This window comes from Hibiscus syriacus, unplaced genomic scaffold, assembly GCF_006381635.1.
Source record: "Hibiscus syriacus cultivar Baekdansim isolate YM2019G1 unplaced genomic scaffold, ASM638163v2 tig00112738_pilon, whole genome shotgun sequence".
Lineage (NCBI taxonomy): Eukaryota > Viridiplantae > Streptophyta > Magnoliopsida > Malvales > Malvaceae > Hibiscus > Hibiscus syriacus.
The window spans coordinates 376,274-513,121 of NW_024063392.1; the positions used below are offsets into that span (position 1 = coordinate 376,274).

The 136,848-nt window shown below is 33.9% G+C and overlaps 4 protein-coding genes, 1 non-coding gene and 8 pseudogenes across 7 annotated transcripts; 8 read left to right on the plus strand and 5 right to left on the minus strand.

The window, feature by feature from the left end:
• Positions 1 to 5,031: 5,031 nt before the first annotated feature.
• On the minus strand, positions 5,032 to 25,578 carry LOC120183126 (GDP-mannose 3,5-epimerase 2-like). Of its 3 annotated transcripts, XM_039187888.1 has the most exons (9): positions 25,495 to 25,577; positions 24,255 to 24,665; positions 24,061 to 24,154; positions 23,831 to 23,960; positions 23,610 to 23,742; positions 23,069 to 23,276; positions 22,813 to 22,972; positions 13,920 to 13,926; positions 5,032 to 5,042 (listed from the first exon to the last, which is right to left on the minus strand). In XM_039187888.1, exons 2-7 carry the CDS (start codon positions 24,662 to 24,664, stop codon positions 22,817 to 22,819), a joined length of 1,131 nt encoding a protein of 376 aa, XP_039043819.1. In that variant the 5' UTR covers position 24,665; positions 25,495 to 25,577; the 3' UTR covers positions 5,032 to 5,042; positions 13,920 to 13,926; positions 22,813 to 22,816. The 3 variants fall into 3 exon arrangements, with proteins under 3 accessions (XP_039043819.1, XP_039043818.1, XP_039043817.1); XM_039187887.1 differs by lacking the exons at positions 5,032 to 5,042; positions 13,920 to 13,926 and having other exon boundaries at positions 22,557 to 22,972; positions 24,255 to 24,668; positions 25,500 to 25,578; XM_039187886.1 differs by lacking the exons at positions 5,032 to 5,042; positions 13,920 to 13,926 and having other exon boundaries at positions 22,557 to 22,972.
• LOC120183127 lies at positions 18,854 to 20,903 on the plus strand (annotated as a pseudogene).
• A 3,002-nt stretch (positions 25,579 to 28,580) lies between the features above and the next one.
• LOC120183174 lies at positions 28,581 to 28,687 on the plus strand. The gene has a single exon (XR_005521925.1). It is a non-coding gene; the product is annotated as a small nucleolar RNA R71 (small nucleolar RNA).
• Positions 28,688 to 38,209: 9,522 nt separating this feature from the next.
• Positions 38,210 to 40,030, plus strand: LOC120182783 (annotated as a pseudogene).
• Positions 40,031 to 40,363: 333 nt separating this feature from the next.
• LOC120182782 lies at positions 40,364 to 41,385 on the minus strand. The gene is made up of 2 exons (XM_039187651.1): positions 40,859 to 41,385; positions 40,364 to 40,443 (listed from the first exon to the last, which is right to left on the minus strand). The coding sequence occupies exons 1-2, from the start codon at positions 41,382 to 41,384 to the stop codon at positions 40,364 to 40,366; spliced, it is 606 nt and encodes a 201-aa protein (XP_039043582.1). The 5' UTR covers position 41,385.
• A 7,249-nt stretch (positions 41,386 to 48,634) lies between these two features.
• LOC120182866 lies at positions 48,635 to 51,252 on the plus strand (annotated as a pseudogene).
• A 20,906-nt stretch (positions 51,253 to 72,158) lies between these two features.
• On the plus strand, positions 72,159 to 78,964 carry LOC120182868 (annotated as a pseudogene).
• Positions 78,965 to 79,945: 981 nt separating this feature from the next.
• Positions 79,946 to 80,820, plus strand: LOC120182965 (annotated as a pseudogene).
• A 246-nt stretch (positions 80,821 to 81,066) lies between these two features.
• LOC120182869 lies at positions 81,067 to 86,400 on the minus strand (annotated as a pseudogene).
• Positions 86,401 to 89,861: 3,461 nt separating this feature from the next.
• Positions 89,862 to 91,141, plus strand: LOC120182870 (annotated as a pseudogene).
• Positions 91,142 to 91,213: 72 nt separating this feature from the next.
• Positions 91,214 to 98,367, minus strand: LOC120182956 (annotated as a pseudogene).
• Positions 98,368 to 108,547: 10,180 nt separating this feature from the next.
• Positions 108,548 to 111,615, plus strand: LOC120182871. The gene is made up of 6 exons (XM_039187716.1): positions 108,548 to 108,704; positions 108,759 to 109,144; positions 109,293 to 109,323; positions 110,555 to 110,625; positions 110,846 to 111,341; positions 111,383 to 111,615. Exons 1-6 carry the CDS (start codon positions 108,548 to 108,550, stop codon positions 111,613 to 111,615), a joined length of 1,374 nt encoding a protein of 457 aa, XP_039043647.1.
• A 17,116-nt stretch (positions 111,616 to 128,731) lies between these two features.
• LOC120182872 (zinc finger MYM-type protein 1-like) lies at positions 128,732 to 130,375 on the minus strand. The gene has a single exon (XM_039187717.1). The coding sequence runs from the start codon at positions 130,373 to 130,375 to the stop codon at positions 128,732 to 128,734; it is 1,644 nt and encodes a 547-aa protein (XP_039043648.1).
• Positions 130,376 to 136,848: the final 6,473 nt, after the last annotated feature.

Below are 136,848 nucleotides of genomic sequence, written 5' to 3' on the forward strand. Positions count from 1 at the left end.
TTGCTCTCTTTGTGACCATATATACAATTGTATTAAATATGAGTTTTGCAATGTTTGGAGCCGTTTTGGATTTATACTTTGCTATCCACCAATAATCGCTGTCTCGAAGCGTTGAATGTTTTCCCCCACTAGGCCGGATATACCATGTGAGCATTTTGTGAAACACTCTCGACTCTACATCGAGGTGAATTGGGCTATTTCTAGCAACCCGTTTAATTGTATACCAATCTACACCATTTTCATCTGAATCCCCTGTATTCGCTACACCTAAACCCTCCGCAATAGTTTCTGGAGATATATATATCCTTCCCATGACATGTGTATTAATTCCTATTATATTAGTCTTATTAGGCTCGTGCTGTAAGGAAGCATTGTTGTAGAAGACTCTAACTAGGTTGGGATAATATCTTGGTTCTACACCAAGGAATTCAAGCCAACCCCAAGATGTAAATGTGGATTTAAAACTAAATGCATATTTATCATCAAACAAGAAACCCAGGTCAATGACACGTTCGGGACGAATCTTCCTTACTTTAAAACTCATGCCATCTTTGTTTCTCCATATCGGATCTAAAGTTCAGAGTTTCGAAGGACTGATTTCCTCAGAAGAATCGTTTGTTACAGAAGGAGGTTGTGGTTGAGAATAACTGGGTTGAGAAGAGCTTTGAGAAAGACCGCGTTTCTGACGCTGACGTTTTGGAGCCATTTTGGTTGGATGCTATTACAATGGAACACAAACACATTCAGGAAAAAAAACTCCAATATAGAATCATCAACCCATAAAATATCGATAAATTTACCTAAATCTGATCGTCACTTATGATAACGCTAGAAGAAAGAGGAAGAGTTATCTTCTGCCTGCTTGCCTTTATGTTTAGGGTTTCTCGATTAAGAGTACTATATATAGTAAATGGTGGAAAAACACTTGATATTTAAATTAATATCGACACAAACTAAAAAAGTGTCGACACATTATTTAGACATATTCTCTCATAAAACCGGTATACTTGTACCGGTTAGATTGAAAAATTACATATTACATTATACTTTTGGGTTTCGATGTTTTTGGGATCGACACTTTTTATATATAGATCGACACTTTATGGTTGCACCCTGTTTTCCATTCATTCTAGACAAAAAATATCGACACAAACTAAAAAGTGTCGACACATTATTTAGACATATTCTCTCATAAAACCGGTATACTTGTACCGGTTAGATTGAAAAATTACATATTACATTATACTTTTGGGTTTCGATGTTTTTGGGATCGACACTTTTTATATATGGATCGACACTTTATGGTTGCACCCAGTTTTCCATTCATTCTGGACAAAACTATCGACACAAACTAAAAAAGTGTCAACACATTATTTAGACATATTCTCTCATAAAACCAGTATACTTGTACCGGTTAGATTGAAAAATTACATATTACATTATACTTTTGGGTTTCGATGTTTTTGGGATCGACACTTTTTATATATGGATCGACACTTTATGGTTGCACCCTGTTTTCCATTCATTCTGGACAAAAACTATCGACACAAACTAAAAAAGTGTCGACACATTATTTAGACATATTCTCTCATAAAACCGGTATACTTGTACCGGTTAGATTGAAAAATTACATATTACATTACTTTGGGTTTCGATGTTTTTGGGATCGCACTTTTTATATATGGATCGACACTTTATGGTTGTACCCTGTTTTCCATTCATTCTGGACAAAAACTATCGACCAAACTAAAAAGTGTCGACACATTATTTAGACATATTCTCTCATAAAACCGGTATACTTGTACCGGTTAGATTGAAAAATTACATATTACATTATACTTTTGGGTTTCGATGTTTTGGGATCTACACTTTTATATGGATCGACACTTTATGGTTGCACCCTGTTTTCCATTCATTCTGGACAAAAACTATCGACACAAACTAAAAAAGTGTCGACACATTATTTAGACATATTCTCTCATAAAACCGATATACTTGTACCGGTTAGATTGGAAAATTACATATTACATTATACTTTGGGTTTCGATGTTTTTGGGATCGACACTTTTTATATATGGATCGACACTTTATGGTTGCACCCTGTTTTCCATTCATTCTGGACAAAAAATATCGACACAAACTAAAAAGTGTCGACACATTATTTAGACATATTCTCTCATAAAACCGGTATACTTGTATCGGTTAGATTGGAAAATTACATATACATTATACTTTTGGGTTTCGATGTTTTTGGGATCGACACTTTTTATATGGTTCGACACTTTATTGTTGCACCCTGTTGGCCATATTGTAAATTTGCCTTTTACTTCAAAGTATCAACATGACCCTTAATGTGTATAAGAAACATGTACAACACATACTGCTAACTTTTCTCATCTCATTCATAATTATATTCACATACAAAAATATAAATCATATACAAAATTATAAATCTTATACAAAATTAACCCTACATTTACATCATTGCATCATTTTGTTATTCTTATGTAATATGGCAGCTTTGTTATCTCCTGTCTTCGTTCATTTGATTGTGGCTTACGAGATCGTTTAATATTCGCGATCGATCCCAGTCTCCACAACCTATATTCAAATTGTCAGAACGTTAAGTATCAACTACAGCATTCAATCTAACGACTTTTAACAATGTTACCACAACGATTTTTCTATCCACTTACAAAATCACCAGTTGCCCATGTAGAACGATCGATTCCATCCACATCATCACATACATTCCGCAATCATGTCTGTTACAAAATTTGAAAACCACACATGTCAATTATGATGAATACTGCATAAATTAAGCTTTCTATTTGTGATAACATCTCATACCCATTCAATTGCTTATTCTTCTTATGCTCCACAAATTTGAAATTTTTCAAGGGATACTTTCCTAGAGATCCACAGGATTCAACCCAAATGCGTTTCTTATTATAGAATCTAATATTTTAATCTGCATTAAAATAGAAGAAGTTATGATCCAAAAAATTATGCATTAAATTTACATAATGTCCTTTCATACATACATACATACCAATCTATTAGCATCCTTCACTCTCTGTTTAGCTGCTTCAGTTGTAAACATACTATCATATATTGTTGCAACACGATCTACCATATCCAACCCAACAGATACCAATGTGAATTATGGTAGTTTATTGTGATCATGATCTGCAACAAATTTCACACCCAATTTGACAAAATTCAACATTCTATATCCGAAAACATCATTTGCAATTGGTATGGTGTCTTACCTTCTCACAGTCGGTGAATTTCACATAGTTATTCAGTATGGGACCCCAGAAGCTAGCAATACCCTCAACACTTTCTTTGCTATTGGCATCCAACGCCTGCTGCTGCAATTATGCAACAAACATTATTAATTTACCGTCTATAACACTACTTATCTCCATTTATTAATTTAACTCACGCTAGTGGTATGGAAGGTAGCCAATCCTCCGGAGTGACTTCTGAGAATCGTAGCATACTGTCCAGGCGAGCAAATCAATACCTAACAAATTAATTACACAATCAGAACATATTAAATAAGTTTTAACATTTTCTACTTTCTACTTACCACACCGCCAACCCATTCCGTAGGCTTCAACGTTGCAACGTCGTATACACTAGCGATTGATTTCCCATTGATATTACAGAATACCTGTATGAATCGTTAGGATTAATATGTTGTCATGAATATTTAAATATAACTCACAAAGCATATATTTCACTTACTCCGATTCTAACTCGCTATTCCATAAATAATCACAAATTGCAGCTTCGATGTCATCAATTCCGCTTGGAATATCCGCTTTTTCAACCTACAATTTTGCATACAAATTTTTGTCACAACAACATAATAAAAATCAAATTAAGTTTTCTTTTATTCACTTACCTTCTGCTTCTTCTTCTGGGTGCAGGATATTCCGAATCCAAATCTGCTGCTATAACACTCTCCGGTGTATAAATGACATCGACTTCCTTCCTCTTCATTTCTTCCATCTCTTCTTCTTCCTCCTCCCTCTTTTCTTCTTCATATTTTTTCAGTTCATCGTATTTTTTTTCTACATAGCTCTTCTCTTTTTTTCACCCTTCAATTGATCTCCTTCATCCAAGTATTTTATCACCACCCCCTTCACCCCCGTAAGTTCACTCCTCAATTCCACAACCTCCTTCACCACTCCCTCAATTTTTCACCCTCACCATCTTAATATCACCCCTTAACACCCCAACTTCTTTCACCACTTCACCCCTCAACACCTCTACTTCTTTCACCACTCCATCTATTTTTCCTTCCACTACCCCCTTATGCCTCTCAAGTGTATCTTCGACTCTCTCAAGTTTCTCTTCGACTCTATCAAGTTTCTCTTCGACTCTTGATTGTCTTTGCATGATTTCAAATTGGATTTTTTGATATCAGCCAATTCAGACATCAAATGTCGAAGTTACTATGTTTTCCTTCACCGTCGTCCCACTCACCGTCATCCCCCAATACAACCATCCCTCCTTTCTTCTCCTCTGCCACTGCCTCTACATCCTTGCCAATAACCTTCAAAATTAATTACAATATTAAGACATTGATTATATTCTTAATATTATTTAATTACATTTATTACCCTTTCTTGCTTCTTCGCTCTATCCAACTTCAACTTTACCATCACTCTAACCACCTCTTCCTTCCCCCATGCACGGATGCGTGCCACTCCGGTTCTTTCATAAGCCGCACTGCCTCACAGCCCGACCAAAAATCGAACAGTGCAAACCTGAATTTATAATAAAATTTATGTTTTTATATAAAAACACAAGTTATTCACTCATTTACCTCTAAGATTGCTATGCCCCTTTGAGGTATCTCTGGCTGCCCTTTTTAAGGTGATTATTGATTCAATCAATCTCGAATGGATATATTCAGCTCAATTGAATTCACCCTCAATCCTTCATCACAAATGAGCTTCATATGTTTCTTTGTTCGTTACGTATTACCCGTTGGACAAAGAAAGATACCGACAAGGTATAATAGAACTCTGGCCTTCAGCTCATCCCTAACGTAAGATCCACTTTTATTTCCTCTTCATTTCAGCATATGTCACCTTATGCTTCAAACCATATTTGGAGGCAAGTACTTTCCAGTCCTTACTCTTACAACTTCTACAACCTTTTGCCTTCATTTTCTACCCCCAATACGACTGCAGCACATGGATCCCGAGAGGAAATGAAAATCACCATATTTAGCAATACATTGACTGAAATCAAATTGCGCCATCAAGGATCGACATATTCCCTCCGAATAGGTCGATCCCTTACTCCTACCACGATCCAAAACCTATTTCTCCCAGCACATTCAACTGACCCTTCTCCTTAAGGTGTTTAATTAATAAATTCACCCTTTTAATACTGCATCTTGTCGACATTTCCTATATTTTTTTAACAATATATAATGTTATAGTTCTTATATATTTTGTATCAACGTATTTACAGTTTAATGAATACCTTATTTTCATGTGCTTTCCTCCGTTCTTTGTATTCTTAATATCATTCCTTGACTGTGTGATGTAAGGTTCCTTTTCAGCATCACTCATTGAATTCCATTTGGACCTCACATCTTTTGTCACCTAATATAAACATAACGTTTCTTAATCAATACATTAACACTAAATACTACTCAATGTCAATTTCATTTTACATACTGAACCGCTCTGTGTGCCATCTTCCTTCATCCTTTGCATTCGGCCATACTGTCAACATTTAAAATTTGTAATTAATTTAAAGTTTATCGATACTTTAATCCAATTACCATTTCAACAATAATAAAAAACATTGATACTTACTAGAAGTACATATATTTACCCTTTGTTGCTTCGAGTCTCGGCCTCAATTTCAAAGTCATCTGCTCCACCAACAATTTCCAACCCATTGACTCCATTTTTTCCTTCATATATCAGTTTACGCAATCAAATTATTTTGTTACATACACTTTATTCATATACAATATAGACTACTCTTGTGGTAAAACGGTTTTCTTCAAAAGAATTTGAATGGCCACACCAAAATGTGTCGGCACATTTATACAACCTATAATATCATTTTCTACCTATAAATATTTAATAAAAGTATCGACATTTATATTTTCCTTGAATATCACTTTCTACCTGCAATCGGTCCCAAATGCTTCTTTACTCCAAAACCCAAACAACACATAAAAACCCTATCGCGATTACGTAATAATAAAAAATTAGGGTTTCGACAACATACTTTTCGATTCGACTGCAACAACAAACAAACAACTTCACTTTAGAAACGCCTTCTGAAATGCAGCAACAATTACGCTTCGATTTCAAAAACTCGTCCGTTCTATCTATTTTCAGAGGATATTTAGCTTATATTTTCATCGGATATGTTATTTATATTTAATCGATACAAATACAAAGTGTTGATACTTTTATGTCAGGTGTCGATACTTTCGAAAGGATAATTATTTTCTTTGAAAGTGTCGATAATTTATTACACGTACTTACGAAAGTATCGACACTTTCAATATATCCGGTATCATTTACCGGTTTAATCATTTTGATACCGGTTTTATCATATTTTTACCTGTTATATCGTTTTGGATCGATATATTTTTTTAAAGTATCGACACATTATAGGCGCTAAAAACTGCTTCTCTTTTAAATTCACAAAGTGTCGATCCTTATATAAAGTATCGACACTTTCAATATATCCGGTAACGTTTTACCGGTTTTATCATTTTGTTACCGGTTTTATCATATTTTTACCTGGTATATCGTTTTGGATCGATACATTTTTTAAAAGTATCGACACTTTATAGGATTTAAACTGCTTCTCTTTTAAATTCACGAAGTGTCGATCCTTATATTAAAGTACCGACACTTTAAATGTATCCGGTAGCGCTTTACCAGTTTTATCATTTCTATACCGGTTTTGTCATAGTTTACATGTTATCGTTTTGGATCGACACATTTTTAATTTGGATCGACACGAACCGATAGCACAATTTTTTAATATTTCTTCATGACTTAGACCTACTTTATAAGATGGACTTTTATAAAAATGATATATACTTTTTTTAAAGTTATGTAATTTATGTTTCAATTTTTTTTAATAGCGTTTCATGTTTTTCACCTACAATATTAATTTAATAATTTCATTACACAAAAAATTATTTGATTGTTTTGATATTTTATAAAATATTATTAGAATTTAATTTAACAATATTAACCAAATAATAAAATATATTTTCACAGTGAAATAAGTATGGGACACTTTTATAAAAAGGATAGATACTTTACAATATAACAGGTAAAAATATGACAAAACCAGATTCATTATGACAAAACCGAATAAATTACTTGATATGTTAAAAGTATGGACACTTTTATAAAAGGATACTTACTAATAACCAAAGTTTACCGGTTACTAATTTTTTAATAGTTTTTCATATTTCTACCTAAAACATTATTAGTTGTCAACATAATAGGTACCGCTAAACCGAATTTATTAAATACATTTTAATGTATCCGGTAATGACGTATATTAGCCGTATATTAACCCGCCTTTCCTGAGACAATCCCTTGGACCAGCATGTCAGAAATTTTGCCTCTATATCTGTGAACATGTCATGTCATTGTTTCAGGAAATGCGGTTAATATACGGTTAATATAGGTGTTACCGAATACATTATAATATATTTAATAAATTGGTTTAGCGCTACATGAAATATCGAGTAATAACAATGTTGTAGGTGGAAATCATGAAGAAAATATTAAAAAAATTGGCAACGGGCAAACTTAGCTTGTCGGTTTTGTGTCGATACAAATTAAAAATGTATCGATCCATAGCAATATAACATGTAAAAATATGATAAAACCGATATCATTATATAAAACCGGTAAAGCGCTACCGGATATATTGAAAGTGTCGATAAATTAATAAGTATCGACACTTTTGTAATTTAAAAGAGAAGAAGTTATAGCGCCTAAAAGGTGTCGATACTTTATAAAAATGTGTCGATCCATAGCAATATACAGGTAATAATATGACAAACAAGTCTCGAAATGATAAAACCGGTAAAAAGTTACCGGATATATTGAAAGTGTCGATAAATAATAAGTATCGACACTTTTGTAATTTAAAAGAGAATAAGTTATAGCGCCTGAAAAGTGTCGATACTTTATACAAATGTATCGATCCATAGTAATATATCCGGTAATAATATGACAAAAGAGGTCTCGAAATGATAAAACCGGTAAAAGATATCGGATATGTTGAAAGTGTCGATAAATTAATAAGTATCGACACTTTCGTAATTTAAAAGAGAAGAAATATAGCGCCTAAAAAGTGTCGATACTTTAATAAAACCGTTTAATTATAAAACAGTTAACATAAAGTATCGACACTATTAGATTTTGTGTCGATAATATAATGTAATAGGTAAATTTTCAATGTAACCGTAGAAATATACGGGTTCATGAGAGATAGGTCAACATAAAGTATTAACACTTTGTTTAATTTGTGTCGATACATTTTTTCAAAATGAATGGCAAACGAGGTGTACGCATAAAGTGTCGATACATTTTTAAAAAGTATCGATCCTCGAAACATCAAAATCGATAATTATTATGTAACAGGTAAATTTACAGAGTGTCGATACTTTTTTCCAAAATAAAACACAAACGAGTTACACGCATAAAGTATCGATACATTTAAAATTGTATCGATCCTGAAAACATCGAAACCGATATTTATAATGTAATAGGTCAATTTAATATAACCGGTTTAAATTTATCATTTTTATGAGAAAATAGTCAATATAAGCGCTACCTATTACATTATATAAGCGCTACCTAATTGTTATTGTACTTGATAATATTTCCGGTTAATTGCCTATTTTATTATATAAGCGCTACCTATTACATTATCTAAGCGCTATCTAATATGTTGTTGTGCTTGATAATATTTCCGTTTAAATGATATAACATAACCGATTTAAATTTTAATCGATCACTTGTTTAACCAGTCACATTATATTTTAGTCGATCTTTAGACGCCGCACAGCATAAATTCTCACATGTCATACATATCGTATCGTACACTTTTCAAAAGAGGGTGCGTGCACTTCCTTTAATACACTATTAGTTTTATTAATTGAAATAATGAATAATAAATGAAAAAAACATGAAATACTTTATCATGACATAAAAGATAAAACTCGTTTATTGATGTATCTATTCAAATATTTTTATTCTTTTAATATTTTGAATATTAGTGAAGATAAGTTGAATTAAATATGTAATAAATTTTAGAGTTCAAACTATAAAACTTAAATAGCTTAAATTTTAAATGATCATCCAGCTCAGTTGGTAAAGCACAAGGTTTTTAATCTTGAGATCGTGGGATCGAGTCTCACGGAGAGCATTTTATAATTCGGAGATCTCCTACGGAAGTTACCCCCAACCTGATGTCAAGGGCAGCATACTATCTTACCTCCCCTTACCCCATTACATATGGAAAACAAGGGTCATCCATTTTTTTTTAAAATATAAACATGTTTATTAACATTAAACAAACGTACTGATAAAGAATATATCCATAATTGTTAAATGAACATTAAATAAAAATACTTTAAAAATAAAATGAATATAAGTATAATTTTATTTATTTAAACTAGATTCATTTAGTCTTGTAGGTGCGTGCACTTCTGAGACTGACGCGCGGGTAAAATTCTTGTATTCTTTAAGAAGTAATCAATTCATAGACCTAAAAAATGGACTTTACGCCAACATGGGCCCAATGATTTTTAAACGCTATGAGGAAGTCAATGGCTAAAACCGCGTAAAACATTGACTTTGGACGGCCCTTTATTTTACCTTTTACCCCTTTTCCCTTGTAAATTACAACAACTACACCCTATTATTTTCACATAAAGATTGAATATGTAATTTTTTAGACATTTTTTGTTTTATATTATTAATTAATAAAATTATTTATATTGCAATTTATTAAGTTTAAATGATATATATTTTATAGTTTTATTTTAATGGGTTCAAGTTCATTATTTTAATCTCAATTAGTTGTCAACTTAATATTTTAATTATGTTTTATTCAAATAAATAGATGTCATTTTAATTTTTTTAGAAAATGAAAACATCTTATAAAATCTGTTAATTGATAAATTAAATACCTTTTCTAAAAATGAATTTTAGATTTGGTTTAAAAAAATATAACTTATTTTTATTTTCATAAAATAAAATTTAATTAAGATATGTGTTCGGTTTAAATTTATATATTTAATAAAATTTAATTTTTATATTTTTTAAAATTTTCATATTTTTATTATTAAAAACATGTATCAAATATAGATTTTTATTATTGAAAATAGAAATTTATTTCTATTTATTAATATATTTCTATTTTAAAATTTTAAAAAGAAGATAGAAATACTTCTAGAAAATTTATTGGATATCAATACTATTTTTATTGAAAGATTTAAAATTTAGAGAAAATAACTTCATGACCGAAAATATCTTATAATATACGATTTTAAACCATTTTTTTGGATTTACGAAAATGACCAACAAATTCAACGCGATCTCGAATTCGCAACGAGAACTCCAATTTTGTAACTTAGTTTCCAAATTCGCAACGCGATTTTCCAAATTCGCATTGCGATTTTCCAAATTCGCAACGCGATTTCTGAATTCGCAACGCGAATTTTGTTTTCGCAACTCGATTTTCAAATTCGCAACACGAATTTTAATTTCGTGCAACACAAATGTTTTGGGTATATAACTACGCAGCAGCACAACCCATAACCTAAATCCCTAAATCACAATCATTCCATCTCCATATATCACTCTCCGGCGACATCCGTTCCTATCTAACGACATCCTTCCCCATGTCTATTTTTTACATAATTTTATTTCTATATAATTTTTCAATGATTTCTCTCCCAAATTATCAACTAGCAACTTAATAAAGTTATGTTTTTTCTCTAAGTTAGTGATGATATGTGTTTATAGCTCGTTTGTTTAGTAAATTAATTTACAATTTGTAGAATGAAATCATCTAATGTTGATCTGTTTGGATAGATTTGTGTTTTGGAGGTCATGGGAGAATGTCATGGTGTTTTACAATATGTGCCTTTACCCATGAATCTTCAACTAAAACTGACATTAAAAAAGTTAACTTATGAAACTCTAATGTTACTTGTTGCAAAGAAATTGAATTTAGAGCCTCTAAGTGGATTTAGGCTATCTTATCAGATAAAAGGTACAATTTATTTGTTAACTGACAATGAAGATGTTGAACGATTCATTACTTGCATTAGTGTTTCGCAAGAAGATGATGTTACATTGTATGTTGTTGAACCTAGAAGTAGTGAAGTTGGGTCAGTAGCGGGTAGTAATCAACTAAGTTCTTCAACCCCAGTTTATGGTGCTCACAATGTACAACATTGTTATGAACCTCAAAATTTAATAGTTCCACCACAATTTCAACACCAAGAAAATTTTGTTTCAGCACATTTCTAATACCAAATCCCAATAAACTTTCAGCACCAAATTCTGGTTTTCGTATTGACCAGTTAGACGATTATGAGCCAACAGAAAAAATTGTGAGAACTAGTCAGTATTCGAAATTTGATCTTGGTCAATACCCAGACTTTGATCTTGCTCAATACTCAGATTTCAATGATGTTTCAGAAGAAGAAACATACCATGCGTGTAATGATTTTGATATTGGTCAATACCCGAATTTTGATGATGAAACAGCCGTTGCCGAGGAAGATGTTGTTGATAATAATGAGGAGGAAGTTACGACTGTTAATGAACAAGTTGAACATCCATTTTGTAATTCATATAACCCTGAAGAAGAAGAAGAAAAAGAAGAAGTCCCCGAAGAAAAGAAAAAGAAGAAAATGCCACGGGAATATAACTGGAAAATGCCAGAATTACTTTAGATACCGGAAGAAGAGTTGGTAAAGATAGCAGTTGATTGTTACACAAAAGTTATTCGTATCAAGAAAGATAATTGTTTTGATACAAAGGAAGACTTGAAGATAGCTTTGTATACGAAATGTGTGGAAGATGGTTATCAACTAAAAGTTAACAAATCAAGCAAAGATCGTTTCGAAACAAAGTGTATGATTGACAAAAACTGTACGTGGCGTATGATTGCAAAGAGGATAAAAGATTGTGAAATGTTTCAAGTTAGGACTTTTATTGATAAACATACATGTTCAAGAACCCAAGTTTTTCCTCACCATAGACAGACAGACAAAAAGGTGTTGGGTGGTTTTCTGGCTGAGTTAATGTTTTTGAATGGCAGGGTATATCAGGGACATGAAATTATGACTGACATGAATGCTCGGCTCAAGATTAGTATCTCATATTCTCAAGCTTGGAGAGCCAAATGTTATGCCTTGGAATTGTTGAGGGGGTCTCCAGAAGCATCGTTTGCCCAACTGTCGACTTATTGTCACAATTTAAAGCTGAAAAATCCTGGGTTGGTAACTCATGTCTTGTGTATATTATTTTCTAGATTCGTTCGTTTATTACTTGCATGCGCCCAGTTATTATAGTTAACGGAGCACATTTGAAAGGTCGATACCTTGGAGTAAACTTATTAGCAGTAGCCATGGATGCTAACAATGGGATACTGCCAATAGCTTATGGGGTTGGCAAATCTGAAACCTCTGATTTATGGACATGGTTTATGGGATATCTTAGGGATTACATAGGTCCTATTAGCAATCTGACAATCATATCCGATAGGGCAAACTCAGTTGACAATGCTGTTAGAAGGTGTTTCCCAGATGCTTTTCATGGACTTTGTGGTGTTCATTTGTATAGAAATCTAAAATCAAGGTCTGCTGGTATAAAAAATCACAAATGGACATACTGGAAGGCTGTAAAAGCTTATCAGGAAGTGGATTTTAATAAGCATATAAATTGTTTAAGACGTGTTTTGTCTCAATGTGCTCAAACACTAGAAGATGTCGGGTTTGAAAGATGGTCAAAAGTACATCAACTTGGAGAAAGATATGGTTTCATGACGTCTAATAGTGCATAATCAATCAACGCTCTAAGTCGTCATTCCCGGAAATTACCCATTACTATGTTAATGGAGTTTTTTCGAGCATCTATTCAACAATGGTACTACAAGAAAAGAAATCATGCAGGTATTATTTATTTAAATTCGTAACTTATCATATATTTTACTAAGTATTATTTATTTAAATTTACAGGAACATTGGAACGTCGTGTTACACCATGGACTGGAAAAAATATAACGAAACGTGTTGTGAAGTCAACATCATGGAGAGTTTAACCATGTTCAAACACTTTGTTTGAAGTATTGGATAATAACTTAAATGGGCTTGTCGATCTAAATGCAAAGACATGTAGTTGTATGAAATGACAAACATCTGGTTATCCGTGTGGCCATGTTATAAAAGTTTCTCTTCATCTAAACCAAGATGATTCAAGTGCATACACTATGGATTGCTACACTACATAAGTATATCGACAGACTTGTGTTGAGATTGTCTACCCTATTCCACATCCTTCTGAGTGGGATATACCAGATGACTTACAAACAGTTTTGCCACCAATCATGGATAGCAGACTACCTGGCCGACCAAAAAATCATGATCGTATACCGTCTAAGGGTGAAGAGAAGAGGATATCGACATATAGTCGGTGCAAGAAAAATGGTCATACAAGGTTGACATGTGGATCACCAGTACCATCACAATCATCTTTTCCTCTACCAAAATATGGATCCTCATCAAAATCCAAAGCTCATATGGTGCCAAGCAAAAGGAAATCAAAATCGCAATCAAAATCAAAATCTCAATCACAACCGACTTCACCTTTTGGGACTTATTAACTTAGGTGATTTTTAAATGCAAACGTTGTATTATGTGTATTTTATGTGTGAATGCATACATTTCAGTTAGACATTCATTAGTAACTTGATTTTGAATATTGCTATGATCTGTTCAGTTGTTATCACTTATCAGATTTTTTGTTGCGATTGTTGCGAAAGTCAAATTCGAAACGCAAAAACCGCAACGCGAATTTGACTTTCGCAACCATCGCAACACGAATTTGACTTTCGCGTTGCGAATTTGATTTTCGCGTTACGAAAGTATACCTTCAACAGGTCTTTTTTACCTTCAACATAATGCAGATTGAAATTTAAAACAACAAATCAACTTTTACAAATCAATTAAACAAGCAAAAAATAAGAATTATTTACACATCAATTAAACAAATCAACTTTTACAAATCAATTAAACAAGCAAAAAATAATTCTTATTTCCTTATCAATTAAATAAATCAACTTTACAAATCAACTTTTACAAATACATCAATTTCACGCAGACAGTTGTTTATACACAAATACATCAATTTCACGCAGCTCACTTCAGGATTAACCTGTAGAAACCAAACATTTGCTCAAACAACACTTTCTACACATCTAAAACCAACAAACAACAAATTATTGAATTCTAGGTACTTAATCAAACATTTTCAAACCAACAAAGAGTATATATGTTAACAACACTTGCTCAAACTTACCAATTGTTTATGCACACTTTCATCACGCGGATTCAGGTAGGCAACGTCTCACATATATCGCTCTAGTCATAAAATACCGAAACCACAAGCCTACTGCACCTCTATCTCTATCTGTGGGAGGTAGAAATTATTTACTTCCTGTCGTCAAACGTTCCAAGAACATGCATACGAGAGGACCACAATCCCATCTGGCTCCCCGCGTTTGTTGTGGTGCGATCTCATCTCTGATCATTGTAACTTTGAACTTCTTTGGCTTCTTGTTTCCAGAATTAGTCCAATAATCAATCACATCTAAGTATTTAGCCAAATGAGTGATCCATCCCTTACAAATAATATCTCTCAAATCAGACAATGGTATGTAATTCAACATGCTGTCATATACCATTGTCTTCACGGATGGGAGCTGAAGCTCGACGAGAAGCCAATGACGTTTCAAAACAGGGAAAACACCTGCAATCATAAATATAATTCAATTGGGCACATCAAATTTTTATTTATGAACACCTTTAAAATATTCAAATAAATACTAACCTTATCGACCTCCCACTACGTAGGATAAAGTTTAGCTTTTCCATTACCTAACACATATGAAGTGTCTCTCTGATCCTTTAAGTGAGCTGTGTGAAAAGACGTCGGCATAATAGTCCATCACGTATTTTTTATTTTCTTCAATTTCCTTATTATTAGAAGACGTAACACCCATGCATCAATATGTTGTTTTTTTTAAAAATACATATATTAGTGAATTTCATAAATTAAAAAAAAAATCAAAATCCAATATAAGAAGAATATAAGACTTACCCCCCGTCGAAATAGCCATCGTCTTCAACCCCTAATAACACACCCCACCAAGACCGATCAAGAAACAAATGCATATCATCGTCGAGTTTGCATATGTCAGAGTAACACCCCTGGCTCCGCTCATGTAGATAAAAATTAACTACGGTCTTAGCCCAAAGGGTATTATCCATAATTGTGTCCGGTAGTGTTCTCCTCTCCACTTCAGATACCAGAATGGTACTAACTGGTAACTCATATGAAAGCCAACTCATCCATCATGTCGGGTACGTGAGGGGGTTTATCAATATGTCGACATATTATGCCATGTAAATCGGGCTCTCGAACGGTATGAGGAACCTCTTGAATGATGACAGGGGCCTCTTGAATGGTGGAAGGGGCCTCTTGAAGGATGATAGGGGCTCTTGAACGATAGGAGAGGCCTCTTGAACGATGACATGTGAATCGAGCTTCTTCTTACGGAGTCTTGGCACTATTAGGGTGAACGGAGACGTAATGGCACGTGCACGACGTCTGATGCGTGAACCCCGTCATGCAAGAAAAACCCGACGTAAAGCATCAACCTTATTGGGCCGCTAAAAATAAATTAATACATAAATCAATAAATAAACAATTAAATAATGCCGAAAAAATATTATTTGCATTTTTAGTATAGTATTAAACAAACTTACCTCATTGCGTAGAGTATGAACCTCATTCTGTAACGATGAAACAATCTCACGTAGAGCGGTTACCTCATCACGTAAAGTAGATACCTCACCACGTAAAGCACCATTGTCATCGCGTAAAACCTCTACCTCACAACGTAAAGACCGTACCTCATCACGCCATGCACCATTGTCTTCACGTAAAATACCGACCTCCTCACGCAAAGCATTGACCTCATCACATAACTCCCTTAACTCATCCCGTGGAGGTAGAGAACAGGGAGAAATGTCGTGGCATCTTTACCGGTCGCCTATCATGAGGTGATGGTGGAGAGAGGCTCGATGATGTGATTGAATAGGTGATGGCTCTCATTGTGGAGGTGTATAATTGGCTCGATCAGGTGATGGCTTTGGGTGAGTTGATGGCTCTCAAAGTGGGGGCTGCTCATCATCTGTGCCATAAAAAAACGCTTACTAGCTTGCCACCAATCAGTGGCAAGCTCAGCCTCTGTGGGTGTATGCCTCTGTAATGGATAGTTGCCCTCCTAACAATATAAAAGCTCAAACAAAGTTAAACATCTACTAGTAATAACTTGTTTATATATGGTAGTATTTGTGTTAACTTACATCATTCATCGTCGTATATGGTAGTAACTCTTCCCAATTCAACAGCTGGATCCTCCTCCAGGAAATAGCCCTAGGAATATCATTTGAATTTTTGATTGCATATGTCTACATGCTGGGAAAAGCCTCAAATATCCAAATCTACAAACAATATAATACACAAACATTAGTAATTGTTAAATAATTAATTATAATTTTGGAAATATTATATAGAAATTCTTACCTTAAAGGCCCAAATAAAGCCTGCCAAAGTGTATTTGGAACCATGGCCACACAAACTTTTTCAGTCCTCAAAGGCAGACGACAACTTTTTCCAGGTAGCTTTCCAGAGATATGAACCCCACGGAAACAGGTTCCATGCATTTAGGTCCTCTACCAATAATATTAGGTCCTCATAAATAGGTTGTATGGCCTCTTTGCCTAAAAAACCGGCATGCAAAAGTAATAAATGGCATACTCGGACAACATCGAGATCATCCATCCGAGTAAAACCATCTTTAACAAATAATCTTTTCAAGTCGTCGACGTGTAAACTCGGCTTCACCTTTGCCAGCTCAGGAAAAACCCGAGATAACCATAATGGGCGGGCGATGTGACTATTGTACCAACCTACATCATCGTGTCCGAAGCGTAGACCAGTGATTAAGCAAAACTCCTCCTGCCCAAAACAAGTATACGCTGGAGGAAAATGAAACCATATCTCTTCATCACCACGTTGTATCCTCTCGGGTAGATCGTTAGTCATGGTCTGAAGAAACAAATGGGTCAACATAGCATCTCCACCTGGATGTTGTACTTTCAGCCATGGCCCGAAGCAAGTATCCTCAAACAATTTTCTTTGTACAGGTGTAAGCGTCGACGCAATTGTAGTGGCTAGGCTTAATTTATTCCTTAAGGTCAATGAAGCCGAAAAAAAATTCTACAAAAACAATAAACATACCAAGTTAGATATACCAAGTTAGATATACCAAAAACTACAAATTATACACTATAAACAGACATGATATTAAACAGTGAAAACAAAGCCAAATATATTTCAAACTTGCACGGTATTCACCCAAGTCATTATTCTATCATAGTTCACAAAATGCATTAGATAATATTCCAGAAGTAAGCACTTATATAAACATTTAAAAGGACAACATATAGGTTTACTGCAGGTTCAAGGACAACATAAAGAGTAGTAGTTTATTCTTGAAACTTAAATTCGCAACACTGTGAAGTTAGTATTTGTCTTTGTTTTTTGGTTGAAGTAATGCAATTCATTCAAGTTTCAATTTGCAGAAGAAGAATAATTTCTAAAACTTAAAATCGCAACGCGAAACTAAAATCACGTAGCGATTTTCATTTTCGTGTTGCGAATTTAAGTTTCAAATAGTCTTCTGCAAATTGAAACTTGAATGAATTGCATTACTTCAACCAAAAGACAAAACAAAGACAAATACTAACTTCACAAGGTTAAAGACTAAACAGTTTAGTAGTATTGACAACAATCGAATGAATTTACTAAGCAATCTAAGTGAAATGGTTAATCTATTACTGAAATTACCAGTAAATTTATCATCAATTTAAATATGAAAAATCTAATAATAATACAAAAATTTTAAAATAAAAATAATTAAAAAACTAACCATCGGTGGTTGATTTTCCATTTCTGACCGTGAATGGTTGTGAGGATGGCTCTGAGAGATGGAGATAGACGGATATCGCCGGAGATTGTGACGGATGTCGCCGTAGAGAGTGAGAGATGAAGATGAGACTAAGTTGTGATTTAGAGTTTTAGGTTATGATTTGCGATTATACTATTTACATTTGTGTTGCGAAATAAATATTGTGTTTCGAATTCGAAAATAAAATTTGCATTTCGAAAATAAACGCACTTTGCAAATTTGACTTCTGTGTTACGAATTTGTCTTATGTGTTGCGAATTATAAATTCGCGCGCAACGTGAATTTAGAAATTGAGTTGCGAAATTGGAGTTCGCGTTGCGAATTTATTGGTCATTTTCACAAATCCAAAAAAAGTTGTTAAAATCTTATATTATAAGACATTTTCAATCACTGAAGTTATTTTCTCTAAAATTTATATAATAACGAATATAAAATTCTAAATAAATTCTACATTCTTAAAAGTTTTAGGAAAATACAAGTCCTAAACCATAATCTCAAACAAACTCTAAAACCAAAAATTGAAAAATATCAGAACATCTTCACCTTGTCCGAAATTAAAACTCACCAACCTCTCTCTTCCTTACAATGTCTGAAACAGATTTAACGGTGCTTGACGGGACCCATCTCCGATCTCTCAGTCCCTCTTTACCTGACCTTAACGGCACCGTCACCGGATCCCAACTCCTTGAAATCGCTGACTCGAAAGCCTCCAGTTCGCTCTTTGGCCTCTCATTGCCTCAAAAAATTAAAGCTTCCGCCCTTTCTCGTTTCATCACCGGAGCCGTTGATGATGACGTCACTTTCTGGAAAGCAGAGCTGGACAGAGATAAAGCGTCCAAGTTTCTCCCCGATTACATATCTGCCATAGCTGATGAGATGAGAGGTAAAAGATGATCAAGTCAACTTCGATTACTTTATAGTTAAGATACTTAGACAAAGTTAAAACCTTTTAGAAAACTTTAAACTGTTTGGTGATTTTATGATCTGGGTTTTTATCTGCAGGTTATTTTGACTAAACTATAAACTTTTGGGTTTATTTTGATTTTAAATTATTGAATTTGGATTGTTTAGATGATCCATTGGTGGTGTCAATATTGGATGGGAATACTTTGAAGATGTTTTTGGAGGATGAAGATGATTATGCCATGTTAGCAGAGAATTTGTTTACTGATAGGATATCGAAGATAAAGGGAAGATTTGCAGAGCGAGATAAGAAATGCACTTGTTCATATGGGCGTCGAAATGGGGATTCCTCCATTTTCAGGTTCCTCTTTCCATTTCCATATCACTTTCTTGTGTGTTTTAATGTGTGGTGAACACCTCGATCGAATATTTAAGCAGCGAAAGTTCGAACACCGTACTCATGGATTTAACTTGGTTTGAGCTTATGAGGAGAGCCATTTAGGGATCATATAAGATCTTTTATCTCTTCCCTGTGTCAATGTGTATGCCACCCCTTCATTCTAAATGGCATGTTGTACATCATAACTTGAAACCCGGACTGACTATTGCTATGTGAGAAATGGATTTCTTACACCATAACTCGAATGTATTAATGAATCTAATATTTCTGTTGGTTCCTAATGTTTAAACAGAATTTGCTCTGCTCAACGGCATCTTGAAAAAGTATGGGGCCGAGGGGGAAGAAGAACTGGGCCAAGCACAATTTGCTGAATTACTTCAGCCGATTCTGCAGGAAATTGCTGATGCACTGTCTGAAAGGCATGTTGTTTTATACATAACATCAAGGTTGTCAATGGTTCTGAGCTAAGAAAGGTAGATTACGAGCACGATCTTTTGCTTCTTATATTTGTAGTAATATGAAGATTGAAGAGCATATGCTTTTTGAATTTCAGCATGTAATTGCTACTTAACGTTTTTAATTATTTCCGCTTGAGAAAATAAAGGGAGACGGTCTGCATCCAAATGCTTTCTGAATTGGTTTTTCATTGTTGTTGAGAATTATCTAGTTTTTGAACACAAGGATGACTTCTGATGTCTACTAGTCCAAACATTGCAGGTCTTGGCAGATGAGAAGCGATTCAACGATGTCGCAGAGAGGGTTTTGCTGGAAATAGGAAGTGAAAAAGATGGGCTACGTAAGACGAAGCTAATCAGGAATTTCTTAGAGAAACATGGAAAAGATTTCGGCTTGCACCATTGGAATCCGATGAAGCTGGTTCTTCTCTATGCGGTATTTTCCTATAACGGAATGAGAAGAGTGTTGCACGAGCGGACAACGAATTAAGGGACTTGTGAAGGACATTCTCGAGAAGTTTGCAGAACAGCTTGAAGCTAATCCCGTCTTTCGTGACCCTGACAATTAAGGGAGTGGTCGAACTATGAACCCAGTTCTTCGGGTCACGGAGGCTGTTCATATTTATCCGGCATTTACTTCTCTCTACAGTGGTTCTTATAGATTATATAAACTATGCTTATAAATAATGATGAACGGTGATCATGTTTATATTAGGTATTAATGCAGGAGAGCTTGATCCTATAGCTATGGGAAAACACAGATGGTGTAATTTACACTGTTACTTAACAATGATAGGTGTTATAATGATTTGGTTAATCGTTTTGAAAAAGTTAATGGTTAATGCATACTATTATGATAATAAAATTACATTTAGTCTTTAAACTTATAATTTTTCTCAATTTAACTCATGTACTTTTTTTTTGTTCACATTAGTTGTGGTCGTGACAATACTTTCTAATCTAATATCGAACTTTGATTTCATTAATATTTGATGATTGATATTCTTAGGCCAATCTGTGGAAATGATCACATTTAAGGGGTGAATGTTCCTTTATTCATGTATTTTTTATTAAAAAAATATTTGTCATTATTTTCACAAGTTTAAATACAAAATATTTACTTTGTATTACAAAATTTCTGAATTAAATAAAAAGATTGATTTGGTTCAACCTTTCAGCTTGTGAATCGACACTCGATTCTTAAAGGATACTTTTAGGGACGTACACAATGGGACATGGCCATAAATTTTTGGGACAATGACATTTTTAGTTCTATTAATTAAATCTTATTCAATTTAAATTTTATCAACTATTTTTGGATTTAAATATTAAATAAGTCTCTGTTGTTTGAAATAAGATAATTAACTCTTTATTATTTGATTCTAGTTTTGTCTTTGAATATAATTAAATAATAATGAAACTGAAATCAAACAAGATTTAATAAAATAAAATCAAATATTTACGAATCCATCAAGTGGTCTCAACGGTTAATGATATTTGGTTCAAACAGTTGTATCTATGAGTATGTATGCTTTGTCAACAATCGAGAACATTATGAACATATATTACCTTATAATAACACTACACTGTAAAAAAAATAAAACCGGATGCTTTATAGTTTTCTCAAGTTCATTTGTTCAGTCCTGGTTACGAGTAGACAAAAAGGACAATTCACAGATCCAGCACATGGTGATCTGCTGTGTCATGTGTGTAGCCCCCACAAATGGGCTCAAAGCCAATTGCTCAATGTTGCGTCATTTTCTGGGAAAATAAGACTCCCATGCTACCACACACCCAATATGGCCTACGGTTCAGCTTTTGTTGTAAAGTCAAGCTCTTTCAATTTATCATCGCCAACATTTTAACCACTGATTCTGAGGGTTTCATGCATCTTTCCAGGACCACCATCTATACAATTCCTAGTGATATTAAATCTTTGACGCTTAATATCAGCCCCAGATATGACCCCAAAAGGTCGAAAAAGTTGCTCGAACTTTTGAATGACAATCGAATGTAACATATACAAACCGAGGAAAAAGTTTGACCTACATTACTCGAATTTGGATGAGTGCTTGATACGAGTGTGTTTAATTTGTCAATGTTTTTCTATATTGTAGTTGTATCTTTATATTCATATTCGAATACGTAATAAAGACATGCTCGATACCAGTACTTCAAGGAGAAAAGTAAAGGAAAAAGAAGAAACTTTATGGTGCTTTAGAGAAGATTATGAGAGAATATCCCTCGCAGTTCGCATGAACATGATGTTTTGGCAATATATTCTATGGGGACCAGCAATGAAGCCAATTTCATCCATCAGCTTCGATGAACAGTCAAAAAAACCCAGCAACTTGCACTGCGTTTAGATAACTAATCAAATCCGGAACAACGATTAGTTGATCAAGTCCATAGATGCCAACCAAGCACATGGTTACGAATTGATGCTCGAACAAAGGAATGATGTTTTATTTAAAGGCCAAAAAAGCCTTGGATATCATCTTACAACACCGAATAATAACCATGGAAAGCCAAATTTGAATACAGTGGGAAGCTTAAACACTTTCCCCTTCGACAGCAAACAATAGTACACAAACCACAATACCAAAAATATATAGTAAAAACCGAAACCAGATGATGTATTCCCACATTCTATGCCAATAAAACTTGGCTTCAAAGCAACTACACCAGCTTTACTTCTTCATTCTTTTCCGTCGGCTGCACGGAGTGAGCCCAGCTGGACCGGTGCTTGAGTTCCCACGACCTTTGATGACCCATAGATCGACAGGTCAATGCCTTGAGCCTTCTCTTTTTCGACTTGTTCCTTGATCCAGAAGTATGTAATCCTCAGCCCATCCTACAGGTAAAACAACCACAACATTTGCTGGAGTTGTAGGTAATGAAAAAATATTCGTAAACTATGAAATCACAAACGATAACACAACTCAATTACCTTCAACCTCATTGTAGGGGCCCAACCGAGTTTTTCTTTGATCAGTGTGTTGTCTGAATTGCGACCACGGACACCCTCTGGACCAGGGATATGGTGGATTGGAAGGTTTTTATCCTCAAAGCTAAGAACAATCTCTGCCATCTCATTCATGCTAACCATCTCATCACTTCCAATGTTCACAGGTTCACGGAAATCCGACTTCGTCAACCTAAAGACATTAATTAGAAAAAAAACATTAAGCAATAAGAATGCTATTTTCATCTGCAAGATTTTCATCCAACAGAGTTAAAACATTAAGCAATAAGAAGGCTATTTTCACATTCAAAGTTAAAACAGCAATTTCAAACTGAAATCTGCAAGATTTTTCATCTAACAGAGTATAAACATTACACAAATTACATATTCCTTCCTAATTTTTAGTATAAGCCAATTCATGCAGATCGACGTTTATTAAAACCAAAACTCCTTGGATTTTTCCTTTAAATTGTTGCCTAAAGTATGAGTTTTGGCTGGAAGAGCTATAAAAAATGCCAAACTTTACCTAAGTACACCCTCAACACATTCATCGATGAAGGTGAAGGATCGTGTCTGAAGACCATCTCCCCACATCTCGAACTTGTCAACGGAAGTAATAGCCTTTCTGCAAAATGCAGCTGGAGCCTTCTCCCTTCCACCTAAAAGACGGATACATGGAAGTGACAAATTTAGTATGTTCCAAAAGCAGCAACATACACAGGCACTCACCAAAAGTAAAAAAGTTACCTTTCCATGTCCCGAAAGGGCCATAAATGTTGTGAAACCTTCCAATACGGCACTCGATTCCAAAGTCTTTGGTGTAGTGCTTGCACAACTCCTCAGTTGCAAGCTTTTCCAAGCCATAAGCATCTTGAGGCTAAAACCGACATTTATGAAGTGAAAATCAGTAACTACGCCATAGTAATCAATAAAATATAAGACTATTGGATAGTAGTTAAGGACCATGAGTCACAAACCTCAGCCGGCCAGGCATCGGATTCTTTCAAGCTCACATTAGTTTCCAGCTGCTTAAATTCAGGGTAGATACAAGCACTAGAGGCATAGAAAAACCTAAACAAAGATATCGAGTTTAAACCAACTGTAAACTTAAAACAGAACTGCAATGAATAAAATGCAAACACATAATGCATAATGCACCAATCCAACAAACCTCTTAACTCCACTGATCCTGGCAGCCTCAAGCATGTTGAAACTGATCATAGTGTTGTTGTACATAATGACAGAGTGGTTCGACTGAATGAAACCCATACCGCCCATATCGGCAGCAAGGTTGAAAACATGATCCACTCCCTTGGTAACCTTCAAGCAATTCTCCATGACTCGGAGATCGACAAGGTGGAATTCATGACAAAACATGTCTTCTGTCATGTGCTCATTCTTCTTCCAGTCAGAAGCAATGATGTAATGGCCTTCACTCTTGAGACGTCGAGCAATGTGGGAAGCAATGAAACCACCAGCACCAGTGATGGAAATCCGGAGGTTCTCGGGCGGCCAGTAAGGCTCCCTCTCCAGGGCATCATAGGTGTAAGCACCATAGCTGGACCCATCAGCACTTCCCATCCTGCATACACTCGATGATTAAACCTCCATTAGTACAGCAAGATGTAAATGAATAACCATATTAATGCCATATACCATCATATTTCATAAAATGGCCATTCAAGCATGACAAAACAAAGATCAAAACAAAAAATAACAAATTGAAAATGCTACAACCTTACAATTTTAAAAGTGTAAGGTATCTCAAGTTTTGGGGGAAACTAAAGCAAAAATAAGTATTACAAAGAAAAAAATATAAGCAATCAAAGTGATAAAGTTTAAATACAAAAATTCAAGCTTTCGTACAGAGAAATCCTAAATATATCCCTTTAGTCAGTAAAGCCGAATTGGATGAAGAATTTATATTAAAAATAAAAGAGTCATAATTCAGAATAAACGTGTGAAAAACAAATCACTGCAATCCTCCGAAGTAAAAAAAAAAAAAACACACACACACACACACATCTTAACTAGCAAATCTTTACATTTTTTTGAAGATATTTGACAAGCAAATCTTAAAGCAATACAAGTTACTGCTAAAATCAGATAATTTACTCAAACTCTAAACTATGCATAAAAGGGGGCAAATCAAACACAAAATTTAAAATAATGTGAATGAATCTCTTTAGCTTCAATGAATGGCAGTAGATAATCCAAAAATGTAAGGCAGAGGGTTGATAAACATGAAATTTAAAACAAACCCAGAAAAATTTAAGCCATATATAATAACAGTAAGCATTAGAAAAAAAAAACAAAGAATGGAGAGGAAAATAAAATCTTGAGAAACTGAGCTCTTAAATGAGGAAATGGAAGACAAAACAAGTACACATCCAATCAACAGAGAAAATTACCTTAAAAATAGCTACAAGTTGAGAACTTAGAAGAGAAAAATATAATGAAAAAGCGAAATTGAGGATTGAAGATGAAAAGGATAATGAATTGTGAAGCCTGAAATGCATGTTTTCTATATATAGAGGGAGCCACAAAGAGGGAGAAGTAACAAAAGCTCTGTTTTATTCTTAGCCTATAGTTTTTTTTAATTATTTTATTTATTTTTCAACAACTTGTATAAAGATTTTGCGACAGAATTTTTTTAACGTTTTTGGAAAAAAAAGGTAGAGAAAAAAATTATTTATATTATACGAAAAATAAAAATATTTTTTGAACTATTCTTATTTAAGTAAAAAATTACTCTTAAAAAATATTCAACCTATAATTTATAATAAAGAGAAAATATAAATTAAAAACTTTTAATCACTTGCCAGAAATTGTTGACAAAATAAGAATATTCTTTTAGATTTAGAGTTATTTTTAATATTTTGATGAATTCTAAAATTCTGATTTTGTATGATTATCTTGTTTTAAAAGTTAAAATATTTATGCTGATCTTATTCTTTTAAAATCATAGTATTTTAACATTAATTTTAAAAATATAATTATTTTATATCTAAATTTTAGTGTTTAGGGAGAGGAAACAATTATTTATATTATTTATAGATAAAAAAAACTCCTGTACATTTAGAGTCATTATTTTTTATTATTTTTATGATAAATAGATTATTTAAATGGTAAAATTTAAACTTATTGGAAATTGTGGGGCAAAGTAATGGCCACGAACCTAGTGGGCCCTTTCACATGAGGAAAATTCTTAGAAAGCGGATTGGACGTAAGGCTTTGTTTGTTTGGGGGCCCAATGAAATTGCTTGGAAAGTGTTTTTGGTTTGTGAATTTTGTTTTTCACCAAATACGCCATTATGGGTTACCCTCTCTCCACTATTCCATTTGTTTAGTATATGAATAGGCCTGTAAATGAATCGAACATATATGAACATATGTATGTTCATGTTCGTTTATTTAATAAATAAACGAACATAAACGAACAAATTGTTTTGTTCATATTCGTTCATTAAGGAATATAGCTTGTTCATGTTCGTTCATTTAAATAATAAACGAACATAAACAAACACGAACGAACGAATATAAACGAACATAAACAAACAACACAAAAACTTATTCGAACACAACAAACGAATGTAAAAAAAAGTAAACAACAAGAATAACAACTTAAAATTTATTAATATAAACTGCAACTTTATTGTTAATTTGTTCGAATACGAAAAAAACATACATAAATCATAAATAAGCTTTATGAACATAATAAAGTCTTAAAGTTAATTTGTTCAACAAAACAATCTTCTTGAAATCCAAACAACTTCAATAATCTTCATAATATATTCAACTTGCCCTCTGTTCGAACATAAACAAACGAACATAAATGAACATAAATGAACGAACATAAACGAACATATAATCAAACGTTCACGAACATAAATGAATGAACGAGCCCTTTGTTCATGTTCGTTCATTTAATTAAACGAACGTAAAATCTTGTTCATGTTCGTTCATTTAATAAATAAATGAACATAAACGAACTTCCCGCCGCACGGTTCATGAACGGTTCGTTGAACATTCAGTTCATTTACATGCCTATATATGAAGGGAAACACTTTTTGCTCACCTCAATCCAAATTCAATTTATATATACTTGGATTTCTATTAATTTTTGACACACTATTTTATTGTTCATTAAATTTAGGTGTTGTTTTAATGATTAAATTATAATAAATTTGGATTATATCATTAAACTTTTAAATTATTATCTTCTGTAATAAAATTATTGAATCATTAATAATCGATTGATATGATATTTTTCGTTGATATAGAAGTAAATTTTTTATTCATCTTTTTACTAACCTGACATTTTCTTCATTTTTTACTTCATTTTCATAAAAAATTGGAGGCAATTTGCTCATAACAATGGCGTTACACCCTTCAGTGAGTGCAACAGTCTCAAAATCACTAATCCTACGTTTCTTGAAAAACACCTCCTTAATAGATTTAACATAGTTCGGTGTTTGCTCTAATGCTTCTAGCAATTATATGTTAACGCGCAATTGTTAGCATATCAATGAATTTTCTAAATTATTGTTTTTCTGGACTCTTTGGGGGAATACAGGTGGAGGTTTTGGATTCTGATGCATTGGCAATACTGGGGGCATCAGTGTTGTCAGCATTGTTGGTGGCAATATCCCAAAATTATTGCTCTGTCACGAGTCATTTGTTGTGACAATAATACTAGGTGATTCAATCACCTATTCTGGTTCCTTGCCTTTTGATTATTGTCTAGGCCTCTCATCCTCTTTCTTTTTGTTCTCATAATGGTTCACAATTTAGAGCCAATTTCTCATTGTGATAGTCTTGCAATGCACATTTCCATTCACCTTAGGAACTTTAGTATCACTCAATAATGTTTTTTTTGGTCTGTTGCTGAGTGCATTGATTAATTATCCAACTTGATTCTCCAATGATCTCAGCGATGTTGACTGACTTTGGATCACAACTTCATTTATCGAGATGTACTCCTTCAATAGAGACTCAAGCGATGTCGATGTTGAAGCTGAGGCATGGTTGGAAGACTACCCTTAAAAATTTTGTTGAATGTTGTGTTGTTGCTGTGTCATTGCTTGATGATGTGACTGATGATGTTGCAGTATCGGTTGCTGTTGTGTATACTATTATTGCTGATAATGCTATGTATTCCCAAAATTGGATTGTAGTGCTGCATTGGGTTTAAGATATAGCTTTTACCTCATACATACCTCCAAGATTTTGCATCATCTTCATAATTTTAGTCAATGTTATCACCTGTGTGGTCATTGTGTTCAGAGCATCGTTATCCACTACTGTAACAACGCGTCTACTCGACATAATCCTTTTATTAGGGTATTGGTAGTCATTGATGGAAATCATCTCCAATATATCATAAGTTTCATTGTAGGGCTTGTCCAAAAATGATCCATTAGCAAAAGTATCTACAAGCATCCTTGTTTGCATGTTAAATCCTTTGTAGAATATCTTCATTTGTGTCCAATATTGGAAATCATGCATCAAACGTTTTCGCAACAAATCTTTAAATCACTCTCAAGCTTCATAAAGGTTTTCGTCTTCTATTTGCTTGAAAGATGTGATGTTATTTCTTATTCTTGCATTCATGTTGGGAGGGTTGAATCAAAACAAGAACTTTTGGGAAAGTTGATTCCATGATGCTACAACACTAGGTGGCAGTGAATTGAGCCATACCTTGGCTTTGTCACGAAGTGAGTACGGAAATAGTTTCAGCTTCAAGGCCTCATCAGACACTCTTTATTGTATGAATGAATCACACACTTCTATAAATGCTCTCAAGTGTGGTCGAGGGTCTTCGGTGTGCATTCCATTATATTTCCCCATTAACTACAACATTTGGAACATCATCAACTTCAACTCAAAGTGGACAACATGAATAGTCGGTCAAACAATGATAGGATTTAATTCATCTAGAATGGGCATAACGTGCTCTCCGATTGACCTATTTCTATCATCAATGTTATGGTTACCTGGCCACATCAATTCATTGTGCAAGGGTGGAATCCTTTAGTTACTTTGTCCATTGTTGTTTAGAAGATTATGATTATCCTCGATTGACAATGATAGTTCACCATCGTTGCCTACAACATTATGATTCATGTTTGGTTTCTATTGATTTTGTTGTCTCATTCAATGAAAAGTTCTCTTTATCTTCGGATCAAAATGTACTAAGTCCTGATTATTGCTATGTGGCATGCACCAGCAATGTCCTGCTAAAGTTACCTAAAAAAGTAAAAAAAAAATAGTAAATAATAATAATAATAATAATAATAATAATAAATCTAAAAGTAATGACACTAATCCCCGATAACAACACCCAAAACCTAATGGTTTGAATAATGTAATAGCAAATAGTACAAGTATACACTATCTTTTATCAAGTAGTAAAAGTGGACACATCAAGTGCATTGGGTATTGTATACATAGAGATCAATATTACTTTAAATAATTGTTATGCATCAAACGTAAAATTGTGTATTGTTGATGTAAAGAGAAAAGTTGTAGCAACGTAACATAAAACATAATATAATAAATGGGATTACAACACAAGTAAATGAAGCAATGATTGATTTAGGCAAAGGATTGTGGGATCAAATAGCAACATGCAATTAACAATGTTGTAGCATTCTGATTGGTGTATTTGGCATTAACCTAACATGTTATTCTTCTCTTTAAAATATTCACCAACAACTTATAAGAAGGACTATATCTTTATAGCATTTTGAATAAGTGTACTAAGAATGCTATGAAAAAACAGCCAACAAAAATCTCTTTTATGCTAAATGTTGCATATCTATATAAACAAGTCAAAAATTAAACTCAATCAACACCAATCAATAATATTAAGGTAATGCGAATAAATATGAAATTCATAAAATATATTCAAAATAAATATCAAAGTTTAACATTTCAACATAAAATAAAACAAAGCATCTTAACAAAATAAACCCCTTCCTCAAGTTTGATCTAAATCGCTAAGATGACTCCCAATCAATCGTCGACCATCACTCTCACAGTTGCAACATGCTTTACGTCCAAGTGTTGTTTTCTCAAAGGTTTTAGGCTGCCGTGATAATGGTAGGAGATAAAAAAAATAAAAAGATGGCTTTGAAAATTAGGATTTCTAAGGATGAATAAAGTGTGTGAAAAATAATATATTTATAGCTCATCAAAGTCAAACTTTCTACCAATAGAAAAGTTTCCTTTTTTTTTTCTTTTGAAAACTCCTTGAATTTAAATTTCACCTTTTTTTCATAGCTTTATCAATTCCTAAAATTTCTCTAACCGCCTTGTGACTCAGTAGTTGCTGTAGAATCGTCTTGGCAATCCAGTTCAACATTAGCGCACAACAACAACTACAGCATTAACAATGTCACAATATCAATATATTAATTTGCAGTAAAAAAAATTAAAATCATTCCAAGTATCAATAATTCACTCCCAATATGCAAATGACGTAAAATATGTTAAAATAAATCTAAACATGATTCTAAGAATGCCAAAGTGAAAGCTTAACCTAAGTAAAAAGGCTTTAAATAATAATTCTTTTAGAGAGTTATCAGGAGTAGGACTGTAAATGAGACGAGACAGATCGCGAGGTACTCGAGATCGATTTGGTCAAGACTCGATAAATACTCGGATCGAATGGACTCGACTCGAACTCGAGCTCGACCCGAATTATTAACGAGCCGAAACGAGCTACTTGATACTCGACTTGAAAAGCTCGTGAGCAGCTCGAAAATATAATATATTAAGATTTTATTTTTTTAAATAAATTATTATAATATTAACATTTATGTGTTGATTTTTTTTAAAAAAAATACAATACGGTTTTCATATATTTAAGGTTCATGTTTGAGTTTGAGGATTCAATCTTGTTAAGTTTAAGAATTTTTTTTTTCATTTCGAGCATTTTCGAGCAACTCACGAGCTTCAGTTTAGGATTTTGAGTTCGAGTCGAGCTTAAAAATTTTAAGCTCACGAGTTTTCGAGTCGAGTAGAGTTCAACAATACTCAAGTTTCACTCTGCTCATTTACACCCCTAATCAGGAGGTTACTGATCTTGATAAATACATAGAAGTCCTGGCTTGCATCATCGGGTTACTATGGCCTTGTATAATTATCTTCTGCACAGTGTGGAACAAAAACCAAGTGAGTGGAAATCTAAATGCCTTTCATTAGCAGGTCATATTTTATTAGCTAAAACGTTTCTTGCAGCAATCCCTACATTTACGTTACAAACTGCGATTTTACTAAGAACAACATGTATGGTTATTGAGCGATTGACTCGCCGTTTTATTTGGGATCACTTCGGCTAGGGGTGGAGTTCATTTGGTTAAATGGGATGATATTTGTAAACCCATTCAGGCTGATGCTTTAGGTTTTCGAAAAATAGATTCTTTAATTGTAATCCCAGACCCGGTCTCTAAATTAGACTCAAATCTAAGTGATCACATATCTTATTTAGAGTTTTTTAACAACTTATAAAACCTTAAGGTAATACTGATCAAAATATCGATAATACAAATATGTGAAAATTATAGCAAAATACATGTCACCAAATACAATTAAAAAACATATAGAGATATACGTTCGTACAAAATAAAGTAGTTGATCTCCCCTGATGTCAAATCTGCTAGCTTACGGTCTGCTGTTATCTGAAAAAGGGTAAAAACTACATAATGAGCTAAAAAGTCCAGTGTGCTTCAAACAGTGTATAAAAACATACTAATAAAATATTACAGTAAAATCAGTTTATCAAACATGTTTGTTTTATTTAAAATATGAATACTATTTCCATCCAATTACTTCGATTACTATAATTTGTATGTTCTTCAGAACCATACACTCACCTGCACACCAGTAAGGACTTACCCTGAGCACAAAGCCAAGGAGCCTGCGGTAATAACTTCCCCATCCAATCACTCCGATCACCAAAATGTGTAGGTTCCTCAGAACCATACACCCACCTGCACACCAATGAGAACTTACCCTGAGCACACAACAAAGGAGCCTGAAATACTTCCCTCAATAATACCCCAGTGACAATAATAAACATGTATGTATTCAGGTGAAAATAAATATTAATCCATTAAAACATGAAAATGGTTCATGCTTGAACATCATATGCAGAAATTACATAAACCATAAATCATATCAGTAATATCCGATAAATCAGGTGTCGGGTAACCAGTATTCAGAAAACAGATATCTTGTCGTAACAATATTCAAAATCATCATAAGTTTGAAACAATTCATATGATTGTTTAAAACAGTAAGATAACACCGTCAGGAAATACACCTGTAACAGTCTGAGAAATCAGATAGGGAAGCCTATTACTGGGTTTTTCGATCACGCTCTGCTGCAGCGCTAGATCCTACGAATTGAAAAATTTCATATTGGAATCCTAATATAAATAATCTTAATCTTTATTTAAATAATATACGGAAACATACGGGTAATTCTTGTAGTACGCGGTTCGGACTAATCTGACGAAAGGATAACTCCGGACCTAACTGATCCTCTCTCAGGTGAAACACGAGTACCTTCATAAAATATTTTTATTGAATCAAGTTTTTAACTAAAACTCAAATAAATAATCAAAATATTAAAATACTAAGCCTTTTGGGTTTACATGCTCGATTCGAGGATTTTGAGTCAGAATTTGGCGAAACGGACTTCGGAATCAAATTCAGGACGTCGAAAAACATAAAATATGATCTTTCGGAAATTTGAATTCTTGGTCAAAATTAAAGTTAACGAGTTTGATTGACGATTTGGAGACTTTCGGGTTCGAATTTGGTGAAACGGACCCCAAAACGGATTCGGAACGCAAAAAATATCTTGAGAAGTATATTCGGAAAAGATTAACGGTCGTTTAATGGTCAGTCAAAGTTCTGATAAAATTGGTCAATGATCAACAATTTTACACAATTATCACCATTTTAAGAAATATTTACTAAAATATCAAATATCACCCTTTTCAAAAAAAATGAAAATATCACTTTTTTTTAAAAAAAATATGAAATTATCACCTTTTAAAAAAATTACGAAAATAGCACCATTTTCAATATAATCACCAAAATACCACCAATTTCAAAATAATTACAAAAATACCACCCGGTCAACGGTCAACGGGTCGGGTCGGGTCAACGGGTCGGAACCGGTCAAACATGTTCAAAACCGGTCAAACTGATCATTTTAACCTTCTCCACGCATAGTGGGGGCGCGTGGGACGTAAAATTCACAGAAAAATTTCTAAAAATTATTTTAAGTGATTTCAAGGTACTTACAAAGCTCGGTTCAAATTTTTGAACGACATAGAGCTCGGTTTCAACAAATCGGAAACTTTGACCGTCTTACCTCCTCATGCGCAGCCGTCGACGGAGACCAAGGATGACACCGACGGACTCGAAACGACACAAGGAACACGATGGTGCGGGAGGTGTCGAAAACATAGCAACGATCGGCGATGAATTTAAGATTTTCTTGACGGTGGAGCTAAAAAAACGTCGAGACTTTAACTTGAAATTCACGGCGTTTGGCATCGTTTCACTTCAATTAACTTAAGGGATTTGTTCCTCGTTCGATGATGAACACGATGATGTTTTCAAAACAACGATCGGAGGTCAGACGACGTCGGAATCGTGGTTGGAAGTTGGGGGAGTTGAGGGAGGAAATTTGGTGATATGCCGACACTCCAGGTGTAAATTCAGGGCTTGGTCCTTGAATTTCTTTTATCTTTAAAACATGTTACAAGTTTTAAAAACTTTCAATTTAGTCATCAATTTCACCAAATTACTTAATTAAATCCTCAAATTTCAATTAAATATATTTTATTTTATATTTTTTTTCAAAATTCCGGGTTGTTACATTAATGATACGTTTCTTATGAAATTAGCATTCCAAATCATTAGTAGTAAAGACGGTCTTTAGGTCCGCTTTGTCCGTTCGAAATACAAATGTGAAGATCAGGTGCCCGTTTCCCCGCGGGGTTCAAATTGTTCTCGCCTTTGGAAGGGTCACAATCATATGGAATGTTGTTCGTACTAATCTTGTTTGGACTATTGGTTCGGGCACAGATACAGACTTTTGGTATGACTCTTGGATTGAAGATATATGTCCGCTTATTGACTATGTTAATCCTGGTATTGCTTCGTCTATAGGACGATCAACTATGGCTTCAATGACCGATGCTGATGGGAAATGGCAATGGCACCAATTTGATAGATCTCTTCCTCTTGATATACTGCTTAGGATCGCTGCTACCACAAGGCCAGACACATGGCTGTCTTCTAACTTGGTAGGATGGCGTGGAAACCGGGATCGTGTTTTCACCTTGAAATCAGCCTATATGATTCGATAGAGATGAGAGTTTGATAATTTTAATCCGGTGTAAAAGCATTTTTCTGGCTGGTCGACTGCCGCAAATTGAAGACCAATAAGAAGCGGTGTAAACGTCAATTTACTCCAGACCCTAGTTGCTTGGTTTGCTGTGTCGTAGTGGAAGACGTGGATCATATTTTCAAATGGTGCCCTCCAGCGTTACAAACTTGGACTGAAATTGTGGAAGCTTTTAAGTTGGATGCTTTTCTAGGTATGGACCTGCACACATGGCTTATTGTAAACCTATCGGGATCAACATATTTTACTAATAGTACTGATTGTTAGGACCTTATCTTTGGATATATTTTGTGGAACTTATGACTTGGGCGAAATGCTCAAATTTTCAATAATCCTAGAATCGGTTATGGTACTGTGCTTGAGAGAAGCAAGCATTTGGTGGAGGCTACCAACTGTGCTTTGGCTGACAATCATGCATTCAAGGTTAGAGGTGGGCGGTCAAACCTTAATCCCATTCATTGGAGTGCTCCGAATCAACAGTGGACTAAAGTCGATACATATAACTCTTGGTGTGCGACTAATGGCTATGTAAAGTGTGGTGAAGTCTCTCGTAATAATCTCAGTGCATGGTGTTTTGACTTTTCAAAATTTATTGGTATATATACTGTGTTGGATCCCGAGTTATGGGTTGCTTTAATTTATGCTTGGGGAGCTCGTCTGATCATACTTGAGTTGGATAGCCTTGAGGCAATCCGAGTTTTGAAAGATGGCTTTGGTGGTACTCATTTTCTTAAATGGCACTTGGATGAATTTTGTGGTCGCGATTGAATTGTGTGTAGTCAACACATTTGGAGGGAAGGGAACAAAATAGCTGATGCTTTGGCCAAAAGCGTGAAGACTAATAATCTTGAGGTTGTGTTTTATACTGTTCCAACGAATTGGACTAACCTTTACTTATTGCAGATGTTTTACATGGTTGATTGTTTTGGTAGTAGAATGTACTCTTTTCCTCTATTTAAGAGTACGAAGGTTTTTAACGAGACCACTCTATTATCCCTTTGTATGATTCCCTCTGTTTTAAATCATACATTTCACCCCAGAAAAATTGAACTAAAATTATTTTGAATTTTAGTTGAGTTGATATTGACTTATATTGAATTTAACATTAATTGATTTTTATCCGAACTGAAAGTAATTCAAATTTGATTTATTCAAATTTGATCCAAATCGAATATCGAACTGATTTAACATTTTAATAGTCTAGGGTAAGATAATATATGCTCAAAATATTTCTTAATCACCGACAACACATATATCCTATAGATTCAGTTGCTCATACTGAAGACCTCTGAAGAATAGTACTCCATTTAACAACTGAGGTCACTTGATGAATTTATTATTATTATTTATTTTTAAGAATGTGATAAATATTAAATGATACATGTTTTATTCTTCTTTTGTATCATATTACAAATTAACCATGACTTAGTTAAAAAAAATAAGTAACCGCCATATATGATAATAATTTAGTAGTTTAATAGCATATTTTCCTTTTTAAAAGATTATCTTCATATTTCATCTGAAATTTTTAATTCTTTTCAAAAAACTTTAATATAAATAATTATAAAATAATATTATTCATTACCCAGAGTTTTTATGATTAACTTCAATTGCATCACTCAAACAATAAACTATAATGAACTATAAAAAGAAAAGAAACACCACATTTTTTATAAATACAATTTAACATAAAACAAGGGTATGAAATAAAGAGTTATCATATAAAACCGATATGTAACTATAAACTAAGTCAGTGAACTCTAACTCTCTAAACTACCTTTTAAACAAATTAGCAGTATCTATTCTGACTAAACAAAAGGAAACAAACAAACAAGGTTTGGCTGAAATCAGGCAATCAACAATTTTTGATAGAAATTAGCAAATGGGGTTTCCATGAAAGAGGTTTACAGATCTATCTCAAAGAAAGATGAAAATGAAGATGAACAGATAGATTTACCTGAGAAGATGATCGTTCGCCTGAGTCAATTATCGCTGGTGAGAAAGAGGTCACTAGATCGCGAATGATTTTGATTGTGGAGAGGGGAAGGGAAAATGACGAGCATGTGAAGGGAAAATGACTTCCCCTTTTCCAAACAGTAAGTTATTTTACGGTGAAAATGGTTGAGTTTTACGTTGACCGTAAAATATTTTCCTTTTAGTGGTCGTTTGATTCACGACATTTTGTTATGACCCTCAAGAAATAGAGAAGAAAATAGACGAAGAAGAGAAGAAAAGATGAGAGAATAGACGAGAGAATATAGATTCAAGAGAAGAAAAAGTTCATTCTTTTCACACATGAAAACTATACTCTGCAGTACATGTTATTTAATCACAATTACTAGGTTTCCTCCTATTTTGGCTTGGGCTTATCCTAAGGCCCTTGTTTCCCTTCATTTTCTTCATGTTAATTTTCTCATGTGAGTCACATGCTCCCCTTTTAATTCATCTTCATCAAAATTCCTCAATTTACTACGTGCAATCCCTAGCTCAATCCCTAATTCATTTTCTAAATCCCCAATGCCCTTCGCTTCGTGCTTCTCCTCCTCTCTCCCAACCGTGACACATTTTTTATTACCAGAGGAATGAAATCCTCATTCCCCCGTTTGGTTGGCCGGTAATCTTATTCCTGGTAATGTTTTATTACCATTTTTTGGGTATATTACCGGGAATGTGATTACTCCTTCCCTTAGGTATTGTTGGATTACCGGCGTTTTGGACTAAAATGCCCTTAAAAAAATTTCTTTCAAAATTATCCTTCTTCTGTCGTTGAATAATAAAAATTCTACGATGGTTAAATTACAAATTTATCCTTAAAACTATTTAGATTTACAAAAAAAAGTCCATAATTAAAATTTTATATGAAGTTCAGGGGTTAAAATAAAATTTTACCCTTTCATTAAACCTATATATTTTTAATTTTGTAAAAAAATATATAAATTTTATGAATTTAATTTTTTTTAAAGAAAATATGTAAATTAATTATAATAATATTATAATAGAATTCAACTTTTTTTTTAAAATAAATATATAATAAGAACAATTTGGTAAAATATATATTCCAATAATCTTTTATTCCTTTAAACAAACACGGTAATCTTACATTCCTACTAAACCAACCAAACACAAAATACAACATTCCCAATAATCCTATTCTCATGTAATTTTTATTCCCACTGGTAATCTTACATTCCGTGAACTAAACACACCCTTACTTTCCTGTTTTACTTGAACCAAACAAGGAAACGGGAAAAACATCCCCCAACCAAATGTACCCTCAGTTTCATTGAATTTTTTTTTATTGATGAGGTTGAATTTAAAACATATAGCAATTGAACCAAAATAATGAGATTGATAAATGAAAAGATAATTTTTTAGAATATTAATAATTTTATATATTTATACCTAAATCAATTTAAGATAATCTGAAAATTCAAAAGTTAAATTGCTCTAAAAATTAACCGATGTGATATAAGCTTGATTCAATACTGACTCAATCTAAGCTATTATAAATTCAAATTAAATTTGAATTAATTATAATCTAACCTGAATTAACTAAAACCGAATTAATTTAAACTCAAGTTAATTCAATCCAAATTTGATCTGACCTTCCATTGAAGATTTATTGACGACGTAGACTATCATATAATTCAAGCTTCTGCAGTGAAAAAGCCCAATTACGTTATTCAGTAGAGAAGCCCATAATTGTCGAGTTCAAGAGCTGTAAAAATCCGAAATTGAGTCCCCCCTTCAAGTTGTTGAAATCCGAGAGAGGGAGCTGCACCTGCACTGCTCGTTCTTCGGTAAAATCAATCGATCCAAACATGCAACAGGTATGGGTATTCTTCGAAAACCCTTCTCTCGTTAGATCTTTTTCATTCATTTTGAGGTTCTAAAACGAAAAACGATCTCCAAGGGTACTGGAGCATCTGAGACGGAGGTTACCTGGGAAGACCAACAGAACATTAACAAATTTGGAAGATTAAACAATCGATTTCATGAGCTGGAAGATGAAATCAAGTTTGCCAAGGTATTGTTTTCTTTTGGGGGTTTATTTTTTATTTCTCTTTGTATTTATTTTTCCTTTTGGATAGTGACTATTTAGTTTCTTTTGAGGTGGGTGGGTCTTCAGATTTACAGAAAATCCAAGTTCAATTTTGGCTAACTTGATGGTTAAGTTCGTCTATTTGTGATTGCTTTTTTCGATTAGAATTTGGTTATTTTTAACAAATACACGCACACAGATAACGCAGAACACTAAATTGAATTTCTCCCTGCATCATTTCATTTGGGGTTGCTTTTTTACTCTCACTATATGTTTCATTTACCCTAATCTTAAATATCCTGATGTAGAATTTGTTTTGCTGATTCACATAGCTTTTGGACCATTCCAACAGATAAAATTTGCTTCCGTGGTTGAATATAAATTGTGGAAAAAAATACACTGATTTATGGTAAATTGGATAATCTTACCTGCCCAAATTAGGAACTGGCATTAATGTCAATACTGATATGATGTCTTTTCTCAACTCTTAATCTCTTCTTTTCTTCTGCAATATCTTTTCCCCTCATGCAAATTCCCTTGTTACTACTGGATATTATTTCGGCACAATCGGTTAAATCCCATCCTGGAGCTTCGCTCTCAAAAGATGAATTTGGATTTCAATAATAGTAAGTTGTGTGATTTATGCATAAATGTAGCATTCATGATTATTTATTGAATTCATGGATGTTTATTTGTTGTAAAATTGATATTTCTTTCGGTATTTGTGAAATTGAAATTCGAGTTCTTGTTTTTTTTTTGAAGGATGAAAAAAATAAACTGAGTTAATTGCGTAGAAACTGTGGTTACATTGTGAGAGATTTGATATGTTAAAAGAAAAACTGAAACTGCCTCTTCTCATTGATTAGTCTTATACTTGTCTTCGATTCCCCTTTTCCTAAAAATAGTAGGGTATGGCCTGATGTAGAACCTAAAATCTGATATATAGTTGAAATTTTGTAGCATCTGACCAAACTGCAGTTGTTGTCTTTGTTTTCATGTTTTGGAAGCTATTTTAACTCCATTGAAATGTGGGAACAATCTTATATGGTTACATTTTCTGACAATAGTTCTCTTTTCTTTTGTTTTTCCCAGGAAGCAATTGATAACCTGGAGGATGCTAGTAACGAGTTGATTCTAACTGATGAGGAAGTAGTACGGTTCCAAATTGGAGAAGTCTTTGCTCATGTCCCCAAGGGAAGTGGAGACCAGGATAGAAGAGATGAAGGAAGTGAGCAGCACTAACTTAGAAAAACTCGAGGAGGAGAAAGAATCGGTAGTGGCACAAATGGCCGAGTTGAAGAAGGTTTTGTATGGGAAGTTCAAGGACTCCATCAACCTAGAAGATGATTAATACGCTCGGTTTGTTTTCTTTTCCTCCAAGTTTGTTTACTACTTGCTTTGTGATTGATATTTGAGCGTTAGCCATCTTTTATTTCAATTTTAAGGTTTGTCTCCCTATTCTCCTTCGGGATATCCTCTTTGACATAAACCTACAGACAGATTTATGAATGAAATGAACTTTTGAAAATTTGGTTTTCTCCGGTTCAACTATGACTCTAGTTATTGACAGGACTACATTCAACATCAGAGAAAATACGGAAAAAAAGTGGTCATAAATCTCTGGGTTATTCAGCAGTAACCTCTTTATAACCAAACTTCTCTTCACGTCCAGAAATTCAGCACTGTTTCCTTGATTATACATTTTTATTCATTTTTAGAAGAATCTCCTAAAATAATGAAGTCAATTTCTCTGGCTTTTTCTTCTTTTTTTCTGACTCTAGACCTGTACAAAGCCAACCCCACTACTTCAAGACGACTGCATCACGGAGCATGCCACTGCTTGCGCCCAATGCCTTAGCTTCGTCTTTACTTGCTGTGGATCTTCCCCTGTAATTTGGAAAATTGTAGCATTTAATAATATTCCAAGCAACCCAATCAACTTTACATTATTGCTTAGTTAACATTTTCTTTTATCAATTTTAAAGGTTCGTAAATTTAAAATTCCAAACTTTCGGAACCTATTGAGAGGCTTTAAATGGTAAGATATTGAGAGGCTTTAATGGTCAGAGAATTTTGGTTTTCAGAAGAGTCGCAAGTTTGAAAAGTTACATCTGTGGGGGTGTGTATTGTCGATAAGTGGAAAATATTTTAAACATAGTACCTTATAACCAATTAGCTAATAAAAAATAATCACTTTTTTAATACCATCACTTCAAAGATGATTGCATGAACCGAAGTTAAAGCTGCGCTTCACCTATATATTTCATATGGTTTTATGTAGTTTAGACATTGAAACATTTACCAGGGCTGCAAATTTTCCAATCTTGATCACTCTTGGGACTTCCAAAAGACGACGATCTTAACGATGATATCGATGACGATCGTCTGCTATGAGGTGTTGAAACTGGGCTAGGAGAAAGCTGACGATTTACAGCAAAATAGAGGTCTAAAGCGGGCAGTGTATTGCAAAGCTTTTGCCCTTCTTCCTCATTGAATCCAAATCCGAGCTCAATGCAACCTTTCAGTTCATTCAAGTCTTCGTCGGTTATCCCATTCCGTGCTGCCATCCCAGTTTTCTTTTTCTCTTGACGAAGAATCTGGCGTCGCCTTCTCTCCCACGCAATGTCCCTGGAAGTTTCCAACATAGATAATTGTTTGGATAGATATCTCCTGTTTTTCATCAATGATGGCACCGCCACCATCCGTTGCGGTTCCTCGATGTTCTTGCCTCTTTCCTGACGAAGGATCCGGTTCCTCCGCTCCCAATCAATGTCTTGGGACGTCTCGCACATCGATAACTGCTTCGATAAAAATCTTTTGCTTTTCATCACTGGCTTCAAGGGCATATACTGAAGTTCTTCGGTATCGGATTCGTATAATGACGTTGATGATGAAGATGATACGTCCACCATTTTTTTAACCTATAATCAACGGAAGGGAAAAAAAAAACAGAAACAAACAATAAGCTTCTTTGTCTCTATCTTGCCCTTAAATAAAAACAAAACAAAGCTTATTGTCTCTTGGCGGCCACGGTAAACTGAAAAAAAAAACAGCGGACGAGAAATGAGGGACGAGGGTGAGTTTCTGGATGAATATAAAATAGCTATATATTGCAGATTTTCGGCCTCTTCTTTTTTTGCTTCTGAATAACTTTCGATTTGGTTAATGAAACAACACCAGCCCAACCAGGTTGATCTGGTTAGGATTTTAGAGAGCTTTAATGAAAAAACTAAGGGTTAGCATCTGTTAAGGATTTGATTTGTTATTCCACCTTCCGTTTATAACTGTCGGTTTTGCAAATCCCTCCAACGACATGTTTATATTTGGCGAGTTAAAATGCCATTTTTGGACATTGAATGTTTGGTAGAGGCTCACCTACATTAATCTTGTTAGATTCTTTTCTTTCTATTTAGACAAATCCGTTCATCGTATATACTGTTTTTACGGTGCACAGCTGCATTTCGGATGGTTTAAGGGAAAAAACCCTAAAATCACAGGACAACGACACATTTATGTTTCTGTACTTTTTTGCAACAGATTTCTGCAAATTGTATCTAGTTTCTACCTGTTGTGAAATATATTCGAATATTATGAGAATATGATCTTTCATATACGTAAAGGGAATAGTCTAAAAGACTTCAATAATATCTCTATCAATTATTCTTTTCGAGTACGAATATTATTATAAGTTGTTTGAAATATGCGTTCAGGAAGTAACCAAGACAAAAGTCGACCAAGGATCAACTATGAATAGTAAACGATTAAATTTTATTTTATTTTATTTTTGTTATTAATCTAGGGTGATTACACGTGATAATATTTGATTTAAATAATTTTAATCATTTGACAATGAACGTTGAAACATCGTAGTCATTGATTCGTTAGTGCTCAAACCCGATATCTCTACATATAACGACAACCCTTAACCACTAAAATCAATTGATTTGTATAATAATTTTAAGGGTAAAGTATAGTAATGGTCACTGAACATTTCTGAAGCTTGCATTTAGGTCCCCCAACTTTTAAAACTTGCAATACAGTCTCCCAACATTTATTCCGTTTGTAATATGGTCCCTCAACTTAAATCACTGTTATAAAATTAGGGTAAATTATATAAACGGTCATTGAACTTTTCAAGCACTTGAATTTAGGTCCCCAACTTTTAAAACTTGCAAAACAGTCCCCAATAATTTATTTTCTTATTAATATAGATGTATAGAAAATATAAATGATTCAATTTATATTTAAATGTATGAATCATTTATACTTTTGATATATTTTATTTTTCTTGTATAAAGTAGTATTTAAAATATGTTTATATTCTAATCAAAATATTTCAATATACGAATAAAAATATATTTATATAAATGTATATTTATATTTAGAGTATAAATAAAAAATATATTCATATTAATGTATGAATCATTATATTTTTGAATATTTTATTTTTAATAAGAAATTAAAATTATTAATTATATTAGAAATACTCCACTTAAGATATATATAATCATGAATTATAAATATGAAAAATATAATTATTAAATTTAGTTTAAAAATATATAAATCTTAAATTTATTCTTTTAAAATATTGTATCAACTAATATTTAAAAAATATATTAAATCTATCAAACAATTTATCAAATAATATTTTTATTGTAAAAAAATATAATATTTTCCCCATTTATTGCTTTCAAATTTTTTGCCGAAGTTCAAATCTCATTATTTCTATTTTCCATTATATTCTTTTTTTTCTGGCATTGGTCATCTATTAGTATATGTATTATTGTATATCTCTTAACACAAACGATGGTGTTAGCTTAGTGGCTCCACCCTGTATCTTTCATTTGCGTGACTCAGGTTTGAGTTTGCCCAAGACCCAAATTTTACTTCTTTGTAACTTAATTTTCTTGACATGTGTCACCAATAACATATATCATGATCATGTGTTAACACATGTCAGATCCTGGTTAAATGATTAATTTATTAAATTTTATTTAATTTAGGACCAAATTGATAGCATATATAAATAATTAGGTGGTGACATGTGTCACCAATGACACGTGTCATGATCATGTGCTAACACATGTCATATCCTAATTAAATGATTAATTTATTAAATTCTATTTAATTTAGGACCAAATTGATTATATAAATAATAAAGACTGAATGTATAATGTCAATTCCTTTTAACTGCCACTTCATCATTTGTATCAATTGGTAACGACTAGTGGCGTAGTTGAAACAGTTAAATAATTATGTTGTATGATTGATAAATTTAAAAGATCGATGACAAAAGTAAAAAGGGCTAGATAGTTAAGTTGTCAACCTAGTAGTTTACACTTTTATTTATACGTCAAAATAACATTTTATAAATTTAAAATTCGAATTATTTTCATCCTCTTCTATATCCTAACTACTTTTTTTAATTAAAAAATTTCTTCAACAGATAAGAATTATACTATTATATTTATATAAAAAATACGTATCACATGAAATAAGATGAAATTAAATAATAATAAATCTGACATAATTGAATTTAATTGAATTATTTTGGAATTTAGGGTTTAGAATGAAATTGAATTACTTTGGAAATTGGGGTTTAGAATGAAATTGAGGACTGTTTTGCAAGTTTTAAAAGTTGGGGGACCTAAATTCAAGTGTCTGAAAAGTTCAATAACCTTTTATATAATTTACCCTAATTTCTAACGGTGGTTTAAGTTGGGGGACCATATTGCAAACGGAATAAATGTTAGGGGACTGTATTGCAAGTTTTAAAAGTTGGGGGACCTAAATGCAAGCTTCAGAAATGTTCAGTGACCATTACTATACTTTACCCTAATTTTAATTTTAGAATAAAATATGGATGTTCAGTTTAATTTATATAAAGTTTAAAAATAAAATATTTTATAAGATGTAAAATTTATACTAAAAAAATATATGAAACGAAATAATATTGCTTTACTATAAAAGAAAGTCAAATTTAAAATATTTTTATACAATTTACATTTAACTCAATATCACAGTTTGTACTGCACATTCCAATTTAATCAATTAATTCTAATTAATATTTTACTTTTTTGATATTTTCTTTTTAAATAAAAATCAAATTCTATTTATATTTACAATTTATTTTTTACATAATTAGGTCAGGACATACCTAAGACCTAATTAGAATTTACATAGAAAAGTGACAGTGAAAAAATTCAAACTTGACCTTACAAGCTCAAATTCTTAAATTCCAACCACTTGTACCAACTCTCGTTTACATATTTACTACTCCTTTATACTTTAGTTTAATAAAAAAATATTATTTTATAAAAAAACACACAAACACTTAAAAATAAACTTAGAAACCACGCTAAGAGATATTCATTTTTTTTGTAAAAATAAGTATCAATAAATAGGATGAGTCTGTCACACTAGATGAGTACCGTTGAGCACTATTTACAAATACTATAATTTAATTTATAAAAATTTAAAATTCTAAAAAACTCCACGTATAATTATAAATTAGTTAAAAAATTAAAGGTAAATTATTTAAAATAAAATATTAATTATATTATTTTCATAATTTTTTTGGGTAAACTATAACATTGACTACTCAACTGTTAACCTGTTTTTTTAACCGATTTTTAAAATTTTGCCAATTAGATCACTTAACTATTGAATTGTTGTCAATCAAGGGAATTTGGTGACTTGAACATGTGTCCATTGGGTTGGACTCCCACACCAAAATCATCAAGCTAACCCACTCTCTTTGCAATGTAATGCAACATTTGATATATACCATATTGTAACGAATGCAAAATACGATTTAACTTTATTAAATAATTTAGTTTTATAAATAAACAAATATATATATATATATATATATATATATAATAAAAATAATTTATTTTTAATTAAAATAAATTGGTTAAATATATATGAAGTTATTAATAAAAATGTTATTATTTTTTGCATTCGTTACAATATCTAATATATTAAATGTTGCATTGCATAACACAGACAGTGCGTTAGCGTCTTAGCTTAGTGGTTTGGGTGTGGGTAATCAAACCAATGGACACATATTCAAGTCCCCAGATCCCCCTTGTATTATGTATTTGTTTCCTCTTCTTCAAGTAGTTTTCTATTAATCAGATGGTGATTGATTGGATAGAAAAAAAATTAAATAATTAAAATTAAAATCCTCTATTTATATCCTGACACATCACAATTGATTGATTATTAAATTTAATAAAATTAAATTAAAATTAAGATAAAATTGATAAAATATATAACTATTGAGGACTAAATGTGGAGTTATGTCAATTTTGTTAACGGTAGCACTTCCATCAATTGTTAACTAGATGGCTTGATTGACAACAATTAAGTAGTTAGGTGATCTGATTGATAAAATTAAAAGATCGACGATAAAAGTAAAAGAGCTAAATAGTGGAGTGACCAATGTTATAGTTTATCCAAAAAAGATTATGAAAAATAATGTAATTATTATTTTATTTTAAATAGTTTACTTTTAATTTTTTAAAATAATTTATAATTATAGGTTAGGTACTTTAAATTTTTAAATTTTTATAAATTAAATTAATGGCTCGCCGAGTGAGTGTCGTAGAATTTTCCTAATAAATATCATAACAAAATATTAAAGTTTTTTGAAAGAAGTAATACTATTAACCGAAATTAACGTCTGATACAACTTTACAGCAAGGTAATTGGATAATTACAAGTAAGGAGAGCGTGGAATTAGTCAGAAGCAAGTGGAGAGAAGATGAGCCAAAACGTGGAATGGACGAATGCTAAAGTCAGCCAAAGTGAAGTGCAACACCGACAAATCAATATGGTGATTCAACACTTGATTACGACGTACGTTGGAAGCGTCGCTTTTGAGTGTAACCTAATTCACGGCTAACTGAAGACCGTTTGTAGCAGGTCAGCATCACATGAACAGGATGCAGTACGACCAACAAGAACTAACCCATCGGATGATAACGGCCAAGACAAGACTAGAAAAATCCTCTGATAGTGACAAATAAGAGAAGAGCTCAACAGTGACAAAAGAAGGGAAGCCCACCAAAGAGAAGACTAGAAAAATCGCCTCAAAGCACATGCATAGTTTACAGTGCCATCCAATATCCTAGCGACAGCAGGCGAAAGACCAACCCTCCATCCAAACAACCGCACGGGGTAAGGTACGGAGCCATCTAAAAAAACGGCCATTGTTGTCGATGAGTCCGTGATAACCAACATCCAACAATACCTGGAACCAACAGAGTAGGTGCCAGAGGAAATTCACTCCACACAAAATATCAACTTTAAGTAATAAAAGTCTAACATAAATAATAATAAAAATTATCTTTTTAACGATTCAACCAACATACGTCACAATATCAAAAGCTGATTGATTTTTAACGGTTTTTTAGATGCTATTTGAATACAAAAATTAACGGTTTGATGTTAATATGTCTATTATAATGATAAAAATTAATTTAATTGATTTGTGATTATAAGATAAAGTATACCAATTATCCCAACTATAATATGCTACTTTGTTAAGCTTCTCGAGTATAAAAGTTAAAAAATATTTCAAATTATAGTGGTTGTTTTGTTGAGTCTCAGAATTATTAAAAGTTACAAATGTTTTAACGACTATTCATATATTCCAACTCCTCATTTTTCGTTAAAAATTATAGGACGTTAACCCATTGACTGTATATGATAAAATCTAGTGTTTGAGTTTTGTGGATCGATTTTTGTTTACATTATGCCGTAGAGCTAATGCTTGAAAGTAACGACGGTGTTAATAAACACCATTTAAATATAATTTTATTATATCACATTCAGTAAGTAACATCCAGCTCAAATGATCACCAATTTTTTTAACTGAAAAAGACGAGTTTGGAATATTTGAATAGTAGTGAGATCATTTTATAACTTTTAATAGTCGTAAGACTCAATAAAATAGTCTGACTATTCAAAGTTACAAAATAGTCTGACTATTCTTGTGTTCAAAACTCATCTATTTTTGCTAAAAGTTTGGCAAGCATCTGAGTTGGATATTAACATGTTAACTGATATATGGCAAAATTTTATCTCATAATAGTTTGAGTTGTATTTTATGTATCGAAACTCCGTTTATATTATGTCTTCAAGCTAGTACTTGAAACATTATGACATCAATTCAGTGCTTGAAATCAACAGAGGTACTGTTAGACATCATTAAAATATGATTTTATCATATCTCAATCAGCATGTTAATGTATAGCTCAGACGATTATCAATTTTTTAACGGAAATGACGAGGTTAAAACATATGAATAATCAAGTGATCATTTTATAACTTTTAATAGTCACAAGACTCAACAAAACATCTTCCTATAACCGAGTAATGATTTTGTAACTTTTAATACTTGTGAGATTTAATAAAGTAATACCGTATTATCGGAAATTCATAAAAAATATCATGTAGTTGGAGGACCGTACTTACCATTATATTTTTAATTTTAATAACTAAAATTAAAAACACTATAAAAAGTATTCTCCTTAATTTATATGCTTTCTAAACTCATGCTAAGTTTAGTACTCAACAAAAAAAAAACTTTGTTTAGCAATGAAAATGGAATTCAAAAAATTTAGAACCGATGAAATACGTTTCTCGCTCTCATTCATCGATTTCCAAGTAATTTTGTAACAATCAATCATCAGGTTTGAACCAGTAAAATGGAAATCAAAACAGGAAAAGAAATTGAAGAAAAACTAAAAAAATGAAACAATAATACAAAAGATATAAACCCTTCTTCTCTTTTCCTGGATTGATTCCTTTAATCCCAGGAGAAAAAAAAAACAAAAAGAGTCTTCGGCAATGTTTGAGTCCCATGGGAGTATAGAGATGGATTAGGTTAATCCCATTTTTACTTCAAAGAACAGAAAAGAAAATTAGCCTTTTCAGGCGTACAGGAGAACTGTTTCTTTGTTGTTTTTAAATTTTCTTTTTTGTCTTCCTGTGTTTTCCTGTACGCCTCCATTGAAGGTTTCTTGATGCTTTTTTTTTCCTGGGATTTTGGACTCTCTCCATGAAAAACATGAACTATTTGGTGATTTCAGTGTTGGGTTTTCTCTCATGTTCAATGCTGTCTTGTTTCAACTCAGTCTTGGCTGTTGATTGTGGTGCAAAGGGCGGCAAAGATGAAGATGGAAGAACATGGGTTGAAGATTCCAAATATCTGGCTTCATGGAGATTCAGTTCAAGGTTCAAGCTGGATATCTAGACCCTTCTCTTCTTTCAACGGTACGTACATGAGTGCCAGGATCTTCAAATCCCAGCAACCTACAAGTTCTCCATCAAATCGAACCAGCGTTACATTCTTAGGTTCCATTTTTATCCTTCCACTTACGCGAATTTCAACGTCTCCAATTCCTACTTCGCGTGACCGCCGGCGATCTCAAGTTGATGAACAATTTCAGTGCCGCCATCACATGTCAAGCGCTCACACAGGCCTACATCGTCAAGGAGTATTCGTTGGCGCCTTCGGATTTCCAAATCTCTAGAGATCACTTTCACGCCTTCGTCAAACTATTCCAGCACTTTCGCCTTCATCAACGGGATCGAACTGATCGAGATGCCAGACTTATTCGGGATGATTAGCTTGATCGGTTACGGTAACGACATCTACGGCGGGAACGTCATCGACGCCTCGAACGAGAATATGGATTGATGTTTAGGCTGAATATTGGTGGACAATCCATTCCGCCTGGTAAAGATGTTGGTGGCCTTTTGAGAAGTTGGTTCTATGATGAGCCTTATATCTTTGGTGCTTCCATTGGGGTCACTAATCAAGCTGCTAAGGATGTTAGGATCGATTACCGGAACATGTCAATGGCTTCGGCCCCGAAGATGTTTACAGGACAGAAGATCAATGGGGAGAGATAATAAGATGAACTTGAAGTACAACCTGTCGTGGGTGTTCCATGTTGATCCCAATTTCACATATATGGTGAGGCTGCACTTTTGTGAGTTTCAATACGATAAGACCAACATGAGAGCTTCCAAGTTTTACATCAACAATGAAACAACTCAATCTGAGGGACTTGATGTCATTGCTTTGGCAAAGGGAAAGGGGGTTCCATTGATCATAGATTATGGAATTGCTATCACTAATGACAGCCTAAAGCTTGAAGGGGTCCCATCAACGGAATCCAAGCCACAGTTTTATGATGCTTTTCTCAATGGACTCGAGATTTTCAAGTTAAATGATGGGAGCAAGAGTTTTTCCGGTAAAAATCCGGAACCCTCGGAGATGATGCTTCAAACGGAGGACGAGGAGCCTAAGTCGTTTTCTGAGCCCGAGACCGATTACGTTGTCATCGGAGCTACCGGCGGGGTGGCTGCGGCTTTTGTGGCGGTTGCTCTATTGGTTTTCTTCTACACAAAGAAGAGAAAAGTCCATGGTGTTGAAACACATTCCTCTAGTTGGCTACCGGTTTATGGCAACTCCAATGTTGGAGGAAGCAAATCCAATAGTAACAATCTTGCCACATTGGCTCAAGGTCTTTCTCGCCATTATTCATTATCCGAAATAAAGAAGGCCACCAAGAACTTCGACGAATCTAATGTCATTGGTGTCGGAGGGTTCGGTAAGGTGTATAAAGGAGTTGTTGATGGAAGTACTAATGTTGCGATTAAACGATCAAATCCGTCATCGGAACAAGGTGTCAACGAGTTCCAAACCGAAATCAATATGCTTTCGAAGTTGAGACACAAGCATTTGGTGTCTTTGATTGGTTTCTGTGAAGATGGTGGCGAAATGTGTTTGGTTTACGATTACATGGCCCGTGGTACTTTCAGGGAACACATTTACAACAGCAAGAAACCGAATTCGAATTTGTCGTGGAAGCATAGGCTCGAAATCTGTATTGGAGCAGCAAGGGGACTTCATTATCTCCACACAGGAGCTAAGTACACCATCATTCACAGAGATGTCAAGACCACAAACATTCTATTGGACGAAAAATGGGTTGCCAAAGTCTCGGACTTCGGCTTGTCGAAAACCGGTCCCGACTTGAACCAAGGTCATGTGAGCACAGTGGTGAAAGGTAGCTTCGGTTACTTGGACCCCGAATACTTCCGAAGACAACAATTGACCGAGAAATCCGACGTTTACTCCTTCGGAGTCGTTCTCTTCGAGGCATTATGCTCTCGACCGCCTCTCAATCCTAGTCTTCCGAAAGAACAAGTCAGCCTCGCGGATTGGGCACTTCGTTGTTACAACAAAGGAACTCTAGAAGACATCATTGACCCAAACTTGAAAGGCGAAATCGACCCGGAATGTCTAAAGAAGTTTACGGAGACGGCGGTGAAGTGTTTGTCCGATCAAGGGATCGATCGTCCTCACATGGGGGACGTGTTGTGGAACCTCGAGTTCGCTCTCCAACTGCAAGAAACCGCGGACAATACGAAAGCCGGATCGAGCAGGGGGAGCGAGCAGGGGAGCGTCCATTCAAGAGATGATGGTAGTGTAGGACACCGAAGAGAACCGAGTGGGCATAGTGTTGGCAATGAAGTAGAACTGAATGAAGGGAAGGATGAAAGCGCCATCTTCACTCAACTTGCAAATCCAACAGGGAGGTAGAGGGAAACTGCTAAAGGCCAATTCAACAAAGGAAGCCATAGAACTCGAGCATTACAAAACCAAAAAAAAAAAATCTTTTGTTCACGTAAAGAGGGTGATGTTCATATTGTTTTTGTATTCTGTGTTATTGTTTTGTATTATATACAATACAAAATTTGTGTTTTCATCAATATTTACCAACTTGAATGGAATATGGCTTTACTTGAAACAAATGTTTATAATATGAATGTGATTTATATTCGGATATTAATATTAAATGTTCAAAAATATATACCTAATAAGTCCAAGTTATAAGATTTTGTATTTTGAACTGCTCTAAATCCATAATTGTTAACAATTAAAAAATAAAACCTCATAATGATAAAAATCTATAAATTATAAATTAAAGTTAATGAATTCAATTAAAGCATGTCATTAGTTCATCACGCAAATGTTGATGTAAGTTGATGCATTGCCATTAAGCATACAATTTTGAAAAATGTAGGCACCCTTCAAGGATTATTAGATTCCGATTTAGAATCCATTTCATTATTTCAAGGTAAATAATACTGTAATCCAATCTTGTACTATATGTCTTGTGTACATTTTCCCCTTTATTTTTTATTTTCTCCAAATTAATTTCGAATTACAAGATTTTACCTTAAACTACGATAAACTTGTCATGATTTTTTAGAGTAAAGTACACAAGTGATCTTACAATTATAGACTATTATTTTGTTGAGTCTCTTGATTATTAAAAGTTATAAAATAGTCTATGATTATAGGATTTTGCTTTGTTGAGTCCTTGACTATTAAAAGTTACAAAATGATCACTTGACTATTCATATGTTCCAAACTCATTCTTTTTCATTAAAAATTTGATGACATTTTGAGTTGAACGTTAACTTGTTGATTGCGATATGATAGTCATTTGAGATTTTGATATCATATTTTATCATATCATAGTCAGTAAGTTAATGTTCATCTCAGACTAACATCAATTTTTAATAGAAAAGTATGAGTTTGGAACATATGGATAGTCAAATGACCATTTTATAATTTTTAATAGTCGGATGACCCAAGAAAGCAATGTCTTATAATTAAGGGACTATTTCATAACTTTTAATTGTCAAGAAACTAAACAAAGTAGCGTTCTATAACTGAAGGACCATTTCTGCACTTTACCCTTTTTTAATGATAAATAAATGATTACACTACGTTTCTAAAGGAACACATTCTATGCAATAGTCCCATATAACAAGTGTCAAAGTGTTAGTAAAATGATTACTTGAGTCATTGACGGATTTATGTCTTGTTTAAGGTGAATATATATTCATCTTTAAATCCTAATATACTTTTGTTTTATTGATTGTATTAATTTTGAAATTTTATTTGAATTTATTACATATAAAATTTATATTATTAATATATATATTCCGCCATCTCCACTGTAATGGGTAATCATATCCCACGACCTTAGGTCTGTTGGGCACTCGCCATTTTGATCAACCAGTATGAAAAATTCGTATGAAAAATTGGATTCAATTTTTGAAATTCAACATAAAAAAAATATGTAATACATTTTTTTAATTAAAAAGCTCTGCAATCACAATGTTGACAACCCATCCACTTGTTTATGTAGAATCGACATAAACAAAGGAATAACCAGCATACCAATATTATATTTGTGTATGCAGAATCAAAAGGGACTAACGAAACATCGAACTCGATAAAAAGCAACAATTAGGACAAACAATATCCTACAACTATAGTGGTTCCTTCCCAAAAATTTTCATATAGAATAAGTGTTTGGCACCGTTTTTCGCTCGAACGGGGAAAGGCCGATACCGATTCGGGGGTTTTCTCTTTGAAAATCGTTTTGAATGTGAGGAGTCGCCACCAATCATTTAAGGTGCGATTGGAACACTGTAAAAATCGGGTGATTGCAATAAAATATTTTATTTTAATAAAATACCGAGTTTTGGGGTCTGCGAAAATCCATAAATCAGGTTCGAGAGTCGGTTACGCGTGGGGAAAGATTAGCACCCCACAAGCGCCCAAAAATTGGTATCTAGTTAATTACCCTATATTTAAAATCGTAAATTTTGAGTTCGATTTTTATTTAATTTAAAAATCATTAAAGATGCAGAGTTTGAAAAGGATATTCATTTATGGAGACCGATAACATTTGCCCACGAGCGTAAATGCGGGAGATTAGCTATTGTGCCTAATAACCGAACATTGCCTCATTTTTAGAAAACATGATGTGGTTTTGAAAATGATGTTAACTTATTTAGGGAATTACTAGTAGTCACCCCTGAGCACGATCGCAGATGATATACTATTAACTCCTTAATAAGTGAACAGTGCCTTAAGTTTTAAAAACAATGCAATCAAGCATAATATTATTTAATCCTAATTATACTAAAAATAAATTAAGGCTTTTTCTAACTTACGGTGTCAAATTATGAGAATTAAGGAACATAGGGGCTCAAATCTAAAACATGTAGGCTCTAGTATTAATCCTATTTAATTTTAATTAATTATTGAATCAAATAACCGAGATGGTCCCTCGAGCGCTTACGCGAGGGCCAACTCGAATTATCCCCTAAATTAAAAGATTAGTTTGAAATCTAAGCTAAAATGAGAGTTCTATTTACCCTATTTAATTATGTCAATATTAAAAGTCTAATCGAAATTTGGGGATTAAAAGGGTCAAAATCTAAAGTATCGAGTTCTAAAAGATTAAAAAGTCTACGGATCTAAATATGATAAACTTTAAATATAAGGACTAAATTGCAAGAAATCAAAAGAAAGTAACTAAATAAAAATAAGCAGGGACCATATTGCAAGAAATTTAAACTCAAAAGTTAAATTAAGACTAATAAGGGCTAAATTAAAATAAAATAAAGCTACAAGCCAAAATAAAAATAAATAAAAACAAAAGGTTCAATGATCAAAATGTAAAAACACACTAAAATTAGAAGGACTAAAATAGTTAATTTACCAAAAAAACATGTATCATAAATTGGTGAAATATCAAAATCAGTCCCTACAGTGACCATTTTGTGAAAACACGCTAAAACTACAAGATTTTATGTTGCAAATAGACCATTATTATACCCTAAATATACCAACTCTTCCCCCTTTTTAATTTATTCTTAACCAAAATACACAAAAAAAAAAGAAAAAAAAACTTGGAGAATGCTCTCCTCTTCCCCGGCCGGCAGTAGGCCGGCCACCCTTACCTAGATCCGGCCACCGCACCGGTCGCCGTTTGTGGCGGTCGGAAACCTCAAAATGTCCCCAAAATTAGCTCGAACCTAGATCTAACCACCCGAAGCCTATTTTAGAACCTAGAGCCTCTAAAACGACTCCAAACCTCCTAAAAATGGCACTAAACCATTCGACTACCCCGATTTCCGACGATCCCCATTCGAACCAGGTAACTTTCAGATCTAAGCCTTTTATTTTCCACTTTTATTTACTGTTATTAGTTTGTACTTAAACTAGGTTCGAAAATAATAAAAATATGTATATGTAAAAATTGGTTGTTTTTTATGTACATATTCGAACATGCATACGGGTTTCTTTTAGAGAATATTATAATAAAAATTTTAAGGAAATATGATATGATACGGGGTTTTAATCGAGCAAAAAAATCTAACTACTGGAATTGAATGAACATATCTAAAAATAAAGAGACATTCGAATAACTAAAATAAAAACAGTAAGTAATTACAACCTTTGAAGTATGTTATTGCTTGGAAATAGAGTTTACAGTGTATTTTTTTCATGGATTTTCGAATCCAATCCCTTTTTACATATTGCTTGCTCGAGTTAAATACCCATTTACAACCAAATAAAAAAAAATATTCCCACTTTCTTGTGTGTTGTCTTTTTGCAGGTGAGTGGGGGACATACTTGGAATTGGTGAAGGCATGGGCACAAGTTGGAAAGGGTTTCACGTAGGAGCATGGGTGAGGGTTTAGTGGAGCATGAGCATGAGTTTTGATTAAAATATGGTGCTCACAGCTTCCCCTCTTTGCTCATTATTGTGAAACGGGAATGAAGCAAAGATAAAAGAGCGCCATCTTTGACTCAATCTTTGCTCTTCAAGTAGCTATTTTTTCTCATCGTGATCTTTCTTTCAAAAGTGCTGATCCCTCAAGTAAGGTGTTGCTGATTCAACTCCATATGCGATGAATCGAGCGAGAATAACAATGTTGATGATGCTGATCCAACTCCTATATGATGGATGAGCCAAGTATTGGTGTTGTTCTAACTCCGTATGTGATGGAATCGAGCAAGAATGACAATGTTGATGATGTTGATCCAACTCCGTATGCAATGGATGAGCCAAGCATTGGTGTTGTTCCAACTCCGTATGTGATGGAATCGAGCAAGAATGACAATGTTTCATGATGTTGATCCAACTCCATATGCGATGAATGAGCCAAGTATTGGTGCTGTTCTAACTCCGTATGTGACGAAATCGAGCAAGAATGACAATGTTTGATGATGTTGATCCAACTCCGTATGCGATGGATGAGCCAAGTATTGGTGCTGTTTCAACTCCATATGTGATGGAATCGAGCAAGAATGACAATGTGATGCTGATCCAACTCCGTATGCGATGGATGAGCCAAAAGAAACATTTCTTCTCATTATGAACTTCTTCTCCTTCATTGGACGAGTTCTTCTCATTATGAACTCTTCGTTGGAAATGCTGAGCTAAGGTTGAAACAAATTCTTCTCATTATGAACTTCTTCTCCCTCTTTGGATGAGTTCTTCTCATTATGAACTCTCAACTGGAAATCTTGAACCAAGGTTGAACAAGTTCTTCTCATTATGAACCTCTTCTCCCTCGCTGGACGAGTTCTTCTAATTATGAACTCTCTGTTGGAAATGATGAGCTAAGGTTGAACACGTTCTTCTCATTACGAACTTCTTCTCCCTCATTGGATGAGTTCTTCTCATTATGAACTCTCCACTAGAATTCTTGAACCAATGTTGAACAAGTTCTTCTCATTATGAACTTCTTCTCCCTCTTTGGACGAGTTCTTCTCATTACGAACTCTCTGTTGGAAATGTTGAGCTAAGGTTGAACAAGTTCTTCTCATTACGAACTTCTTCCCATTACGAACTTCTTCCCCCCCTCATTGGATGAGTTCTTCTCATTATGAACTCTCCACTGGAAATGTTGAGCTAAGGTTGAACAAGTTCTTCTCATTATGAACTTCTTATCCCTCATTGGATGAGTTCTTCTCATATGAACTCTCCACTGGAAATGTTGAGCCAAGGTTGAACAAGTTCTTCTCATTATGAACTTCTTCTCCCTCGCTGGACGAGTTCTTCTCATTATGAACTCTCCGTTGGAAATGATGAGCTAAGGTTGAATAGGTTCTTCTCATTACAAACTTCTTCTCCCTCATTGGATGAGTTCTTCTTATTATGAACTCTCCACTGGAAATCTTGAACCAAGGTTGAACAAGTTCTTCTCAGTATGAATTTCTTCTCCCTCATTGGACGAGTTTTTCTCATTATGAACTCTCTATTGAAAATATTGATCAATTTATCTTATCTTTGAAGATTTTTAAACCTACAAAAGATTATTATCTGTCAGTAATAAATGTGTTTGAAGTACCCGAAGGTATTGACCCAAAGGTCCTCGAATTTTGCTGAGATTCATTTTTTTCAAAAATGAAGACTTGAATTAATTCTTCGCTGAAATCTTCTTCTTCAACATGGAATTGTGAAATGAAACCTCTGCTAACTTTGGAATTCTTATCAAATATTCAACATCTGGATGAAAACGAATAAGAAACTTGTTTTAAGAGAAGCTCTCTCGAGTGAGAAAAATTTTATTTTGAGGGAAAATTGTCTCAAGCGACGAAGTTGGTTTTAAGAAAAACCATCTCAAGTGAAATAAAATTTCTTGTTTCAAAGGAAAACACAATCAAAGGTTTTTTGTTTCAAGAGGAATTGTCTATAGGGAGACAAAATTCAGTTCAAGGGAAACGATCTCAAAGATCAGTTTTTCAAGGAAAACTGTCTCAAGAGAGACAAAACTCGTTTCAAGAGAAACGACCTCAAAGATTTTCTGTTTCAAGAGAAATTGTCTCAAGGGAGACAAAATTTGTTTCAAGAGAAATATATTCAAAGATTTTTTTTGTTTCAAAAGAAACTGTCTCAATCGAGACAAAATTTGTTTCAAGTGAAACTGTCTTAAGAGTGACAAAACTCGTTTAAAGGGAAACTGTCTTAAGAGAGACAAAACTCGTTTAAAGGGAAACTGTCTCAATGGAGACAAAACTGGTTTCAAGGGAAACTGTCTTAAGAGAGACAAAACTTTGTTTCAAGGGAAACAATCTCAAAGGTTGGCGTTTCAAGAGAAACTATCTCAAGAGATACAAAACATGTTTCAAGAGAAACTGTCTCAAGAGAGACAAAATTTGTTTTGAAAAAAAATCCCAAGTGAGATCAACTTTTTCAAGTGAAACAAACTCAAAATTTGTATTTCAAAGGAAACATGTCTCAAACGAGACGAAATTTGTTGTGAGAAAAAATGTCTTCAAAAGACACAAAACTTGTTTTGAGTAAAAATTGTCTCAAGTGAAATGAAATTCATTTTTTTTGCATAATCATCAAGAAATCCCTAAAAATCAGGCTTAGTTTCTAAAAAACTCATTTGAAAACATCCTGCACTGAAGGTCTTATGGATGGCCCGAAAGACTTACAAATCAAGAAAACCCCCGAAGGCTTAGTTTCTAAAATCTCATTTGAAAACATCCTGCACTGAAGGTCTTATGGATGACCCGAAGGACTTACAAATCAAGAAACCCACGAAGGCTTAGTTTCTAAAATCTCATTTGAAAACATCCTGCACTGAAGGTTTTATGGATGGCCCGAAGGACTTACAAATCAAGAAACCCCCGAAGGCTTAGTTTCTAAAATCTAATTTAAAAATATCATGTTGTTTGGGTAACATGCTCCACATCAAAGTAATAATTCTTCTTGGATTGGGCTCCTCAATTCTTGAGGTTATGCCAATCAAAATATAATCCATTCATTTAAGGCTTGAATTCTGTCTTTTTCTTCTCTTCTTTTCTTGGAAAATCTGTAAAAAATATGCTTTGATGCATGAAATATGAATGCAACATGTAATGCATGACTTTCTTATGTACAGAAATATCTATCAGTAATCATCTTTTGGCTTCAAAATGGAGATCTCGGTCTTCCTTCACTATTGTATGAAGTTTACACCTAACATCAACATGGTCAAACTAATCCTCTGGAACAATTATGTCCCTCTCATCTTCTATCTTTTGTCTTGCTTCTTCAACATGATTATAGAAGAAGTGCTTCCTCATTTGAATTCTTGTTGTGATCATATAGATGTTCGGACACCTTTCACGTCTTTAACTATGTTTTCACATAAGAATTGTTTCTTAAGAGTCCTTGGCTAACTGCAGCGTGAATGGTTTATTTCTCTGGGTAAGATCTACTTGCATTCATCTTTCGATCTTGGCACTCCAAGCGACGGGGGTCATTCATCATGTCTGTTTGGTTTGTATCTTGTGATTTAAATACATATTGTTTAGGTAATGCCCCAATGTGGGTTCTCATGGCTCTCTTTGTGCCAAAATCTTCATCTTAAAGGGTTTTGCTCTTGTATCACTAACCATTAATGTTAACGAATAGCTTGAGGAATTCTCTTCATAATGCCACCATCAGATGAACACTTAAGAAATGATCAATTCCCCTAATATGATTGACTTTCATCTTTGCTATGCGCTAGGATATGTGTCACCTTCAACTAAGGCGATCGTCTGATTCTTACAATATCACCATGAAGCGCTAGAAGTTTCGTCATCTAGTTCTTATGATCTCTCAGACTATCTTTTTCAAGAAGTGCTTCATTGTTCTGGCATCATTTGCTCTTTTCTTCGCTAGAGGCAGAATGAACCTTATCAGCTTCAATGACCTTTTTCACTTGAGATTGTCCTGTTTGAAAATGTTTCTCTTTTCTTTTATTTTGGAAATGTTAAAAAATATTGAATAAAATTAAAAAAATGTTTTCATTTTCTTCTGGCTCACAATCAAAACAAATTGTAAAACAAGAGTTCATTGAATATCAAATAAACCATATTTCCTTTTAATCCTTCAAAAATTATATACATTTGAAAAGTGTAAAGATTAATGATGATAAAAGGCTCAGGCTGACTTGGGAAGGTCATGTGTTTCGGGTTAATCTGGGAGGTAATGTATTTCAGGTTGACTTTTTGCGTCCTTGATTCTGGCATTTATTGATCTGATGAAGCAACTGTCATGCTTCTCTTCTGGAAATATTTATTTGTTCTCATCCCTCGTGAGCATCTTTAGACTGTGCAGTGCTTTATCAAAATATATAAGATAATCCTTTGAGCAGTGGTTGACAATTTTTGTGTTCGAGCCACCTTTTCAGGTTTTCAACTCGAATCCTCCTATGGTTTCAAGACTCTATCTAAAATTTTACGTCCTGAACCCTCCATTTATTGTTTCCTTATCATGCATTAAAGATTTTAGAAAACTATTTGCAAATAAAATTAACCCTGAGGGGCGGAATGAAATCTGAATATATTCTCTCCACTTAGAAATCCATGTATGATTATAAGGGACTTTTCAGGCACGTAATGTAGGCTAGGGCTCACGGTTATGAAAGAAATGGATAAACATGCCCAAATAAGTGTTTAAGGGTTATTGAACCAAGGATCAATTCGTCATGTTGTCTTCAATCTTGTCTTGCTCGACTTAAATCTTCTCACGTGTCTCTTATTCTCTTTTTTAATTTTCTTTGGTGTTCTCTGATATTCTTGTTAATTGGTTCTATATTTTTGAACCGCCTGTCTTGGAGTGATTGATCGGTTTTCTTTCTTCTTTCTTTCATTCATTTCATTTCTCTCTCTTTTTCTCTCTATTTTTTATTTTTTATTTCTATTTTTTCTTTTCTTCTTTTCTCTGTGTTATCAACTTGATTTGATCTTCGAGCACTTTGTATTTGGTCTACCTTATGGTATCTTGGTATTCCTCACTTTATTTCATCATAACTTGCATCTGTAATGAAATATGGATTGATGATCTTCACTCATACGAGCAGATGTCCTTCACCTTTGCCCCCCAGTGTGGAGATTGATCCTTGGTTAGGTTTGAATCAGAAGAAAAAATATTATAGGCTCAAAAGGGGACAACAAGGGATATATATACATATAAAAGGATAAATAAAACAAAGCCGTTCATCATCTCATACACAAAAGTCTTTGTAAAAGAGGTATCCCCAGGGGGACGAGTATTCAGGATTAATCGTATTTACATGAAAACAATGTAATTAATGGATAATAGAATTATTTCAATGATTTAATTTATTTCTTCTTCTTCTTCTTCTATTTTCCCCTAATTATTCAAATTCTCTCGCAACAACTTGATTCACAATACTCCATCTTGTATTTCTTGCAGGAAAGGTCCTCGTAATTTCCCCAGGATTTATTGAGATTGAGAAATGAATGTTGGTTCCGTGTATAAGAAGGGAAATGTGACTTTAAAGTCATTATTCTAAAAAAGGTAATGTAATGTAAATGTTATTTCTGTCTGGGAAGGGGTATGAAAGGTCTAATCTTGCCCTTTGTCAAAATATCTATAATTAACGAAGTAGTAAAAGAACCTTTAATTCATTTGATATTCAAAGAATTACAAGATTAAAACTTGATTTATTGCTCATAACCTTAGAAAACGACATAAGCCCAATTAACAAAATATCTACTGATGAAAGAACAAAAACACATTCAAACAGGACAAGGCCAGTGTAACAAGGTTTCACGGTGGATGAATGAATTTCTTGGTAATTGGCCCCAGAATGTCTCATTAAGAGTTGAAGGTCAATACCCCTGGGTCCAACAAAATCTGGGTCTTACTTCTCTGTGCCCCACAGATCTCGATGGTGCCTCAAACTTCAGATGGGGCTAACATTACATTCATAGCTCTCAATCCTTTTTGGGTACGGATGGGGTGACTTCATCTCACCTTAAAACTTTTATCACAGGACTCTCCACAAGCTATTCACTGGATCCGTGATTAATGCGTGTTGAGATGCAATGTATACTGTGTAATGTACAATGTGTATATGTTAATGCAAAAATGCAAAGATGCATATGCAAATGCAAAATTACAGAAATTGAAGTGAAAAATGTGAGATGCAAATGCAACTCGATATTGATTCCAAAATAACTTAGTTTATACAAAAAGTACTCAACAACACACAACGTCTAAGCACTTAGGAAAAGAGAGTACATCAACATAGAAACTAGACGTAGAATCATGCCATATTCGCTAATCTCTCGAGCTCTATCATCAATCCCATGATTCACCGTTCTTCCTCTGATTTTGGGATCATGAAAACTCTTAAGGTTGTCGCTTCTTCAGATAATTCGTAGACTTGACGAGCAAAACCACGAGCCTGATTCACTGCTCTCTCCATTGCTTCATGTTGTTGTAACGCGATTCCAAGTTCTGGATTAGTCAATGGTCGGCTCTCCTCTAACTGTTGAATTTGTTGATGGCATCTCTGTATTGTAACTTCTAGCTTAATAATCTTGGCTTTTAAGGCCTCATTTTCCTACATGGTTATCTATCATGCGGATGAGTGGATCAATCCTACTCCTTATAGCTCTGCTATCCTACTTTTTAATGTCTCATTTTCTTTTTGAAGACGAAACCTATTGTTGTTGTAAGGATTCTGAAAAGTCTCATCCAAACAAAATAGATGTGCTTCGAGTTGCTCAATATGTGCTCACCTCTGCACCAATTCCTGGTTAGCCTCATCTCTTTGCTCTCTCAGTCTCTGAGCGTGCTACAGGGCTCGAATAATTACCTTCTCTAGCAAAACCGGTTATTCGGTAGTGACAAGGTTGTCTATGAACCGCGTTTGCCCATACTCAGACCAGTTCTGAACACTGATTGCATTCTCAGCCCATCGGAAGACATTGCTGCCTTAAGCTCTTTTTATATTAACTAAGTAATTTGGGAATCAATACCGTTTATGAAATGATGTGATATGACAATGATACATGCAAAAATGCAATAAGAGCATACAAAAGAAAATCAATGTTAGTAGAAACAAGACAACAAGAATCAAGTTAGTTGAAATGATTAGTCAAAAAAAGAATTATAATCTTAAATATGAATTAAAGTTGAGACTAAAAATAAAGCATACAAAGGAAATTAATGATCCTAACTGCATGCGTTCTAGTTCTCCTAGGTTATCCATATGCCTCTAGCGGGGTAGGTTTACTAAATTCTCTATATGAGGATGGGTTCTAGCAAAGGTTCCCAAGCCATTTTTTTCAATCTACTAAGGTTGCCTCCGATTCTAGCCCATTACAGACTTACGAATCGAATTTGGCTCAGGGGATCACACCACTAAAAGCGTACCTCAGATCCGATATCCGGATAGGCAACTTAGGATACTTTCCAGAGATACTTTGTCAGACCCATACAAGAAATCCCAATGCTCATCGTGAGGTGTGACGTTTCTCTCTACTTAGGTAAACCGGGTTTGATCTCGGGTTTAGAGCTATGATATGCAATAATCCTAAATATTTCACAGAAGTGTAAGCATTAATCAGAGAAAAAATCTTTTTTTTTCTTTTTGAAATAACATAATGAACAATAAATTAAACAAGACTGAACTCGTAACTTTCAAAATAATAAATATAGGGTAACCAACTCTTGGCTCGACTCTCAATTTGTCTTAAAACAAAAGTCCCCAGCGGAGTCGCCAAGCTGTTGACACCATTTTTCGCCCGGGCAGGGAAAGACCGATACCGACTCGGGGGTTTTCTCTTTGAAAATCGTTTTGAATGTGAAGAGTCACCACCAATCATTTAAGGTGCGATTGGAACACTATAAAAATCGGGTGATTTTAATAAAACATTTTATTTTAATAAAATATCGAGTTTTGGGGTCTACAAAAATCCATAAATCAGGTTCAGGAGGCAGTTACACGTGGGGAAGAATTAACACCCCCACAAGCGCCCAAAAATTGGTACCTAGTTGATTACCCTATATTTAAAATCGGAAATTTTGAGTTTGATTTTTATTTAATATAAAAATCATTAAGGAAGCATAGTTTGAAAATGATATTCATTTTTGGAGACCGATAGCATTCGCCCCCGAGCGTAAATGTGGGAGATTAGATATTATGTCTAATAATCGAACATTGCCTCATTTTTAGAAAACATGATGTGGTTTTGAAAAGGATGTCAACTTATTTAGGGAATTACTAGTAGTCACCCCTTGAGCACGATCGCGGATGATATACTATTAACTCCTTAATAAGTGAGCAGTGTCTTAAGTTTTATAAACAATGCAATCAAGAATAATATTATTTAATCCTAATTATACTAAAAATAAATTAAGACTTTTTCTAACTTACGGTGTCAAATTATGAGAATTAAGGAACCTAGGGGCTCAAATCTAAAAAATGTAGGCTCTAGTATTAATCCTATTTAATTTTAATTAATTATTGAATCAAATAACCGAGATGGTCCCTCGATCGCTTACGGGAGGGCCAACTCGAATTATCCCCTAAATTAAAAGACTAGTTTGAAATCTAAGCTAAAACGAGGGCTCTATTTACCCTATTTAATTATGTCAATATTAAAAGTCTAATCGAAATTTGGGGATTAAAAGGGCCAAAATCTAAAGTATCGAGTTCTAAAAGATTTAAAAGTCTAAGGATCTAAATATGATAAACTTTAAATATAAGGACTAAATTGTAAGAAATCAAAAGAAAATAACTAAATAAAAATAAGAAGGGGCCATATTGCAAGAAATTTAAACTCAAAAGCTAAATTAAGACTAATAAGGGCTAAATTAAAATAAAATAAAGCTACGAGCCAAAATTAAAATAAATAAAAACAAAAGGTTCAGTGATCAAAATGTAAAAACACGCTAAAATTAGAAGGACTAAAATAGTTAATTTACCAAAAAAAATAAAGCATGTATCAAAAATTGGTGAAATATCAAAATCATTCCCTACAATGACCATTTTGTGAAAACATGCTAAAACTGCAGGGTTTTATGTTGCAAATAGACCATTATTATACCCTATATATACGAACTCTTCATACACACAAAAAAAAGAAAAAAACTTGGAGAATGCTCTCCTCTTCCCCGGCCGGCAATAGGCCAGCCACCCCTACCTAGATCCGGCCACTGCACCGGTCGCCATATGTGGCGATCGAAAACCCCAAAATGTCCCCAAAATTAGCTCGAACCTAGATCTAACCACCCGAAGCCTATTTTAGAACCTAGAGCCTCTAAAACGACCCAAAACCTCCTAAAAATGGCCCTAAACCGTTCGACTACCCCAATTTCCGATGATCCCCATTCAAACCAGGTAACTTTCCGATCTAAACCTTTTATTTTTCACTTTTATTTACTGTTATTAGTTTGTACTTAAACTAGGTTCGAAAATAATAAAAATACATATATGTAAAAATTGGTTGTTTTTTATGTACATATTCGAACATGCATGCGGGTTTCTTTTAGAAAATATTATAATAAAAGTTTTAAGGAAATATGATATGATACGGGGTTTTAATCTAGCAAAAAAAATCTAACTACTGGAATTGAATGAACAGATCTAAAAATAAAGAGACATTTGAATAACTAAAATAAAAACAGTAAGTAAATACAACCTTTGAAGTATGTTATTGCTTGGAAATAGAGTTTACAGTGTATTTTTTGTAAGGATTTTCGAATCCAATCCCTTTTTACATACTGCTTGTTTGAGTTAAATACCCATTTACAACCAAATAAAAAAATATTTCCACTTTCTTGTGTTTTGTGAGTGAGGGACAGGCTTGGAATTGGTGAAGGCATGGGCACAAGTTGGAAAGGGTTTCACGTGGGAGCATAGGTGAGGGCATGGATTTAAATAGCGTTCACGGTCGCGTTTTCGGTCGCGTCACGTTTATCGCGGTTGCGGACATAACGGATGCCATTGCAGTCACTACGGATGTCGCGGTCGTGAATATTTTTAAATTTCGCACAACTTATCCTAAAACACTATAATTATAATGAGTCATTTTTAATTATGTTTAGAATATTTTTTAAACGAAAATGACATATATATAATATAGTTTAACTAAATAGAAAACTTTAAAAACCCGATGATAGGGTAAGATAATTAATGATGAGTTGATGACATTGTGAACACATTATTTAAAAAAATAAGATGTTCAGTCATTAAAGTAAGAACATAGTACTATGATGTATAATAATTAAAGCAGCAACAAGACTAAATTGAATAGAACACGACTAAATTGAATAGAATTAAAATAAAAATATAAACTTAAAGAACACAAACTTAAGATTAAATTAAATAAAAACTAAAGTTTACATTCTAAAATAAGGATTAAATTATAAATTCTAAAAGATGAGAGGGATGATAAATTAATATATCCCTTAAAATATTTAAGAATTTATTTTAAAAAATAAAAAAAATGGAAAATGGGTAATAGAGTGGACGACCAATATACTTACTGTTTTTTTAATTAAAAATCAAACATAAAAACAAAATAAATTTCTAGAAGTTATTTAATATTATAATATAATTCTCTCCTCTCAAATCCCAAGTCTTCTTCTCACTTTCAAGTTTCAACATTTTGTTTTTCACATAGCATACACTCTACCGTATTCTTCATCGGCAAATAATCTCATCAGACTCAAGATTTCTCCCAAAACAACTTTGTTTTTTCAGCTTATCCTCTTCTCGGTTTAATCCTTAGTGATTGGTGACTGGTGAGTCTTACCCGATGATATGCTCTCTATTTTTTTAGATTTTCTGAATTTTTTGGGTGAGAATTTCAGCTTTTTTACATTTTTTTCTTGATGGTGATTCTTTTCTTTGTTTGATCTTTGCGTTTTTGGTGAAAATTCTAGTTTTTTAAATTTTTTTCAGTAACGGTTGTAAAACAGCAATAACGTTCCGTTATCGGCGCTATCTACCGTTACACCGTTAAATTACGGCCGCGACGGACCGCTATCGGCGTGAATCCGTTACCCATCGTTAAACTCAGCAATATCGATTTCGGACGGTGACGCGACCGCGAAACAACGGACGCGATCGTGTTTGCGTTCCGCTATTTGATTCCCTGGGTGAGAGTTTAGTAGAGCAGGAGCATGGGTGAGGGTTTAGTGGAGCATGAGCATGGGTTTTGATTAAAATATGGTGCTCACAATAAGGAATAACAAGCATCCTTGAATTACGTATCCTACAACCATACTAAGAGAGTAAATATAATCGGAGGGAATATCCAATATCCCACGATTGAAATGCTGAGCTTCGACACTCGATATTCAACGAATATGAATACCGTCAAAATAAAAATCAGTGTCAAAAATATATTTAAAATTAAACTTGATAGATAGGTGGGAGCTATGAAAGAAATCGATTGGCCGAAGCATATTGAGTAGTACTGAAGTGCGGTCTTGAAACCGGGAGGAAAAGGTTTGAGTAGAGCAAATGTTAGGGAAAATGCTACGATGAAGACCACATAGGTTGGAACGTAGAGAAGAAGAAAGGTGATTTCGGACATGACCGTGTTGCGTGGGTCCCATATGCTCTGTGCATGTGTGATATCTTTCTTCCACGTCCCAAAACCATGCAAAATCATATGGGCAAAACGCGTTTCCTTTTTCCCTCTATTACATATCCATATAGGTTCGTGTGATATCTTTCCCATTTTGTGATAGGAAATCTCCGGTCTAAGACTGTTAAGCTAGAATGTGTTGTTTTTTTTTCTGGTAATTTTATCTAAATATGACTTAAAAAATAAAAAATAAAACACCATTCTAACACCATTAATATTTACCAAACTAACACTTTTGAGGCACGTTTAAGGAAACACGCCTTGCACACATGTCAAAGAGACGCATCTTGAGAGAGCACCTTTGTAACACCCATAACACATATAATTGTACTTATCATTATGGATGTCACTCAAATTTTAAAACCATTTCCCATTCAAAAGTGATTTGAAATTTATTTTATTAAATTGGTAAATGATATTATGCAAATATAATTTCATATGAATTGTTTTCCTTATAACAAATTTAATTCAAAAGATTTTTTTATGAATAGTGAACAATGAACAGTAGGGGAATCAGTTCCTGTAGCAGGGGAATCGGTACCCCTTGAGCAATCTGGAAATTTTCTTAAAACGTGGGTATTGTTCATTGCTACAGTAACTTCAGCAATATATATATATATATAACTCATAAAATTTCCATTTGTTTCTAATTTTGTTTAACAAAGCAAATAAAACATTAATAATTACATGCCACTAATAATTTCACCATTACATCTTAGGATGTCTTACTGATATTAATATACACTCCTCGATGCTTTATATAAACTTGAACTCTTTATTCCACTACTGGCTTTTTACCTACGCGTGAAAATCATCACACGCTAAGTATATACTTAGTGAGGCAATTAAAACAATAGACAGTGCAACACAATTCATGCATGAATTTCCATGTCAAAATCAAATAAACATAATATAAATAAAATCATTTTTATTCCACTACTATTGCCCACAATTCTCAATCTACGAGGAACCCGGTATAGGAGTCAAATATTGCACAAAAGTGCTGAGGTCGAGCATTGCTCACCTAATAATGCACCGTAGTGCTGAGGTCGTGTTTTACCCACCTAACTTGTACTATGTATCTTATTTGACACTATAGTACTACTTAATTCTGCAGCTGCTAGACTCTATGGCATGCCATTAATACCACTGAACCTCAATAACATATTTGGGCATATAGTCCTCAATTAAATCATCCATGGACATAAACATTAGGGAAGTTCATACCCAAAATAACTTCCATATCAAATCTCATGTTGATAAAACAAGGTCGACTTATCGCAAGTCTTCCAGATTATGTATAAAAACATCTATGTACACAATGTATAAAACATCTATGTACACGATGTATAAAACATCTATGTACCATATCATGCATGTATTGCACTCACCTTGACACTTTATATAATCCACAATATGTATGCCTCACTACGGTCCACAATAACTCTTTTATACTTGATTTGCTTCAATCACACTTAAATCAAAATCTGTATAAAATCACAAATTCATAACAATACTTATGTTAGTATTGTACTAACATAAACACATCCCATAACAATTCCATAATATACTTGATACTCATTTTTTTACCAAATCTTTAACACTTAATAATTCATTTTATCAATGACATCAACTTTTCCAATTACATAAAACGGTTCTTCACCATTTTATCACTTAGATAAATCATAATCAAATACTTTATCCTTTAAACTACGTTTTCATAATTTTGCTCGATTTTAATTCGATTCAAGCATGAAATCAACTTTAAATCAACCTTTTAACATCTATACAATCAAATACCTAATCAACTTTCATCAGAAGACAAAGTTCTCCAACTTATAATTTGGACGAATTTTACATAAAAATCTCTAGAAAGATTGAACATGTTTTAACCACAAATCAAGCTTGAAAACGAATATACAACCTCTAAATCATCAAGATTAATCATCAATTTCACGATCCCTTATATGGACACAAACCCTTATATTTGGGATCTTTGAAATCCAACAAGATTAGAAAGCAATGTTGGTACCAAATGATAGTGTTTTTTGCGTAGATCACTTTCCTATTTCACGACATAACCCCAATTCCAAAGGAATTAGCTCAAAAATTGAAAATAAAATATTTTTCTTACCTTGAAAGCTTTCTCACGTGAATATGCTGGAGAAGAACACTTTGCCATGATATTGTTTTTATTGATATCATGCTTATCTTCCTTTAAAACATTATTTAAATCATTAACTTGAAAAAATACCAATATACCCTTAATATAACTTCATAGTTACCATAAAACCTAGATACTTATCTTTATCATCATCAAAATAAGATAAATATCAGCCTTATCATCTTTTAATAGTCAAAGATGAACAAATTAGTTTTTCACTTTACCGTTTTGCCATTGAAATTTTCAAAAATTACAATTCAGTCACTTTAATCAAACAATCAAAATTGAACATGAAATTAAACCATTAAATATTATTTCCCAACATTTTAAAAATGTGAAAATAATATTTTTAGTACTTATTTTCGTGACCTATTTGTAATTTTTCCAAAATTACATTTTAGTCTCTAAACTTTTCAAAGTTTATACTTTGATCACCAAACTTTACCAAATTTATAATTTGGTCACTACATAAATCCATTTATGAAATAAAATTCTTTTTGGGAAAAATCACCACTAAATTCCTTAAACTTTTCCCAATTTTTTTACTTTGACCATCAAACTTTCAAAATTTGCATTTTTGTCATTATCTAAATTTTTGGGGTATTACAACGTTGCACTGAGGTGGCAAGGCAACTAGGAAGCATGTCCTATGAGGCAAGCTTTCTTGAATTTTCATAAAATATTATTTAAAAAAACAAACTTTTAAAAAATTTAGAAACCAACAATGTTATTTAATACATATTAGTTCCATGAGTTAAAGAGCCTAAGTGTGTTAGTTTATATAGACAGAGTGGGGTGTTTAAGCTATATTTGCTAACAATGTGAGATAAAAGTTAAAATGAGTTCTTCTACCTTTTTCTCATGTAATCTTTATTTTTTATTTTACTTAATACAATAAGTTAGAGCTTTTTATTTTTACTATTAAAATATAAATTAGAATTTATATTACTTAAAATTATATATTTTTAATATGTTAAAATATTTTAATATATATTTTTATTTTGCTTCTATGATCAACCGATGTAAACATCAACAACTTCGAATTATATCAGTTTCTCCTAATAAACTGCCTCCCAATCCGAAGCGTAACTCCGTCAATGGACTTGGTAAAATTGATAAAAGTTAGGTTATAACTTATAGGTCTTTAATCATTCAAGTTCAACCCACATTACAAAAATCTTACTTTATAATAATCAATTATAATAATTGACAACGTGTCATTTTCAATGTCAAATAAATTTATCCTTAATCTCATTAAAAATGAATAGTATATAGAGAGTAAGGGTCGAACCACAGGGACTAAGGAAGATGCTGAAACGATTATTATTGATCTTTGATCTAGGCGAAAAAAATGCAAGTAAAGTAAAAAGGGGGTTTGTTAAAAAATCGAATAAGCAAATAATGATTCAAAAGAAAATAAAGAATTGAAAAAAGTAAAATTAAAAACCAATATGATGAAATTAGCCTCAGACTTTCGTGTGCCTAAAATTTCAATCGATCATTGAATATAATTTTTCCTCCAGTTAAATGTCGATTTTAGTCCGCAAGGTTCAATCCTTGTAGCTTATTTTCCTCTTTGGTGATTGACTTTCCCAAATCTATTTTAGGAATCACAATCCTTGTTTCGGATTAACTTCGACTATCATTGTTAACTCTAAATAGTTTAAAAGCGCTTGGAAAAAAACTCGGCGAATTATGCTTTCTCTATGAAAGTCGAACTCGATCCCAATTTCCCTTAGCGTACCATTCGCTAAATGAGTTCAAGGGAATTCGGATAAATCAATTCTAATCCAAAGGTAAACCATAACTTCATCCAAGCTAAAATCTATTTTTGAAGTGAATGCGTTTTGATTTAAAAAAGACTATCCGTCAATCTAGTTTATAGAAAATTGAGAATTTCACCCAAGAGGGTATGAGGTGCTTTTTGATTCTCACTATTCAGAATCGAGTCATCGCTTTAGCTTTTGGATATGGAAAACTTAGCTAAACATGGTAGAAACCATACTTAGCATTTTAAAAGAAAATAAAGTAAACTTGAAAAAGAAAAGTAAAAAAAAATATAAAGAACAAAGAGAACTCAAGCGATCTACTATGTCTTTAGGCTTACCCCAATATGGTATTTATAGCCTCCTAAAACCCTAAGAAATTACATTTAAAATTAAAAAAATAATTCCTAAAAAATAAAATAAATCCTAATTTGAATTTGAAAAATACAGCTAAGTCTTCTTCTCCACGCAATCTGCTGACTAGATCTTCTAGAGCTGCTGACTAGGCCTTCTAGAAGATGTTGATTGGGTGCCTCGTCACCTGACACATCATCCCCACATCAGTTGTGACATCAGCCGCTGACTAGATGCCATGTCGAGTGTGTCGTGTAACAAGTTGTTCCCACTAATCCGACCATGAATCCAGAAAAATCAAAATTTGTACGATCCTGCATCGAAAATGAATGAAAATGCCCAAGTTAGCAACTAAAATAATCTAATCAAGGTGTAATCAATCATAAAATAATGTATAATTTAAACACTAATCAATAATAATTATTAATAACGTTGAAACTAAATGAATTATACAATTCAATACTTGATATAATTGATCTTGATTATCAATATTATTTTAATTGAAAGTTATAATTCAAATATGTATATATATATATTATTATTTTCAACTTTTCCTTTTTCTTTATTTTGTTAGGTCCACTTCTTTTACCCTTTTTTCTCTTTCTTCTTAGCTCAACTTCTTTTTCCCTTTTTTCTCTTTCTTCTTAGCTCAACTTCTTTTTCCCTTTTTTCTTTTTCTTCTTAGCTCAACTTCTTTTTCCCTTTTTTTCCTTCATTCCTTTCCATTCAATTCATCCTACGATTATGAATTATGAATTATAGTGCTATGATGTTATAAATGCGATTTTTATTTTTACAATTATGTGTTTGCTGATAATGGAAGAGTTTGGTTTCTTTGCAAGTCAGATATTGGCATTTCTGACATTTGGAGGACTAATCAAAGTATTACTTTTTTGGTTCGTTTGGGGTTTGCTGTGTTCTTTCTTCATGCTATTTATGGTTATAATTTAGGTTGTGATAGACTTCCTCTTTGGGAGCATTTTAGGGCTGATAGGGTGGTTTTGGGGATTGGCCTTGGATTATGGTGGGTGACTTCAATATTATAGCTAGTCAGAATGAGAGTTCTGAATCAGTTGGAGCTCCCATCTGGAGAGATATAGAGGTTTTTAATTCGTGTATGGATGCTATTGGTCTATTTGATCATGCGTATGATGGTCCATTTTTTGCTTGGTCTAATCATCAGAAGGGGTCTTTCTTGGCTAGGAAGCTTGTTAGAGTAATGGTGTTGTCCTCGTGGTTGGATCTTTTTCCTCGGGCTCGGGTTAGTTTCTTGGCCCCTGCTTTGTCTGATCATTGCCCTAAGTTGGTATGTTTTGACGTGCTCAGAAAACTTGCCTGATTTCCTTAACGTTGTTTCTCGGAGTTGGCAGCAGCCTAAAAGATCATAATGATGAAGAGTCGTAATGGATTAAATAGGAAAGTTGATACGAATTCTAAAAAAATTTTATAATTAGTGGTTGGATTATGAAATTAGTAAAAATTAAAGAGTTGATAATGAAACGAAATATTCATGGAATTTAAGAAATATTTAGAGAGCATTTTTCTTTTGATTTTCCTCGAAAGAGCATTTTCTTCGTTATGTAACTCTATCAAGTATTATTCTTTTTCCCTTCTTCAAGATTTAAAAAGAATGTAAAGTTTAGTAATTTACTACTTTTCTCTTATATTTGTGTTTTATTTTCATTTCCTTAAATTATTTGATTAAAGGAAAAAAATAAATGTTTAAATTTTTAATTTTGGATTCAATAAGTATAGAATCTAAATTATACTTCTTTGTTATTTATTGAAAATAAGTATTAAGAATAAATATATTGTTTTATAAATATTAGTTCTGAAAATAAAATATCTGAAAAATAATGAAAATAATTTTAATAATATTTAAAACTAATTTGAGTTATTATGATTTTCTTTTGTATTTAATGGAGGTTATGATGTTAAGTTAAAAGTAAATAAATTAATGGTAGATTGTATTATTTTTTTTATCAATGATGTATTATTATCAAATATATTAAAAAGAATTATTAAAATATTTTATTTTCTAATAAAGTAATTTTCAATTATTTACTAAAAAATTATATATGTCAGTTATTGACATCTGATTTTTTGTTGTTGAAATAAGTTAATTCCAAAAAAACCCAAACGAAAGGAAAAGGGAACGAACCAAAGATGAAGACATTTTGACGAAAATACCCTCAATCACCGTTTAAACAAACCCAAAAGTCAATCCCAGGCATCGACAATCACTCTTGTGCCCCTGTAATTTCCCAATCTCCCCTTTGCCCTTCCCTCCCCTCACCTCACCATTTTTCTTCTTTTCTTAATTCCCGATTTTCTCCCGGAAAATTAAATTGAAACCCCCTTTCTTGCCCTTTTAACAATTATTACCCGCCAAAACAAACCAATCTCAACGTTTAAAACTTCCATCTTCTTCATTTCCTTGCTCAACTGCATTCCCAATATTGTTCCCCACCTAAAACCTTTGCTTCTTCCTCCATCCTAGGGCCTTTGCTCGCTTCGACTTTTTTTCTTCTGTCTTGTGCAATACCCACCTCGTTTTTAGGCTTATTGAAGATTACTGTTAGTGTATTTTTCGGGGTTCATTTGAGTTTTCAGCTAGGGTTTCAAGTTTCAGGTATTTTGACCTTCGTTTTTGAGGATTTTCCTTTTTTTAATTTTTTAATTGATGGGTGTTCTTTATTTTTGCTATTTTAGTGGATTCCACCCCTTTAATTTTAGTTTGGATGAAGTGATTTAAAGTTATTAACTTTAAGGACTTTCAATCAAGCTGCTTAAAGCTATCCCCTCCCCTTTTACCCTCTCTTTGGGAATTCCTTTTTTTTTGTGTGTGGTTTTTATGTTGTTTGATTGATTAACATTTTCTATTTTTTTGTTAAATTTGTTAGTTTATTCAGTTAATTTAGTCTCGGGGTGATAAATTTATATCTTTGTTAAGTGTTCTAGTAGTAGCTGCTTAAAGATGTTCTCTTTTGCTGGTTTTCTCCCCCTAATTCATGAAGAATGTATGAAATGGAAACTTATTTTTGAAAAGTGAAATGTTAGCTATTTGTGTGGATATGCAAGGTGTTGAACACTTTGGTTAAGAAATACATGGCATAAAGCTTAGTTGCTTTGGATTGGAAAATTGAAGAATTCTAATTGGTGTTAAGTTTATGTGTTTATTATGTCCTTTTCCTTAACATTTGGATTTTCTTGTGGTTCATCATATATATTGATTTGTTTCCTATGTTGGTTAATGTAGTAGTTGTTGTTGAAACTCGAAACTAAATTTTTACTTGGGCAACATGGATGTCGCCAGTCTGGTTTCACTTCTTACCTTTCAAGTGAAAGGTTTAGCTGCTGAGAGTGGATCATTCCAGTATGCGATGTGCATATTTTCTTTTCATGATTGGTATACTTCTTTGATTATTAAGATGATAATGTTGATAAAACAAAACTGACCTTTTGGTCTACATTTGAAATATTGCAAAATAGGTTGGATGCATTTCTTCATATATTTCTCACTGTTTTTTAATCACTTGTCAGTGTTTAGCCTATTTGTCACGATTTCCCATTCATATAGTCATTCTTTTTAATTATCATTGTGTTTCAGTATTTCATTTGGCAGGTATGTGTTATCAGTTTGTAAATTTGGGTTGTTTTTTGGGTCTGATTTAGTTGGTGGTTCCTAAACTGTGGTTGTTTTATTCAATGGCAAACAATGATCTGATATTCGGACAAAGTCACAGTTTAGCATTGGGGCAGAATCAGACATTGGTATTAGGTCATAATAATAATTTGGGTCTTACCCAGAACCATGATTTGGATTTAGGAACTGGCCTTGATCATCATTTAGGCTTGGGACAGGCTCATGATCATGAACTAGGTTTAGGGCACACTCATGACCATGAATTGGATTTAGGGCACAACCATGATCAAGAAGGGGATGTTGATCATGGTTACAGGTGTCGTAACCGGTTTTCGCCCGGGCATGAATTTTGTACTTACTTGGCGGGAAAAGTGGTGTGAATAAATGGTTTTTTAAAATAATTTGGGAGTCGCCATCGGCCTTTTGGATCAGGTAGGTCGAATACCTAAAAATCATCATTTAAAAGAGTTTTTAACAAAACATCGATTAAAAGATAAACTGATCTGCGTTTTAACCAAAAATTCGTTCTTTTTAATAATAAAAAGGGATTCGTGGTCGGTTACGTTTAGGGAAGGATTAGTACCCCTACAACGCCCAAAATTGGTACTTTTTAATTATAATTTGTCTTTATTATTAAAAATTTAAAAATTCAAAATATATTTAATTTATAATCCTATTATTTCAAAATTATAATTATGGAAAATATTAATTAAAATATTTATTTATTTAGAAATATCAAAAAATGACTTTTAGGTTCCTTAAGACAGCTCTTTTCTTCGATATTAAAAAATAAATAAATAATTAAAACAATTAATATATGATTTTAAAAAATAGGATATTTATTTATTTAAAAATATCAGAAAATGGACATCCAATTGTTTTAAGACTGCCATTTCTTAATATTGAAAAATAAATAAATATATATTAAAATATGATTATTTTAATTTATGAAATATAAGATTTTAACGAATAAACAAATATATTTATTATATATATATATATATTTATTTATATAAATAATAAGAATAATAATAAAATAATATTGCAAACAATAATTAAAAATATATTATTAAAATATAAAATATTAAAAAAAATAATCAAAAATGAAATTTGAATGATTAAAATATAAAATTATAAAACTAGAGTATTAATTCGAAATATATAAAAGATGGGCATTAAAAGTGTAATTTAACCATAATTCATAATACGAGATTAAAATAATAATTAATAAACTATGAGGGACTAAATTTGATATTTACCTAAATATATATATATATATATGCTGATAAGGACTAAATTAAAATAAAATAAAATTAGAAGACTAAATTAAAGTAATCAAAAATTGCTTTCAGTGACTAAATTACAAGGTATACAAATTTGGAGCACTGCGGACGGGGTTTATCCTTTATGAAATTACAGAAATACCCTCCCCCAAAACAGCGTCGTTTGGGAGAGGGTATTAATACCCGAATCCGGCTGGCCCGTATCTTTTCTCTCTCAAACAGAGAGAGAGCAAGAGTTATCTCTGGCTTCTCTCGATCTTCCCCTGCCGGAGGGAATCCGACAGTCGTCTGCCACCATACACCTCCGCCGCCGGCCACCGTAAATGGTGGTCGGAATTTCCAAAATTTCCTAAAACATAGATCGGGCCGTCTTAAAGATGATTCTGGTAACCCTTTTTTTAAATAGCCCCCGATCAGAGTAGATCTAAGAAGATACCTTCGATTTTCGAAGGTTTTCGGTGACGTGTGAAGGCTCCGGTGAGTTTCTTTCTTCTTTCTTTGTTTTCTGATTTGGTTCACTGCTTGTAGTGGGTTCTTTCTCTTTGTGTGTTGCCGTCGTTCCCCTTCGTTCCTTTTGTTGTTTTCGGTTGTTCTTGCTCTGTGTCTGCTTTCTGTCCCCTTCTTCTTTCTTGCAGGTGGGGTGGCTTTTATAGCCACCACAGAGTTCTGTTTGGATCGGTCCTGAGAGGGAAACCTCAGTGAGTCACCAAAGCTAGGCTGGTGACTCACTGTAGGGAAGGCTGTTGGTTGCCATCTGGCGTTCTGGAGTGTTCCTTGAGGAGGCGGCGTGGCAGTAAGGCGTCGGCAGCAACTGGTTGGACCATCTGGCTTGGGAAGTGTCGGCAGAGGCGGCTGTTGGGAGTTCTTGGAGGAGGCGGCGGTGGCAACAGTGATAGGGTTTAGAAACCTTAGTTGAAACCCTAAATATTTAGGGTTTTATTTTGGTCTGGGCCGGTTCTGGTTGTTTGTAACTGGGCCAGTCCAGTTTTCATTGGGCCTGTAATTATTTTTTAATAATAATAATAATATATATAATAATATATATAATAATAATAATTATAATAATAATAATAAATAAATAAATAAAATGGGTAAAAAAATTAGTATCTTCAACAGGCATGGTAACAATTTAACTACTGATCAAAAACCTGACCATGATGACCATGGGTTGGCTTTATCGGAGAACAATGAATTGGTTGTTTCTGAAAGCCAAGAGCTTGATGATAATCTAGAACTGGCTGTGGTTGTTAACCAAGAGATGGGAATTGATCCTGCCCGAGATTTGCAGCAATCCCAGGGTTTAGTCAGTCTCCCTCCTGTCCTTCAGGTTCGGAATTCAAATCCGAGTTATAAATTGGCAGTTGGGCAAGAGTCCCCTGATGTCAAAAGCTGTGCCGCAGGGCATTGAGGGATACAGCCATTGCTCTTCACTTTGAAATGCAGACTATTAAATCTGACAAGACTCGTTTCACAGCCAAATGTGCAAGTGAGGGATGTCCGTGGCGTGTACATGCAGCAAAGCTCCCTGGTGTTCCAACATTCACAATCAGAACCATCCACGAGACCCATACATGTGGAGGCCTCTATCATCTTGGCCATCAACAAGCCTCTGTGCAGTGGGTGGCACACTCTGTGGAGCAGCGATTAAGGGAGAATCATAACTAGAAGCCAAAAGAGATATTGGAAGACATTCATAGGGTTCATGGAATAACCTTATCTTACAAGCAAGCATGGCAAGGCAAGGAGTGTATCATGGCTGCTATGCGTGGATCTTTTGAGGAAGGGTATCGATTACTCCCTCAGTATTGTGAACAGATTAAGCGGACAAATCCGGGGAGTATTGCATCTGTTTATGGAAACCCAACAGATAGCTGTTTCCAGCGTCTCTTCATATCGTTTCAGGCTTCTATTTATGGCTTTTTGAATGCTTGCCGGCCACTCCTTGGGCTAGATAGAACATTTCTGAAAAGTAAATATCTTGGACCTTTGCTTCTTGCTACTGGTTTTGATGGTGACGGTGCTTTGTTTCCTCTGGCATTTGGTGTCGTTGATGAGGAAAGTGATGACAACTGGATGTGGTTTCTCTCAGAACTCCATAATCTGCTTGAAATTAATACGGAAAACATGCCAAGGCTTACAATCTTCTCCGATAGACAGAAGGGCATTGTGAATGGTGTTGAAGCAAATTTTCCTACTGCTTTTCATGGATTTTGCATGCGTCATTTGAGTGAAAGTTTCCGAAAGGAGTTTAATAATACTATGCTTGTCAACCTTCTATGGGAAGCTGCTCATGCCCTGACCGTAATTGAATTTGAAGCAAAGATTCTTGAGATTGAAGAGATATCGCAAGTTGCTGCATTCTGAATCCTACGAATCCCACCTCGGTTGTGGGCAACAGCTTATTTAGAAGGAACACGGTTTGGGCATCTAACAGCAAACACAGTTGAATCACTGAATTCTTGGCTTTTAGAAGCTTCAGGTCTTCCAACAATTCAGATGATGGAAAGCATTAGGAGACAGCTTATGACTTGGTTCAATGTACGGCGAGAAACAAGCATGCAGTGGACATCAATACTCGTTCCTTCTGATGAAATATGAGTTGCAGAGGCCATTGAATTTGGACGTACATATCAAGTGCTTCGCGCTAATGAAGCTGAATTCGAAGTTATATCTCACGAAGGAACAAATATAGTGGACATTCGCAACCGCTGCTGCCTTTGCCGTGGCTGGCAATTGAATGGCTTGCCCTGTGCACATGCAGTGGCTGCACTTCTTTCTCGCAGGCAGAATGTTAATCGATTCACCGAGAGCTGTTTCACCGTTGCAGTAGATTAAATTTATTATTTTTGTTCATATGAATTTTTTCGCATCAATTTAATCTTTGAAGTTATTTAGAGACATCATCTTAGTTCTCACAATCCTCTTTGACTAACGGAATTATTGGTCTTCTACGTTTATCGATGTCAACAATTTTCAAGTCAATCAATATTATTGACATGACTTGATGATGACATGATATTTATTAAAAATAAATAAATAATAAAATATTTATTAAATAATTTGTTATAAAAATTCTCAAAAATTTAATTTAATCTCTTAATCTCATTAAAGTAAATAATAAAATCTCAAAAAACATTTTTTTCGTTGTGTTTAGTAAATATTATAACGTAATCCCTTAATCCATAAACATTGAAGAGTTGTGATACTATTAGTCAAAACGGTTAACGAATTTCGAGAATTATATTAATGCAACTAAATAACTTAAGAGAATAAATTGATATGAAAAATCATAAGGACAAAATGATAAATTAAGTCTACTATATATATATATTATGACTAATAATTTATAATATTAAAAAAATATGAAGATTGTATTTAAGAACCAAATAAAGAAGATAAGTGAGAACCCAATTTGTAAAACACAAGTAGGCTGTTAAGGAGAGTAGAGCCCAATCTGTGAACCCTAAAACCCCAATTTCTCAAACCCCTAAAAATCTTCCCACTTCCTTTATAAAGTTCACCTAAAACCCGAAAGCTCTATCTCCATTCTCCAGCAACTCCGAGCTCCAACTCTCGTCATCTCTCCCCAAGCTGTACCACTTCTTCATCATTTCCTTAGCTTTTTTGCTTTAATTGTTATGTTTATATTAGCACACATCGAAGGCTTGCAGGTGATTTTTAATTGAAAGATGGTTGTGCAATATCATGAGTATCATCCTCTTCAAAAAGTTATCCTTTTGATAAATACCCATTATTTATCTTGAGGTTTAAATGGTTGATGATTACATTTTATTAATACCCATTTGCTAATATTCAGTTATTATATTGACCAATGAGTTTGAGTTCCCCTTTGTCAATATGTTATTGCAGATGCAGAGATTCAAGTTTCTTGTTTCCCTTGTTAGTAGTAAAATCATATTTGTTCGATTGAGGATTGCATGGTGAAAACTCGTATCTTTTAAAGTGTGATGCATGCCAATTGTTTTGTTTGTATAAAAAGTTTGAATTTGAAGAGACAACATTTTGATTCTTGTCCACAGGTGTGTTAACTAGGTTAACAAAATGTCGAAGTTAAATCCCAAAGTTTTCTTTGATATTTTGATTGGAAAATCAAAAGGGGGACGGATTGTAATGGAGCTATTTGCTGATGTCGTGCCAAAAACTGCTGAAAATTTCCGGGCCCTCTGTACTGGGGAGAAAGGTGTTGGAATGTCTGGGAAGCTGTTGCACTATAAAGGCCTCGGCATTTCACCGAATCATCCCGTCCTTCATGTGTCAAGGTGGAGATTTCACAAAGGGGAATGACACGGGAGGAGAGTCGATCTATGGTCTGAAATTTGCAGATGAGAACTTCAAGCTCAAACACACAGGACCTGGTTGTTTGTCAATGGCAAATGCTGCAGCAAACACCAATGGTTCACAATTCTTTCTATGCGCTGAGCATACCCCGTGGCTCGACGGAAAACATGTCTTTGGTAAAGTAGTGGACGGTTATAGCGTTGTGAAGGAAATGGAAAAAGTAGGTTCGGATAGTGGGAGAACTTCTCACGTTGTGATAGAGGGCTGTGGTCAGCTAAAAGAGAATTGATGCAGAAGCAGGGAATGCTCAAGTAATGTGTTTTTCTTCACATAAGCACTGCTCTAGAATGGTTATTATATAAATAGTTAATGGATGAACATAATTTGTACTTTCTTGAAGTTGAGTTTTTGTTACTGTTCTTTTGAATCCGACATTTTATGAGCCTGCTTTGTAGAGAGACTATAATAATTTCTCTTTTCGGTGAAGATATGAACTGTTATTGATATTGTTGTTTAAGAATAACAGAAGTGTGAAATATTACATAAGTTCGGCATTTAAGAGTTCATATTCAGCAGATTTGGGATTCGGGATTCAGCGTTTATAATTTGATTGTATGAAATCAATACAGATGGTATTAAGACTGGTGAGTGCTTCATATGTGTGTGAATTTTCCACTGGTTTATATAAACCAGTCTCCAAGTTAACAGCAGAAACAGGCATTTTCAGAAGCTGATTTGCAACCTGGCTGTTCGAGGTTTTCTCTGTTTGAATTGTCTGTCGCTGCTTGTGTATATTTCAAGCCAGCAATCTGGTTCAATGTAAAACATTTTGAATTCGAATTATATAAATGAACAAATGGGGGAATCAAACACAATCTCAATGTTCAGAATGAAAAAAAAAACCCTGAATTCGTAGATAATTGTCTCTGAAATATGAGCCTTGAAAGAAAATAGATAAATACATATCAACCATATCATCCATGGCAGTCAAGACAACATCAAACAATGGGTTGGTTCCATTAGGCCTCATGAACCATCTGAAAAGTCCCCATCTTTTTTCATCTCCAACCTCAAGCTTTTCATCCCTTTTCGACGTTCCAGTCTGAGCGAGAGAAACTTATCAAAATCCATGGTGTTCAAGCTTGAAAGTTCATTACTTTTTAAACACATCTCTTTGCCTCTTTGGTCACCTCGGATATTGCTAACAAAATCTGTAAAGAAAAAATGGTTGTCACACCCCACTTTAGGGGGTCAAATTATAGGTTTTTGAAATTATAAGTTGTTTTAGAAAGTGCAAGAAATTCAGGGATATAATCCTAAATTTACCTTTTGTTTTTTGGACAGAGAAAAATAAAAATAAAATGTCCCAATTTCGGAAATTTAAATCCCTAAAACCCTCCCCAATCAAAGCCTCATCGGCCTCCCAAACCCTCGCTGTCCGACCACCGTTCGACCCCCAACTATCCCCGTTCGATCCGTCGTTGACCGGCGACCAAGGCTTAGGCATCACCGAAGCGTGATTCGACGTCGATCGACGTGAATCGACGCTTGAATCCTCACCGAGAACCCCTCACTGCCGTCGGATTTTACACAAATTCCAGCCACCTTGGTTGTCAGCTCGCCTCACTGCCGTCACCAATGTGTTCCCCTGCGAGTTCCGATCAAAACCTGACCGGGTTTGTCGCCTTACCATTGCCCGTTCGCCATCCGTCGCGGTAAGTTCTCTGACCACCCTATTCCGTTCGATTCACCGTGTTTAGGTTGGGTTTTTAATCTGTTTTGGTTGAATTGTGATGAGTGCTTAAATAGCGAGTAATCGACCGACCACCTCGACACCGTCGCCGTCACCACGTGCCACCGCGTGTATGTGGACTTGTTCTGCCTGCCCTGGAAACATTATAGAATCGGTCCAACCGGTATGGATCGGCTCAACCTGGTCCGAACCGGGTTTGTTTGACCTGATCGAGTCAATTCAGTCCGAGTCAACTCATCCAAGTCAACCCGTCTAAGTCAACTCGTCCAAGTCAACCTGTTAACTTTGACTTGTTGACTGTGACTGTTGACTTTGACTGAAAAAGTCAATTTTTTTTTCGAAAAGTCTTATTTTTTTTTTCGACGTCCTGAGTCTGAATCTGAAGTCCGTTTTTTCAAATTCGCACCCAGTAAACTGTTTTTCAGTGTTTTATCTTTGTATTCAAGTTGGTTTCTTAATTAAGTTCAGTTTCTAACGTAAAATTATTTGATATTTCCGAGGAATTATTGGACATTGAATTAAAGTTCGAGGGAGTTCGAATGGAGTTTAAATGGGCGATCGATATGACACAAAAACTGAGATAATACTCTACTACCTTTTATATGCTTTTCGGAGCTAACTGATAAATGATAAATGCATGAATGAAATGATTGGTCCATTATATGTAGTTAACTATCATTGGACTCAAACGGAAATTGGAATAAAAACGGAACATTGAATAAGACTCTAGCGGCTCGAAAAAGAAATTAGTAGACTGATCGGAAACAAATCTCAGTTCAATGATTTAATCAGTAAATCAATCAATCTCAGAACATGTAAATTTTGATTAATCTCGTTAAAGGTTAAATGTTGGAAATATTTGGATAAGAAATTACCAAAAATAGTATTATATGGTAAAATTACGAAAATGCCCTTATACTGTAAAAGGACCAAGACTTCCCCTAGTGGTGAAAATAACCTCCAGTGATCAAATGAACAAAGTACTCTGAATTCTAAAGGAACTAGAATACTTTCAAGCTTAAGTTATCAGAAGTAATGCCACTGATAGAATTAATGAAATGACGATAATACTCTTAAAGTGTAAACAAGGACTATGGATGACTATGATAAGGGAGACGACCTGAAAACTTATATTATGATCCACTTGAATATTGGAATCATCGATTAAATTCATCATTTATTTGGATTGCCCCTAAAGTGTAATATGATTCGAAGCACATCCAAGCTCTAGAATAACTATATTCCCTTAGTCTTGAAATGAATAAATCAACCTCGAATACCAAAAAGACTATATTATATGACCAAGTTAATCTAAATGGAAGTACCGTATGTATCCGAATTTCGAAAATGTCCAAATTACTCTGGAAACTACGAAGTGGTCGGGATAGATTTAACTACTAAATGACCTAAATACCCTCATGACCTAGAAATAAGTGAATGTTATTGGAAAAATTCTGGAATCACCGAGAAAACCTGAGTATTGTATCGTCCCTAATGGTTGTGGAGTACAATTTAAGTACGTTGGTCATCTTGGAGACTATTGCAATTTTTAAATAAAGAAATTGACATCGGAATAAGTAAGTTCCTCAAGCTCCGTTCAACGATGGTTCTGATGATGATCAGTTCGACAAAATTTGTCAGTATTAAAGTGCAAATACCCTTGAAGTGCAACATTTTGACCGGTTGGCAGGCATCATTGTTGGGATTTGTATAGTTCGAGTTAACTCGATATTCCGATAAATCGTCACAAATAGTAAATGCCATGAATCTTCATTTCTCTCTTATTAGCTCAAATCACTAAGAATTCTCTAAGGACTTAATGCCCAAAATGCCTCTGATTTCCTGAATAATGGAATTACTCTTATCATATATGAAAACATGAGTAACTCTGATGCAAAAGATTGTGAATACATGTTTGATTTATAGTGCCTCCGAAAAATATATGTATACTTTAGGATCCTGATAAATCACGTTCTGAATAACTAATGAATCCGCCAGTTATCAAACCCTATTATGGTTATCTCATTTCTGAATTTTCAGTTTACAGAAGTTTCATAACTCCCTATCTGATAAATACCAATCACATCGGAAAAATATATGGAACTTCTAGTGTGTTCCCTGATCACACGGATGTTTCTCTTATTTCTGTTATGATCTCTGATCTATGCTTTGATTTCTTATATATATGATCACTGACTGAAATTATTTTTATACGGGGTACTTTGGGACTCTGGTATGACTGATAATCCCTTATGGACCTAAGGCAACCCTTGGGTAAGCTCTGAGGCCCCGAGAACTTTCTTGGGTAGGCTCTCAGGCCCCAAGGTGCTCCATTAGGTTATGTAGTTTTGGGGAACTGCATATGACATTTGGTTGGAGGGTTTTACTATGTTTTTGAAAATACATTTTAAACTGTTACTGTTTTAAAAAGAAATGTACATTTTCACTAGTTTTGTGAGAACACACTAGACACATTGTTTTGATCTTCTGAACCTAGTCCTCCGAACGTCTACTCTGATTGGAAAGCTTCATGTCTTTTACTACCTGAAATACCAGTGGAACTGTAGCTCATTCCGAAAACTTGTAGATATTGAATCAACAAGTAAATGTTATGGTTTTCCATTTATCTGCATATTCTTCAGCATCACTTGGTAGTTCTGTATTACTGAGCGCTCCAAAGCTACTCTGTTACTCACCATTTCAGGTTAAAATGATCAAACCAGTGCAGCTATCGACATCGGTAAAGGAGTTCCACAGGCGTTGCTTGCGGAGTACGGTGTGTTTGTTTAGGGGGCATGTAGGTGGTCTTTTTTATACATGAGTCTGAAACGTGTATGATTTTAATTATGTCTGTAATATATGAATGATTTTCCGAATTTGTATTTTAATTATAAATTGTTTTATGATTTTACATGTTTTAAAAGAAATTTTAAATTTTTCTGAGATTTTAACTGTGGTTGCTCCGGTGGCCCTAATGTGACACCTCGGATCGGATCGGGTCATCCACATCGGTATGTGGGTCTTACAATGGTGTTAGAAACAATCTTATGAATGAAGATGTGTTTGTTATGGAAAATGAATGAGTTTTTACGGAATTGTTGACTGCAACACTGCCATCGGCGAGGTTGAATTTCTTGGTGCCTTTGGATGAGTTGATTTCGAAATAGTAAGGGGGAAGGAAATATGGTGCTGCGGAAGTGCTGATGCAGAAATCTGATAATGAAGCATTCTCTGAATCATCACGTCTGGCCTGCAATATTTTGACTACAGAATATTAAAACAACTTGAGTGATCCATCTTGAATCAATCTCGGGATCGGAACGGAAAAATCCGGTTTTTGTATAAATAACCTTTAAGGTGGAGAAAACTATGGGTTGGAGAAGCTTGATATCGAAAGAGGGGATTACCACATTGGTTAGAGTCTCACTAAGACTCTTTTCCCCAAGCATTTCGTTGATCTTATTGTGCAGATAAAGTCCATCATACTTGGAACCAATGTCACACTTTCGGTCCAGCGAATAAAGCCCTCGACAGACCCGTAAACTGGCTCCGATATCTACCCCATATCGACTTAATCCATTTCGTTATGATGGCGTACCAGTTCAAGCTGTTCCCGAAAAAGGGTCGAGACATATCAGATGAAATGGTTGTTATTATGTGATTTTGGTCGGACACTTATCGAATCAATTGCGATAGGAACCTACATTGCGACTAGTTGTTGTCGTGTTGTGATTCTTGAGGGAAGATGTTTGGACTCTCTTGAAGATAAAATCTGTTGATATCTTTTTTGCAGAAAACAATAGCCAATTGTTTCGATTTGGAGCAGTAAGCATTGCTGTAACAAGGCCTCCTGTGCTGGTTCCTGCAATGAAATCAAAGTAATCTGCAATCCTTGCATTGTCACCATCCAGTTCCTGCTCAAGAAAAAAAGAGAGTAAGCTTTGCATATGGACGGATGTTACTCGGATTTCGGTACATATACCGGCAAAGTCCGATACGAGTGTGTTCACTTTTGATATATGAAGGGTGATATCAACCAACCTGAAGCTGAGATTCAAGGAAGGCAAGAATGATAGCAGGGATAATGGCTCACTCCCCCACCATGGATGCTGAGAACTGTTATAAGTTTTCCATCTAAAATCAATCCATAAAGATGATGGGATTATACTGAAAATGATTATTCCCATAACCATATTGTAAGAAAGAAGGTATATGAAGAGCTTACCGGTCGCCATTGATGAATGGAAGCCTTAAAGCTGTGGAAAAGCCCTTTCAATCTCATTTATGCATACGAAATTTTCAGTTTTAAGGGAGCTTTTTATTCGCCTTCCTTCTTATGATGGCCTTAACAGCTGATGTACATAACCGTCACTAATGGTTTCTTATCAAGTTTTGTTTCCTTTTCCACTTCACTTAACGAGGTCACTACCAGCTTCCACTCGCTTTTGAGTCGGAGATTCTTTAATTTGAAACCTCACAACTTTCTCATTCTTTAAACAGTTTCCTCTTCAAGCGAATAAATGTCTTTATTTGATGTAGATGTAGATGTAGATGTAGTCTTCTTGATGTTACGATTCTTCTACAAAACTTTATTTTCTTTTTTCTCACTAATTCAAAATCTTAAGTTAAATTTGTGCTATTTTAATGGGTCCAATTAAAATGATATAGAAAGAGTTTAATTGATATTGTCTAAATATAAACACATTAAAATACTATATTCGTGAATATGATTCAACTATGATAATAAGGCAGTTACCGAACCTATAGTTTTGAAAACTTTATAAACCTCAGTTTGGTTTTAGAAAATATTTTCTATTTTTATTTTTAGAAATTAGTTTTCAATTTTAGTTTTCTGAAAATTAGAAAATATATTTGGTTAACATAAATGAAAACTTGAATCCAAAAATAAAAATAATGAAAATATCTATTTTTTAAAAAATAAAATAAACAAATAGTTATTAAATAATTAAATTAAGCTATAATTTTTTAAAAATTATTACATAAAATTAACATATGAAATATGTAAATATAGAACAATAAAATTAATAAGAAATTTCATAACACAAAAATTATTTTAATTTTTAATAAAAATATTGTTATAAGAAAGAGCACACAAAAGTGTTATCAAAATGAAAATATAGTGGTAATTAAAGTCCTCAAATTTTTTGGGAGAAAAATTAGTGTAGTCGCTACACGCTTTTTGCACTTAATGTGATCCTTAAACTAAGAAAAAAAAACACTATAACACTTTGATTGACGGAAGTTGACCGTCACAATGATTACATGATAATTTGCAATATTTTGAAGTGGTAGTTCACGATATTTTTATGATAGTACACCATAGATGATTATGTGATAAGGGAGCTTAGTTGCTTTTTTGGTTTGAGGGCATAATTGATTTTTTTTAAATTGAAGACTTATTTTTAAAAATAAATTATTTAATTTTAAAATATAAAAAATTATTAAGATATTCAATACATCAAATATAAAAATACTACAAAATTAAAGTATCAATAAGATATTCAATATATTAAATATAAAATACTACAAAATTAAAGTATTAAAAAATCAATTTGATGACTACATTAAGTGTAAAAAAATTCAGGGACCATTTTTATTTTTTTAACATTTTGAGGATTTCAAATACCATTAATTTAAAAATATGTTAGAAGGATTCAAACTCATGTAAGTTAAGTTAAAAATCTAGATCATATATTCTCCTATTTTAAAAGAATTTTAATAAAAACACTGAAAACATCTTTTTTTATGTTTTTATTTTCATTTTTCAGAAACCATTTTCTAATTTCACAACCAAACATGTTTTCTTCAACGTTTTCTATTTTCGAGAAAAATAAAAAAAAATGACCTATATTTTTTAGAATCAAACGAACCCTTAGCTTTTTCTTGTAAGGAAACAAAATGAAGTATTAAGAAACATTTTATCACTTACAACAAATTTACATCCTTGTCTTAAGTTGATATATGATTTATGTCTATTAGAAGTTACTTTCAGTTTATTTATATCAATCTAATCTTTTATTATATTGATGTATTAAGTTAGTGATGTGTTAAGTTAGTGCTGACCAATTTATTTTTATTGTGCTTTATAGGAGTGAACATTCGATCGAGTCGAGTAAAAAAATTTAATGTTATTCGAGTTGATAAGTCATATTTTATAACTCGAATTTAATTTGAATTATTTTTAATAGAGTTTAAGAAATTCGAGTTAGTTATTTGAGCTTTTATACTAATTTTATTATAATTATTTATACTATTATGACAAATATTTGTTCCAATTTTAACTTTCTTTAACTATATATATATTGTTTTCTTTTCACATTATAATGTTATTTAATCTATCAAATATAATCTAATATTATAAAATATATTCATTATATTATATTTTAAAGAAAGTATTTTGAGGGTAAAATATTGATGAGAATAAAAAAGAGAAAAAGAATTGATGGAAAGAAAGAATTTGCAAACAATTGTAGTTAAAAGAACAAATTAAATAATATACAAAGTTAAGGGAGTAAATAAAAAAAGAGATTACAATTTTAGTAAAATAGTAAGAATTCAAGTTACATAGGTCTATTGTTGTGGTATCTTAGCATGTTGTTTAAATTTGATAAAAATAACTTAAAATAAATGATGAATTGAAAAAAATAAGGAAATTATGAAAAATTGAGGGACTAAATTAAAAATATAAAATTTGTTATAAAAAGAGGATTCGAAAGTACATATGTATTGTATGAAGGTTTAGGGGCATGTGGCTCGAATTTGGTAAAAACGAAACTTAAAATGAATGAGAAATTGAATGAATAATGAAATCATGGACTAAATCATAGAATTGTAAAAAACTTAATTAAAATTATGATTTTTTTAATAACTCAAATTTCAAAATTTCAACTCGACTTGAGCTCGAAAATCGAATTGATGATTCGAGTCGACTCGAATAACTCGAAATTAAAAAAAATCAATTTTTAAAGTTAAGTCAAATTTTATTTAGCCTTTTAGTGTTTCATCCAATGTAAGAAAGTTTGACACTCAATGGCGGAGATACATGCACGCACCCACTTTGAAATTCAAAATTTATTTTATCAGTTATTTATTTTATTAACGACGTCCAATTGAAATTTTATTTGGTGTCCACTTCTTTTAAAAAATTATGTTATTAATATATGTATATCCCCTAAAAATTATGTCTGAATCTGTCACTGTTGACACTTATGTTCGTAGAATCGTTTAAATATTGGACTAGAAAATGTTATTGTCCATAAAATCTAGAGACGTAAAATTCTTTTAATGACTGACTTCAACGTGTATAATGCAAATGCCAACTATATCTTTCATGCGTTGGTATAACAAATTTCAAAAGCATACATAACGTTTATTTTTATTTTTTTAATACCTCTTCAGTAAAATATTTATGCGCTTAATATCTAAACTATCAGTTTTGGTCCGTTTCAATACCTAAACTTTCATTTTTTCCCCAAAATTTAACGTTAAATTTTCAATGAGGATACTAAAATGAAAAAAAAACTAAATTTCAGATATGATTTTAAAAAAATTAAAACTTTAGATACTAAATCGGCACTAAATTGATAATTTAGGTATTAAATGCATAATTTACCCTAAAATAAAACAATGTTTCATTGTTTTATTATTATTGTGTTGTTTATGCCGTATATAAACTTATGCTCTTGCAAATTCATACCAAGTAACATTAAGATAGAGCAAAAAATGGAAACGCGCACAGATTATGATAGAGCTAAAGAGCTTATGGGGCCTTTGACGTCAAAGGGCTTGTCGATGCCGGTGCAGTCACCGTGCCGACAATATTTATCATGCCGCGGAAGATATAATGTCTGCAAAGTTGGATGATGATCATGAAGATATTTCCAGATTCCCATCATAGATCTAAAAGATGTTATAGATCCTGCTGAACACGAAGATATCGTCGAAAAGATGAGATTAGCGTCAGAGAAATGGGGATTCTTCCAAGTGATTAACCATGGAATCCCACAAGATGTGATAAACAAGGTCATCGGTTGTGTATAGAGCTTCCATGAACAACCCAGGGAGGTGAAGATGAAATTTTATTCATGTGAGAGAGAGAAGAAAATTAAATTCAACAGCAACTATGATCTCTACCAGTCAAAAGCTGCAAATTGGAGGGACAATTTGTTTTGTGTTATGGCTCCAAATCCTCCACCCCAACATAAATTTCCAACTACTTGCAGGTAAACATAATATTCAAACAACTTTGTTACTCTAACTTTTCATGTATTTCACTAATTCTATACTTGCACCGGAATCGTAATCAAATTCTAGCTATAATTTTACATCTGAACTTGAAATACAGAGAAGCACTATTAGAGTACTCGGAGCATGTTCAAAGCTTAGGCCGAATTCTTTTTGGTTTCTATCTGAAGCACTTGGTCTCAACCCTTCTCACCTCACAGATATGGGGTGAATGGAAGGGCATAGCTTTGTTTGTCACTATTACCCAGCTTACCCCGAACTGAAAAATCGGTATGCCAAATGTTATGACCCCGACTTCCTCACGATCATTCTACAAGATCAAAAAGGACTCCAAGTTCTTCATAAAGATCAGTGGATCGATATCGATCCATTGGAGGGAGCTCTCATAGTTAATATCGGTGACCTCTTACAGGTAAGAACACCGGTATAGAAACTCGAGGGCATAACTCTTGTATTTCCTGATTCTTTCTGGAAAATCAGACGGTTTTGCTATCATTTCAATGCAGCTAATCTCGAATGACAAGTTGAGAGGCAATGAACATAGGGTTTTGGCTAAATGTGTAGGGCCAAGAATATTAGTGGCATGTTTCTTCACAACCCATTTTCAAGCATCAAACAAGCTTTATGGTCTCATTAAGGAGTTGTTATCAGCTGACAACTCACCTTTGTACAAGAAGACCTTGATTAAAGATTATCTCAACTCCTTCTCCATTAAGGATTACAATGATTATGCACTTGTTTTTATGAGGTTGAAGTGAGCACAAGATGCTTGAATGTATTTTGAATTGTAGGCAATTTTACAATACAATTAAAAGAATCGAACACAGTTGAAAAAAAAGGATTATATGATATTCATAGTTGAATCAATTTATGCATTACATGATATGTAACAAACAATGAACTACCTCTTGCAAACATTGCAGCAAGGTATTATACTTGAGTTCATTACCTAAAATGGAAGCCATCATTTGGCAATAAATAGAATGTTGCATAAATCTAGCTACTACAAGGGCATTGATGGCCTCCAGTAATCTCTATTTGCTATCAGGATCAAAACAAAATCACTCAGTTTTGATTCTTTTATTCCCAATCTTCATTGCTCAATTGATCATCGGTATCGTCTTTAGGTGGCTTAACCACCAGTACAACAGTTCCTAGAGACTCCTTCACACCTATTGCCTTCAATTCTGATCCTGTATCCACCTTCAACCCACCATCAACCATCGCCAAGTAAAATGTGTCGTCCAATTCGACCTCATTTCGACTCCGATCCATAACCACCAAAATAACCTCTTACATATACTACATATTCACTTTCCACGGTATAACTCTGACATCATTGAATGCCACAACAACTCCACTGCTTAGCCCTGCGAGTGGCTCCCAACTGGGCAACATCACCCACCTATTCTACCATTTCTCGGCCTCCACGACACTGAAATCGCCTCCGCTTCTATATTCCGAAGGCACTTTCAAAATCAGCTCGACATCCTGCTCCACCTTACAAACGGGTAAAACCACCACACTAGTAGCCTCAACAACTTCGCTAAACTGTATCCTAACGACTTGAACCCTCTTTCCCAAATCAACTTTCTCTTCTTCTCCATCTTTCCTATCTTCCAACTCTGGCAAAACCTCATTTTTAGCACTCTCAGACACAACAAATTGCAATGCTTGCTTCAAGTTTGTAGTTCTTTCTTCAGAAGGATTCCTATGATCCCTACTTTGCCTATAATGTTATGATATAAACCTAACTATAATGTAAAGAAGAAACAAGAAGATAAAAGAAGTCTTTGTATTATATTTCATCAATATTGATTACACGATAGGATCTTAGCAGCTCATTTATATCAGTTGATTAATAATGCTAGCTGATTAACAACTTCCCTTAACTAACTACTAACAACACTTAACCAACTCTTAACAACTTTTGTGACAACTAACTCTCCATTAACATTTATACACTAACATTCCCCATGCAACTCACATTTCCAGCTTTGCTTTCTGATGGACATTCTTCATGCAGTTCACATAAACTAACATTCCCCCTGCGATTCACACTTCCAGCTTTATCATCTTCACCCATACTTTGGGAAAAGTTGGTTAGCAAAGCAAAACCATCTTTAAGAGTCTGAGTGACCAACAATTTTTGCTGATGACGGATAAACATCGGGGCAGACAGTGGCTTAGTAAGAGCATCAGTAACCTGCTCTCATAAGCTGGAACCTCTTGTACCTACAATCGGCCAACACTACAATTTCTCGAACAAAGAATAAATCCAACTCAACATGTTTAAATTTTGAATAAAGAACAGGATTGGAACACACAGCAACCGTGCTTGTATTGTTACACCAAAGGGTTGGTTTGCCATAAAATGAGCACTGCAACTCCTTGAACAAAGACACAAGCCATATGATTTTTAAAGCAGCTGCGGCAACACTACGATATTCTACTTTAGCAGTGGATCGAGCAACCACCTGCTGTTTGTGAGAGCTCCAAACATTAGATTACCGCCAAAGTAGATGCAATATCCAGATGTGGATTGCCCGTCATCCATATCAGCCCCCAATTCGCATCAGTAAAGCCCACTAATGATAGTTGAGACGAGGATAAAAACCTCAAACCATAGTCCGAAGTGCCTTACAAATATTGTAGAATTCTCTTGATTGCCTATAAATGTAAGTCACTAGGAGATTGTTTAAACTGACAGACAGGATTAACAACATAGGAAATGTCTGGCCTAGTGATCACCACATATTGGAGAGCACCAACAATGCTTCTATTGTTAGCCACTTCATCAATAAGTGTTCCATTAGCAGCAGAAAGCTTACATTGTGTTACCATGTGAGTAGGAAGCTCCTTAGCTTTTGCATATCCACTCCTTTGTAACAAATCAAGCACGTATTTTTGTTGGTTAAGCACTAAACCATTCGAGTCATAGTAGACTTCGATACCCAGGAAGAACTTAAGAAGTCCAAGGTCTTTCAAAGAAAATTTTGCATGAAGTTTATTTATAACACCTTGTACTTCACTTGAACAGCTTCCTGTTAAAATAATGTCATCTACATAGATCAGTAGATAAATCATACCAGCACCGGTTCTGCGAACGAACAAGGAGGCATATGATCTTGACACATCAAAACCTTCTGAGATCAAGTACCCTTTGAGACTCTCAAAACACACTGAGGAGCCTGTTTCAGACCATATATTGATTTGTTCAATTTGTTACCATCACCTTGTTATAACCTAGAGGTTGCAGCATGTATACTTCTTCAAACAGGTAACCATTCAAAAATGCATTGTTGATGTCTACCTGTCATAGAGACCAACCTTTAGCTAATGCAAGGGAAATGATGACTCGAACAGTAACCGGCTTTACCACATGACTGAATACTTCATTAAAATCAATCTCGGGCTGCTGAAGAAATCCTTTGGCCACAAGACGAGCTTTGTAGCGTACAATGGAGCCATTTGCATTTCTTTTAATTTTGAAGAGCCATTTACAACTCACATCTCTCCTACCCTTAGGAAGAGGGGACCAACATCCAGGTTTCATTGCGAATCAAGGCATCGAATTCAGCCTGTGCAGCAACCTTCTAATGGGGGTGAAGAAAGGCCTCATCAATTGATGCAAGTTCTTTATCACTCAAGGCTACATTTATACATTTGGTTTCCGTATCCCATTCTTACTACGTGTAACCATGGGATGAATATTTTGATCAGGGGCAGTCTGATCAATATAGATGGGTGTTATAACGTTACTCGAAGAACATGCTTCAATACCAGGATACGAAATCAACTTTTTAGCAATATTCCCAGGTGGTGATTCTTCAGTAACATTCCCAGGTGGCGACTCTTCAACAATATTCCCAGGTGGTGATTCTTCAACAACATTCCCAGGTGGTGATTCTTCAGTAACATTCCCAGGTGGTGACTCTTCAGCAACATTCCCATGGGGTGATTCTTCAGCAATATTTCCAGGTGGCGTAGAGTGTATAGGAACATCTGTCGAGTCAGTAGCAACTTGCGCCACATGAGGCAACATTCCACCAGCAGATGGAGACGCTGCTTCATGTGTATCAACCAAGTCCGCAGTAACCTGTTCCACAGGTAATAATAAACCATTAGTAGACGGAGAATTCACAGTATGTGGGATGGTACCCTCGTTTACTCCACTTGGCCCAAAGGCTGATGTCGAAATAATAGGAAGAAGCCCTTTAGTGACCCCTGGAAAACACGAACCATTTGTTGAGATGTTGCACCTTTGTCGGAAAGGAAAGACATGCTCATCAAACACCACATGCCAAGAGATAATCATCCTCCCATCATCATCCAAACATCGATAGCCCTTATGAGACGAGTTATATCCTAGAAAAATGCATTGCCTTGACCTGAACTCTAATTTATAGTGATTAGTGTACCTCATGCATGGAAAGCATGCACAACCGAACACATGTAGGAATTCATATTCTGGTAACTTGTGATACAAGATCTCAAATGGGGATTTGCCATCCAACACTTGAGTGGGTAACCTATTGATAAGATAAACTGCAGACACAAAAGCATAGCTCTAAAATTTTAGGGGTAGAGATGCTTGAGCAAGCATGACTAACTCCATTTCAACTATGTGTCTGTGTTTACGCTCAGCTCGGCCATTTTGCTCAGAGATGCTTATACATGAGATTCGATGTTCAACACCATTTTGATGCAGTCATCCCTTAAGTGATTGATATTCACCACCACCGTCTGTTTGGAAAATTTTAATTTTGCAGCCGAACTGTACCTCAATTAGCTTATAGAAGTTAATAAAACATGCTTGTACCTCAGATTTTCTTTTAAGCAAATAAACCCAGGTGTATCTGCTTGCAATATCAACAAAGAAAACATAAAATGAAAAACCATTTGCAGAATTACAAGGAGCAGGACCCCAAACATCTAAAACAAATAACTAAAAAGGTTCATTATATTGTGAGGTAGAAGAACAAAACGAAAGTTTGTGAGCCTTCCCTTGCATACAAGCAACACGCACATGTGTCATCTTATTCTTATGAAAAAAATATTACAATGCTTCATAACAGACTTCGTTGTATCGCTGGAAGCATGACCAAGGTGTCGATGCCACATATCCATAGGATCTGAAGTCATAGAAACATGATTTAGCTGAGCATTCGAGCATATCTCAGCACAAGGGAGTAACTGATAAAGTCCTTCATCAGTGAGCCTCCCTCGAAGAAGGACCTGTCGTGTTTGAGCATCCTTCACAACACACTAATATGGATGAAACTCAAGAAAAACACTGTTATCTCGCGTAAACTGTGAAACAGAAATCAACTTCTTCTTGATGTTAGGAACATATAGCATGTTGCGCAAAAGTAAAGGTTTTATATTATAAGATAAAGAGCTTTACCCCACATGTGAAATTTTAATGCCATCACCATTGCCAATGTGTAAGTCATTATCGCCAGTGTACACCATACTTGAGTGAAAAACTGACGGATCATTAATCACATGGTGGGTCGCACCAGTGTCAGGATACCAAACAACATCATTCGTGGGCTTCAAGAGAGTCTGGACACCCGAGGATGGAAGCATTAAAACGAAAGATGCAGGCGTCGGGGGTGTCAAGAACGGATTCTGCCTTACTACAGAAGAGCTTGAACCATCATTTGGAGAACCAACTGCGAACCCATAAGATGGATAATAGCCAAAGGCTGTTGGGGAAAAGAATGAGGCTCTAGAGGCTATTGAACTAACTAGATATAGATAAGGGGAAGGGGCAGGAACAAAGCCATGATATGTTATCGTGTTCACTGTATAAGTATATCCCCGTGTAGAAGGTTGATGTTGGTCAACACCTGAACCATTTGATCGTTTTGAATAACTTCCTGCCAATGTACTAGAGTCACCAACCCCAAAATAACCATGATCAAACCGATGATAACACTTCTGAACAACATGCCCAAATTTACCACATAATTGACATTGTGGCCTGTTGGAGTTATAACTCCGTCCACGACCTCGTCCTCGATAACCACCTCCCTGTTGATCACGCACTTGAGAGGAATGATCATCAATATAGTCTTTGACACTCAATTCAACATCAGGCTTTAGCTGAACCGCATTCGTCGAGAGTCCTTCACCTAAGAACATCTTATGTCGAGTCTCACAGGCAAGCAACATTTCAATGAGAGTGTCCAATGATACTTGTTCCCTGGAAGCTATAGCAATTACAGATTCAAACTCCATAGTTAGGCCTGCTAAAATGACACTAATGTGCTCTCGCTCAGTTACAAAACTTCCAGAAGCATTTAGTAAATCACACACAGCTTTGACTTTTACTAAAAATTCATGAATTTTGTGAATGCAAAGTATGGCGAAGCGATGAGATTTTCGCACTAGATCGAGCACCAAATAAACGTGTTACATCATTCCAAATATCAGCTGCAGAGGTAAGCCTAGTAAGGTGAGGCAGAACCTCCATACTTACAATCGTTAACAACCAGGAGGCAAGCAACTTATCTTGTTGCCGAAAAACCAAGAATTCTGAATTTTCCTCAATTTACCCAAAATCATTGGTAACAAATTCATTTGGAATAACTATATTAGGCGAAATGAACTTCAACAAACCATAACCATCAATGATTAATGACACTTGATGTTTCCACAGCAAATATGTATTTTCAGTGAGTTTAATTGTATCGTGTTTGGGTATATGCTGAATAGAGCTTACACGAGTGGGAGTACAGCTCGTAGATGAGTTAATCTGAGAACTATTCTCGTCACGAGTCGTATCAGCCATAAGATCAACCATATTGGGCAAGAACACAGATCTAAAACTTCAAGAAAACACGTACCAAATCAAGAAGTAAAGAACGATGAAGCAAGGAAGGCAGAAGACGAACATCTGAGCTTCATGAATGGCAGCAGTAAGACACACCATAGCAACACCAGGAATTAGTGATTGATACCATGTTATGATATAAACCTAACTGTAATGTAAAGAAGAAACAAGAAGATAGAAGAAATCTCTGTAGTATATTTTATCAATCTTGATTACACGATAGGATGCTTAGCAGCTCATTTATATCAGTTGATTAACAATGCTAGCTGATTAACAACTTCTCTTAACTAACTAGTAACAACACTTAACCAACTCTTAATAACTTTTGTTACAACTAACTTTCCACTAACATTTATACACGAACATATAATACATAAACAATAAACAATCCCCCGGAAGATTATAATCAAAGCTTCCCCAACCTTTATCCAATTGCCTTCTCGGGAAATCCTTCATAGCTCTAGCCAAATCCTGTGCACCTTTAGCATCCAACTTATTTTCAACAATATATCGAACAACTTCGGCTCTTTGGGAAGAACTCAAAAGCCTAGTCTCATGAAGCAATTCAACACCACCGATATCGAAAAAAGATATTAAACTTTCATTAGTATATGTTTCAACAAGAGAGGTTCTTACATGGGAAGCAACTATCAGTGTGTTCTGTTCAACCCCAGAAATCCCAGTTATTTCTTCAATGGAAGGAGGTGAAAAGACTTCCTGGTAAAGAGAAGGGATGAGTGGTTCGAACTCAAACCAAAGGCCAAGCCTGTTGGTTAACACATTTAAGCGACCCAGAGCGTTGAGTAATCGGAATTTAGTTGGGAGTGGAGACGGAGGCGGCCTGAAAGGCTGATAAAGTTGTTGCTGTTGAGATTGGGGAGTGGTGGTGGGGGAATAAGGGTGGCTGATATGAGTTTTAGGAGGGTTTTTGAAGGTGAGAAAGGGATATATGAAGATAAAAGAGATGGGTTTTGGATTAAAAATGGAGAAAAAAAGGGAGTTTTGGGATTAGTGATGGGTTCGAGAGAGGTTGAAGAGAGCATGGTTAGAGAAAGATAAAGGTTGAAGTGGGAAAAATGGAGGTCAACTTTGGAGACTACGAGGTTCACCTTATCTCATCGAATAACTTAAAAATGTCTATGGGAAAAATTTAGGGATGACACTGGGCTAGACGGATTGGTTTATTCACCCTCCAAAATATAAATCTTATATTTGGAGTTTATCTCGTCCTAATTAAATAATATATTTTAATGATATAAAATAAAATTTTTAAAATATTAAATATATATAATATAAATTAATCGAGTCGGATAAATAATTTTTCATTTTAAACCTAGCTTCTCCTTACCCTGAAATTATATACTATATAATCCGTCTCAAACCTTAAAATTTTTAAAAGTAAACCCGTCTCTATAGGATCAAGTCGAATTGGATCGATAACCGTCATATTCAAGTATTTTGACCATCCCTAAAAGAGTTGAATTATGGGTTTAGGCCTGTTAAAGTTTCATATAGCCCATTCGGTTTGTGGTCTAAGGGCAAAACCCAAATGGATCTCTAAACTTCAATCATAAGTTTAAATTGCAGTTAATTGTTTTTATTACATTGTATTTATTGTGATTGAGGATATAATTATTTCGATCAATGAGAGAATCGAAATCGTACGTACCGTTACCGCTACATGTTATCTACTATTCCGATAATAGATGTTATTTAAATCCCCAGCTTTAATACTAGAATTAGCAGACACAGATTTGGCATCCATTATCGGAGCTTCAATACAGGAATTGACATCCTTCTTTATATTGATACCTTAGCACGTGATAAATGTGTAATGCTCATACAAAGGCTTATTACAACAAACAATGTCTCATATTTCAAATACACACATTAAAACCAAATCAAGGCAAACCAAATCGAGTTTCGAACATTGCTATAGAAGGAACAATAATCAAGGGCTGCACAGGTAATCTGTGGAGGTTCCCCTTTCGCAGTCGTTGAGAAGGAGGCTCAACGAAATGGGAACGTCGAGTTTAATAATGTCCAACACATTAGCTCTAATAGCCGTGCACAGACAAACTGAAGCTTCGAGATCGACCAACCCTCGGTCAGACTACAGCATTGCTGGGTCGGCACGTTACCAACTTCAAGATTCAACAAGCCTCCCAATACATTCAGACACACGCCGAGATTAAGGGGGTTACAAGTACCGGACCGGCCGTCGGCATTAACGTACCTATTCCGGGACGGATTACAAAGCGATCACGGGAAGATGTTGAGGTTGAAGAATTATCTGAAGTGTCATCGGAGTTTCCTCCGACTTCATCAGATGGATCACCGGAAGAAGTTACTAAAACAAAGAAAAGAAGGTTGAAGGAGAGAAATAGTAGGACAGCCGATACCTTGAAGGTTGAAACCATTTTCTCAATCCAAAAGTATAAGAAAGTTAATTAAATGATGTTGAATGTGGATGAAGGCGGTGAAGTGTGCAAAGGGATTTTTATAGAAGAAATTAGCTTTAAAACTGAGATAATGAGGGTCACGAAGTCGTATATATTAATATGGAGAAGATTTGATTGTTTGATAGAAAACCCAAAAGAATCTTCCACGTTGATGTACAAAATCCCAATGTTGGTTAACTTGATTTGATATGCAAACAACCTACTGAGATAAATTAAGCTTTTCACCATATAAATCATCCTATCGAATGTGACTTTGATCGTGGCCTATTTGTTATGATTATGAAATCCCATGTCGAGTAGGAATTTAAATATAATATTATTTCTTTCTTTTATTGAGACCCAACACATGTGTGTCATTAATTTTTAGTTTATGCTTGAATAATATATGGATTAGATTAATTTTTCATAGTAGACACACGAAATATCGATTATTCGTAGAATCTGTGAACTCCTTCAATTTCAATAGAAGATCAAGATAACATATGTTTATTGAGATATGAATGATGTAGCTGACGTCCTAGCTCGTCTTGGGCTGCAACAACAGGGCTCTAAGTGACGCAACCATCACCTAGTGATATCCAAAGCCTTCTTCAACGTGACATGGATTATGGAGAAGAAGATCAAACCACTTCTCATTTAACGCCTGGGTCTATCTCGACCATTGCCCTTTATAAAAAATATATATAATTATAATTTTATTAAATCTTATTTAACTTAAAAATAAATTATCAATAGTTATAGTTCCGATTGTTGAAATCTAGTGCACATGGCATCGAAAGTTGGAAAATTAAAAACAAATGGGGCACCGATTCATGTAGTCAAAAAGGGGCTGAAATTGTTGAAAAATAAAATGGTAAAAGCTTAAATTTAGTCATTGTAATTTAGGGTATTACAAATTAGTCCTTAAGACTTCAACTATAAATACCCTAGCTCATTTAGCTTCAAAACCATCCCAAAGCATTCTAGCTTTCTTCCAATACTAGAGAGAATTTAGAGAGTTTCTTGAGAGTTGTTTTCTCCTTTTTATCGAGAGAGAATTATCCTTATTTTCTCATTGGTAGATCGAGAGAGGTTGTAATTCCTATTTTCTCATAGTGAGATTCTTCTACCGTTGCCCGTGGTTTTTACCCTATTTTATTTAGGGGTTTTCCACGTAAATTTTGTGTCTCTTTTTATCTTCATTTTTATTTTCTCAAATTATCAGTTACGATTTTGCTCTATCCGATAGCCGTCTTCCGCAACAATTGGTATCCGAGCTAGATTAGAGTGTGTAATATCTGCTTATTGTCTTTGTGGTTGCCACCAAAAGGTGGATCCTCCAACATAAGAAAGTAAGAAGGTATTATCCATTCTTTGAAGGTTCCAGAGAACTATTCACGATAGTGAAATAGTGGGAGCTATCCGTAAAAGAAGCTATGGCAACGAAATTTGATATTGAAAAATTCAATGGGAGAAATTTCTCATTGTGAAAATTGAAGATGAAGGTCATCCTGAGGAAAGGCGGGTGTCTAGCGGCTATCAGTGAAAGGCCGGTGGATTTTGCAGATGACATCAAATGGAACGAGATGGACGGGAATGCTATGGTAAACTTTCATCTAGCATTAGCAGATGAAGTATTGTCAAGCATCGAGGAGAAGAAGACAGCTAAGGAGATATGGGATCATCTCACCAAATTGTACGAGGCCACATCGCTGCACAATAAAATTTTCCTTAAAAGGAAATTGTATACTCTCCGTATGCCAGAATCTACTTCAGTGACGGAGCACTTAAATACACTGAACACCTTATTTTCTCAGCTTACATCCTTAAGCTGTAAAATAGGAGAACAAGAACGTGCTGAACTTCTACTTCAAAGTCTACCAGATTCATACGATCAACTCATCATCAACTTGACAAACAGTAATGTCACCAGTTTAGTCTTCGATGATGTTGCAGCTGCTGTTCTACAAGAAGAAAATCGGTGCAAGAATAAGAAAGACAGACAAGTAAATCTGCAACAAGCAGAAGCGTTGACAACGATAACAACGATGAGAGGAAGATCAACAGAACGTGGCCAAAGCAGCAGTCACAAACATGGTAGATCGAAGTCGAGGAGCAAGAAGAATTTAAAGTGTTACAACTGTGGAAAGAAGGGTCACTTGAAGAAGGATTGTTGGAGTCTAAATAAAAACTCCAATCCACAAGGCAATACCGCAAACACTTCAGATGATGGAGATGCTATATGCTGTGAAGCATCAACCACCGTAGAAGGAAGAAAACGATTTGCAGATATATGGCTCATTGATTCGGGAGCAACATATCACATGACCTCAAGAAGAGAATGGTTCCATCATTATGAACCTATCTCAGGAGGATCTGTTTATAGTTGCAATGATCATGCCTTAGAGATCGTTGGCGTGGGAACCATCAAATTGAAGATGTATGACGGAACAATTAAAGTTGTTCGAGATGTGCGGCACGTGAAAGGCCTGAAGAAAAATTTATTATCCTATGGATTGTTGGATAATAATGCAAGCAAGATTGAAACACGGAAAGGAATCATGAAGGTGTTCCGTGGAGCGCTTGTGGTGCTGAAAGGTGAAAAGATAGCTGCAAACTTGTACATGCTGAAGGGAGAGACTTTGGTAGAAGCAGAAGCCTCTGTTGCCTCATGTAGTTCAGATTCGACAATGCTATGGCATCAGAAACTTGGACACGTGTCAGAACAAGGAATGAAAGTCCTTATGGAGAAAAAACTACTTCCAGGCTTAACAAAAGTATCACTTCCTTTGTGTGAGCATTGCATAACAAGTAAGCAGCACCGGTTGAAATTCAACACATTAAATTCTAGAGGCAAAAGAGTTCTAGAATTGGTTCACTCTGACGTATGGCAAGCACCAGTAACGTCCCTAGGTGGAGCAAAATACTTTGTCTCATTTATTGATGACTACTCCAGGAGATGTTGGGTGCACCCTATTAAGAAGAAGTCAGACGTGTTTTCAACTTTCAAAAACTTCAAAGCGCGGGTGGAACTTGATTCTGGAAATAAGATCAAGTGTTTCAGAACTGATAATGGAGGAGAATACACAAGCGAATAATTTGATGACTTTTGCAAGAAAGAATGCATCAAAAGACAGTTCACAGTGGCGAATACTCCTCAACAAAATGGAGTGGCAGAGCGGATGAACAGAACCTTGTTAGAAAGAACAAGAGCAATGTTGAGGGACGCATGCCTAGAAAAATCATTCTGGGCAGAAGCAGTCAATACCGCCTGTTATTTGGTGAATCGAGCTCCATCAACTGCAATAGAGCTGAAGACACCAATGGAGATGTGGACTGGTAAACCAGTTGATTATTTAAACCTCCATGTATTTGGAAGTATTGTGTACGTGATGTACAACGCCCAAGAAATTTCAAAGCTGAATCCAAAATCTAGGAAATGCAAATTCTTGGGGTATGTTGATGGAGTAAAGGGGTATCGCTTGTGGGATCCCACTGCCCGCAAAGTGATCATTAGCAGGGATGTTATCTTTGTAGAAGATAAGCTACAAGGAAAAGAAGACGATGATAACGCTGAAAAGTCAGAGACTACTCAGATACATGTGGAAAAAGAGGTTGAAGAAGGAGATTCTTCTGAAGCAGAACCAGTACATGATGAACAAGAACCAGAGAGTTCTGAAGCTCCAACAACTCGTCAATCAGATCGTGTGAGAAGACGTCCCAATTGGCACTCAGATTATGTTATAGAAGGTAATATTGCATACTGCCTTTTAACAGAGGACGGTGAGCCATCAACATACCAGGAGGCAATAAACATCTCAGATGCTTCACTGTGGATGATGGCGATGCAAGAAGAAATCGAAGCCCTTCATAAAAATAATACATGGGACCTTGTGACACTACCACAAGGAAGGAAGCCAATTGGTAACAAATGGGTCTTCAAAATCAAGCGAAATGGTGACGATCAAGTTGAGAGGTATCGTGCAAGACTGGTGGTCAAAGGATATGCTCAAAAAGAAGGTATTGATTTCAATGAAATATTTTTTTCTGTGGTTCGACTAACAACAGTTCTAGTAGTTTTGGCAATGTGTGCTACATTGGACTTACATCTAAAGCAGCTAGATGTTAAAACAACTTTTCTTCATGGAAATCTTGAAGAAGAAATTTATATGCTCCAGCCTGAAGGTTTTGAAGAAAAAGAAAAGAAGAACTTGGTTTGCAGGTTGAACAAATCTCTGTACGGTCTAAAGCAGGCGCCGAGGTGTTGGTATAAGAGATTTGATTCTTTCATTATGTGCCTTGGATACAACAGACTTAATGCAGACCCTTGTGTTTATTTCAAGAGGTCTGGTGATAACGATTTTGTTATATTGCTGTTGTATGTAGATGACATGTTGGTTGCAGGACCCAACAAAGATCATATTGAAGAATTGAAGGCACAACTGGCTAGGGAATTTAAAATGAAGGACTTGGGATCAGCAAACAAGATTCTAGGGATGCAAATTCACCGAGACAGAAGTAATAAGAAGATTTGGCTTTCACAAAAGAATTACTTGAAGAAAATCTTGTCACGATTCAGCATGCAAGATTGTAAGCCAATTTCTACCCCTCTTCCTATTAACTTCAAATTATCCTCCAGTATGAGTCCTAGCAGTGAAGAAGAGAGGATGGAGATGTCTCGAGTACCGTATGCATCAACAGTGGGAAGTTTAATATTCGCTATGATATGCACAAGACCAGACATTGCACAAGCAGTGGGAGTGGTTAGTCGATACATGGCGAATCCAGGCAAAGAGCATTGGAATACAGTAAAGAGGATCCTCAGATACATCAAAGGGACCTCAAATGTTGCATTATATTACGGAGGATCAAACTTACTAATTAATGGGTATGTAGATTCTGACTATGCAGGGGATTTGGATAAAAGCAAATCTACTACAGGATATGTGTTCAAAGTTGCTGGTGGAGCTGTAAGCTGGGTTTCAAAATTGCAGTCAGTTGTGGCTACGTCCACAACAGAGGCAGAATATGTAGCAGCTACACAAGCCAATAAAGAAGCAATTTGGTTGAAGATGCTATTGGAGGAGCTTGGGCACAATCAAGAGTATGTCTCTGTATTTTGTGATAGTCAAAGCGCCTTGCATCTAGCAAGGAATCCAACATTTCATTCAAGGACAAAACACATACGAGTTCAGTACCATTTCATTCGTGAAAAAGTGGAAGAAGGGACAGTGGATATGCAGAAGATCCATACCAAAGACAACATAGCAGATTTCATGACGAAGGCGATCAATGCCGATAAATTTACTTGGTGTCAATCCTCCTGTGGCCTGTCAGAGACATAAGCAACATGAAAGGTACAAGGTAGAAAGAATGGTGTGAAGATATGATTGTTCCAATCAAATCTTCAAGTGGGAGATTGTTGAAATCTAGTGCACATGGCACCGAAAGTTGGAAAATTAAAAACAAATGGGGCACCGATTCATGTAGTCAAAAAGGGGGCTGAAATTGTTGAAAAATAAAATGGTAAAAGCTTAAATTTAGTCATTGTAATTTAGGGTATTTACAAATTAGTCCTTAAGACTTCAACTATAAATACCCTAGCTCATTTAGCTTCAAAACCATCCCAAAGCATTCTAGCTTTCTTCCAATACTAGAGAGAATTTAGAGAGTTTCTTGAGAGTTGTTTTCTCCTTTTTATCGAGAGAAAATTATCCTTATTTTCTCCTTGGTAGATCGAGAGGTTGTAATTCCTATTTTCTCATAGTGAAATTCTTCTACCGTTGCCCGTGGTTTTTACCCTATTTTATTTAGGGGTTTTCCACGTAAATTTTGTGTCTCTTTTTATCTTCATTTTTATTTTCTCAAATTATCAGTTACGATTTTGCTCTATCCGATAGCCGTCTTCCGCAACACCAATTTCATTTTATTTCACCATAACGGTTAGGGGTGTTCGCGGTCGGTTAACCGTTATAACGATTACTGAATTTTACCAATCATGACCTAATCATTAAGAAATGGTTAACCGATAACATTTAATCATTACTAACAGTTCGGTTACACATGTTAATCTGTAACCTATTGCACTTTTTTCACATTTTTATTCCTTAATTTTTAAAAAAATACATATTCACACTGCATAGTACTTAATACATACACATACTACATTTACATATTTTTATATTAGTTTAAAGTTCCAACACCCACAAAATACATAATTAATCATATTATAAATTTAAACACATATCAATTAACAATAGTCCAAAACACCATCAACGTTTCAAAGCTAAACATAAAATAAACATGATAACTAAAAGTCTCTAATAACTCCAACATAAGGTAAATGAAACTTCTATGCTGTAGTACCGCAAGCCACAAAAAATTAATTCTAGTACCAAATCACCAATACCTAAGGTCTTCATGGCTTCCTCTGAAATGGAATTTGTCTCATTAATCTTGAAGCTGGATTTTTTCTTTGTAATATGTTTTATTGTTTTTCTTGTCAACTAAAATATAAAATATATATTTTTAAAGTTAAGTAAATAATTAAAAATAAAACATAGATAATAATAAAGTAGTTTGAAATCTTGAACTTATTTTTTGTAGCAGTCGTAACTCAATTTATATTAGTTATAACTCAATTTGCAACACCCTTAATTCAATTTGCAAGTTGAATTTGTCGGTATAAATAACTAGGATGACAGATTTATATATAAATCAAGAAAGAAAAATAAAAGAACGAGTCTTCGAAATTAATTTGAAATAGAATTACTTTGAAGAAAAATATAGTTAATTATAAAATCAACCTTCAATTTTTACTAGGATTTGTAGAGCGATCTTTGAAATTTATATTTATAATTTAATGATGGTTAACCATCGGTTAACCATTTTATCAAAATTTATAATCATTAATCTTTTTTTAACGATTTAGTTAACCGAAAATCGTTTAATCTTAACAGTTCGATTAATTAACCTGTAAAATGTGACAGTTATACCGGTTAATGGTTACGATTAACAATTACAGGTTAATTTACACACCCCTAATAACGGCGGTAGGGATGGGCATGGTCGGGTTTCGGCCAACCCGACCCGACCCAAAAATTTTATATCATTCACCCGACCCGACACGACTTAAAAAATATATACCCCACCCGACCAGAACTCGACCCGATTTTTTGAGATAAAATCTAAACTCGATTTGACACGACTATAAATAATAAAAAAATTTATTCAATAAAAATGTGATTTAATTAAAAAAATGATATATAGAGGGGTATTATTATAATTATTCCTAAATATAAGGTAAAATTATATTTTTTCGGGTCGGTATTTTTCACCCTAAACCCGAATCCGACTCGAACTGAACATCATTTTTAAAAATTCGACCTGACCCAACCCGAACCCAATTTTTTTTAAAAAAAAAAACCTTAACTCCAATCGTGTCGGTTCGAGTCGAACCTATCGGTTCGAGTCTCATGCCCATCTCTAAACGGCGGCCTATAAATTAGAGAGCATGGACCCAGATGATTTAAAAACCTTTTTCCATGTGCAGCTATTTTAAAGCAAAGATGGAATTTGAAAGGCATTAAGGCAATCGATTATTTTGGTTCAACAGATTTTCTCCTTGCAACATTTTCTATTACAAGAGCCAAGAGGTGAAATTTGAAAGGTAATTAATATTTTGATTAAGGTTTTGACTTTTTCTTGTTTTTATCATTCTTATTTTTATTTTTTACTTATTATAATCTATGGATTTAGGATAATAGGAATGAACATTGATTATCTCATTTATTTTTCTTAAATTGAAATATAAAAAGAAAAATAATAGATTTTTAATTTTTAAAATTGAGCCCATACTCAAATTAGACGTTGAAAGTACATACCACAATGTTCCCACTGAAACAGTTGTTGATACAAGTCAAGGGATATATGTTGAGATAACAAATGTTAGTTAGTTTATTAGGAGTTAGTTGATAGGTTGTTAGAAGTAGTTAGTTGATAGGTTGTTAGAAGTAGTTAGAAGCAGATAGATTTTAATTCTTGTATAATGGCTTGAACATTGTATTATAAATTAAAAGGTTAGTAGGATAATAAAAGGTATGAGACATTATTTTTTAACATGGTATCAGTTTCCAGGCCTTTGTTATTTGGGTTTCTCTGTTTGGCCCATTTCTAAACCGGGTAGTGTGGCTCGGTTTCATTCCCACAACAGCTCTCCTCTCTATCGTTTTTTCCCCAAATTGGTTTCCTAGGGCTTTCGTTTGACGGTCTCCACCGCAATGCCTCCGATGAACGAATCAGCCTTGGTTGATTTCAATCATCCTCTTTTCTTGCATCCATCAGACACTCCAGACACTCCGTTAATTTCTCATCAACTAGTCAGATTGGAGAACTGCAACGTTTGGAGTAGATCGATACGAATCGCGTTGTTGGCGAAAAACAAGCTTGGCTTTGTTGATGGTGCTTGCCAGAAAGAGAATTACGATCTTGATTTGCATCCTTAATGGGAGAGGTGTAATGCCATCGTACTATCCTGGATTCTCAACGTCGTGAGTAAAGAGCTCTTGGCTGGCATTGTTTTCGCCTCAAATGCGGCTTCGGTGTAGAACGATTTGAATGAGCGTTTTGATAAGGTAAATGGCTCTAGAATCTTTTTCCTCCATCGTGAAATAGCTATTATTTCTCAAGGTGAGTTGAGTGTATCAACTTACTTCACCAAATTGAAGATGTTATGGGATGAGTAAGTTACACTTGTTCTGATTTCATCATGTGAGTGTGTAAGTTAGCAACAGTACTCCAGGCATCTCTCCCAGCATCAGCTTCTTCAATTTCTGATGGGCCTAAATGAAACCTATTCGTCGATTCAAAGCCAAATCCTACTGATGCAGCCTCTTCCTTTGGTAAACCATGCCTATTCCATGATTGCTCAAGAGGAGTCTCAGCAAATTCAGCTCTATGCTATGCCTTCAAGTCTGGATTCATCGGTGTTTTATTCTAAAAGCTCTGGGATTCCTGATCGTCGTCGGTTTCAAGATGTTTGTGACTATTGCAAGATCAAGGGTCATAAATGAGATAGTTGCTACCGCCTTATAGGGTTTCCACCCGATTTCAAGTTCTCTAAACGAAAAAATACTCAAGTTGCAGTAGCTGTCTCTGAACCTGCTGCTGCCTCGGACCATGCTGGTGCCCATTACAAATTAAATTCCTCTGCTCCTGCTCCCTTGGCACCTACCTTCACTCAGGAGCAATACAACCAGATCCTTAGCCTGTTGTCCTCTGCTGTTTCTGTTAATTCCACTGTGAATCTTGCAGGTATCATTGATAGTTGTTTACCTGCTTCTAGTAAATCACTAACTTGGATTTTAGATACAAGTGCTACAGATCATATATTATCTGATTTTCAATGCTTGAAATCCCCTGTCTTGTGTTCCTCACGATCTATTCAATTGGCAAATGGTAAAACTGTCCCAATTACATATGTTGGTTCATGCTTTCTAAATTCAACCACAAATCTGTCTAATGTGTTATATGTACCAAATTTCACTCACAATTTACTTTCTATCTCAAAGCTTACCCGTGACCTTCACTGTTTTGTTAGTTTTTTATCCTGACTTTTGCATTCTGCAGGATCTCTCAAGTGAAAGGATGAAGGGGATTGGTAAAGAGTTTAGAGCGCTTTATTTTTTTTAGTCATCAGATTCACCTTCTGGTTTGTCATCTACACATACATATTCAAGTGAGTTGTCTTCTAATATTTCCTCTAGCATGTCATATGATTCAAATTTGTTTGATTGTGGTCATGTGTCATCTGAATGTATGACAACAGTTTCTAGTAATAATACAAGCATTTGGCATTCTCGTTTGGGACATGCTGTTGTTACGACTATGAACAAATTACCCTTGTTGCATTATGTTAACTTGGATTCCAAGTTGTTGCATTCTTTTCCCAGATATCCTTTAGCAAAACAAACTAGACTTTCATTTCCTGTCAGCCTTACTTCTTCACAAGCTCTTTTTAGTCTCATTCATATAGACTTGTGAGGTCTTATCAAGTTGCTACACATAGTGGTCATAGGTACTTTTTAACTATAGTTGATGACTTTACTTGTATGACTTGGGTGCACTTGTTGAGATTAAAGAGTGATACTATTATATCTCTTAAAAAATTCATCACTTTTGTTAACACTCAGTTTTCAGCCACTGTTCAAATTATTCATAGTGACAATGACACCGAATTCTTTAATTCTCATTGTTTTGGATTTTTTAGCTCATTTGGAATTCTTCATCAAAGTTCATGCGTTCAGACTCCCTAACAAAATAGGGTTGTTGAACGCAAACACAGACATGTCCTTGAAGTAGCAAGGGCACTTCGGTTTCATTCAAAAGTTCCTATCAAATTTTGGGGAAAGTGTGTTACTACAGCCTGTTATATAATAAATCACTTGCCTTCTTTGGTTTTTAATTTCAAAACTCCTTTTGAAGCCCTTCACCATAAAATTCCTGATCTTTCTCATTTAAGGGTATTTGGTTGTCTATGTTATGCTACCAAGCTTAACTACCTTGACAAGTTCTCTCCTAAGGTTGTTCCTTATGTTTTAATGGGATACTCATCAACTCAAAAGGGGTACATTCTGTTTAGTCTTCAATCAAAGCAATTTCTTGTGAGCTGAGATGTTGTGTTTTATGAAATTATCTTTCCTTTTCATTTTCCTGTTTCATAATCTTCTCCTTTTTTCCTTCAAATTCTCATATTCCCGATTTTGATTTTTTAATCCTTGATTCTTTAATACCTTTTAATACATCTCATATTGATAATTCTTCAAGTTCTTCACAAGAAATTCCTACTGTGTAACCTATTCCTTCCATTTCTCCATCTGATTTTTCAACAGGTGCATCTGATAGTCCTTCTGTTTTAGAGTCTTCTCATGATGGTATTCCTCCTTTATCTCATGATCCACTTGTGTGTAGATGATCAACTCGTATCTCCAAGCCTCCAAATTGGTTAAATGATTATGTATGCACTTGCTAATCCACTTCATCTTCTGCTACTTACCCCATTTCTGAGTACATTTCTTATTCTCATTTACCTTCACATTCTCAACATTTTTTTAGCTTCCATTTCTCATTTTAATGAACCCACCACTTATCAAGAAACCTGTTAAAGTCCATAATGGCAACAGGTAATGAGAGAAGAGATTCAAGCATTGAAATTGAATAATACTTGGACTGTGGCACCTTTGCCCTCTGGTAAAGTTCCCATTGGTTGCAAGTGGGTTTACAGAATCAAGTATCATGCTTCGGGTGAGGTGGAAAGGTTCAAGGCTCGGTTGGTGGCCAAAGGGTATAATAAAAAGGAGAGTGTTGGCTATGTGGAAACTTTTTCTCCTATTGTTAAACTCACTACTGTGAGACTGATTTTGGCGTTTGCTTCCATATTTGACTGGCCATTGTGGCAAATGGATGTTCACAATTCGTTCTTGCAAGGATATTTGGTTAAAGAAGTCTATATGCAGTTGCCTGAAAGCTTTTCCAGCCAGGGGGAGCATATGGTTTATCGGCTGCAAAAGTCTCTGTATGGACTCAAGCAGGCTTTTAGACAATGGGACAAGAAGTTTTCTGAAACACTTATATCATCAAGATTTCAACAAAGTAAACATGATTACTCGATGTTACAAGGTGAGTAGCAAACAAGTTGGTCATTGTGCTTGTGTATATAGATGATTTGCTGATTACTGGCAGTGATACTGATATGATAGAAGAGCTCAAGTGTACACTGAATTCTAAGCTCAAGATGAAAGACTTGGGTGAATTAAGATACTTTCTTGGGCTTGAAGTATTGAGATCAGAGAAGGGATTTATCTTAAATCAGCGTAAATATGCTTTAGAATTAATAAAAGATATTGGGGGCAGGGGAAACAAAGTTTGCTTTAACACCTTTGGAGCAGAATAGTAATTTCTTTGCTGCTTCGGACACTAAGTGCTTGAAATAAAATGAAAAAGGTATGGTAGACAGGACACAGTTTCAAAGACTCATAGGCAGGCTTATACACTTAACTCACACCAAGCCTGACATAGCCTATTCAGTACAGCGCCTAAGCCAGTTTATGCATCATCATAGAAAGGTGCATATGGAAGAAGCCAGTTTATTCAGGGCAGGGAATTTTGCTAGATTCTTCAAGTACATGTGGCTTAATCGCCTTTGTGACTCTGATTGGGCAACTTGCCCAATATCAAGGAAATCTGTAACAAGATATTGTATAAAACTTGGAAATTCTTTGATCTCATAGAAGTTGAAAAAATATAACACAGTGGCTCGTTCTTCAGCATAAGCTGAGTATAGAAGCACGTATAACTACAACAGAATTAATTTGGCTGAGTGGATTACTGAATAAACTAGGAGTGAAACAGGATCAACCTGCTAAGTTGTTATGTGACAGTAACACAGCATTACAGATTGCTTCTAATCCTATCTTTCATGAAAGAACGAAGCACATTGAAATTGATTGCCATTTTGTTAGAGACAAGATTTAAGAAAGATTTATCATAGCTGAACACATATCTTCAAAGGAGCAACCTGCAGATGTCTTGACTAAGGCGCTTGGCACTCAGCAACACTAGTATTTGACAGTCAAGTTGGGGGTTTCAAATGTTTTTCACCCACCAACTTGAGGGGGAGTGTTGAGATAACAAATGTTAGTTAGTTTGTTAGGAGTTTGTTGATAGGTTGTTAGAAGTAGTTAGAAGCAGATAGATTTTAATTCTTGTATAATGGATTGAACATTGTATTATAAATTAAAAGGTTAGTAGGATAATAAAAGGTATGAGGCATTATTTTTTAACACTCAAGTTTCAAATAAAGAACCTTTGGATCTATATGTAGATAAATCTATAATTTTTTATTTTATTTATATTGGCCCATTCAATAGTAGTATTTTTCTAGATTCGCCACTACTAATTCGTTTAGTCTTCTCCTGTGATAAAAAAGTAGATTAAATGAACAATTTAAGTTAATTTTTAAGATTAATGAGAATATATTAATAATCTCTAGAACATATGGTTAAAAACTCTCACTTAATGTCTCTTTTCTCCCATTGATTGTGGCTTTATTATTCATTAAGAGCAAACTTTTCATTCTGGCTTCCCCTGGGTAAAAATTGTTAAAACAAATTTAATAAAAATATGTTAGATCAAGATAAGATTATAAATTCAAAAGATTAAGATTATATTGGATGAATAAATATTGAGAAATTAAATTTTAATACACAAAAAGATATTGTTGTGAGTAAAAAATATCAAATATAATTTATTAAAAAATTATAATAAAAAAGAAAAAATTAATTATAAATAACCCCTCAGATATTTTTTATTTTTATAGGTGGGTTTTTGGCCCTAGATTTTTTTTGTCGATATTTTATTTTTTGTGATTAGCTGAGACTTCAATTTTAATATCGATTGTCGATTCTTAGTATTTACTATTTTTATTTTATCTGATCATATTATGTGATTGTTTTTTCTTATTTTAAATTTTTTAAGAACTATGTCTCTATTTTGTTTTTCGCTCCACAAACGGCAGAAATTTATTAATTTGAGGATTGCCAAAGAGAAATAACATATCGCGGAAAGGCAATGATAGCAAGGAAGATTAAATATCTCCAAGTTTCCCCTTCTCAAGGAAGAGAAAATATGCACTCTAAAACCAAAAGACACATAATAAATAGTGCCATGAAAGGCCACTCTGCACACTGACAAACACCATAGATAAATATTGGCAAGAACAACAAATCATACCACACTGGGCTAACACCAAGAAACATTGGCAACAACTAGAATCACTAGAATGCTTTGAACAAATTTGGCCTTTCACAACCGGAGAAGGCTAAATCGGCTGCTACTCGACTGCAACTAGGAGCAACTGAGGTGAAATATTGAACTTAAACTAAACTAGTGATCATCCAATCGTTTTTCATGAACTCTGCTTTTATGACACGTTTCTTCTGTTTTTTACAAGTTTTGATCATTTGTATGTTAGTTTCATTTATCATTTTCTCATTGTTAGATTTGACATCGTTACGACTGATCAAATATGACACTTTTTATTATCATATTGATATTATCTGATTTGGACTCTTGGATTAGATTTGGATACATGATTTACATTTGTGGATAGTTTTCTTTCGTCGATCGATACTAATTTGTGGTTGTTTATTGGTGGTCTTTTAATATTTTGATTCATTTTTTGATTCATTTGCGGATACAGTTAGATATGTTTGTATCTACCTTTTATTCGAGTTTATTTAATTATGTTTTTTTAACTTTTTCATCTTATGATCTTAATTAGTTAGCTTTTTATGTTAATAATTAAAGAAAAATATGTTTATTATACGTTTAATTTACGATTTAAGTTGTAAACCTTTATTATAGTTTGAATATATTATTCTTTAACAAAACTAACTGTTTTTATATCGTTAAAAAAATTAGGGTAAACTATGCATTTAGTACCTAAAGTTTCACTTTTGGTAAGTTTTAGTACCAAAAGTTTAAGTTTTTACAAAATCATACCTAAAGAGCTAACATGTCATTTTAATTATTTTTTAATTTTAAATTATTATTCATATTAATATTTAAATAATTGTATTCAACTAAACAAAACTCCCAAAGGAAGCGCTCGCTAGGACTCGAACCTAGGTCTCTTAGGGAAAAGGATTTGCTCAACCGACTGAGCTAGCATAAGTAACTGGATTGTCAAAGTATATATTTAACTATCATTATAAAATTTAAAACATTTGTTAGATCTATGATTCCAACCTAGAATATCTCATAAAATATTCAAGTATTTAATCACTAAATAAGATCAATAATTAATTTAATACATAAAAAATATTTTTTAACATATAAAAATATTAAATTAAAATTAAATAATTTCTCATTTTAATTTAAAATAAAAATAATTTTTTTATATATTTTATAAGATCAATATTATTTTATTTATGTATTGTATCATAAATAATTTAAAATATATGTATTTAATTTAATTTTGTTTATTAATTTTTTTTATAAGTTAAATGATAATTTTGGTATGTATTAAATTAATTCTTTATCTTATTTAATAATGAAATGTTTGAATATTTTGTGAGATGTTCTAAGTTGGAATCATAGATCTAACAAATTTCTTTCATTTTATAGTGATAGTTTGGTATAAGTTAAATATTTAGTTTGGCATATATAACTAATTACCTGTGCTATCTCATTTGTTTCTTTTCCCCAAGGAGACCTGCATTCAAAATATCATGTCAGCCATGTCGTTAAATTTTTAAAGACGAGTATTAAAATGAAACAAAAATTAAACTTTAAGTATGATTTTATAAAAATTAAAATTTCAGATACTAAAACATATAAAAAGTGAAACTTTATGTGCTAAATGCATAGTTTACCCAAATAATTATAATATATAAATACATTCATGGGCTGAAAGAAAGAAAACTCCACCATGTAAAAAGAAGACAGTAGAATAATCAAAGATTCATAACTTCATTCTTTCAACCTCGATATTGCTGGGCTCATTTTTGCTTCTAAATACAAGCCTGTAGGTAAACGACAAAACGCTTCCTCTAAAACATCTGATCAAAATCACAGACATGGTGGTGGTGGAGATAGTTGAGGAGATGGCCGCGGACGAATCTTAGGTGACGGCGGTGCAAATGGTCGGCGTCGAAGAGTCCTCCTGGAAACCACTTCCTAATTATCGGAAAAGCCTTGAAACGAATTGGATCGGAAGGTGAGCCAGAAACAGATCGAGTGGCCTCAACTGTGAGATGAAGCTGCGAAATCAGAAGGGCATTGATCAGCTAGAAAGCAAGCAGCCAAGCATTCATATCCATTCTTCGTATGCCCCGTCCCCTGGTTACAGATTCCGCTCTTTTATACTGTGTAGATTGAAACTCTCCCATAATTTTATTTTTTCTGGATTGAATCTTTTAAGGATTGTGCACGACAAATAATGTGAATTTAAATAATTATAAACTTAATATACGCATTTAAATATTTGCCTAGAAATTTGAAATTAATATAAATATTAATTTTTAATATTTTTTATTTATTTTAATATTTATTTTTAATTTAAAATTTGTTTATATATGTTGTTACTTTTGTTAATAGTTTTGTTTATAGACTATCTCTAAGTGATTATTGTTATATTTTATTTTCAATATTTTTAATTGTATTTATTCAGTCTATAATTGACAAAACGTTTATTAATACGACTTTCGATAAATGAAATATCTTATTATTAAAAAAATGATTACAGCTAACCAAGAGTTATTAAATCTTCTTTAGGTCAGTTTTCCTAAATTTGACGGAGTTTGGGGATTACTTACATCGCCAAATTTATTTAAGTCAAAAGATGGTGAGGCTCATCGGTCACCATGTTCCCACTCCTTTGCTTGATGCTTTCCTAATTTCTAGATATTTTCTCAAGTCGGTGGATACTGAACAAGATATATGTATTCGTTATTCGTCCATTTTTTTCTTTACATATAAGTTTTTTAAATATTTAATATTGTTATTATTAAATCAGATAATAATATGTTATTAAAAATAAATTTAATTTTTTAAAATTTATTATAATATTATAGGTCAAATATCAATCATACCCTTTATATGTCTTGAAAAGATTTAAATTTTATAGAAAACTCTTTTCTAATAATTATTGATATTCAAACCCATAAACTTTAAGAATAATAACTATCATTTTAATCACTGATATAATTTTATTTATATTAATATAATATTTTAACGATCAAATAAATTATGGTATGTGATATTTAAAGATATTATTATTTTATCATATCCATGACATAATTATAACCTAATAAAATGTTGAAATAATACCAATTCAACATATACTTCAATTTGAAAAAAAAATCAAATTCATATATATATATTTTTTAAAATGAATCAAATTTAAATAAATTTTATAATAAATTTTATTTTTATCAACACAAATATGTATAATTGCTTAGTTTTTTAAAAAATATTAATGAGTGTCTTAATTACATGTTCAACTCCATTTAATACCTGAATTAAATAACTTTATATATCTCAGGTTCAACATTATATATATATATGAATATGTGAACGTTCAATATTAAATAATTAAAAACCTTTGAACAAAAACTATCTTATATTAATTCTAAATAATTAAAAAAATTCATTTAATTAATTGAATAAAAATATTAATTTCATATTTAATACGTAGTCACTATTATTACTCTATTTCAAACTTCCACAAACTTAAAAACAAATGCAAATCATGTAGAAAAAAAAAGGGGCCATAATACGAAAGCTTCATCAACTATACATACATAGCAATGGAAACAGGCGTCTTATCGAAATCCTATAGGCGGTTGCCACAGACATGGTGGTGGTGGTGGTGACCGTGGAGGTGGTGGCGGAGGCCTAGGAGATGGAGGAGGGCTTTTGAAGTGAATAGGAGGATTAATCCTGGGTGACGGTGGAGATATTCGCCGGCTCCTCCTAGACAAAACTTTCAACTCATCCGAGAAATCTTGAAAACGAATCGAATCCGACGGTGATACGGGTTCAGATTCGACCGCCTGAACCGTGACATTAGTCTCTGAAAACATGGCGTTTATCAACAGGAAAACAAGTAGGCAGGACTTAACATCCATTTCCGAAGGCCCCTGGTTTTAACACTAACAAGGACTAGGAGGCCTGCTCTTTTATAAGGTGTTAATCTTGGCCAGGTCAAACGTGTGGAGTTAAACCTCGAGTTTTTCTTATGAGAATAGACGTGTGTTGTTTACTTTTCAATTTTGGTGGGCTTTTAGAGGGTTGTTGGATATTAATGCAACTACTGTATTTTATTACGGTTAGTCAATTTAATAATATTTTATGTACTTGTATTTTATTATTTTGTAAGTGTTACAATTATGATTGTAATCAATCTAATTCGAATGATTATAATTATAATTAAGGGTAAAGTTCACAAATGACTGACTATAGATTGTTCTTTTATTGAGTCCTCTAATTATTGAAAGATACAAAATGATCCTTTAATTATAGGGTATTACTTTGTTGAGTACATTTGACTATTCATATGTTCTAAATTCATATTTTTGTTAAAAAATTTGACAATCATCTAAGTTGGATATTATAATGCAAAATGTGATATGATAATCGTTTGAGATTTTAGGATCAAATTTTATCATATCTCAGTAAGTAGGTTAATGTTCATCTCATACTACCGTTATTTTTTAACGGAAAATGATAGATTTAGAACATAATAATAGTCATGTGATCATTTTGTAACTTTTAATATCAAAGACTCAACAAAACAACACCTAATAGTCGAGAGATAATTTTGTAAGTTTTAATAAGAGGACTTAACAAAAATAATATCCTATAATCGGAATTATTTATGTACTTTATCCTATAATTAATTATTAATAATTATATTATATACAATGAATTGATAGATTATCAAAATATACAAGATGATTTATACAATGAATTGATAGATTATCAAAATATACAAGAGGAACTCTTTTGTATTCACTCTATCATTACTTCATCTTCTATTGTCCTATTCTTCTTCCTTGTGCCCAAAGCATAAATCTTAATTTTTTGTTGGTATAATTTCAACACGGAAAGGTATGAACCATCTTATTAAATTCAAGGGCTTAAAAAATAAGATCAATTTCACTTATTTTCAAGTCAAGAGCTAAGGAAGCGTTTTATGAGGGATTAAGCTTGAGGATACGTCTACTATTAGGGATGGTAATTTAACTTGAAATTAAAGGTATCGATTTGATAAGATTATATTATTTTAAAAAAAATCAGGTTTGAGTCGAATTAAATTAGATTTTTTAAAGAACGACGGATTCGGATTGAGGATAAAAAATCTTTAACCCAATTTAGGGATAATAGAGTAATTTCTTTAAATTTTTAATATTTTTAAATTAAAATTTTATTTTATGTCAAGTCATATCAGATTTATATTCTAAAAATTTAGATCAAATTAAAATTAAGTAAATGATATATAATTTTCGGATCGAATTTGAGTAAAAATACATATTTTCAAGACATATCATGTTGATAAAAAAAACGTGACCTCACTTGTCCTGTTGTCATTTCTATTTAGGATTTAGAGCATATTGATATTTTTAAAATAGTAATTGAAACCATTAAATTGTCTTAATTATTAAAAGGAGTTTTGTTCTTGTAGACACCTGTTATGTCCGAATTTTTAATTTATTATTATTATTATTATAATAACAGATCAAATTACAACAAAATCCAAAATCCTATTACTACATCGGAGAAGGGAAAATTCAAGCAGAAACAAGGAGACTAAAAAAAAAAAGAGAAAAAGAGAAAAACCTCACAGGAGAAGGTCAAGCTTTGCCAATCGGACAGTAGATCCGTGCTCAGGACGGTGAGAGCAGTCGAAAGGTGGTACCAGCTCATTTCACCGGCGCCGACGAACGGCAACGGGCAGTGCAGCCATGGCGGCCGGCGAGGATTCTCTTGCCGTTTTCTGGAATTAAGAAGAGAGAAGGGAGAGTTTCTGGAGAGAAAGAGGAAAGAAAAAAAAGAGTGAAATTAAATTAAAAAAGAAAAAGAAAAAAAAGGGGTTTATATGCTCTCGGAAAAAGATGCTGTTTAGAAAATATGATATGATTTCCAGAATTCAGCATGGGGTCTAATAGTTTTCCGAGTTTGGTAATCATTCCATTTTGGTCACTTAAATGAAAGTTTACACTTTATTCTTCTTGCTTTTAATTTTTTCTTATTTACATTCTCATCACTGATTAATTGTTAACATGTTTGGGTTTACTCGTGATTCAGTCCTTGATTTGTATTAGTTTTCACCTTGAGTTATGAAGTTTAATCTAATGTTTGTTTTGCTTCCCAAACTTTGGTTTAAGTGTTCATTTCTCCATGTTTAGAATTGAGACAGAAAATCTTTAAATCTTGCATTTTTGTCCCTGATTATCGGTTTGGCTTAAACATTATTCGATTGAATTATTTAGTGCCATTAATCACGCATAAATATGAATCTGCCTATTATAATTCTACGTAAAAATGACTTGTTTATTTACATATATTGTTGCATTTATGTTGTTTGAATATTCCATTTATGTTGCATGTTTACTTAAATGAGTTGTGTTTCTATGTTTGAATATGTATTATGTAGTTATTAATTTTAATATTAAACAATAATAACATATAAATTTGTTAGGATAGACACTCATTTTTGTTCGGGATTAAAAAAATATTATTTATTTATTTATTATTATTAATTTTATTTATTTTACAGGGTCCATGTTCAACCCCATTTCCAATTACTCCCCAATTAATTATCAACCCCACTATCACCAGTTCACCACCTCACACGTTTCTTCCCTTTTTTTTCTCTCAAAATGAAAGTGGAAATCTTTATCAAAGGGGTCTTGCTATTTATTTAAATAAACTGGAGATTGTCAGAAAGATGGGGGGAGGGGGGGGCACGTGAAGAGGAGCTTTTCTTCTCTCTTTGATTGAAAATCTCTGTGCTTTAAATATTTTAAGCAGAGTCTTCTGATCCAAAAGGGGGGATCGATTCCTCTCACACAAAGGCAAATGGAGACAGACGTGAGTTGCAGATAGCTTTGCAAATGGTTCCTCCTGGTGAATATCCTTATTCTTCTGCCTCTGATGTTGATAATTTAAACCATCCAGACAAGGTTGTTTTTCCGAAAGGTGTTAGCTCTCCCCAGGTTGCTGGAAATCATGCCATTTCTGCTCGAAACCGTCCTAACTTTGTGCGACTGGAACTGTGCCACTTCATGTTATCGCTGAAAGGAAGCTTCATGGCATGCCAGTGTGTAATCGAAGAGTGCAAGCTGTTCCTATATCTCATGGGATTAGTTCTCAGCAGAATGTACCCATAAATGCATTTGATAACAAGGAAATTATGCAAAGAATAGAACCATGGATTCGAAGGGAGATTAAGGCTACTCATGGGGATCCAAATCCATTAATCATTCTTCATGTTGTGTCCTCAGTTCTTTTTTCTGGACATCAAAGAAAGTTCGATGGCTCTTCTTCCACCTCTTCAAGACAGGCTTTTTTGGGTTACCTCAAACACTTCAAAACCGAACCTATGGCTTCCCCACTAAACGAAACAACAGCAGTTGATGAAGAAATGGCAGACCTTGCGAGACATGACTGTGTCGAATGGGTCCAGTGGGTGCTCAACACCCCCAAGCCACCGGGGCTTAGCCAAGAGCTCATCGGAACCGCAGTTTCCTGGAGGAACAAAGTCCCATTCCTCAACATGCAGTCCGGGTTCAAAGATGGACTCTTTTCCACGTTGGACTCTTCAGGCAGGTTTCCTTGTCGATTTCCTTTTGAACAGTGTTTTAAAAATCGAATCGGATCGGCCGGTTCAACCGAAAACTGTCTGATCAAATTCATTCTACACCGGTTAAACCGCTACTAGTGAATCGAAAGAACCATTAAACCGGTTATGAACCGTTCGAACCGAACCAGACCATGAACCGGTTGAAATTCGGTTCTATTTTTTTCTAAAAAAAACTAAATCAAACGACGTCGTTTGTTAAACGAGCCGAGTCGAACTCGAAAACTTTAAAAGTAAGCTCAACTCGACTAAAAAACTCACGAACTAAAAATTATCAAGTTCAACTCGAACTTGAAATATAATATTGAAACTTGAACTCAAAAAGACTCGAACTCAAAAAAAATTTAGAAGTCTGAAATTCGAGCTCGATTGAAGCGAAAGAATAGTTCGCTTTGTGCTCACCAAAAGTCTCCATGATTTTGAATGTCAAATTACTCTATTATTTATAAAAGTCAGTTGGGATGCTCTTCTATGTTTCTTAGTCATGTGAGATTGTTTTGTTTTTATATTTACTCTTTAGACTTTTACGATGTTCTTTTATGTTTCTTAGTCATATGAGATTTTTTTTTAAAAAAAATTAAATCAAATGACATCGTTTGTTATGATTTTTTTAGCCACAAATTTATTTATTTTAATTATAGTTATATAATTATATTTATTATTTAATATTTTACCTTAAATATTATGTTGTAGTTAATTTGAATCATTTTGTTTCACTTATGATTTTTAACTTATATATGTTATAACTTGCTTTGAATATGAATTGTGATATAAAAAACTGTTTTTTATTAAATGTTTTTTATATTTTTATTTAATTTTTTAAGTAATTAATTAATTATGATATCGTCTGGTTCTTTCGACCGGTCTGACCGATTCAACCGATTAAACCAGTGAACTAGTAGCACGATCGGTTTGCTGACCGATCCAATTCTGAAAACTATGCTTTCACATGCTGATATTGTCAGATTCATGGCAAGTGCCGCCATTGTAATTGGCCTCCAACAACTTAAAGGCTTACTTGGAATCACTCCACTCTATTCATTTTTTTTTTAGTTTATTATTTATTATTATTTATTATTATTATTATTATTTTCCTTTAATTTATTTAATATTTATTTATTATTTCTTATATAACATTTTTAACTTTTTAGTGGTAATTTCAATCGATTAAAGGTAAATAATTCGAATCGGGTTTCTGAATTTTAATTTATATTTTTAATTTTTCGTCATTAAGACAACCAACAAATTAATTGGTACTGAAAGAGCGGTTTAAGAGTGTTAATCCTTCATTGACCGTACCGACTCCCGAGCCCGATATATTTCTAGTAAAACGCAGATCATGTAAGATAGTGTCGGTCAACTTAAATATTTTTTAAAATGATCGGTGACAGCTCTAACCACTTTATTCAAATCGAACCCAATTTCGGGCCCACCCGAAAGACAATTCCGATAGTTAGTATATGTGTATATATATATTTCGTGCATAGTACTTAGTTTATATTTGCTTATATGTTTTTATATAGTATTGTGCTATAATAAATATACGTGTATATGTTATGCTTATGTGTATATATATATATCATTGTGTGTAATTTTTAAATATGTTTGTTATATACGATATATGGTCATACTTTTATTTGTATCTTAAATACTTTTCATGAATTGCCTATTCAGCTCAGTTGGTAGAGCGTAAGGCTCTTAACATTGTGGTCGTAGGATCGAGTCTCACGTTGGGACAATTATAATTCTGACTGCCGGAGGTCTTCCACGAAAGCTGCTCTCAACCCGTTGGGGGCAGCCTACTATCTTACCTTCCCCTCCCCCATTACATATCTAATATTTTTAATCTACCACCTGCCCACACCCATGTGGGTACAAATTTTCAAATCCACACCCGCCCACGCGGGTACATTTCAAATTCATCCCCACACCACTACCCACTAGCGACATACCCATCTAGACCCGCCTGACAGCAAACTAATGGGATGTTGGAGTTGGTTCCCAGACAGTTTGTGATGGGGTAGCAGCGCATGCTTCAATTTGTCAGAGTAGCTCTACGAATGTTATGAAGACAGATTGTAGGGAGCATGTAGTCGCAGAGTTGGATTGTTGTGTTGCTTTCGATGTTAATGCTCATAGTGCGCCTAATATGGGTTTTGAGGGGCTAAAGAACATGGAAACTGCTGCTTTTGATGTTAATGCTTATAGTACGACTAATTTGTGTTTGGATGGACAACATGGGCTAAAGAACATGGAAAGTGACGTGGTTAGTGGGATTATGGGTTTAATCAAAGAGTCGAATATTTCCCTAATTAAAGACCAGATTAAAGACTAAATATCCTTAATATTTGGATAAATTATATGTTATATATTATACAATATTAAAATTTATAAATTAGTCTCTAAAATTATACATCCAAAATTTAATAGATATTTAGCTGGGTGGGCGGATGTGGGGCAGGCGGATGCGGGGCGGGCGGATGCGGGGCGAGGTCTTCCACGGAAGCTGCTCTCAACCCGTTGGGGGCAGCCTACTATCTTACCTTCCCCTCACCCATTACATATAGGAATAGGGTCAGCTAATTTAAATACTTTCCATATGTATTAAATGCCTTTTATATAATTTTCGATTAAATTTTCATTTGACCTTTTTATATACATTTTAAATATGTTTCTTGCATTATGCCTAAATTTCATGATATATGTCTATGTACACATATGTGTATTCCATGTAATTTTTGTTTTGTACGTTAATATGTAAATAATGCATATTTTTATGGTAAGTGCATTCATTAATTTAATAGGCATAATGTAAACAAATACCCCTAACGTTTGACCATATATGCAATTGTGCCCAAATCATTTTTTTGGAACATTTGACCTCCCCACGTTTCATTTTGGGTCAAAAATCACCATCGTTGGAAAAACCGTTAGTCAACTAACGGTCAATGCCTGAAGCTGACTCAGCAAGAACATGTGGAGGAAGATACTGACGTGACATGTCCATATAATAGTAGATGATGATGTGGCAAATCCACGTAGACTAAATGCTGATGGCATGTACACGTATGATGCCATCATCAATTTTTTTTAAAAAAATTAATTAATAATAAATAATTATTTTTCTACTAAATTAATATCACACATCAAATGTTGTCATGTGGCACCCCACAAATTTTGCATTTTATGGGATTTGAACCTGGGTCTAAAGGTTAAAGGATGAAAGCCTTGATACTTAACCATCAGACCAAGTCAATTGATTGTTATTAAATGTCTAATAACAATATTTAAAGTATATTGTTGCCATCAAAATCACCATTAACACAAACATTTTTTTAAAATTATAGTTAGATTTAAATTGTTAGAATTATTTGAGTAAATTTAAATTTATATTAAAAAATTTAATTAATTTTACTCCTTGAAGAGGCATAAGTATCCAGCCGACTTGCATTCTTCACCAAGATTCCACATTTGCCAAAAGTCTTTTTTAAAGTTTATAAATTTAAAATTAATTAAAAATTTTAATATGAATTTAAATTTACTCAAATAATTCTAACAATTTAAATCTAACTATAATTTAAAAAAAGTGCTTGTGTTAATGATGGTTTTGATGGCAACAATATACTTTAAATGTTGTTATTAGCCATTCAAAAACAATCAAGAGACTTGGTCTGATGATTAAGTATCAAGTTTTTCATCCTTTAGACTCAGGTTCAAATCCCATAAGTTGCAAAGTTTGTGAGGTTTAGTAATCTCTCTTTTCTTAATTTAATAAAAATCATGTGCCACATGCAACATTTGATTGGGTGATATTAATTTAGTAAAAATATAATTATTTATTATTAATTATTTTTAAAAAAATTACTGACGTGACATCACACGTGTACATGCCACGTCAGTATTTAGTCTACGTGGATCTACCACGTCATCATCTATTCTGATATGAACATGCCACATCAGCATTTAGTATACTATGATATGCCACGTCATCATATACTGTGATATGGACATGCCACGTCAGCATCTCCCTCCACATGTTATTGCTGAGTCAGCTTTAGGCGTTGACCGTCAGTTGACTAACGTTTTTCATCTAACGAGGGTGATTTTTGACCCAAAATGAAACGTGGGGAGGTCAAATGTTCCAAAAAAACGATTTGGGCACAATTGCATATATAGTCAAACGTTAGGGGTATTTGTTTGCATTATGCCAATTTAATATGCCTATAAAATGTAAATATATGTATCTTGCGCATATCGCCTACTTTATGTTTACTTAGTTTTGTTTATGTACATTGTGTGTATATATATATATTGGCATATAAGTATGTATTTTTCACCTTGTGAATATATTTATAATGTATAGTTATATGTACGTATGCACTATATAAGTATTTTTCGTATTAAGTAATAACAATTCGTATATAATGAGTTAATGCATTTTAATTATATTTATTAATTTAATATGTGTAAAAGCATATGAATTTATTTGATTGTTGACATTGGATTTAATTGCACGTACCTCTTAATTCAAAGTATGATAGCCTCATAAACATTACTTTACCACATCAAATAATTTGACTAAGAGTAATGCCCTTGCATTTTAATATTATCATGAGATGAATGTCTTAAGGCATAAGAGTGTCTCTCCGATAATATTAAAATGAAAATATATTCTTACAAGTAACACTTAAAAAATACGATTCCACCTAAAATTTAGGAACGAGAGACAAAAATGTTCGTATATTCAAATTTATCGAGAAAAGATCATTAGAACTTATAAAAGATCGATTACGATGTCTCTAAATAATCAAACATTCTTATTCTTTCTAAAAAGATTGGTAATTTGAAATTTAATTTGTTTTATTTTGCTTTATTGTTATTTGTGCATTTAAATTTAGAATTGATGATGAATTTTCTAATGGACTAGTAATATTTTCTTATTTCGATTGGATTAAGAAATGATTGTTTTAAGATATGAAAGAATTTTTCTTCTTAATAGAAAATAATTAAATATTATTGTTTTCCGTCATAAAATTCAAGGAATGTGTTTAAAAAGAATCTTAAATTTAATTTTTTATTTTATTGTTATTTATGCATTTAAATTTGGAATTCAAAATGAACTTTAGAATGAAATTTTAATATTTCTTTGTTTTGATTGAAATAGGAATGAATTGTTTTAAAACATGAGAGGTCGTTTCTTCTTAATAGAAAATAATTAAATATTATTATGTTACATCCTAAAATTCATGGAATATTATTGGCAGAGATCTTGAATTAAATTAAATTCGAATTCATAAATTTTATTGCTAAGACAACTAATTAATCGTCTAAATACTAATTTAGGCCGTTGTTGGGGTTTTAATCATTTCCTACGCGTAACTTACTCACGAACCAAATTTTTTGTAACGCATACTAAATTTCTTGTGAAGTTCTCCTCTAACACTGATTACCACAAGGTCCTTGCTGATGGTCCTTGGACGATTTCCAGACAGTACATGACAGTTGAACCCTGGTCGATAGATTTTTGCCCTTCCAAATCCTTTCCAAGCATAATCACGGTGTGGGTTCGGCTCTCGGGGCTGTCAATCACCTAATACAAACAAAGAATAATCGACTCTATCAGATCTTTGGATCCGTAATCAAAATAGACTGTCAAACAGACAATGGTCGTAGAGGATGCTTCGCCCGTATGACTATCAACCTAAATCTCGGTATCGTCTCAAAGCTCTCTATCAATGACCACATCCAAATTGTGGAATATGGATCCTTGCCTACAGTTTGCTTCAACTGCGGATCTCATGGTAATGTTAAAGAACACTGCCTGAAAAACAAACATGTTGATCCAAACATGACCCCCCCCTCCCGGCTAAACCATTACTGCTCCTAATCTCGATCTGCCTTCCTCCGCTCCCGAAGAAGCTTTCAGACCTTGGATGTTTATGAAGAAACGTGCTCGACACACCACCCGAAAAATGGATTCCACCAACCGTCAAATTCCGGTATTCAAATAAATTCCTCAAGTTTCAACTCATTTTGATCCAAATGTTACATACGAATTAATTCATGAACCTACCAATGCCAATACCACCAATCATACCAATCCCAATGATGCTGATATTCCCACGTTATCTTCAACAACTCCCCAAGTTAATGCAAAAATTAGAAAATCCAACCCTACATGAAACAAACTAAAACTCAAAGCCCCTCTGAAGAAACCGGCGCTAACTCAACTGAACAATATCATCGAACATTGTCGCCTCGAGGGGGAACTCGAACTTCATCGGCTCATCCTCACACAGATCAGAAAAATAACATATTTTAAATCCAGCGAAACACTGTTTCAAACCCCTAAGATGGCTAAAACCCTCATTTACCTGGAACCAATCCTGCTCGTGACACTATGAAGAGAATGAAGCGTCATTCCGTCTCCTCTTCATTTCCCAAGAATAATAATCTAGGACCTCAAGTGCCAAATTCGTCAAATTCTGAAAAATTCAGGAAATTCTACATGCGGCAGCTTAATATACGGTTAATGATATGTATTACCGATTTTGTTATTATTTTTTAACAAAAACGGTAAAAAATTACGTGAAACATTATTATTTCTACCGGTTTTGTTATTATTGTGGCGCTTTACCGGTTTTGTTAATATATTCGATAAAACACTATCGGTTTTGTTATTTTTTTAGTATTGATGTTTTAGATATAAATAATAATGTTTTAGGTAATTTTTTTACCGGTTTTGTTAAGAAAAAATAATAAAACCAGTAATGCATTTTCTTTACTGTATATTAAGGCTGCCGCATGGTAGAACTTCCCCTGAAATTCAGGCTATTGATGATGGCCAAATGGCCATGGTTGAATAATTTTGTTTTGCTTCTTTCTTTATCGTTTATGATGAATACTAAATTTTTTTGTTTGGAGAGCACATGGATACGATCACAAAAGCTTTATCAAAACCACTAAGTAATACATGAGGGACTCTCCTCCATACATCTTCGCTTTCGTTGAGACTCGTATTAGCTAACGCAAAACTGACTTGGTTATAAATTATCTTGGTTTTGATTCCTCCCATAGGGTTGTGGCTGTTGGTTTCTCGGGCAGTATCTGGTTATGCTAGAATGATCAAATTCATATCGATATTCACTTTTTGCATTTTCAATTTATTCATTGTAAATTCACTAATTACAATTCTAATCCCTATTTTCTCTTGATAGTTGTTTATGTCAGCTCTTCGCCCAACAAGCGTCAGATCTTATGGAGATATCTGAGTGACCTGGCTTCCATTATAAATGAACCTTGGGCAGTTATAGGTGACTTCAGTGCTACCCTTTCAAATGATGAAAGACGGGGCTCAGAGCCAGTCCTGACATTTTAAGGGCCCTAGGCAAAATAAGAATACGGGCATTTTAAAAAATAACTTAAATTTCAAGAATAAATTTCGGTAAATGTCAAACAAATTTTTTCATTAAAAATTATACGAGTAGATTCTATTACATTAACCAATATTATTTTACCAAATATATAAAGAGACATCACAATTTTCACTCAATTTACTCCTATTATGTCTTCAATCATCTCTTATAATCGTTTCTCTCAATCGAAAATTGACGCCTCTCACCTACAAAACAACATACACAAATTCTCATAAGAAACGGTTTCTTCTAGCATTTTGAGATGCAAAGTCATTGATAATAACATCAACATCAATGTTTCCTATCATCTCCTTCTCAATAGCTAATGTTGCTAAACCATTCAACCTTTCTTGTGACATTGATGACCTCAAGTACGTTTTTATTAATTTAAGCTTTGAGAAACTTCTTTCGGCTGAAGCTACGGTCAAAGGCACAATTAATAAAATCCTATAAGCAATTGAAGCATTCAGATAACAATCTGCAGAATTGACAAACTTAAGAATTTCAGTAGCGGATAACAATTCTGTCGGCAAAGTCATTTGTAAGACTTTTAATTCAGAGAAAAGATCATCTAAATCAACATCTGATGAATTGCCATGAGAAAAGGTAGAATGAAAATGAGCACAACATTCTTTCAACTCATTATCATCTAATGACTTTAACTTATTTGAATCATATAAAAATCCAAAAATACTTTCAAATGTCTTCAATTGCTCAAATCTATTCTTCGAAGAAGTAATTGCCATATCTACCACAACCAAAAAATAATTGACTCTAAATGACTTCTCAGGCGATTCAACTTCGTTATTCTCATTATTCTCTCCAAAAAAATTCTTCCTAATCACACGACGTTTTGCGGGAAAGATAGGCTCCACATCCATTTCAAGTGCAAGACTTTTAGCTACATTCATACTAGTTGTAAAGCCTTCATCTCTATATTTTTCAAAGTAGGACATCACACCTTCTAGTTGCCTTATGGTAGTATCAATGCACATAGACTTAGATTGTAATTTCTTGCTTACCATATTAACAGAAAATAAAATGTCATACCAAATCACAACACCAAGCAAAAACTCAAAACTTGAGAGTGCATTCACCAAACTTTCAGCTTCACTTTTTGACTTTGCATCATTTTCACAAGATTCATATAATTCACACAAAGCCAATCTTATTTGGGGACATTGAAATCTAATAGCTTTGACACTTTTAATTCGACTCTCCCATCGAGTATTTGATAAATATTTCACAGTTAATCCAGGAACATTATCAAGTAAAATTTTCCATCTCTTTGTAGAACCCGAAAACAATGCATATATGCGTTGTAAAACTCCAAAAAAAGAAATAGCTTTAACACAAGAATGTGCCATATCACCAAGAGTGAGATTTAAACTATGACAAGCACAAGGCATGTATAATGCTTTTGGATTAATTTCAAGAAATCTTTTTTGAACACCTTGGTGCTTTCCTTTCATATTAGAACCGTTATCATAACCTTGTCCCCTCACATCATCAACATTAAGATCAAGAGACTTCAAAACATTTTGTAGTTCATTAAAGAGTCCTAATCCAGATGTATCATCCACTTTTAGAAACTCCAAAAAGAACTCCTCAATTTTAACTTTGTTATTTAATATATTAACACATCGAACTATGAGGGTCATTTGTTCTTGATGGCTCACATCAGGCGTACAATCAAGAATTATGGAAAAGTATTTAGCCTCTTTAATGATCTTAATGATAGAATTTTTCACACTTTGAGACAAAAGGGAAATGAACTCATTTTGAATTTTATGTCCAAGATAATGATAACGAATTTCACGATCCTGAATGCGTCTAACATGATCTTGCATAATCACATCATACTCTGCAATCATTTCAATCAATCCTAGAAAATTACCGTTGTTATCTTGATATATTTTTTTCATTGGATCCTCGAAATGCAAGATTATGTTTAGCAAGACATTTCACAACTGAGAATATTCTTTGTAACACTTGTCTCCAACGCTCTTTCTCTTTCATAATCTTTTCTTGCAAATTTTTATCGATTGTTTGATTTTTATTCAATCTAACTCTCAATTCATTCCAAGTATTCATATTAGTCATATGTTCAACACTATTTTCATGTTGTTTAAGTTTTGGCTAATATGTTTCCAATCACTTAAGCCATCATTTGCTAACAAACTTTCATCTAATCGATTTGAACAACTTGCAACAAAAACAATATATTTTGTCAACATTTTTAGAATAAACTAACCATTTTCTATCACTAGTCTCACCATTGCTCAACTTTCTAGAATAACATGCATATGAGAAATGTCTATAATATTTATCAACAGGAAATTCAAGATCCATTTCTCTTATGGGCCCTTTTTCAACTAATATATCCATCGCATTATTGTCAAGATTCTCCTAATTTATAGGATCATATATATTCAAATGAGGAAGTGTTTCTTCACCAAGCCTAAATTTTCAACATTTTCATCAATTGACACATCATTAAAGTCAATTGGATCATTCACATTTTCAGAATTTCTAGAATTTTCAATATGCAAATTTTCAGTTGATTGATTCAAAGTTTCATGAGAATCAACATTTTTAAACACAAATTTATCAAGAGCACCTTTTGTGACTTTTTTAACTCCTCATCTCGCTTTCTTTTTTTTCTTTTTTCACTTCCAACAAATGTTTTTTAGGCAACATCTCATCAAAGAGTCAAACACAAACCAATTCTAATAAATAAATATAAGAAAAGAACAATTGCACCTGGATTCTTCAATTAGAATTGTAACAATTGCATCCAAATTCCCAATTTGATAATTGACACTGTTGACATAAATATTAATAGTTATAACATGAACACCAAAATAAAAACATCAAAAAACATCAAGTAAACAGAGCCTTAGCAAATTGTATCAATCATCCATTCATCATTTTAAAACATTTAAGTTATAACAAAAGTTTACTACACAGACAAATCATAATTTAAAACCAGGAATATATGCCAAAACTTTACTAGACAAATCATAATTTATTTTTTTCCCCTTTATTCAAGAGAAATCAGAGAATACCAAACATTTTCTTTAATTTTTTGAAGCAACACACAAACCAGAGAATCCAGACAATACAAGAGTCTTTATCCATTCGTTTTTTATTTCGAATACAACAATAAAAACAAAAATTTATAAAGCAAAATAGAGTCAAAGAGAAAGGGGAAAGCGTTACTTGTGAGTCATCGGAGCTTCCCATCGAAGTCGGGTTCATCGGAGCTTCCCATCGGCCATCGAAGTCAGGTTTATCGGAGCAAACAGAAACCAAAATTTAGGTCTCGGTTTAAGGGCGTTTTGGCCTTATTTATGTGATTTTCAATTTTGATTTGGATTAAGGTAAATAGATCGGAGTGTTTAGGAAAGTTTTAGGCTTTGATGCTGAAGGTAAATAGAGTGGTGGCCGGTGAGATGTTGAAGATTTTGGAGAAGGCGGATGTGAGTTGCAAGAGAAATGGGGAGAGTAAAACGACTTTTAGTGCTTATTAAAGAAATGGGGCCACATTTTATAATTAAATGGTAAGAAAATGGTACAATAACGTTCATGTCTGCCATAGTACTTATTAAATAAATGGGGGGCCTATTTTATAATTGAATTGTAAGAAATTGTACCGTTCATGTCTGCCATAGTGCTTATTAAATAAATGGGGGCCCTATTTTATAATTGAATTATAAGAAAAATTGTACAATCACGTGAATGCAATTGCCATCAACTTTTAGTGCTTATTAAAGAAATGGGGACCATGTTTTACAAATGCTTTAGAATATTTATATCCATTTCTTTTTACATATCTTCTAGGGTAAAAGATAAAAAAATCTGAGTTTGTATCTTGTATCGACTTTCAAGAATGGGCCCCCTCCAAGAATGGGCCCTAGGCGGTCGTCCCCCACGCCTGGGCTCAGGGCCGGCCCTGACGGGGCTGCATTTCCACTAAAAAATCGAACTCGGATTTCTCTAATATGGTGACTAGTAGTAACCTTTACGATTTGGGGAATCATGGTTCTCGGTTCACCTGGTACAAGGGTAACTGCTATGTTTGGCTCAATAGGTGTCTTTGCAACAATTACTGCTATGAAGCGTTTTTGGATTCTATGATTTGCCATCTTATTCGGATGAATTCCGGTCATCGACCCTTTGTTGAACCATGCTTTGAGATTTTGATATACTAAAAGTAAATATTCTTAAAGAAATTTTAAAATTACTTTTAATTCGGTTTTAAACTTATTTTCGATTAAATCGTTCGAATATATAAATTCTTCTTAAGGTCAAAAACTCCATTTCTACTCCTTACTCTTTGAAATTCAAGTCATATAATAGAATTAATTTTCAATTAGATTTTAATCGAATCAAAAATCAATTTTTAACCCTACAGTACCGATGCTGCAAGAACAATATCGATACTGTTCATGTGGTACCGATACTGGTACCGATACTCCTTTTGTGATTTTGGTAAAAGCAAATTCCAATAGCCAATTTTATACTAATACTGCTCAAGTATCGATACTCATGTTGGAGTACCAATACTCCCCTCTCACCAACAACTAGATTTTTATATTTATTGCAGATAGTACCGATACTCCAAGCCCGATTACCGGTACTCAAGGCGTCTGGGCAGTATTTATTGCGAGAAATTTCATCCCAACGACTCTATTAACTCTCACACCAACCTAAACAGCTAGAATTGAATAAAAGAGTATAAAAACAAGATTCCAAGTAATATGAGTCGGAACCGTCCTTAATCTTTTTGACTTAGCTTAGGTAGGGGATCGACCAAACTTAATTTAAAAAATAAATCAGGTTTGGAAAAACCAAATTTGGAGTCGCCATCAACCTTTGGGTTGGGCAAGTTGAATACCTAAAAATAACTTGTAAAATAATTTTTAATAAAAAATTAAATTAAAAGATAAAACTAGTTGCGTTAAACCATAATCTCATTTTGAAAAGGTTTCGGGAGTCTAATATGTACGGGAAGGATTAGCACCCACAACGCCCAAAATTGACACCTAACGATTATATGTCATCTTTATATTTGAAAATTATAACTTCGAATGATATTTAAATTACGACCCTTTTCTTTAAATTAAATAAAAATTTTAAAAGGATATTCTTTTCTATGAGCAACCTTTAGAAACATACCCCTTTTTAGTTAAGGCGCAATTCCATGGATTTTCCATGTAAAAGATCATTGTAACCCCCAGACCGATGCGGGTAACCCGATCCGATCTGGAGTGTCACATTAGGGCCACCGGAGTGATTCACTATAAAAATGGCGGAAATTTAAAACTTTTATTAAAATCATGTAACTTATAAAATCATTTATCACTGTGCAGAAATAAAGTCGGTTTTCAGCCGATTCACCCCGGTTTTACCGGTTTTCAGCCGATTCACCCCGGTTTTTAGCCGGTTCTATCGGTTTTCAGCCGGTTCATTACCAGACTGGTTTTGTGAGGTAACCGGACTGGACAGGCCACCGGTTCACGGTTCAACCTGTTGAACTGACCGGTCCGGTCCGTTTTGATAACCATGATCCAAACGCCACAAAATGATAATTTAGCAGCGTTTTTCCAATAAACGCCGCAATAGAGTGGTAATTTACCGGCGTTTATAGCACAAACGCGCAATAGAGTATAATTTACCGGTGTTTTTTCAATAAACGCCGCAAAATAATAGTAATTTAGCGGTGTTTTTCAAAAAACGCCGCAATATAGTAGTAATTTAGCGGTGTTTGTATAAAAACGTCGAAAAGGGTTGTTTATACTGGTGTTTTCCAACAAACGACGTTATAAAATAGTAATATAGCGACGTTTATAAAAAATACTGTAATAGAGTTGTTTATAGTGGCATTTACGCAAAAGACACCGCTATAGAGAATTAATTTAGCGGTGTTTTTAGAAAATCGCCACAATAGGTATCATCAATAGTGGCGTTTGTTATTAAAACGCCGTAAATACCTGTACTATAGTGGCGTTTAAAAAAAATGCCGCCATAGGGTAAATATATGCTCCACCTTTTTCTCCTGCCCGATCCCTAATATAATTTAAACGTTGCTTACCTAAAAGGGATTTCTCTGGTAAAACAACAACCCTCAGACAATTCCAAGCGAAGTCATCTTCTGTCTATCTCGGCGACCAAATCGACCCTCTCATCGGCGAACAGTAATCTCACAATTGCACGGTTTGATCCCTTCTCTCACTACTGAACTTTTTAATATATTTTTTGTTCGTATTCTGAAAATGGGGAAAACCCAGGAAGATAACGTAATTGAGAAAAATAATAGCTTTCAAATAGGAAAACAATATCTATACATAGTATTTTACTGGTTTACTGCTTGTGAGCAGTGTTTTTGTGCTTTCGAATTGAAAAATAATAATTTTCGAATAGGAAAATAATAACTGTTGAAAACGTGAACAAATGGTTGTGGTACAAAGAGCAGATGTTGCCTTGAGTAAGGGAAATTATTGTTGGAATGTCCACGTGGCGTATTTGCTCTGACGATGGATCAAATTATTGTTGGGAGGCTATCAATCCCAACTTGCCGTCGAAAGTCAATGATGACCCGAAAGAAACTCATATTGCTCCATACCCTTCCATGACCGATCTCCTAATTGAAGGTAAGAATAGCTTAAAGTTTCTGCCGCTATATTTTGATTTTGTACTATAAAATTTCATAGATCGCACGCATGAAGGATGTTCGAAGCTTATTGAGAACGATGATAGAGGAGTGGATAAATACCTGATGTTTTGAACCGAATTTGGTAAATCTGTGGCGTTGAAAGAATCTTCAATTGCAAAAGCAGTATCTATCCTCAATGAAGACGACGTTGCCTCTACTGTTACTCCAAGTAGACGTTCCTATCATCTATTTAATTTTTTTTAATGTTTGCTTCAGTTCCCAAGCCACCTCCAATGAAGTTCCATATTGTAGGTGGAATGTCGTTATCTGTTTCAAGTGAAGCAAAGAAGCGTGCAATGACCCTTCTTGGTGAACCGGAGGTTGGGGACTTATTTGGTGAAATGGATGAAAGGTTTCTCCATATAGACTTTACACGGAGGAAAAACTTAACGATGCGTCATCAAACTAGGAAAACAATTTTCCTACGTCCTTTCCCGACGAAGGAGCAATGGAGACTAAATTGTACTGAACAATATGGTGAAGACTGTTTATGCATAACTTTAATGTTTCTAAATTATAATATATTTTGTTGTTAAGTAGTTGTATGCATAACTTCTGTCTTAATTAAAATGTATGGTTGTTGTTAATTACATAAAAGTACATAGTAGTAAATTTAGTTTATGTAGAGAATAAATGAAAAATTTAAAATCTTTTAATCTTATATAAATAAAGGTATTTAACGGAGTTTGTATCTAAAAACGCCGCTTTATACCCGACTTTTTGTAGCGTTTATATCTAAAAGCGCCGCAATATGCTTAATCTATAGTGGCGTTTATAAAAAACGCCGCAACTAAATAGTACTTTACCGACGATTTTATAAAAACGTTGGAATAGGTTTAATATGTTTAATATATAGTGTCGTTTGTGGACAAACGCTGCAACATATTTGTACTTTAGTGGCGTTTTTAAACACAAACGCCGCAAAAGAGTTGGACATTAGTGGCGTTTATAACAAATGCCGATATATAATAGTACTTTTGCGGCGTTTTTATACAAACGCCGCAATATATTTGAACTTTGGCGGCATTTTTAGACACAAACGCCACAATATATATGGACAGTAGTGGCGTTTATAAAAAAAACTCCGTAATAGATTATAACTATATCGGCGTTTATTGTACGAACGCTGCAAATTTCTATTAAAACCCTAAATTAACAAACATCCTGATCCCTAACTAAAAGTTCAGCCAGTATCTCTGTCGCATATGGTTGTTTTCATCCGGTGACAGATTCTATTAAATCAGTTTTTGGTCGTCGATTTTCGAAGCCGTCCACACCTCCAAGGTTACGCCATCAACGTTCGCCATTCACAACGAAGCTTTAACTTGAAGCTTCTTGAGAGGGGTTGGATCGACCTCTTTCGCATCGTCGCCATCCTCCAATCTGCTTCCTAACAACCTTCCTCTCATCTCGACCTTCCTCGCCTTCGCTCTGGCTCAGTTCGCTCAGGTGAGAATTATTATGAGTTATATATGCCTTAATTTCCATGCATATGTCGGAATCTCTATGTTCGTTTATGTTTTTTTTTTCAATCAGATAAATAGTTTTCATTCTTAGGTATAAATGTCTGAATTGAGTGCCGATGTTGCATTATTTGCCTGTATTCCATTTTGCATCACGTCTTATGTT

Excerpts from the sequence above, each read along its gene's own strand:
- LOC120182872 (XM_039187717.1), bottom strand. The coding sequence starts at position 130,375 with ATGATTGCAGAGTATGATGTGATTATGCAAGATCATGTTAGACGCATT.
- LOC120183126 (XM_039187888.1), bottom strand. The coding sequence starts at position 24,664 with ATGGGAAGTGCTGATGGGTCCAGCTATGGTGCTTACACCTATGATGCC. Across the intron at positions 24,155-24,254 it reads AGGATCAGTGGAGTTAAGAG|GTTTTTCTATGCCTCTAGTG; the intron begins GTTTGTTGGATT and ends ATCTTTGTTTAG. Across the intron at positions 23,961-24,060 it reads CCGATGCCTGGCCGGCTGAG|CCTCAAGATGCTTATGGCTT; the intron begins GTTTGTGACTCA and ends TGTCGGTTTTAG.
- LOC120182871 (XM_039187716.1), top strand. The coding sequence starts at position 108,548 with ATGCAGCCTCTTCCTTTGGTAAACCATGCCTATTCCATGATTGCTCAA. Across the intron at positions 109,324-110,554 it reads TGAAAGGATGAAGGGGATTG|GTGCATCTGATAGTCCTTCT; the intron begins GTAAAGAGTTTA and ends ATTTTTCAACAG. Across the intron at positions 110,626-110,845 it reads CTTTATCTCATGATCCACTT|GTAATGAGAGAAGAGATTCA; the intron begins GTGTGTAGATGA and ends TAATGGCAACAG.
- LOC120182782 (XM_039187651.1), bottom strand. The coding sequence starts at position 41,384 with ATGAAAAGCAAAAGATTTTTATCGAAGCAGTTATCGATGTGCGAGACG. Across the intron at positions 40,444-40,858 it reads TTGGAAAATTTGCAGCCCTG|GGGAAGATCCACAGCAAGTA; the intron begins GTAAATGTTTCA and ends TCCAAATTACAG.